The 142,391-nt window shown below is 45.1% G+C and overlaps 4 protein-coding genes and 1 pseudogene across 7 annotated transcripts; 3 read left to right on the plus strand and 2 right to left on the minus strand.

Annotated features, from left to right (window-relative positions):
• The first annotated feature begins 13,813 nt into the window (after positions 1–13,813).
• Pmpcb (peptidase, mitochondrial processing subunit beta) lies at positions 13,814–28,578 on the plus strand. The gene is made up of 13 exons (XM_038315295.1): positions 13,814–13,939; positions 16,535–16,675; positions 18,104–18,190; positions 18,513–18,642; positions 19,993–20,191; positions 21,031–21,110; positions 23,961–24,073; positions 25,532–25,675; positions 26,733–26,893; positions 27,851–27,936; positions 28,035–28,123; positions 28,246–28,321; positions 28,402–28,578. Exons 1-13 carry the CDS (start codon positions 13,841–13,843, stop codon positions 28,464–28,466), a joined length of 1,470 nt encoding a protein of 489 aa, XP_038171223.1. The 5' UTR covers positions 13,814–13,840; the 3' UTR covers positions 28,467–28,578.
• Positions 28,579–28,705: 127 nt separating this feature from the next.
• Positions 28,706–49,801, minus strand: Dnajc2 (DnaJ heat shock protein family (Hsp40) member C2). The gene is made up of 16 exons (XM_038315294.2): positions 49,616–49,801; positions 47,703–47,893; positions 45,816–45,891; positions 43,385–43,483; positions 41,276–41,417; positions 39,696–39,776; positions 38,372–38,437; positions 36,732–36,945; positions 35,905–36,054; positions 33,310–33,398; positions 33,029–33,098; positions 31,428–31,612; positions 30,547–30,647; positions 30,317–30,424; positions 29,198–29,352; positions 28,706–28,834 (listed from the first exon to the last, which is right to left on the minus strand). Exons 1-16 carry the CDS (start codon positions 49,677–49,679, stop codon positions 28,760–28,762), a joined length of 1,866 nt encoding a protein of 621 aa, XP_038171222.1. The 5' UTR covers positions 49,680–49,801; the 3' UTR covers positions 28,706–28,759.
• A 1,341-nt stretch (positions 49,802–51,142) lies between these two features.
• On the plus strand, positions 51,143–66,579 carry Psmc2 (proteasome 26S subunit, ATPase 2). The gene is made up of 12 exons (XM_038315426.1): positions 51,143–51,290; positions 55,504–55,541; positions 56,112–56,193; positions 56,867–56,966; positions 59,028–59,159; positions 59,527–59,599; positions 60,065–60,160; positions 60,615–60,779; positions 61,906–61,993; positions 65,868–66,070; positions 66,164–66,260; positions 66,343–66,579. The coding sequence occupies exons 1-12, from the start codon at positions 51,221–51,223 to the stop codon at positions 66,498–66,500; spliced, it is 1,302 nt and encodes a 433-aa protein (XP_038171354.1). The 5' UTR covers positions 51,143–51,220; the 3' UTR covers positions 66,501–66,579.
• Positions 66,580–71,792: 5,213 nt separating this feature from the next.
• LOC119804042 lies at positions 71,793–72,384 on the plus strand (annotated as a pseudogene).
• A 514-nt stretch (positions 72,385–72,898) lies between these two features.
• On the minus strand, positions 72,899–109,164 carry Slc26a5 (solute carrier family 26 member 5). 4 transcript variants are annotated; one of them, XM_038315367.1, is made up of 18 exons: positions 109,013–109,164; positions 108,039–108,178; positions 104,079–104,189; positions 100,546–100,712; positions 99,362–99,526; positions 97,160–97,312; positions 94,327–94,409; positions 85,355–85,502; positions 83,948–84,061; positions 82,479–82,556; positions 81,743–81,838; positions 81,449–81,555; positions 78,015–78,084; positions 76,826–76,918; positions 75,922–76,029; positions 74,852–75,052; positions 74,245–74,299; positions 72,899–73,092 (listed from the first exon to the last, which is right to left on the minus strand). In XM_038315367.1, exons 1-18 carry the CDS (start codon positions 109,162–109,164, stop codon positions 72,899–72,901), a joined length of 2,235 nt encoding a protein of 744 aa, XP_038171295.1. The 4 variants fall into 4 exon arrangements, with proteins under 4 accessions (XP_038171295.1, XP_038171293.1, XP_038171297.1 ...); XM_038315365.1 differs by having other exon boundaries at positions 75,916–76,029; XM_038315369.1 differs by lacking the exon at positions 104,079–104,189.
• Positions 109,165–142,391: the final 33,227 nt, after the last annotated feature.

The raw sequence follows: 142,391 nt of genomic DNA on the forward strand, positions 1-142,391 counted from the left end.
CATCACAAGTATGCCTGATGTTACTAGTGGCCTGGTGCAGGACAAGTCTATATTCTGTCAATTATATTTTAAATAAACGCCCATTGGCTGGTAGCCAGACAGGAAGTATAGGCGGGAAAACCAGACAGGAAGTAGAGGTGGGGAAATAAGAACAGGAGTATTCTGGGAAGAAGGACGCTTTTTCTGCAGTTCTGTCCAGACCATGGAAGAAGCAGGATGTGATCTGCCTTGCTGAAAAAGGCACTGAGCCATGTGGCTAACATAGATAAGAATAATGGGTTAATATAAGTTATAAGATCTAATACGAAGCCTAAGCTAATGGGCCAATCAGTTTATATCTAATGTAGACTCTCTGTGTGATTTTCTCTGGGACTAAATGGCTGGTGGACCAGGCAGGACAGAAACCCCAACAAGCAGGCCCTACATGTTACAGTAGCCAAAAAAGGGTACTGGACCCTGGAACTGGACTTGCAGAACTTTATAAGTCAGTACAAGTATGCTGGGAATCAAACCTGTGTCCTCTGGAAGAGTAACCCAGTACTCTCAACCACTGGGCCATCTCTCATCTCTCCAGCCCCCAAACAAAATATTTTAAATAAAAATAGATATATAAGATTCAAATTGTCTAAAACAAATGATATGTTACTAAATCTAATCAAACATATCTATTTTTTGCTTATTGATTGGTTGGTTTGCTGGTTTTGAGACAGGGTCTTGCTATGTTCCTCCAGTTGGCCTTGAACTCACTATGCTGATGAGGCTGGTCTTGATCCAAAGACTGGTGGTCCTCCTAACTTTGCCTCAAGGGCTGGGATTATAGACATGCACCACCACACCTGCCATGTATACTGATTTAAAGAAAGCACTTGCATTCTCTGTGTGTGCATGTGTGTGTGTGCACACACACATGCACACACATATGTATATACACATTACATATGTATGTATATACTTATATAGCATATATTTCCTCAAAGGAATTTCTATTTATGTTCTGCAAATAAATGTGTCATTTTGTTCAACATCTGCGCCATCTCCTCATTTTTAATGTGTGAAAAGAATGTCATGAATCATGCAAGCTTCCTTTTTATGCTGGGGAAAGGCCTGCTTATATCAGAAGTTGAATGATTTGAGACAAAGTGACAGGCCTATTTTTTGTGTCTTCTACTATTCTTAGTAGCTAATGTCTAAAAGCAGAAACTGTGTGGACCTTGCAGTGTGAGTCTCCCTGAAGGGAAATCCAAAGCACCAGTTTTAAAAGCGGGAGCCATGCTAATGAGCGACACAGCAATCCACAGCCATTAGGTTCCATTTAAACCAGATTTTCTTACAATTCAAAATTAAAAAGAAAAAAACAAAAAACAGCCTCCATGCCCTGAAGACTCTTCACTCTTCAGGCTAGTGCCCAGGGATCAATCATGGAGTAAGGGGCGGGGGGGGGGGGGGGGGGGGGGGGGGGGGGGGGGAGGGTGGTGGAAGAAACAAAAAAACAAAAAAAAACAAAACACAACTATTTTCAAATGAATTGGTATGGATATAAAAAGCATGCATTTCCCTGTGCACTAATGAACGGCTCTGCAAGAGAAGCACACACGGAGACACATTTGTGTGCATCATAAAGGATGTGGAAAGCAGGGCACAGCTCGGTTCACACAGACCCTCGCCTGTCCGGTCTGTTTGCAGGCCTTTCAGTTCCTATCTGCTGCTTCCCCGGGTGAAAAGAACCTCTAGGCAGGGCCAGGGAAGCACTCTTAAGCCCTTTAATGCGTTTTTATTAAACATTCCAGGCCAAATTCCAGATGCCGCGGCTGGCATAATGGTCGGGGTGAAGCGAGAGCAATGTTTAGGCAGCTCGTCTTTCCAAAGTCATTGTTACTATTGTTACAAGCTCCGGGGACCAGCCGGGCTTGACTGCCTGCGTAGCTAGCTTTTGTTATATTCTAAAATGCACTTTGGAAACACTGTACCGAGGTTTAGAATGTTTCAGAAAGGACAGCTACAAATGAGGGTGCTGGCGGGAGACTAATGCCATCTCTATAAACACACCCAAAGGGCAATTCCCTAAGAACATTTCTTAATACTTCTAATTTTTTAAGTCACTAGGGTTCACTTACAATTGATTCATTCATTTTGACATTTTTTTTTAAAAAGAGAGTTTCTCAAGAAACACATTCTTGAGGGGCATGGTGCCATACAACTGGGACCCCAGAGCTCTGAAGGAAGAATGGGGAGGGGGGAGGGCTGTCACAAGTTTTAGGCCAGTCTGATCCACAGAGCAGGACTGTCTGAAAATCAAAAACATAAAAAGAAAGGTTTTTAAATTAGCTTAATTATGAGTTGTGAAAAATGCTTTTGCTAATTTCTGGACTAAGTGGGTAACCCAGCTGCTTTTCTTGAGCAGTGTAGGTAAGGGTCACATGTTCTGACCACCACCTCCCCACCTCCTGTACCTTCTGTACTGCCGCCTGTGGCTTTGACAAACCTCCCGCCCACTACGTCACTGTTCCTGGCCGAAAGGAGACGGCAAAACATCACTGAACTTAGAGTCATTGCTTCACTTTCTTATCTTGTAGCAGCTGTATGACACGAACAAGCATTTATTGTCTCACTTATGCACAGATGCACGAGGAGGAAGCAGAGCTGATGTGTATAAATCTATTATAAGAACAAGAAGGCATGAGACATGGTCTACTCTTTTTGGGGGGCTCACCACCAAATCCCAAATATACCACACAGTGAGGCTTATTCTTAGTTATCAATGCCTTAGCTTGGCTTGTTTTTTACTTGATTTTCTTTTTTTTTACATTTATTTATTTATTTATTTATTGTGTATGCAATATTCTGTCTTCATGTACACCTGCAGGCCAGAAGAGGGCGCCAGACTTCATTACAGATGGTTGTGAGCCACCATGTGGTTGCTGGGAATTGAACTCAAGACCTCTGGAAAAGCAGGCAATGCTCTTAACCACTGAGCCATCTCTCCAGCCCCTACTTGATTTTCTTAAATCATCCTGACTACCTTTTGCCTCTGGGCCTTTCTTTACCTCTTTCTCTGGGGCCCCTGATGTCCTCCTCTCCTTGTTCTCTTGTTCCTCCTCCTCTTCCTTTTCTCTTCTCTGCCTGCCAGCCCCGCCCATTTTTGCTCCTGCCTGGCTATTGGCCGTCCATCTCTTTATTAGACCATCAGGTGTTTTAGTCAGGCAAAGAATCACAGCTTCACAGAGTTAAACAAATGCAGCATAAACAAAAGCAACATACCTTAAAACATAGGGGTTTTTTTTATTTTTTATTTTTAGTTTTTCGAGACAGGGTTTCTCTGCAGCTTTAGAGCCTGTCCTGGAGCTAGCTCTTGTAGACCAGGCTGGTCTCGAACTCACAGAGATCCGCCTGCCTCTGCCTCCCGAGTGCTGAAAACATAGTTTTTATTGCTAGTAAAAAAAAATAAATAGCAATATGACTTTGACTCCCACACACACAAAAAATGGATTTTCAAATTCATAAGCCCTGACTTATCAGGTCAGCTATCAACCAAAACCAAAGTGAGTGTGCCAACATGGCTCAGTGGATAGAGGTGCTTGCCTTTAAACGTGACAACCTGAATTTGACACCACCCCACCCCCACACAGTGGACGAAGACATTTCTGCTTCTGTTGACCACCACCCACATGCCATGGCATGCATGCCCCCAAATATTAAATGAATAAATATCTTAAAAAGCAAAATGAAATGAAACATCTCAACTTCCCTTTGTTTGTGGAAGATCAATGTATTGTATCAATGTACTATAGATGCCAATGTGCGCATTATAAGTCATTCAACACAATGCCAGTGATTGACTAACAGTCATTCATAAGACTGGCAGAACTTTAAAATTTATTTTTACTTATGACATTTATTCAATCTTGTAAATCTAAGTATTTAGAAGTCTAGTTAAGTTCTGGGCATAGTGGCACACACCTTTGATCCCAGTACTTAGGAGACAAAGGCAGGCAGATTTCTGTGAGTTTGAGGCCAGCCTGGTCTACAGAGTGAGTTTTAGGACAGCCAGATTTTTTTTTCAAGAGAGGATGACAGCTAGAATATTTATACAGAGAAACCCTGTCTTGAAAAGTTAAAAAAAATCCATTTAAAATTCTAGTGAAGATAGTCGGGCAGTGGTGGCGCATACCTTTAATCCCAGCACTCAGGAGGCAGAGGCAGGCAGATCTTTGTGAGTTTGAGGCCAACCTGGTCTACAAGAGCTAGTTCCAGGATAGGCTCCAAAGATACAGAGAAATCCTGTCTCAAAAAAAAAAAACAAAAAAAAACAAACAAACAAAAAAAAACAACTAGTGAAGATAATCAAATCAAGCTAGTAGATTAAGACAAAAAAATTAAATGTAATTCAAGAAAAGAAAATGTGTTTTAGGGGCTGGAGAGATGGCTCAGAAGTTAAGAGCATTGCCTGCTCTTCCAAAGGTCCTGAGTTCAATTCCCAGAAACCACATGGTGGCTCACAACCATCTGTAGTGAGATCTGGTGCCCCCTACTGGTCTTCAGACATACACACAGACAGAATATTGTATACATAATAAATAAATAAATAAATAAATAATAAGAGAATGTGTTTTAGAGTGAAAAGCCTTTGGCTACATTTACAGTTCAGATTCTTGATTTTGTACCTCAGGCAAGAGCCTAGCGCCCCTGAACCTCTCTTCATTTTTTTTCTCTTACTCATGTTTTTTCTTTCTTCTCTTCCCTGCCTCAGGAAGCAATGACGCCTGGTTTCCTACGTGCTTCCAGTAGAGACACAAAGAAGAACTATTATTGTAATATTGTTATTATATTGCTCTATATTGGCCTGTAGTTATGTGCCGTTGAATTCAAACGAGGCTTAGGTAAGAGTCTCCATGTTGTCTCAACAGGGAACGTCTTCACGCTGTCTTTCTGGACTTGGGCGGCAGGGGTGTTTAGTGTGTATTGCGGGGAGAACACGAGCATGCCATGGTGTGACATGTTGTGGGCAGAAGAAACCGCCAGCTCTTGCCTTCCAACATGTGGAAGGAGAGCTTCATGTTTTGGCGCTGGGCATCATGCTCCAGGCTGACTGGCCCACAGACTTCTGGAAGATTCTCCTGTCTCTACACCCCATCTCACTTTGGGAACACTGGGGTTACAGATGTGCCCCACCACATCCGGCTTGGGGAACAAACACTTTTACTCACAGAGCCATGGCTTTTGTTTGGCTTTTTTGAGTTGGGGTTTTATGAGGCAGCCCAGACTTGTCTTGAATTCACAGGAACCCCTATGCTTTGAACTCCCGAGTGATGGAATCACAGGCGTAAGCCACCGTCCCCAGCTTCCCCTTCTCATTGCACCCATCACTTCCTGTCATAGTCTGTTCCTTAGCTCGCCACTGCTCTCCAGTGGGCTCTAAGTGTCGCAGGAGAGGGAATCTTCTATGTTGGTGAAAGGAAGCGCCATAGCTCTTACTCCAAGACAGTGACTGTGTATAAGGGTGCAGATGACGCAGAACGCATCAAACGGGGGATGGGGGTGGGGGAGTGGGACGCGCATCAAATGGGGGGCGAGGAGCGAGTCAAATAATCCCAAGATAACTCCGAACAGAGTATTCTAAGTTTTTTCTTTATTAAAAGGGAACTCGAGGTCTGACATCCAGGTGTGGCTCGTGGGAAGAAGAGACCCAAAGTCACGCCCCCAACCTGGTCCAGCCTCTTAAAGGCCATTGGCTGAAGTAGGTTCCCATCACCTCCCCCTTTTGTCTAAGTAAGAGAGTTCCAAACCCAGTTCAAAGCTATCTACACTAAAAACAGATATCAAGCATAAAAATTAGAATTACAACCAGCATAAACAATATTAAGCAAGGAGCATATGCTAAATGTTTTAAAAATCATTTTATCCTAAAGAGTCTAAGACTTGTATTGGAAATGGCTTGGCTAGATTATAAGAGGAGGATAACTACGACTATCTAATCTTCAACCCCATGGAAGACCTGAGAAGGGAGATAATATTACTTCAGTAGGCAGGAAGTGCAATCTAACGGCTTCCAAAATGTGCAGTAGATGACAGAGACAACTGGATACCTGGGCAACCACCTAAGGTCTCATTTGCAATGTTGAAACAACCAACTTTGGCTAAGGCCTAGAGTAATTGACAGGCCATTTTTAGAGGCAGAAAAAAATTTCAGAACCATCTTACCCTGTCTTGGCAAGGTTTGGCAGTCTTTTTTCTTGTATCCTGCTTGTCAATTCCAGACACCATGCACTTTATCAGTGGTCAAGGCGGGGCAGTTTCTTGCCCAAAGGCCAGTTGTGCCCAGAAGAAAACAAACTCCAAGTAGAGTGTCTTCAGTGCTCAACATTCTTTCGGGAATAGATCAATGCTGCCAGGAGCAATTATGTCTCACGTCAACAGAACCCTAAGTTATTTAAATGTCATATTCTACAAATCTTTGAAGTGGTTGAAGATTACCTATCTATGCAGAATACAATCTCTATGAATCTAAAGAACCTAATTAGTCTGACTATAAACATGAGAAACGTGGATGACTATTGACATTTATAACTTAAAGACTAAGACTTCATATCAGAATATTAAACAATCTTTAAACAACTGTGTAGTAAATGAGGACAATAACCTCAAAATGTAAACAATGTATAAGTATCTTAATCAGAGCTAGAAATATATAATGCAATATGATAAATATATCCTAAAATTGTATTAATATACAAATGTTTTAAACAAATGTAGAAACATACATACAATCTGACAAAATAACTTTGCATAGGTATACAAATATTATAAACAGAAATAGGAGCATTTTCAATATAACAAAAATAATTTGAACTTGTATCAATATGCAAGAATCTATACCAATGTAAATTGTCCATAAATAATAGCCCACAGGTATTCACTCTATTACTCACTATTATTATTATTAGTGTGAGTAAGCTCACACAAATCTAACTATTATCCCATTCAATCCCCCCCTTTTATTTCAAGGAGATCCCTGGGCCTACATAATTACACCCCAGCCCCCAACCCTATACGAATAATAATCAACCCCTAAATGATGTCCCCAACCCTGAGGACAAACTTTGTTGGGAGAGGGGACATCGTCTTCTAGAATTACTTCCAGCTCTCATGGGGGCAATGTTCTTTCTACGGGATCCTATGAAAGTAAAATGATGGTTAAGTTTCAAGATTACTGTCTGGTCTGTATCACTGCAAATGGTCTCTGAGTAGTCGATAGGGTTTTTCTGAGTACAGATTTCTGCGTGATTATTTCAGTTCTGGGTAGCCGGGAACGAACAAGAGGTCTCCCCATCATGCAGACATATTAATTTATTGGGTACTGTTGTAGTGCTGAGGGATTTTTCTGAGGGAGAAGAAACCTCGCTTGATCCTGACAGACAGGAGCAAGTAAGTTGGGATTATTAGAAGATTCAGCCTCAGCCAAGGCTCTGAGACCCACTGAGGCTTTGTATACATCATGACCATGAGAAAAGGTAAGTCTTACATTTACCACCACATGTATATACATATTATATATGATGTACACACACACACACACACACACACACACAGAGTAAGCCCCTATAGCTGTGAGCCACCATATTCAGTTTTTACAGTTACCAGGGATACGAACTCAGATCCCCATGCTTGCGTGGCGTGCACATCACCCACTGAACCATCTCCTCAACCGCCATTTTCTTTTTGAGGCAAGGCCTCATGTATCTCAGGCCGGGAAGACCTAGGTAGCAGACCTTCGAGCCCAGATCTTCCTATCTCCATCTCCAGAGTGTTCTAGCACGTCTAGATTATCTAGTCCAGGGCTTCCGTCACGCTACGCAAGCACAGCCAGCCCTCTGCCAAGGGAGCAACAGCTCTTTCTAGAAGACTCTCCTTCTCTTCCTTTACTATGTAGCTCAGGCTGGCTTCAGAGTTGTAGAGATCTGCCAGCTTCTTCCTCTCAAGGACTGGCCTTAAAAGCATGTACTGCCATGCCTCACTTTTATACAAGAATCTTTAAAAGCATGTGTCTGCACGTGTGTCTGTGTGTGAGTGTGTGTATCTGAGTGTTGGTGTCTGGGGAGCCCAGAGGCGGTGGCTCCCCTGGGGCTGGAGTTCAAGCAGTTGTGAGCTGCCCAATAAGCTATTGTGAATGGCCCAACATGGGTTCTGGGAACCAAATGCTGGTCCTCTGTAAAGTCAGTATGTGCTTTTAGCTCTCCAGGCATGTTTCCAGCCCCCCCGTAAGAGTCTTATAAACACATTCTAAGAACAGCTTCTTAGGAACAAAGTGACTTGATAGTTTTGAAAACTTTACACTGTGATATTTTTGCATTTTCACAAGTTAAATCTTAACTCTGTGAGCAAAGTCAGCTTTGCATCGGTATCATAAAAAACCCCAAACAAGCTAGCTATTTAGGAAACAAAGAGGTTTATTTTGACTGCTGCTCTAGAGATTGAAGCCAACTTGGGAGTCCCTGTGGTTTGAGCGTGTGCATGAGATGGTGATGTATTATGGCAGAAGCATGTGGTAGAGCAAGGAAGAAAAGAGAAGATGGGTCCCACAGCCTTCACCGGGGGCTCCTTCTTAATGACCCAAAGCTCTGTGTCTAGATCCTACTTCCCAAATGTCACATGAAGAATCAACAGTACCACTCTGGGGACCAAGTATTTAACTTATTGCTGTGGAACAATCCTTTCGCACACTGTGAAAATGTGTTGCTCTCATTGTTGATAAAAAAAAAAAAAAAAACTGGATCGGAGAATAGCTAGGCAGGATTTAAGGGGCAGAGAGAATGCTGGGAAGGAGGACGGAGTCTGGGGAGTCTGTAGCCAGATGCAGAAGGAGTGAGAGACATGGCACAATCACAGATGGGATAAAGAAGCCTTGGGGCAGCACATAGAGGAACAGAAGTGGATTAATTTAAGTTGTAAGAGTTAGCTGGAGACAAGCCTAAGCTATTGGCTGAGCACTTACAGTTAATATTAGGTCTCTTGTGGTTATTTGGGAGTGACTGCTGAAACCCAGGGAAACTCCACCGACTGCATACAGACCTTCGTGGGACACCACCCACGTTCAAACTTCAGCACCGCCCTCTGCCCTGCGTTTTATCAAGTTTCTGGCTGACGATTTCCCAGGAAAGCAGCACTTCTTCCTCAGGAATCTCCTGGGTAGTTTGTGGAGTGACTGGAAGCCAGAGGCAGGAGCGATCTAGTGAAAATCATGAAATACCAACTGGACAACAAAATGAGAGAAATCTCAATTCGTGTACCCCAGGAAGACCACCGGGCACAGAAAGAGCCTTACAATTTGGGGTCGTTTACATCAGAGGAAAATGAAGCAGAAGACAGGAATCAGAGTTTACTAACGTGGATACTGGGCCAAGGTTCCTATGGAGGACATTTGGTGGCTTGAGATAGGTTGGGGTTTTTCAGATACTGTTTCTATTTTCTTCTGTTGTAATTTTCTAGGAATCAACTGTGATAAATTGTAACAGTTTACACAGGCAGAAGCATGGAGCATGAGATGCCTGTGTAAATGGTTACACTCAAGGACAAATCTGCACACATAGACTGGGCACCCACTCAAATGGAACCACTCGGAACACAAAGAGGTGCTTTGACAACAGGCCTGTAGGGGCCCTGGGACACATTCCCAGGGATTGATTGTAGCCTCGGTTCCCATGGTGATTATACATTCAACTCATGGCTGGCTGCCCACTTGGTATAACCTCCATCAGGAGGCAAGAGACACAGGGGATAAAGCTGGGACATGTCCATGTGTCCAGGCTGCACAAAGGCTGCCAGCCTCACAGCCAGATGCAGGGAGCTGCTCAGTCTGTCACATTACACATGTCACAGCACACGGATCGCTCCCTTGTCACCAGGGGCCATTGAGAACAGGCTGGATTGGGAAGGCTTTAGGAGACAGGTGAGGATTTTTTTGCTCTGATTCATGTGCTGCTCCCTTTATTACCTTATTAGTTATCGACAGATGAACAACTCTCACATTCTCTTCCTATTCCAATTTATCTAAAAAGCTCTGTGACCAATGTGTGTGCGCATGCGTGCGGGGTGCATTTGAGCGTGCGACTGTAATACATCAAGACCAATAGGGAGGAAGCGGTAGCCTTTCCCTTCCTATGAAAAAGTGATTTGCTGGCCTCTTTTTTCCTTTTAATTAGTTAAACATTCTGTGCTACAATAATTACAGATTCACCTACAGTTTTTAACACATTTTATGTTTTTTCGTTTTTTGAGACAGGGTTTTTCTGTGTAACAGCCCTAGCTGTCCTGGAACTCATTTTGTAGACCAAGCTGGCCCCAAACTCACAGAGATCTGTCTGCCTCTGCCTCCTGGGTGTGGGGGTTAAAGGCGTGCATCCCCATGTCCAGCTAAATTTTATATATTTTAAAAATCTAGGTTGCCCCATAACAGTATCACAATCAAAAAACTGACCATAATATGATCCATTTATATCTGTGTTTCACTAATTTTCTATGGACTTGCTTCATGTATTTAATAATACATAGGTTCTTTCCCTTCAGATTTTGTGTGTATGTGCGTGCATACATGTAGGCTCATGAGCCTGTGGAGGTCAGAGATTAACACCAGGTATCTTCTATTGCCTTCCACTGTGTGCTTTGAGATGTGGTCTTATACAACCTGGAGCTCGTCAATGGGTTAGACTGGCTGGCTAGTGAGTCCCCCACAGGGTATCCACCTATCTTTGTAGCCCAAGTGCTGGGGTTGCAAATTTATGCCACTACACACAGCTTTTACAAGGGCATTAGGGATGTAAACACAGCCTAGGCTTGTGCAGCCAGCAATTTACAAGGATGGTGCAAAATCTACAAATGTAATACCATACAAAGGCAATATGATGGGAATCACATAGCCATGACAGTAGATGAAGTCCTTTCATGATGAAATCTTTGGAGAAACTAGGAATAGAAGGAACATACCTCAATAAATGCAATAAATCTGTAGCCAACTATATACAATAAACCTGTAGCTAGCTATATAAATAAGCCTATAGCCAATTATATACAATAAACCTGTAGCTAACTATATACAATGAATCTATAGTCAACTATATACAATAAACCTATAGCTAGTTATAGAAATAAACCTATAGCTAACTATATACAATAAACTTGTAGCTAACTATATAAAATAAACCTGTAGCTAACTATATACAATAAACATGTAGCTAGCTATATAAATAAACCTATAGCTAACTATATACGATAAACTTATAGCTGACTATATACAATAGACTTATAGCTAACTATACACAATAAACCTAAAGCCAACTATATACAATAAACCTGTAGCTAACTACATGCGATAAACCTATAGAAAACTACATTTATGATAAACCTATAGGAAACTTTATACTAAATGAAGAGAAACTGAAAGCATTTCCTTTAAGATCAGGAGCAGGGAGATGGCTCAACGGTTACCATATTTGCTACACAAGTGTTAGGATCAGAGTTCAGATGCCTAGAACCCAGGTAACTGTTGTTGAGCTTGGTGGTCTGCCTGTTGTTCCGGCCTTGGAAGGCAGACACAGGGAGTCCCCCAGGCAAGCAGAGAGACAGTCCTATCAGTGAGCTCATGGTTTAGAGAAACTGACTATCTGAACAAGGTGGAAGGGGTCCCTGATGATTCCCAGCCATTTGGTTGGAACATCCAGGTCACTCCTGCAGGGTCTAAGAAGCCCCCCACCTCTCTCTCTCTCAACCCCGCCCTCTCAGAGAATCTCCAGAAAGCCCAGTTCTGTGGCAGCAGCTCCCCTGAAGTTGCCCCACCGATAGCATTCAGTTTTTGAGTATACTTGGGCACAAACCCAGCTTGGGACACGCCATCACCCCTCGCCTGCAGGCTATATAATCTCGGGTGCACGACTTTTCCTGCTTCAACCTCTGGAACTGGAGAACTCACCCTAGAGTTTCTTTGTTCAAACCTGTTCTTTTACTTTTTCAATTTGGCTTGGTCTGACAAAGATTATCATGATACAGAAAACCTATTATCAATGTCACCTTTGGGCTTCCACACATAAGCATGTGCCCCCCCCCCCCACAGACACATACATCGTCCCACCAAAAATATGTGTACCACATACCCACAAAAATGGGAAAAGAATTTAAGATGAAAGTACAAACGAGCACTAGATATTTGAAATAAAAATTCTCACCACCCTTTCAGAGAGATGCAAACACAAACTGTGCTGAGATTCCATCTGTTCTGGCTTCCCTGCCATCATGGCGATAAAACACCAGGCATTTTGAGAGGGCATGCATCCATCATGATGGGAAGGGATGGCAGCAGGAGCGGGGCATCATCACAGCTCAAGATGGGGAGATGAGGAAGTGGACCAGGCTACAGACCTCCAGGGGCCGCCCCAGTGATGTACTTCTACCTCGAGGCTCCCCTGCCTAAGGTTCCACCATCTTCTCAAACAGCAAGGCCAGCTGGTGCGTGGGTGTTTAAACATCAGTGAGAATGGTTACTATCCATAAAATAGCAACAGAGCACTGTGGGGGTCAGAGGACGACTTGGATCTTCCCGTTTCAACATCAGAATGAAGGGACGTGTGGTTGGTTAGAGCTACGGGGAGCGATTTAGGGGCGAGTCAGGATTTCTGTTTTGTACAAATTGACACAGATGTGCCAATGGGACTTTCAAGTCTGTTGTTCAGTAGTTAGAAGTGTGGGTGGGGAAGACCGGTCCTCAGGTGGGGAGGGGCACCTGGAAGATAATGTACAGTGGGCGGTTAGGCAAGGAGGGGACAAGCTGGACAGGGCACCATCTAGAGTTACAGGACACATTCTTTAGTGTGTGTACTAAACAACCTGCTAGGCAGCCAGTACCCCAGATGCTACATCTATAAAATTAACATAGTCTGTCTCTGCCTCACAAAAAGAGCTTGCCAGCGGCCTGCAGGGTGGCTCAGCAGGTAAAGTCACTTGCAGGGCAAGCCTGACCACCGGAGTTCCACCCCCACACCCCCGCCGAATTCATGTAATGGTTTCTACATGGAGAGAACTGATTGCATAAAGTCGTCTTCTCGACCTCCACATATGTGTGGTGGCATGCACTCACCCCCTCCCCATAATAATAAAAAATTTTAATTTAATAAGTGCTTGCTGGGGCTGGAGAGATAGCTCAGCGGTTAAGAGCAGCGGCTGCTCTTCCAGAGGTCCTGAGTTCAATTCCCAGTAACCGTATGGTGGCTCACAAACATCCATGATGAGATCTGGTGCCCTCTTCTGGTCTGCAGAAGTATACATAATAAATAAATAAATATTTTTAAAAATTTATGGAAAAAAAAAGTGCTTGCTGATTTTACTTTCATTAACATGTTCATGGATAAAGAGGTGCCCGGGAATGTGAGAAAGCAAAGATCGTCTAGGTAGAGTGGTAAGACACACCAAGACCCTTGGAGGCAGACAACACTACGTCTCGCTAACAGAACGAAGAGTAGGTTTTGCAAGTGTCCGTCATTCAGTAGCGACTTCTGCAGAGGTATTTCTGCGGGACGGGATAAGCAAGGCTATACACAATAGAACAGTAACGAGGACCAACATAATCACACCCTTCCCTCCCGTATGCTTCTTTCCGATGACTTCCACCCGCCTCGGGGACACAGGTTACATTCATTTTGTCACGCGTGTGCCTTGCACAACTGACGGCCCAGTCGGTGAGAACCGGAGCGAGAGGCTGTAGTTCCCACGGCCGCCACATGGTGGCGCCAGCCAGCCTCGTGCTCTGGGGCTTGGAAGCACGACCCGGAAGTACTTCCCCGGCTACCCCGCAGGTGACATGGCCGCTGCCGCGGTCTCCCGGACTCTGCTCTCTGCTGCCCGACGGCGGCTGTGGGGATTCACCCGAAGGCTCCCACATGGCGGCGCCGCTGCTCAGGTGAGGCTCGCTCCGCCGCGCCGGGGCCGAAGCCGCTGCGCTCCGGGGCCTCCGGGTCTCCCCCACCCCCACCCCGGGCGCAGGCGGGGGCGGGACCGGCTGCCCGGGTCCGCTGACCACTAAAATGTTAGTGTTTGCAAACTCGGGGAGATCAGTGAGGAATGCTGCCTCTTTTTCTGCTTGAGACAAGTTCATCCTCAGTTTATTTGAAAGTTGCCTAGCTCCAAAAGGATCTGGGAGTGTGTGCGCGTGTGTATTACCAATGTTGTATTCACCAATGTTGTATTGGAGCTGTTCTCACCCAAGAGAAGGAGATCAGAACGAGCTCTTTGTGAATCTGAAGTTTTTATTTGAGCCAGACAACCGGGCCAGGGGCATGCACACTTTTTCATTACAAGTCTAAAGAGGTGGGCCAAGCAGGGCGAGCGGGGGTTTTATACAGGTAAAACCCACAAGTTTGGGACATCTCATTGGCAGCCGTGATGCCTGTTAGCAAGCTTGACAGGAGGTGAACTTTTTTCTCTTGTTTATTTTTCTCTGTGTAGTCGTAGCTGACCTGGAACTCACTCTGTAGACCAGGCTGGCTTTGAAATCACAGAAGTCAGCCTGCCCCCAAGTGCTGGGATTAAAGGCAGGTGCCACTAACTGGCCCAGGGTATGAACTTTTAATAATAATAGGGCACATGAGTGACCATGGTATTTCTGTTTGATCAGGCAGCAGAAAGCCTCATGGTTACAGAAGCAGAGTAATGCAAGTTAACAAAAATTCCTAAAGTACCTGTCTTAGCTGGGGTTTCCACAGCAACTCTTATAAAGGAGAACATATTAATTGGGGCTGGATTACAGTCCAGAAACTTCATACATTATCGTCATCGTGGGAAGTATGGGGCTGTGCAGACAGATGTGGTGCTGGAGGAGCTGAGACTCTACATCTGGATTGGCAGGCAGCAGGAAGAGAGAGACTCTGGGCCTGCCTGGAGCATTGGGAACTTCCTGCGCAAGGCCACACCTCCGAATAGTTCCTCTCCCTGGGGACCAAACTTTCAGATCTGTGAGTCTTTGGGGGTCATTCCTGTGCAAACTTTCAGATCTGTGAGTCTTTGGGGGCCAATCCTGTGCAAACCATTGCAGCACCCACATACCTGCTGATTAAGCTGACCTCAGGTTTTTGGGTCAGGATGTAGAAAATATGTTTTTCTTATTTCACTGTGAAAAGAAAGAACTGATAGGTGGCGAGTCTGCAGTGTGATAGTGACAGTCTACGGTGTGAGAGGTGACAGTCTGCAGTGTGATAGTGACAGTCTACGGTGTGATAGGTGACAGTCTACAGTGTGATAGGTGACAGTCTGCAGTGTGATAGGTGACAGTCTACAGTGATGGGTAACAGTCTACAGTGATGGGTGACAATCTACAGTGTAATGGGTGACAGTCTACAGTGATGGGTGACAGTCTACAGTGTGATAGGTGACAGTCTGCAGTGTGATAGGTGACAGTCTACAGTGATGGGTGACAGTCTACAGTGATCGGTGACAGTCTACAGTGTGATAGGTGACAGTCTGCAGTGTGATAGGTGACAGTCTACAGTGATGGGTGACAGTCTACAGTGTGATGGGTGACAGTCTACAGTGTGATAGGTGACAGTCTGCAGTGTGATAGGTGACAGTCTACAGTGATGGGTGACAGTCTACAGTGATGGGTGACAGTCTACAGTGATGGGTGACAGTCTACAGTGATGGGTGACAGTCTACAGTGATGGGTGACAATCTACAGTGTAATGGGTGACAGTCTACAGTGATGGGTGACAGTCTACAGTGATGGGTGACAGTCTACAGTGATGGGTGACAGTCTACAGTGATGGGTGACAGTCTGCAGTGTGATGGGTGACAGTCTACAGTGATGGGTGACAGTCTACAGTGATGGGTGATAGTCTACAGTGTGATAGGTGACAGTCTACAGTGATGGGTGACAGTCTACAGTGTGATAGGTGACAGTCTACAGTGTGATAGGTGACAGTCTACAGTGTGATAGGTGACAGTCTACAGTGTGATAGGTGACAGTCTACAGTGATGGGTGACAGTCTACAGTGATGGGTGACAGTCTACAGTGTGATGGGTGACAGTCTACAGTGATGGGTGACAGTCTACAGTGTGATGGGTGACAGTCTACAGTGTGATGGGTGACAGTCTACAGTGTGATGGGTGACAGTCTATAGTGATGGGTGACAGTCTACAGTGTGATGGGTGACAGTCTACAGTGTGATGGGTGACAGTCTACAGTGTGATGGGTGACAGTCTACAGTGTGATGGGTGACAGTCTATAGTGATGGGTGACAGTCTATAGTGATGGGTGACAGTCTACAGTGTGATGGGTGACAGTACGGTGTGATAGGTGACAGTCTACAGGCTGATAGGGTTCTACTCACATTTCCTTTGTGACCTTAGCATCCTGTTACATTTTTGTGAAGTCATTTTTATATTTTTGTTTCCAGTCTAGGAAAGTGTTTTACGGAATGAGCCTGAGGTCTTTCTTTCTGATTGACATTGCATACCAGAGTAGTAAGTAGTGTTTGCTCTCTTTCCCTCCTGTGCCTGTTAGCCGTGGTGTTGTGGAGGGAGCCGACTAAGAAGCACACAGGCTGCTCCCCAGGTTGTCCTGAACGTTCCCGAGACACGTGTAACATGTTTGGAAAATGGGCTCCGAGTCGCTTCTGAAAACTCCGGGCTCTCAACGTGCACAGTAAGCGACTGTAACAGCCTTTCGCCCAATGGCGCGCCTCGTTTGGGAGGGAGCCGACTCGCAGCTCTTTAGCTGCCCAGAAGTTGATTGGCCGTGTTTCTCTGGGCATATGAACCTCTCTCACTTTTTACATCTGTCTTTGTTGACAGAAGCGTGGTTGTGGGGCTCTCCTGCCCTCCTGTACACAGCACTGTGCCCCAGCCAGCTCCCACATCATGACACAGACACTTACTATTAGTTTTGAATGATCAGCCTCGTTTAGGCTCATTTCTGGCCAGCTCCTAATTTAGCCTGTTTCTCTTTACCTACCTTGGGCTTTATTACCTTTCTTTCTTCTGTATCTCCGACCTTCACTGCCTCTCTGTGTCTGTCTGGTGTCTGCCTGGCTTCTTTGCCCCAGGTGTGTCCCTCGCCCCCCGCCCCTCGTCTTCTCTCATTCTTCCTGTTCTTCCTTATCCCAGATTTCTCCTTTTTATTTTCTCTGCCTGCCTGCCCCTCCTCTACTTTCTCGACTTGCTAATGGCCATGGAGCTCTCTGTTAGAACAATCAGGTGCCTTAGGCAGGCAAAGGGAAACATGCAACACATTTTTACAGAATTAAACAGTCTTTTGTTTAACCAAAAAAAATTAGACTTTTCTCTATGCAGCATAGATAAAAGCAGCATACCTTTTCACCGTTACAGTACTAGTCTGCAGCATAAACAGATGTAATACATCCTTGTCTAGTTCAAATACTATTCCACAGCGCAGTATTAAAACTCCTCTCATCTGTTTTACTGATAATTTCAGAGACGTTAAATGGTTGTGTCTGAGGTTATAAAACTTACATGTGAATTTGAACTTGACTTCCTGACAGTTCTGATGTTGTTTATACCGCAGCTATTAATTGGATGAACTAATGAGCTATGTTAAGAATTTGAGTCTGATATTTGTATGGTTGTTTTTTCCAGACAGTTTCTCTGTGTATCCCAGGGCCAGGCTGGCCTTGAACTCAGCAATCCACTGCCTCTGCCTCCTGGGTGCTGGGGTTAAAGCCGTGCTCCCCCACCGTGTGGCTGAGTCCCGTATTTATAACAGCTGCCAGTAGCCTGGTGCGGAAACTTTCAAGTCCCAAGTCTTATGAATGAATTGTCAGTTCAGTGCGGTCCAAGAAAACTTAAGTGGAAACTTAAGATTGGAAAACATTTACCAGAAAAAGGACTGAAATTTCCTTCTGTCTCCACAAACTGAACTTTATTGTATGATTTTTAATAACATGTGTCTTTGTGGGGGATATGTGAGTTCAGGTGCCCAAGGAGGCCGGAAGAGGAACGGCCTAACTTGGTGCTGGGAACTGCAGTCGGGTCCTTCGTTAGAGCTGTGTTACTAGCGGCTGCACCTCTCGGCAGCTGCCAGGGATCTGCCTAATTGTTCCGTGGTTCCATTCAGGTTGGGCTGTGGATTGACGCTGGGAGCCGATATGAAAACGAGAAGAATAACGGAACAGCTCACTTCCTGGAGCACATGGCGTTCAAGGCAAGTTGTGGGCTTTGCTGAAATGCAAAAACACTGCACCGTAAGGACAAGGATTTCAGTGGACGCCATGTTTCCATTTTCCAGTATTGCTTGTGAAATAATTACTGATAGTTGCTTTCTGACTTTGAAAGAGGGTGCTCTTTTGGATACAGGAATACACAAACACCATCCTCAGTGGGTATTTTTTGAAACCTAATACACTCTACAAACTTGACCTTGCCTGACTGGCGTTGGCTTTTGCTGTACACTTACTGTCTAAAGTGTTTAGATGAAGGACAGAAGGGAAATTGTCATAATGCTGCTTTTTTTCCTTTATTTCAAGGGCACTAAAAAGAGGTCCCAGTTAGACCTGGAACTTGAGATTGAAAATATGGGTGCTCATCTCAACGCCTACACCTCCAGAGAACAGACCGTGTACTATGCCAAAGCTTTCTCTAAAGATTTGCCAAGAGGTATTGTTACCTATACTGCGGAAAATGCAGTTTCCATGAGGGTTCAGACATAATTTAACATTGTGGTTTTTGTATGTCTATTATTTAAAAAGATAAATAAAAAACAAACCCAGAGGGTGTCTGCTCTTAGGGAAGAATTAAAAACAAAATAGCATTTCAAAGCTAATGAATGAAATTATTAACTTTTGTGATTAAACAGTTGTAATCAGTTTTATTGCTCTAAAAGTTTAGTTAGAGTAGGGTTTCATCAATATCACCAGATCTTACTTAGAGCTCGGCTGGCCCGGGTTTGTCTAGACTGCGGATAGCAAGCATCGTGCTCCTTCCGGTCTCTGCACTGGAAGAGAGGTGCTCCTGGCTCTTTCCAGTGTGGGTCTGGGGTGGAACTCAGGTCTAGACATTGGCTGGCAGGGTCGCTGATGGGCATCTGCATTGCCACCCAACCCATCTGGGTTTTCGTGGTAACTTCCACTATTTTATGACCATCTCAGTATGAACTTCCTCCAACCACCTGCTTTATCCTGTTCATATTTGATGTTAATTGGCTCAGACAAGGCCCCATAAAATGAACGAAACGAGAGAAATCTATACTAGAACAAAGCAATGAAACTTAGGGTTGTAAGTTTATTTTACCCTTAATAAAATTAATATTGCTATGGCAATGAGGGTATCTTTATTTTGAGATGTAATTTTTTCCATAAAATTTGCTCCTCCTCTGACTTCCTACCAAGTTAGGACTTCAGCAGACAGAGTTCTGTAAGCTGCTCCTAAGGGCATATTTTGGGTTATAGTGGGTTTTTTTTTTTCTTTGTTACATTGCAGCCACATTGGTATGCAAATATGGGTAGCAGTGTTTCTACCCATGTATCTGCATGTACCTGTTCTCTCTCTTAACACATCATCTTCTGTTTCATACTCGTGTGTGTGTGTGTGGGGGGGAGATGTTTGAATCAGGATTTCTCTGTGTAGCCCTGGCTATCCTGGAACTTGCTCTGTAGACCAGGTTGGCCTCGAACTCACACAGAGATCCGCCCGCCTCTGCCTGCCTTAGTGCTGGGATTATAGGTGTGCGCCATCACCGCCAGGCTAGTTCATACTTTTTATTTAGAAACATCTGTATTAGCAGCCAGATTTCTGTGGATGTCTGACCTAGAATTAATAAGAAGTGGTAACATTTAGGATTTCCCAAGGTCTTCTAAACCATAGAGTTTCTATTCTACATTCATTTTAATGTGATAATTAGGTTAAATATTCTAATTAATAATATTGAATGATGGTTAGTGTCGAGGTTTCTGATGTTGGCTTAAGGGATTGTAATGCTTGTGTTTCTGGTGCTTTAATCTCATTTAGCTGTGGAAATTCTTGCTGACATAATTCAGAACAGCACGCTGGGGGAAGCAGAGATTGAGCGTGAACGTGGGGTGATCCTCAGAGAGATGCAGGAAGTTGAGACCAACTTGCAGGAAGTTGTGTTTGATTACCTTCATGCCACAGCTTATCAGAACACTGCACTTGGGCGGACAATCCTGGGACCAACTGAAAACATCAAGTACGTGTATTTCTCACTTGAAAATCTTGCACAAAAATTATGACATATACAAACTAAAAATGTGTGTTTCCAAGTCATGTTCACCCGGATAATCTAAAATTGTCACTAATTGTGCTGTAATGATACTCATAGAAAATTGGGAACTAAACAAGAAGTGTTGAGTATGTCTTGATAGAAAAGGCAGAACGTTTTGCTACTTTCAGCACTTAGAAGGCCTTCGAGTTCTATTCATTTCAGATGTATTGTGTGAGGGGCTGTGCTTTTTACTTCCTGTAGATGTGGTGGCCTATGAGCCAGGAAGATTGCTGAGTTCTAGGTCAGCCTGGGCTACAGAATGAGTGTCATGGATCGCTTTACTCTGGCTTTTGAGGGCCACCACCCAGCTCCAGATAAACCACACACAGAGGCTTCTTCTTAGTCGTGGATGCCTGGCCTTAGCTCGGCTTGCTTCTAGCCAGCTTTCCTTCACTTAAATCATCCCGTCTACCTTCTGCCTCTGGGCTTTTATCTTTATTTCTGTATACCTTTCTTTCTTCTTTCTCTGTGTATTTGGGTGGCTGGGTGGCTGGCCCTGGTGCCCTCCTCTCCTTGTTCTCTTGCTGCTCCTTCTCCCTTCTTTCTCCTCCTGTTTATCCTCTGTGCCTGACAGTCCGCCTACCCTTGCTCCTGCTTCGCTGTTGGCCGTTCATCTCTTTATTAAATCATCAGAGAATCACAGTTTCAGAGTTAAAAGAACGAAGTGTAAACAAAAGTAACACCTTAAAACAATATTTCCCAAGAAATGAGACCCTGTCTATAAAATGAAACAAAATAAGGTAATCTTTTTACTCTATTTACAGATCTATAAATCGTAAGGACTTAGTGGATTACATAACCACACATTACAAAGGACCAAGGATTGTGCTCGCTGCTGCTGGAGGTTAGTTAAGTTCCTCGGACTGCTAGACGCGGTTGTTGTCCTCTTGGGGCACATCCTGAAGTGTTTAAGTGTGAGCACTGGACCAGACTCCCTGTTGTGTTTTTAGTAGGTTTCATTTACAGAAACCTTAACAACCCATTCAGCACATAAGTGTGCATAACAGTGGAAGTTTCTTAGAAGACAAAGGCTAATGAATGAACGGGGAGACAGTTGACTTGGAAGACTGTGTTGTGTAATTAGAGTCTTGAGAGTTTTAGTTGAGAAATAGCTTTCTCCTTGGTTGAACCTGGAATGGGGACAGCCATTCATGTGCTCAGTTACTCACTCGGTAAAGCAACGAGTCCTATAAAGGGGAAGCCATTGGGACGTGGAAATATGTAGGTGCAGGAGATTTCCTGTGAGGTCTGTGAACTTAAGAAAATTCACTTGAGATTCTGCTAGATTTCTTGGCAGCCTGAATTTGGGGTGTAGTCGTTTTAATTGACTTGCCTGTTTTCTCTTTCAATATTAGAGCACATTAATTTTGTGTTTGTGTGAATTTAACTTTTCTCTTTTTAGGAATTATTACAAATTAAAACAGGTTGATCTAATGAACTTTGGAGTTGTTCTGTGTAGGTACTGAAGTCAATTAAAGTTAATGGTATGGCCTAGATTGTTAGCATTTTGTCTTATTGAGTTATACATTTTTTGTTGTTTTTAAACAGACTTGCTATTGGCCTTGCACTTGAAGCCATCCTCCTGCCTTAGTCTTCAGAGTGCTAGTACAGCTGAAGCCACAATTCCTGATGATTTATAAATGTCATAGTTTATAAGTGTTGGTGTTTTAGATGCGATGTGCCAGTTTAAACCTCTCCTGACCTTTTCTGAGTTCTTGTCTTAGCTCCCATTTAGTCCTTAGTTATTAGGAAGTATAGCTGTATTATACTAAATACGTGATTTCATCTTCACTTCTTTAAAAAAAAATTACAGTCCCTGTCTTCTGGATTGGGCTGTCAGAGGAGAGCCGCGCATCTGGCTTATTTAACCACGACAGTTACCAGTTCTGAAGGCAAAACAGTGACTGACGGGGGCGAGGCTGTTTGATGGATTCTCTGCTCTCTGGCATCCTTGTCCCGCCATGATTTTGTGTCTTACCCTCTGGGCTGATAGTCAAGGCGACTCCTACATGGCTGATAGTCAAAGAACTGTACTGTCTCACTGTCAAGTTTTTTACATCACAGTTTGTTTTGATTTTGTTCTTTGAGACAGGGTTTCTATGTGTAGCCCTGGTTGTTCTGGAACCAGGTTGACCTCGAACTCAGAGATCCGCCTGCCTCTACCTCCAGAGTGCTGGGATTAAAGGCGTGCGCCACCACTGCTTGGCTACATCACAGATTTATTTGGGAACTATGGGTATAAACTGTGCTTTTAGTTGGTTTTCATTTAGAGAAATCTTTTTTTTTAAATTTGTTTTCATGTGTGTGTTTTGCTTGTACGTGTTCATGTCTACCAGATGTAGTGCCTAGTGACTGCAGAGGTCAGAAGGAGACATAGGATCACCTGGGTCTGGAGATAATAGATGCTTGTTAAGCCATCATGTGGGTACTGGGAGCCGAACCTGGGTCCTCTGTAAGAGCAGCCAGTGACCATCTCTCCAGCCCTCATTTAAATATTTTTTGTTTGTTTGAGACAGGGTTTCTCTGTGAAACAGCTCTAGCTGTCATGGAACTCACTCTGTAGACCCGGTTGGCCTCGAACTCAAAGAGATCCGCCTGCCTCTGCCTCTCAAGTGCTGGGATGAAAGGCCTGCGCCACCACTGCCCAGCTTTAAATAAATCTTAATGGTAATATTTTTAAAGCCTTTGCACAAGCCTAGCACGTACTTAGAATTGAAGCATTCTGGAAACTGACACAAGAGGATTCCGAGACCAAGGCCATGCTGGACTGCATGGCCAGGCCTGTCTCAAATGCGTGAACACGTGTCTAGACTTTTGAGCTGATGTGTTCTATGACTTTCCTGACTGACCTTGTGTGGTCCCATGCCTGGATAATAAGGAATGCAGCGTCTAAGTGATTCCTCTGAGGTTTAGGTGTCAAGTCATGAGCACATGGGAAAATAGGAATGTTTTTGAAAGTTAGAATTGATTTTGGTTCCGGAGTAGAGAGCGAAGCATTTCTGTGTGTACTAAAGACTCAGCCATATTTCTCTTCTTCCCTACTTAAAAGGTAACTTATGAAATTGACTTTTGACTAGGGTGTACACTAAACTTTTATAATTTAACATGATTGTCTATAGAAACTGGGTTTTTTGAGGGTCAAATATTTTTTTTAAAGTCATGAAAATGACAATCTCTCAGCCTCTTGAACTGGCTTGGTGTTCATTGTGCAGAGATTTGTACTCCTAGAAACCCATATGAAGTTAAAATGCCCAGAAAAGTTACAGAGACCTATCAAAAAATCTAGTAGAATTAAAAAGAAGAAAGTTGAATGCATTTGTATGTTGTTGAACACTAGCTGATCAGGGAAAGCTTTGAGCCCAAGGCTCAGTGAATGCAAGTCCTCCATGTGTAAGATACATCACATGATCCACGCCAGACTTCCTGTAAAGCATTCTGCTGTCAGGTGGCTATCTTTTTTTTAAAAAAACATTTACTCATTATGTATACAGTGTTCTGCAGGTCAGAAGGGGACACCAGATCTTACTACAGATGGTTGTGAGCCACCATGTGGTTGCTGGGAATTGAACTCAGGACCTCTGGAACAGTAGGCAGTGCTCTTAACCTCTGAGCCATCTCTCCAGCCCCCAGGTGGCTATTTTGAGTTGATTATGTGGATATTAGATACGTAAGAAAATATTTTCCTTCAATTTAGGTGTTTGCCACGACGAGCTGCTTGAATTGGCCAAGGTTCACTTTGGTGATTCTTTGTGCACGCACAGAGGAGAAGTGCCAGCTCTGCCCCCCTGTGAGTTCACTGGAAGCGAGGTAGGCAAGCTCTTCCTTAGGTTCGGCCTCTGCAAGTCTCCTACTTAAAAATGAGCTGCTGGGATTGAGAACACGGCTCAGCGGTTTGCGGTGCTTGCTGCACTTGTAGAGGACAGTAGGCTCACAGCCACCTGCGACTCCAGTTCCGGGGAAGCTGACACCCTCTTGACCTCTCTGGGCTCCAACACACACACACCACACACACACACACACACACACACACACACACACACACACACACACACACGGGGCGGGGGGCAATTAAAAATGTTAAAGTAGAGAGGAGTGTATAAAATCTGTGTTTCAGGCTGGAGAGTTGGCTCCAAGGGTAAATAAAGGTGCTGGTCATCTTGGGACTCGCTGGTATAGAGCGAACAGACTCACATTGGATGGCTTCTGAACTCAACATCCTTCCTGCCCATGCCCACATATACACATAACAAACAAAATGTAGCCTTTTTTAAAGTGTGTATTTCTAGTAGGGAAATGTGTAAGCTGAAACACAGGAAGGGAAAAGGATGGGCACATTTGCTTACATTCCTTCCTGTTTCATGTAAGTGCCTTGCTTTTCTTTCCTGAGGAAGCGGGGTGTAAGAGCAGTGGTCATAGTTGCTCACTGTGTGTTTTCCTTTTGCACAATGCATATTTACATGTGCTACGGTATAAACGCAACCTTATAGTAAAAAGACTGAATTCTGACCTTTGCCCTGGGTGTGTGGTAGGTTTTCTTTCTGCCCTACAGGCACAGTTGGGATTGCGGAGGATCTGCTTTCAGCTGCAGTGTTGGGCTTCAGGTCTAGTTGGCCGCATGGTGCTGTTCACAGCAGTGTGGTGTTGGCAGCTAGAGCTGTACAATTTTACTGCTTGCATGTGGATCAAAACATCCCAGTATACACTAGTGAGATAAGGCCACCCTGTTGACCAGGTGCTACTTCCAGTGCGGCGGTCTGGTGGAGTAAACTATTCTGGAACTCTAGGACTAGTGTTAGTTAACTAGTTACCTGTATCAGGCTTTCTCTGGGCTGTCAGCCAGCACCCGATAAATGGAGACTTGTTAGTTATGAATGCTCAACCTTATGTTTGCTCCACTGGCTCTTATAACTTAACCTGTTCCTCTTCATCTCCATTTGCCTGGGGCTGTTTACCTTTCCTTCTGTGTGTCCTGCTGTCACTGCTTCCTCTCTGTGGTAGGCGATGCCTGGCTGGACTGCCCTGGGTGTCTCCCTTTCTTCCTTCTCTCCTCTCTTGAGCCTAGAGTCCTCCTCATATTCTCGCTGCTCACCAGCCCCACCTATCCCTCTACTGCTGAACTGTTGGCTCTTTAGCTTTTTATTAGATCAAAAAGGGGTCTTATGCAGGCAGAGCATTGTTAAGGAAAGGTAACATCAATGTAACACAGCTTTACGTAGTTAAAGGACTATTTATTCCACAGCAGTTACCTTGTTTGTTCTAATCCAGATCCGAGTGAGAGACGACAAGATGCCTTTGGCACACCTTGCAATAGCTGTTGAAGCGGTTGGCTGGGCACATCCAGACACAATCTGTCTCATGGTTGCAAACACACTGATTGGCAACTGGGATCGCTCTTTTGGAGGAGGAATGGTAAGTGGTTTTTGAATAACTTTGTGATAAATGGAAGACTGTCATGTTTTTTAAAATGTGAATTCCTTGTAAGGCTCTTGCCATTTTTGAAATGGCAAAAATAGATTACTTGTACCATGACTCTTGACTTAAAATGTTAACTCATCTTGGATTGTACCTAAGCCAGGAAAAAAACCGCCTTTGTTATACTGTTTGCTAGTGGGATGGTTAACAAAATAAGGGCAGAAGAATCCGTTTTTACTGTTCTAATAGTACTAGTAGGTACTGTGGTAACCACACTGTGATGTCCGTCAGTGTTAATGTTCTGACCTTCTGGGCACTCTATCTTCATTGGTGCACACTGAAGACCCCAGAGGCAAAGAAATCCACAGCTAACTCTGAACTGTTGGGAATGTATAAGGCTTGGCTTGTGCTGCAGCAGTGCCTTGCCTCACACACCTGAGCTCTCGGCTCAACCAAGGACAAAATAAGGAGCAGTACGTCTGAAGAAAGCAGGCATGGTCAAAAGCTGTTAAAGAGGCAGAAAGCACGGACCTCTTTGTACTATTTTTACAACTTTTCTAAAATGTTTACATTTCAAAATACAGTAGATTTGTCCCAAAGATCCAAAGTCCGTTTCCTGTGACTATCTTAGATTTCGGTACAGCATCACCTCAGGGTGCACAATCAGAGCCTTCTGTGTCCGTAGCTACTAAACCAGTTGCAAGAACGCATTGCTTTTATATTCTCTGTTGAGGCAGATAAGTGTAATTCTTCCTTGGATTATAAAGTTACTGTTGAGGTGTTGCTGGGTAGAACTGGGAGCCTAAGCAGAGATCAGTACATGTCTTTAATCCCAGTACTCAGGAGGAAAACACAGGTCAATCTCTAACCTGGTCTACATAGTGTGTTGTAAGCGAGCCAGGGCTATGTAATGACCGTGTCTCTAAAAATAAACTCCTCAATGGCTAACCATGTAGGGTTGGCACTCAACTGACAGCCACAGAGCTCACTGTGTGTGTGGACTTGGATCCATGTGTCCATTGTACAAACCAAGTTGGATTGTTTTCCTTTACAGAATTTATCTAGCAAGCTGGCCCAGTTGGCTTGTCACGGCAATCTCTGCCACAGCTTCCAGTCCTTCAACACGTCCTACACAGACACCGGACTGTGGGGACTCTACATGGTCTGTGAACAAGCGACGGTGGCTGACATGCTGAGCGCTGTGCAGAAGGAATGGTGAGGGGACGGTGTGACGTCCTTTACCTGAAGTTTATTATCTTAGGCTGTTTCCTAGTGGCGGTGACTTTAGCTTCAAAGGAGTGGTTGCCATGTTTTTAAGGACAGGTATTTCTTTTAAACCTCACGTGAAGCTAATTATGCTCTCAAATATTTATATATCAACTGGACGTTCAGAAAATACCTCTAAAAGCATGAGTGGAGACATAGGTCAGCGGTAAAACACGTGACTTCCTTAGCATGCCCAGAACCCTGGTCTGAACCCCTGGGACTTCCCAAAGGAAGAAGGAAAGGCAGGCTAGACAGGCGAATGTGAACTTAGCATAAGAAAGCAGTGGTTCTCACATTTCCTCATGGCGTGACCCTTTAGGACAGTTCCTCATGGTTTGCTGACCCCAACCATAAAATTACTTCATAACTGTAATTTTCTACTGTTATGAACCGTAATGTAAATATCTGATAAGACAGATCATGGGTTGAAAACTACTGACCAAAAGGATTAGTCAGTAGGCCAAGGCAGAAAAACTTAACAGTGCTTCCTAGAAATTTGTTTCTTTCATTATTACGAGCCTTAAGCCTCTAAATTTAGCTAACTGGGATATTTTTTGCTTCTTAAATACTGGGCTATTAGACTCAGCCAGTTGTCTTGAGAAGCTAAGAGGTGACCACTGACCTTCCCCTCTCTGAGCTCACACGGCGACTCCATAGATGCCTGTTCTCACAACATGGCCGCTGTTAGTGACTGTATCGCTCAGTCTGCTCATTAGCAATTAGACAGGATTTTTTGAGAAGTTAATGGTACTTGGAAAATAATTCGTATTTTACCTTTAGTTTTAGGATTAGTAACTTCAGGTTTTTGCTGACTTGAAATACAGCCATTTGTATGTTGTATGATGACAGTGAGTTAGATGTAGGAACGTTTCCCAGGCACTCACGGCCATTTCTGCTGCGTTGTAGGATGCGACTGTGCACCAGCGTGACTGGGAGTGAAGTAGCACGGGCAAAAAACCTCCTGAAAACAAACATGCTGCTGCAGCTGGACGGTGCTTCAGAGGGCGGGCGGGAGGGCGCGGCGGACAGCCCCGCTTTGACTGTCTCATGGCCCATGTCTCTCTGCACACTTAGATTCCCTTCTTAACAGGCTCGACTCCAATCTGTGAAGACATCGGCAGGCAGATGCTGTGCTATAACAGGAGAATTCCCATCCCCGAGCTTGAAGCGAGAATTGATGTAAGTAATCCTTAGGTCAGTTACCAAGGCCGAGGTCCCCAACTCATGGTTTAGTTTAGCAAGGTCACGCATGTAGAATCCGTCTTCACTACAAAAAGTCCTGATGATATCGCCCGTTTTAGGCTGTGAATGCAGAGATGGTTCGAGAAGTCTGTACCAAGTACATTTATGACAAAAGTCCAGCCATTGCTGCACTTGGTAAGCCTGGCTCTCCCCTTGTGCACACAGTTGCTAAGGACTTGGGATTCTGTTCTCACTGTCTTCTTTTTAATCCATAGGTCCTATTGAGCGGTTACCAGATTTTAACCAGATTTGTAGTAACATGCGCTGGATTCGTGATTAATTTTTGTGATCAAATATTCTGCACACATATATATTTATAAAACCAGAGATCTTGAAGTTTTAAAAAGCTGCCAGTCTTCAGATGAAAAAATAAAAATGTATTTGGAACTTTGGCACTGGTCTGTCATGTACACTTTTAGAGGCTAAGACTACAGCCCTGATGATTGTTTAGTGTAACGGCTGAACTTTGTGTTGGGAGCACCACACTTTTAAATGACTCTAATTCCAAGTGAACGTTTGTACAGTATTTTCAGTTTTATTAGAAAAGTGCACACACAACCGACATTGCCTGCGTCATTTCTTGGCTCTGCTTGCATTCAGCACTTGCTCCTGAGCAGCTTTCTTTGCTTTTACCATCTCAACGAGTTCCTAGGAGGAAATAAGGTTGTTGCAGTCAGGGCTCTGTCACTTGCACACAGCGCTGCACAGAGTGATGTGGAGGCAGAGGCCTAGAACCACAGTGCTCAGTGAGGCTGGGGCCTCCCCAGGCTACACAGTGAAGGCCTAGAACCACAGTGCTCAGTGAGGCTGGGGCTGCCCTAGGCTACACGGTGAGACCTTGTCCCCAACTTACCAGGGATAAAGTTTCTAAGGTTGATCTTCTTTCTCTAATATTTTGGTCCCCCCAACTATTATGATACTTAAATCAGCACTGTATCACTCAATTAACAGATAAATAAGAATGCTAAGCAACGTAATTTAAACGACAACGGAGTATATTAATGCCCACACCTTGTATCGCCTCATACAGTCCTTCTTCGTCCTGCCAGGAACTGCTTCAGCTATCTTTTCCCACCTTTCCGGAGTATTTACTGGGTACGTTTTCAAAGCTTGTTCTAATAGCTTCTGTTCTTCTGTGGTCCAAGGGGTGAAATCTGTGCAGGGACCTGTTTGAGAAAAAAAAAATTGTTTTAAAAATTCACAGCCTTAACAGTAGAAAATGATCCTGGAGCATCTTCTCAGCGCCACGATACAGGATGTGTAATTTGAACAAATCTCTAAATAAATACATACACATAAAAATTTCTTGTTTTGAGAGAGAGCGAGAACACAGCATAACTGTGTGCACCTCTCACGTCTCAACAATACCATGTGGCCTTTGGGCATGAACACGGTTCAGGCTTGCTCTCCAAGTGAGCCATCCACTAGCCCTGCCACACAGCTTTCAAAGCCAGGAAATAGGCCTTGATTTGTTTTGGTTTTTTACTCTTTGGCTCTTTGCTCTTTTGGGGGCCCCACCTCCCAGCTCCCAAGGAAACACTCATGGAGGTTTATCACTCATAAATGCCTGGTCTTAGCGTGGCTTGTTTCTAGCCAGCTTTTCTTATCCCATCCCAGCTACCTTTGCCTCTGGGATTTCTCCTCTTCTGTGTATCTTTCACTCGTACTCATAGCCTGCTGTGTGGCTGGGTGGCCAACCCCTAGAGTCCTCCTCTCTGTCCTATCTCTCCTCTCTGCCCGGCAGCCCCGCCCGTCCCTGCTCCTGCCTTGCTATTGGTGGTTCAGCTCTATCAGGCCATCAGGGGTTTTAGGCAAAGAATCACAGCTTCACAGAGTTAAATAATAGTCTACACACATACACACACGTTTTGCTCATTGTCCTGATAATTTCCTGTGAGTGGTTAACCATATTCCTTGAACAATCAGTTCTTCCTCTAATGGAATCCCTGAAAAACTACTAGTTCCAATTAACGAGCAGGTAAATAACCCTATCCCAGATTAGAGGCCTCTGTCTATCCCTTTCAGACCACCAAGCGTCACTTTCCAGTCGCTCTAGACCCAAATCCCAGGTCTCACATACTTTGGCCTGGAATCACGACAGCCTTCTCTACTCATAGGAACATACTTCACCTTCAAATCGTTCTGAAGGGGCTGCACTGTCAGCCTGAGGGGCCACTCCGTGTTCTTTCTTAAACTTATCAAAAGCCTTTTTGTTAATGTCGTCTTTCTGATGAGGGTCTGAGAAATGGGAGAAAAAACAAACCAAAAACCCAAACTACATTAGCAGACCAATCTAGTCTTTGGTTATTACTTTAAAAATGCATCCAAGGTAACAAGCTGATTTCTCAATATTAACTTACCAAGTTTTTGTAGGCTTTTAGCCTTGCCAATAACATCTTTGGCAGTTCTTTTGATGCCAGAAGAAGAATGTATATTCATGTAATTAGCAATAACTTCCCATCTAGAGAAATCAGTATAAAAGTTTAATAAGGAGAAACAAAGCAAGAACTATTACATTCTTACTGTAGATGTTAGTTACAATCTACAGACAGAGCTCTAAGTTAGTTTAATTATGCTATTAGTTACCACTGTTGAGATTCCCTTAAGAGGTTCAAATCAACCATCTTTAATCTTGTTTTAATAAAACCCATTGGAAACAACAGATTCGCAATGCCGGTTTAGCATTCTCTTGAAAAGGTCAGATCACTCTGAAACAAGAGCTGCAGTTTGCTCATTGGAATGAGGGAGTCCAGAGCTCTAGGGCTAGAATTTGAATCCTAGAGGTAGAGGTGGAGTCAGACGGCAAGTAGAGACTAGAGACACAAGCCACCCGTGCCGCACAACCTCCACTCTTCTAAGGAACGGTGGTGCAGCGTAGTGAGTTCACATTGGCCACGGAGACAGAACTGACTGAAAGGCAGGCTGGCTGGCTTGCTCATTCATTCATTCATTCATTCTTTTACATGCATTGATTGGTGTTTGACCTGCATGTCTTTGTGAGGAAGTTGGACCCACTGAACTTCCAGACAGGTGTGAGCTGCCATGTGGGTGCTGGGAATTGAACCCAGGACCTCTGGACTAGCAGTCAATTCTCTTAACCACTGAGCCATCTCTCTAGCCCCTGAAAGGCAGGGTTTGTACACTCAACTCATCTCTACCCATTCTGCTGAAGCTGCTACATGGACGGCTCTCTTATCTCCAGGCCCCACCATATACTAAAAATGTTCACAAAAGCAAGAACCTTGAGTTTGTCCCAGCGGGGAAGAGGTTGACGGCTTTAATTAATAACTGTAGATCATCTTCTGACCAGTTCTTACTGCCACTCCCACTTCCACCCGTTGACTTCTCTGCATTCTTGGATGCTTGCCGCATCCGGGCGTCGGCTTCCTCCTTCTCTTTCCTCATTTGCTCATTTACTTCTTCTATCTACAGAAATACAGGTTGGTCAGAGTCTTCAGAGCATTTGGGGACCTCCAACCCTTTGTGACCCAGGCGCGTGGTCATCAACCTCATGCCAATCTCATCCCAACCCTACGCTCCGTAGGTGAAACCCCAAGGCAAGCATGCGCTTTCCCCCTGGCTTCCCTCCTTCCAGCTCCAAGGTTAAGGACTGAGAAGCCGCCACAGCCTGAACCGCTCGGACTCACTGGCAAGGTGACTGGTCTGTGTTACTCACATGCAAGGCCACCTCAAATCTCGAAAGCCGTCTTAGCTTGGAGCTCTATCCTGTATGCTGTTCTTCCTAGTGCACCTTTAAACACGCACACGCGTGCCATGTACGACTTGAGCTCCTGGAGGCGGCTGCCTTGGAGTCACCTGTCACTCACTCCTCCTCTTCACTCTTAGAAGCAGCCATCAAGTCCCCTTAATTCTAACTCTGAAACATTTTCTATTCCCGTCTTTCTCACAGAAGAACTACATTTCATCTGTTGTACGCACCCCGCTCAGTTCACCACACCAGACAATCAGTGCAGCACTGACCCTTCCGCTGACTGACAGGCCGTATGTGAACGGAAACTGGTCACGTTAGTATGTACAGTCCAGCTCTGCTCTATTCTTCCCAATCAACTCTATTCCCTCCTACCTCTACTCATCATTCATGGTTTTCAACCATGTCCTTCTTCAAAGCTGGTTCACACCTTTCACTGAGCCTCCCCTCACCATCCGGATGCAGACGAGCATTTTAGTGTTTGCTGGATGCCCTCCATCCTTTGCACCACAGGCCTTCTCTTCTGAGGTAACTACTCTATGATCCCTTTGTGACAATGACAGCATCAGCTATTCTTAAAAAGCACCTGACTGCTCCCACACAGGATCCTATAGGGCTATCTGATTCTATATTTAGTATAGTAGGTACCAATACTTGTTGAACTGAATTCAGTTTCTGAGACTGCCTAATTTATCTATAAAAGGTATACATAAGATAGAACAAAGTTCTTGTTTTGCTTATAGATATTATCCTATGAAATACTCTGGGGTTAATCAAAATAACTTTTAATCAATACTTTAAAAAAATTTATTGGCCGGGCCTTTAATCCCAGCACTTGGGAAGTAGAGGCAGGAGGATCTCTGTGAGTTCGAGGCCAGCCTGGTCTACAGAGCGAGTTCCAGGACAACCAGGGCTACAAGAGAAACCCTGTCTGGAGCCCCCCACCCACCCCTGCGAAAGCATATTAAGCTTGATTTAAATCATCAAAGCACTTAACATAAACAATATAAATAAAATATAGTGGAAAACCCACACAAAAGAATCTGATTCTCTTTGCCTTTTGTATATGTCAGGTCAAGAAACAGGTGAAACAGTTAAATGGAAACTATAAACAGAATGATTTATCCTATTACCTGTTTTTCAAGTGCAGCTTTTCCTACTTCTCTTGTAGATGACGTCAGTATCTCATTCAAGCCCTGTAAGCTACAGAAGAGAGTGCTGAGTGAGTGCTGGGAGTGTAGCTCCATGGCCCAGCCTCTACCCAGCATGCACAGCCTTGGGCTCCAAGTTCAAGTCAGACACCCACACCCACACACTCACACACTCACACACACCCACAGACACACACAGTAAAAACGGGACGGGGTAAGGGGTGGATGACAGACAGCTGTCAGTAGCAGTCCCTCAGACACACCTTGCTAGCTCGAGCCGATCACAAAGCTTCTCCACTTCCTCCATCATCTTCACACGCTCTGCCTCACTGTCTGAGAAGTGATTCCAGCTCTGGAAGCACAAATGCATCATCAGCTCAAGCGCAAAGCATGCGCTCAGAGGCTGTGCGTGTGGATGGACACAGGGTCTGTGCCTCCATCAGACCAGCAGAACACCATGGATGCTGTGAACTTTCAGGACGAGGAGACTGTCAGCCCTCCCCACTACCAGCGTTCTGCTGCCTGGCTATCTAATGTGCTGAATGGGAAAATCTACTGGAAAACTAAACATGAAATTTTAAAAAGAGGTTCCAATACAGTATGCTAATACAGAACCCATTAGCAAAAAATCTGACTGACTGAAGATCATACTCATAATGGAACAGATTAACGTAACTGAATGTACCACGAATTAGCTGGAAAACCCTTCCTGGTTAAGTCGCTGCTAACAGTCTTGTCTTCTACTTCTCACTGCTTGTTTCTTTTAGCCCATGGGCTGTTTCTCACTGAAGTCCCAATGCTGCTCTTATTGTGGGTACCCAGGCCTGGACAAGCACCAGTGGTTCTCCTCAGGCTTCTCCTTGAGCAGTCTAGCACCTAGTACTGCTGCGTTCTAGGGTGCCCCACCCCCATCCCATGCTCTCTCTGGTGTGGGAGTTTGAATGTAATTGACCCCTACAAGCTCATAGGCAGTGACACTATTAGGTGTGGCCCTGTTGGAGGAAGTGTGTCTCTGTGGGGTGGGTTTTAAGGTCTCCTTTGCTCAAGCCATGCTATGTCTCAGCACATTTCCTGTTGCCTGTGGATCACGATGTAGGGCTCTCAGCTCCATCTCCAGCACCATATCTGCCTGCATGCCGTCATCCCAGCATGATGATAATGGGTTAAACCTCTGAACTGTCAGCAAGTGTGGCCATGGTGTCTCTTCACAGCATAGAAACCCTAACACAGAGTGATCTCATGCATGATTTCTAGTGCTATCAAGATGTTGATGAGTCGCTGGGTGGTGGTGGCGCATACCTTAAATCCCAGCACTCTGGAGGCAGAATCCGCTTCAGAAATCTCTCCCCATCTCATCTACCCTCTCCATACCTGTCTCGTCTCTACACCCTAGTCCAGCCAGCACACTTTCTAAGCTGGACTGTGACAAAGGAGTCCCGATTCCTCTGCCCACTTCTCACATTCTGAGCCCTACCCAAAACTGAGTCAGGGTCCGACTGCAGCCTTTGGTGAGAATCTGACCGCCTCTTCAGGGGCCCCAGCCTCACTTGTCAGTGTTCTCTGAAAGCTGTCTCTCATCTCTAGTCCCGTGGGCCAGGTCCTACTAGAAACAGGACGCTTTCCTTCACTACCACCTTTCTGGTGTCTTCACAGTCCTGACACTCATCTTAGAGCAGGACTGCCTGCTCACTTACCAGTGGGTTCCTCAGGGCAAGAACCGTTCATGCTAACTGTGTGGTCTACAATAAATGCGATCTGGTCATTTGATGACTGAGTAAATCAACTCATGTTGGAATAACTTGTCAGTACCAAGGACCAGAGTTCTGCTATAACTCATGACACTCAGATCCTGAGTGGCCTTCTAAAGTTTCTATCAAATTCTCATCATACTGTTGTGCACCATCTCCCACACCATCTAACCGCCATCTTGGGGAGTTCAGCTATGCCTTATTATAAGAGCTGCTGACTGTTCACATCTCTTCATGGAGGGCTGCGGTGGGGGTGGAGTGTCACAGGATCTCACCCGGGCATCCATCCACGCCCTACCACATCTATATGTAATTCTTCCTTAACTGCATGTAGCCTCAGGGAGGAGCTGGAGTAAACAGGTCAGAGACGATCTGTCCATCCATGTGGCTGTGGCAAAGCCCTCCTCCCTGATGGGTAAAGGCTTTCCAGGAGCAGTCTGGGGAGAGGAGCACTAACACCCCAGTAACTTCCCACCTGTGCTCTGTAAAAGGAAGCCAGACAAACTCACCCCCAGAGTGAACCTTGGCGGAATCCTACCTCAGTTTGTTGCTGGACCTTAGGAGATGGGGCAGACGGAATTACATCTCCCCTAGCAAGGAATTTGAGCAAAACCTTGATGAATTCGTCAGTCAAGTGAATTTTCTCATTAACTGCCTTAGCTCCATAATTGGGCTCTTACTTCAGCTACAGGCACATGAGGCACATGAGGACCAAGGTATAAAGGAAACCTCCCTAGGGCCCCAGAGCTGCACAGCTCAAGGCCAGGCAAGGCTACACGAGCCCCTCAGTCAGGCTGGTGACACAGCTCTCTAGTTAAAGCACTTGCCCCCATGTGTGCCAACCAAGTTCAATCCCTAGGACCAGAATGGTCCAGGAGAGGACTGACTGATCTCCTTTGCTTACATGTACTCCCCACACATATAGAAAATAAATGTAATAAAAACAAGACCCTGCCTCAAAAAACAGCAACCAAATAAAACCAGCAAAACCCCAAATCTGCACTTCAAAATAAAATGTGTACACGTCTGTACGTGGTGGACAAGGGAATACTTCATGGCTCATCAGGGCCTGGGCGCTCATGTGGCAGTGCCCCCAGCAGCCTGGCATACCTTGCAGGAGTTCCGAAGTTTCTGCCTTTCCTTTTTAATCGCCTTTTTCTGGATATCCTTTTCCTTCTTTGCCAATAAAGCTTGCTGTCTAACTTCCTCCTCTTCCTTCTCTTTAGCCAACCGAGCAGCTTCTAATTCTGCTTGTCTTTGCTTTAAAAAGGTGAACAAAATCATTTTAATAAACAAACTAGGGTTGATGAATGAGAAATAAAATGACATCAAGTTAGTGATGAATTCAAGTTAAGGATACCTGGCAAAAGTCTACAAATTACAAAATTCTACTTATTAGAAAATATAAAACAGACATTTAAAAAATAAGCCAGGAGCCGGAGAGGTGGCTCAGCAGTTAAGAGCCCACCAGAGAACCCAGGTTTGGTTCGCAGTACCCAACTGCCTTAATTCTATCTTCACAGCACCCAGTGCCCGTTCTCCATCATCAGGCAGAAGGACACCGGTGGTATATACTACACTAACACAGACACTCACACGCACAAGGAGAAATAAATATAAACCTCAAGGCTAGGTGTAGTGGAGTGCAAGTTCAATCCCAGCACTCTTTGGCAGAGGCAGAGTTCGAGACCAGCCAAGGCTGCACCACACACAACAACTTGAATTGCTGTAGGAGACCTAATCAGATTGTTAAGACTCATGCCTGGGGCTGGGCTGCACAGTGAGTCCCTGTCTCAAAGTCTGAAAGAGGTGGTGTACACCCTTCCCTATCTCAAAACAAACAAGTAAAAACCAAACCAAACCAAGCCTTAAAACGGTACCCAATTCTGTTTCTAGATTATTCCATCTCAGGTGGCCTGGAAACCGTACCACCTTACCTTCTCTTTGGCTTCCTGCTCCTTCCGTCTGGCTTCTGCCTTTGCTTTCTTTTCTGCTTCTTTCTTGGCCCTTTCTTCTTCCTTAAACTTTTTTATCCTTGGGTCACAACTGTAAGCATTATCAACTAGTGTTCTGATTCTGTTCATCTCCTCCTTTTTCCTTTGGGCCCTGGTTGCTCTGTTCTGCTTCTCAATCCATCTCCTCTCATCACGACTGCAAGACACGAAGCACAAGAATCAAACTAACACCTCAGATGACTAGAAACATGGCTTTTTATAAGTCCATATGGAGATGATGTCGTAGGAGATGAAGCCAAGACACCTCATTCCTAGTCATTTTGATTTTCCCCCTTGATACTTATGTCAAAAGAATTTCCAACACATAAATAGCTTCAGCAGCCAAGTGAAGAATTTTTGGAGCTGGCCTACTTGGATATTATTTTTCATCGACAATTTCTTACGTGTATCCTAACCTATTACTGATTTGGCGCCACCTAGCTCGTGAGAAGGGACTTTTAAAATTATGGATCGGGCTGGAGAGAAGGCTCAGAGGTTGACAACCCTTGCTGTTCTTCCGGAGGACCTGACTTTGGTGCCCAGCAAAGTTTTGGAGCCTGTCCTGGAACTAGCTCTTGTAGACCAGGCTGGCCTGGAACTCACAGAGATCCACCTGCCTCTGCCTCCCGAGTGCTGGGATTAAAGGTGTGCACCACCACCGCCCGGCTTGCAAACATAAGAATAAACATTTTTTAAAAGTTGGCTTGCCTTCAACATTTACATATTTGTTTAATATGTAAACTATGTAATTTTTAGCTATTATTTTAATGAATATTTAACTATATAAAGATGTTATGTTGCAGAATATTACTTTAACTCTGTAAAGGTGTATTATATTTATTTATGCTGCATTTGTTTAACGATGTAAAGATATGTGTTTAATTATGTAAAGATGTGTTGCATTTGTTTCACCTTGCTTGTCTAAGGCACCTGATTGGTCTAATAAAGCAGCTGACTGGCCATTAGACAGGAAGGAGAAAGGACAGGTGGGGCTGGCAAGCAGAGAGAATAAACAGGAGAAATCTAGGCTTGGGAAAAGAACGCAAGAACGAGGAGAGGGGCACACATGGGGCAAGGAGTCAGGCAGCAAGACACAGGAAGCAGTGAGAGTAACACATAGAACAAAAGAAGAGTGAAAAGCCCGGTCAGTGGGCAGACAGACAACCAGGAAAAAGAGCAGATAGAAAAAGAGCGAGCCAGAGATGGGCCTAAGCGAGGCCCAGCAGTCGTAACTAAAAGTCTCCGTGTCATGACTTGGGGGGAACCACCCGGTGAACCGAAAGAAAAAGACTGGTACAAATTTGACCCCTGGGACCGGGGTCGCAGAGAGCCAGGTCCAGAGAGTTGTCCTCTGACCTCCGCGCCAGGCTATGACAAATCTGTGTCCCCACAACAAATAAGTAGAATAGAAAGCGCTGGTATGCCGCGCAGTGGTCAAACACTTGCCTACTAATATGGTGTCTTAAAACTAATCTCTAGCACAAACACATTTTTCCCTTTGAAAAAAAAGCTGAATGTATGACCCATGTACCTAATTCATGAGGCTGTGACCTTGACCCTCCAACATACACTGACATACATACCATTCTGCTTTTTCTTTTTCTTCTTCATCTAAATAAGAAAATTCTCTCCAAGAATCAAAATTATACCTAATATAGACAGAAAAGAAATCAAGATAGAATTGGAAAAACAAATCCTTTTAAAATCACACTACACACTCACTACTTTTAAAACCAGTGGTAAACAGGTAAGTTGTCTAAATGGACCCTCTCTCCTTTTTGCTATTAAACTATAAACTATGCCCACGCACTCAATGTCAACAGCTCCCTGGTCTCCTCTGTCTCAAGGTTCTTTCTCACTTCCCTAGAATGTTGTCTGTGATTTCTCCTGTCTTCGTGTTAACCACTGTCAAGTCTTACAATGACTCCAGCTAAGGGTTATCTTATTTCTGGTTTGTCATCTGAATGGAAAAGCTACTCTAACTGACCAAACTGAATCGTTTTCTCAAGAGTCTTTATTTCTGTAAATAATAAGCACGCCAGTTAGTGAAAGGACACAGTATGAGGCTGCAGCCACGGCTCAGTGGTTAAGAGCGCTCCCAAAGGACCAGCTCAGTTCCTAGCACCCACCCAGCAGCTCACAAGCCCGGCCCTCTTCTGGCCTCCATAGGCACCAGGTGCAGACATACATGTAGACAAAACACCCACACACATATTTTTGAAAGACATAAACCAAATAAAATGCACTAAATATTATGTTTACTGAAAATTAGTGAATTATAGGTAAAAAGCATTACCTACTTAAAGAACTCAACTTTTTCCCTCACTGAGACAGGGTCTCACTACGTAGCCCTGGCTGGCCTAAAATTCTTTTTTTTTTCTTTTTTTTTTTTCTGGTTTTTCGAGACAGGGTTTCTCTGTGGCTTTGGATGGCCTCAAATTCATGGAGATCCGCCTACTTCTACCTCCCAAGAGGAGGGATTAAAGGCATGCGCCACCTCCGCCCAGCTCAATTTACATTTTTTTTTACAGCAACCAAGTATTTGACATCTAGATTTCAATACATTAATGAAAAACAGGCTAAAAAAAAATCACAGACAAATATAGAAGATACAAAGCATTACATGAAAATCTTTATTAACTTAATTTGTTCAGTAAAGGTTCAGCTACTCAAATGTGAGCGGATGAGCAATCAAGTACTTAAGGAATAGCCTTAAAAATGATACTATCCTCCCAGCTCCCCCAACATAGTGAAGGGAACCCTGATGGCTCTTTGTCTTTGGAGAGGGGTGGAGTGGGGGTATGGGTGGAAGGGAGGGGAGGGAAGGGGGAGGAGATGGAAATCTTGAATAAAAAAACGAGAAAAAAAAATGATACTATCCTACAAACAGTACATTTATTCACTTACCAGAAAGAATAAAATGTATCTACGTCTTCAAATGAGGAGTTCATGTCACCAAGTTTGGGAACATTTTTTTTATTTGACCATCTGAAATATTAAAACAAAAATTTGACTCAAAGATTTTGAACAAGAGATCAACTTACATCCAGTTCTTTAAAAGCAACAGCTTTTACTAATTAATCCCTTCCAATAGTCTGCCCTTTAACCTCTACAACTAAGAGGTGCGACCCTCAGAAGTGGTGTTAGCAGTGCAGGAGAGGGCAGCCCGGGGAAATGGTGAGATATAGCCCAGCTGTCTCCAGTTCCACGTAGTACAGTGATGTAGGAACTGCCGGGCACGCTGACCCAAGCGGGGCAGCTGGTCTCTTCCCGCACTCACTGCTGCCCCTTAAAAATGCAGCCCAGGCTTTTTGTCAAGATGGCGCCGAAAGCAAAGAAGGAAGCTCTTACCCCTCCCAAAGTGGAAGCTGAAGCGAAGGCCTTGAAAGCCAAGAAGGCAGTGCTGAAAGGCGTCCACAGCCACAAAAAGAAGATCCGCACATCGCCCACCTTTCGGCGGCCCAAGACCCTGCGGCTACGAAGGCAGCCTAAATACCCCCAGAAGAGCGCGCCCAGGAGGAACAAGCTTGACCACTACGCCATCATCAAATTCCCCCTGACCACCGAGTCAGCCATGAAGAAGATAGAAGACAACAACACACTTGTGTTCATTGTGGACGTCAAGGCCAACAAGCACCAGATCAAACAGGCTGTGAAGAAACTCTACAACATCGATGTGGCCAAAGTCAACACCCTCATGAGGCCCAACAGAGAGAAGGCATATGTCCATTTGGCTCCTGATTATGATGCTCTGGATGTTGCCAACAAAATTGGAATCATCTAAACTGAGCCCAGCCGGCTAATTCTAAATATACACTTTTTCACCATTAAAAAAAAATGCAGCCCAGAAGGAAATGGTAAGCCAGTATGAGACTGCAGTGTAGACAGATTTCCAGCCCAGGAGATGAGGAGGCGACACTAGTCCACTGTACTAAACAACACAGGCGTCGTCTACACCACCTTCAGTCGCAGTCACTGGGCTCAGCCAGCACCGTCACAAGCAGTCGCTGGAGCATTAGGATTAGCGGAAGCCGAGGGCTCCAGAACTGGCACCTCAGGCTCTGCTCACGCTCTCCAGGTGGCTCCATGTGCAGTGAAGATGGCCAGAAAATGTGACGGAACCAAGAACGCAGAACACTACTAACGCTCATATTAATGCAATAAAGTATGTATTAACCTTAACGATTTAACAATTTACCCTTTGCCAGAGAAGCCTTGTGAAAAGAAGATGCTCAATGAAAGGACCCGGGGCTGCAGATGCAGCTTAGTGTGGCACACGCGTGCAGCAACCACACCCAGAAGTAAGGATCAACAGCTTTCCTCGACTACTAACACCCACACCAGGGCAGTCATGGGAGCAGTTACCTAAACACCAGCGTCACACGCTTCTTATTAGGGCTCAGGGTAGCAGAGAAGAAAGGCAGAGTCTGCGGACACACTCGAGAAGACAGTGGGAACCTGGGACCAGGGTCGCTGCTTTAACTCACCTGGAATTCCTTTCAAACACTGGAGAAAACACTTGGAAGAAATTGTCCTTTGCTTCACTCTTAGAAGGAACTGAGTTGTCAAAAGTAGGATCTACACTGTTAAATGCCCGTCTCTTCACTGGATCAGACAGCATTTCATAAGCTGAGAACAGAGTAACACGACACCACCATGAGGATAACAGGTTTTTTTTTCTACGAGAAAACAAATATCGCCCTAGGGATGTGGCTCTATAGAGTAGCCTGGGTCTGACCACTAAAGACAGCAAACAAGGTGGAAGAAAGAAAACAAAAATATATTTCTGCTAAAAAAGTTATTTTTATATTTCAAATTTTTGAATTTTAGACGGGAGAGGGCTTTGTTGAGGCCTAGTCCTAGCACTGTGACATAATGATGTAACTCCTCTAAATAGACAAGTGACAAGGCACTAGTCCCCTTCCCCCCTTGGGGACTCCAACCTAGAGCCTGGTACAAGCTGGGCGGACACCCGGGTCAGGGCAGAACAAGACTTTTGGCTGGGCAGGCTGGCTCGCCTAGCATCGGACCACTTGAGGGCCTGAGGAAGGAACTGCCCTGCACTTAAGGCCAGCCAGGACACAGTGAGCTCCAGCCAAGCCTGGGCTAAGGGAGTGAGACCCTGCCTCCAGCCTGTGCTAGGGAGTAAGACCCTGCCTCCAGCCTGTGCTAGTGAGTGAGACCCTGCCTCCAGTCTGTGCTAGTGAGTGAGACCCTGCCTCCAGTCTGTGCTAGGGAGTGAGACCCTGCCTCCAGTCTGTGCTAGGGAGTGAGACCCTGCCTCCAGTCAGTCTGTGCTAGGGAGTGAGACCCTGCCTCCAGTCCGTGCTAGGGAGTGAGACCCTGCCTCCAGTCTGTGCTACTGAGTGAGACCCTGCCTCCAGTCTGTGCTAGTGAGTGAGACCCTGCCTCCAGTCTGTGCTAGTGAGTGAGACCCTGCCTCCAGTCTGTGCTAGGAGGCAGGTGGGTGGAGGGATGGGAAGATGAACTAAAATCATACCGTTAGATTTCAGACTACCACTGTGTCAGAGTGGCCAGAGACAAGAAATCTGAAGGGTGCACGTATGTGTCACTGTGTGCAAAGGAACATGCACCACTGTAGGAAGGCACCTTCCTACCATCCCAAGGATAGAAAGAGCTAAGTCTGGGGTCAGTTTGGGCCGCATACAGAGTACCCCAAAACAAAAGCACTACAAACTATAAAACTACACGTAAGGAAACATAGAGCTGGAAATTCTAACTATCCGTCCTGGTTTGCACAATGGGTCATGGCTATGTAAACAGCTATAAATTACTGTGTGATCTATTATTTAATCTAAAATTAGTAAAACCTCCAAATAACAGGTTAGTCTCACAACAAACTAAAATGGTGAAAGAGTTTAGAATCTGTCCCACCAAACCAAACACTCATGTCCCACAGTGCAGGCCTGTAGATCCCCGCGACCAGGAAGGGAGAGGTAAGATTGGAAACTAGCCCTGCCCGGACTACAGCGCCTTCAAGGCCAGCTGGGCAATTTAGTAAAATCCAGTCTTCTTAAAAAAAAAAAAAAAAGGGTGTGTGTGTGGGGGTGTGGGGGTCAGCACGGGGCTGTAGTCCAGTGGTAGAGTAGTTTGATGCCTAGCACTACACGAACATACCAATACATGATTATACATGAATAGGTAGGTATGTATAAACAGACATACTTATAGGATTAACTACTGGAGGAGCGATGAGTGTGATAAGAATCACCTCAGAGTTGGGCTCAGCAGTACATGCTTGCAATCCCAGCAACAAGAGGCTGAGGGAGAAAGATGGAGAACTTAAGGCCAGCCAGGGCTAGAATAAGGCCTACCTTAAAACTAAACAAAGCCTGTCCCTGGGACCCTGCTAAGATGCTGACTGGACCAGCAGGCCTGGGGCAGGGCCTGAGCGTCTGCATTTCCAGGGCTGCTAGTGCTGGGGTTGGAGTCGAGGCCCTTGGCTCTCCCTGTGTAGACGCTCTGGGGAAACAGCAGCAGTCACAGGGTACCTCTGCAAGGCTGCAATGTCAGAAGGTGGCTAAGGGAGGGTGCACAGACACACTTAAGAGACCCCTGTGGTGAACTACCCTTACCTTTAGTTATACAGGTGAAGTAGTCATTGTCTCCCTCTTTGATTGGTTCCCCAGCTGCTTTCCGTTTGTCTGGGTGATGTTTTAGGACCATTGCTTTATCTGCAGAACCAATTAGATATTACTGATTTTAGGGGTAATTCTTTAGTAATTTGACTTTTTTTCCTCTAATTTTAACAGTCAATTTTTTTTTTTGACATTTTCAAATTCACTCTACATCATAATCCTAACTAAAATAACCGTTTTCTGTTTTTTTCGAGACAGTTTCTCTGTGTAGTCCTGGCTGTCCTGGAACTAGCTCTTGTAGACTAGGCTGGCCTCGAACTCAGAGATCCGCCTGCCTCTGCCTCCTCAGTACTGGAACTAAAGGCATGCACCACCATCTCCCAGCTCAGTTTATAATTTCTATCCTTTACTATTTTCCTACTCTAAATCTCATCGTGGGGATGTCATCTTGTTTATTTCTTTCCTCCACTTTACTTAGTGATGCCCTCTCAAACAATTTTAAACAGTATCATATGTTCAGGCAGTGAACTCGTTCAGTTCTGGTTTTCTATCTTTTAAGCTTTATAGCAATGCATCTACTTTAAAAAAGGAATCTGGTTATTTTCTGGGAACCCAGAGACGGACCTGCCCGAAGAATCAATCAATCTGGCCAGTGTTTAATTAAAGCTTGCTTCTGATTTGGCAAGGGGGAAAAAAGGGATCCATTAATACATTTTTCATAGTTCCAATGTGACTCTTCCTTTAGGTTGTTGGAATCTCACCTGCTTCATTCAACCGAGATAAATTCTAAGGTTTAGGTTTCACACAGCAAACACCCGAAGACACAGAGAAGCCCCCTGGTCACACATTCTCCCCAGGCCGCCTTTCCTGGGCAGCAGCTGTAGACACACGCCCCACAGGCTGCCTTTGTGTGCTTTGGAACCTTACACAGACATAGGTATGCAGGTCTCCGAGCCTGGCTTCTTCCCTCAATGTTGTGGTTTGAGATTCATCCATATCTCAGGAAGGTGTCCTGGCAGTTTGTTCTTATTTTGTGTTGCTGAATAGCATTTGGCTGCACTAAAATGCACTGATTTGTGTATCATTTTCCTGTTAGTGAACATTTAAGTGGTTTTCCATTTGTGGACAATCTGGTAACATTATGAACAGTTCTCTAGAAACCATCTCATGGGCACACCCAATCTGGTTGTTCCTATGTATTCTGAATGTACAGGGAGATATTTGCTTTCTGATGGCCAACACTTCCTTTAGCTTGGATATAGTAGCCATTTCCCCAACTATGCTGGCAAAGAGGCATTTTACTGTACCTAGTTCAAGTAGAAAGTAGTAAGGATTATTATGTGGGTCACAGAAACTCTAAAAACTTATGAACTAAGCTTAGACTCTTGAAGTCCAAGAGTCAGATAACATGGAACAGTTCTGCAGGTCATGACGCTGAACAGTTTCTGACAGGCACTGGTCTCCCGCTGCAGAGCACAGCTGTGACCACTGCCATTCACGCGGCGAACGCTTCTCTTTTCCTCTCCTCTGTCCTGGCCAGCACGAGAGCCTATGTAGCTGAACTCAGGCCATTCTCTGACACGTGTGCGTATTAGTAAATCTATGTCACAGGCTGCACCAGCCAGTCTACAGACATAAACACTGTCAGGTGTGTGGTGACGCACACCTGTAATCCCAGCCCTGGGTAGGAGGAGCACAGACTTGAGGCTAGTGTGGCCATGAGATACTATATTAAGTGAAAACAGGGTTGGGGAGATGGCCTAGCCGTTAAAAGTATGACTACTCTTGCAAAGGACCTGAGTTTGACTCTTAACAACCACAATGGATAGCCTACAGCTTCCTGTAACTCCATCTCCAGGAGACCTGGTCATCTCTTCTATCCTCTGAGGATGCCTGCCTCATGTGTACATACCCACATACAGATACACATCTAAGTTTTAAAATTAAAATCTTTTTAGAAATAAAACTAAGATAGGCATAATCTCTGAACTAGACCCAAGAACGGTGACGTATAGCTGTAACTTCTGAAATCCCAGCACTAGAAAGGCAGATGCAGAAGGATGTAAGGTATGAGGTAGCAACACCCTGTCCCACTCTCACCTGAAAAAAGCCTCAAAGCAAAACTGAACTAGACGTGAAACTCAGTGGCAGAGAGCTGGCCTGTGACTTAAGGCTTCAGGTTTGATCCTCAGCCACCACCAAAACTCCAAACAAATAAGAAAACAAAACGGTCCCCGATGCACAATTACTGTTTGTTACAGTGATTCTGAGCCCTTTCCTTCAGGAACTTCACCTGAGAACACTCAGGGTCCCCACCACCTTCCTTTTCTAAGGCAGGGTCTCATGTATGTGGTTGCCCTCTCTGCTTCTGAGTCTGGGGTCACATTTCCTGTATTAAATATTCGACTATTTCAAAACCAGTACTTACGAGCTGCTTTGATCTGCCTCTGTGTGGCTCTGTATCTGAGGTGGCCCAGTCCAAGAACCGCATAGTGATCTTGATTCTGATGAACACAAAACGGGGTTAAAGCTGAGCAGAGGACGTTTAACCCTTTGTGTTCTGTTACCATAAAAGTGAGACTTGTGGGCTGGCACCACGGGGCACCTGCTCAGCAGAACTTGGAGAGCAGAGGCCGGTGAGACTCTGTATGAAACAGGCTCTGCAGCCGTGTACACAGGGAGAGGTAGGTGGAAGACTGTACAGCCTTCCTCATGTTTTACACAGAAGCCTAGCGAACCAGACGCTAGAGATTGAAAAAACAAAACAAAACAAAACACCCCCAGGTAATGGTGAAACAAGCCCTTAATCCCAGCACTTGGAAGGCAGAGGCAGGCGGATCTCTGTTGAGCTTGAGGCCAGCCTGGCCTACAGAGTGAGTTTCAGGAAACCCCATCTTGAAACAGTAACAACAACAACAACAACAAACCAAACAAGAACAAGCAAGCAGACCGGTAACACCTAGCATCCTCTAAATATACTTCTAAAGAATCCCTTCCTCTACTAAAACCTGTATCTTATACCCTTCCCTCCTGACATCTGGTTCAGCTAGAATACACAGGAGAGAAGGACATAGACCTGGCAGCTGAGCCAGTGAATAGTGACTGCACAGAACCAGGAAACAGGAGGATGTTGTATGAAAATTTTGAGACTTGAGGGATGTATTCTTCAGTTACCATCCTGGTGAATTTACAAGTTGAGGAAGCAACAATAGTAAGGCCACACTAATCCAAACTGTCCACTTTGTCTTGGAGAATGAGTCGGCTCTCACATGAAGAGGAGAAGGTGAGGGCACAGAGCCTGGACTCAAACAAACAGCCCACTGGGGATGGCGCTACCCGAGCCTATGGCCCTAGAGGATAGAAGAAAGCAGGCTGGGCGGCTGGGCGCACACCTTTAATCCCAGCACTCGGGAGGCAGATGCAGGCCGATCTCAGTGAGTTCGAGGTCAGCCTGGTCTACAAAGCAAGTTCCAGGACTGTTTCACAGAGTAAACACGTCTCGAAAAAACAAACAAACAAACAAACAAACAAACAAACAAAAAACAGGCCGAGCAAGAAAACTTTCCTAAAATTTGGGCATAAAAGTACCTACAAAGTTCTTCAGCCTGCATCCCAACACAGGTTCCTGTTTGGCGTACTCCCTCCTGCGTCAGTGTGTTCCCTCTTCTTCAAAACCTGACTACATGTGTTTCAAATCGTTATCAACAGGCCTAGCTTGTGAGCGAGCCTTGTAGCAGAAAGTTATTTACTTCCCTCTAGGCTTGCCCCGCACTTCAGACATTTTCCATGCTGCCAACTGAACTGTCTTCTACAGTGATATCAGAAATGTGTGCTTTTGTGTGTGCGCGCGTGCATGCGCAAGCCTGTGGAAGCCAAAGGACAACCTCGGGCTACTTCCTCATGTATGGTCCACCTTTCTTTCCCTCCCAGACAGGTTTCTATTGGCCTGGACCTCACCAGTATCTAGGCTGGTGGGCCCAAGCACCACACACCTGCTTCTTCCACCCCAGTGCTGGGATTACGCAATGTACTCTGAGCAAACCCTCCCGCCCCATTCTTTCTCATCCCCTTTCCTCTCCTACCCAATCCCTAGACTTCTTTTAAGAGTGGGTTCTGGGGACTGAACCAAAGTTGGCTTGCAAGCGCTTCACTGACCACGGTCAGGGCTATTCCAACTCTGGGCTCAGCAGTAACAGTGCTTACGTAAGCCTATTGTGTTGAACTGCCTTAGAAAACACAATGCAGTAACGGGAAAACGGGGAACGTGGCCCATGTCTAGATGCTTTTACTCCCGAACGCTCTGCACAGCCAATACCTTCCAATCTTTAGGGTCCAGTGTCTTCAGCATGGGGAACTCCTCCAAGTGCAACTCTTCATCTTCTGACTCCTCTGACAGCTCCTTCTTATCCTCCAGTTCCTGAAAGGAGGTAGAGGCATTTCTGTTTCTCCTCTTGACAAAAGCTTCAAACCACCTTCCCACGGGTTCAACTTGACAGAGTGCAGAGGCTGTGAGGGAAAAGCAGACGTCAACACCTTTGTAAGAAACACCTCTATTTCAAGGTAGCGACTTCCTAGGACGAGCAAAAAAATGACGCCAGGATGTAATTTTCAAACCCATCAACTATAAAAATAATCGCAGAATCCAGTTGCATTATGGGTAGCAAATTATACTTGGTAACATTAATTATTCCAGCAACCTCTTCCAGTTAACATTCCATTAAGGGTGATGACCTGAGTTCGACGCCCAGAAGTCTCATCAAGGTGCACGAGGGCAGGCTCCGTAAGTGTTCCTTTGACCTCTGCATGCATGCTACGGCACTCAAAAACACTCCCCTTTTTTTTAAAGCAAAAGAAAAATTCAGCAACTAATCAATATTTTCCTGAGTATGTGGGAAAGGAAGATGAGGAACCAATAATAGTAATAAAACAACAAATGATAAAATACCACCAGGAACTAGCCTCAAAAGAAAAATAAAGCAAAAACAGATACTCACGTGATCTTAATTATTAATGGTTTAATTATTAAAATGGCTAATAATTCTAAGGATTCTCTGGGACCATCTGCTCAAACAGACAATTTTCCAAGCCATGCTGGGAATTATTGCAATTAGGGCTTAGTGATGCTGGCTAGATGTGAACCGGAATCCCTGGGTTTTAGTCTAGGACCACGAGTTTCTTGAAATGTAAGATTGAAATAATAGCTCTCTCATTCAGTTCCTAGAGTATTTTAATGCAGCTTAAAAACTACGAACTGCTGATGAGAAGGCATTGCGGAATAAATCACTGCACATCTGTATAGCAGAAACTGAAATATGGTAATCTGGGTCAGGAAAAAAGTGAGATCATAATTTTAATTCCATAAGAAATCAAAGTGTGGTTTTTTTTGTTTTTTTTTTTTTGCTGCACGGTTTTGGGGCAACATTTTCTAAAAACGTTTCTTGGATTTTAATTGGCTTATGATATTACGATTTCCTCCACCTAATAAAGAGGATTCAAACGCTAAAATGAACCAGCTGTGTGACAGGGGCGTGGCTTTGAGCCTTTGAACCTCTCTCTCTCTAGTATGGATTACACCGGGACCTACAGACGCAACATGTGCCGTGGGAAACATTTAAAACTCACATTCAACAAGTGCTCAAGGTAAAGTGGCTACGGAAATAAGCGTACATCTCTAAAATCGGAGCGCCAACGCTTGCAATACCTCCCAGCGTGCCGGGTATAAACCAAAACACCCACTGCAGGAGGTCAACCGCTCTTTCAATCTTTCCTCCGAACACTCCAAGCTTTCCAGGGGCACCTGAAAGGGGCTTCCATTGGGATAAAGAAGCTGTCTGAGTCCGAACACATAAAACACAGAGCCGGGGCCAAGGGCAGAGGTGAAAGCGTCCACTCGGCTTTGTACCACCCCGGCACGTGGATGCGTGAAGCTGGGTCTCTCCGCCGCGGGCAGCGGGGTGCTTTAGGGGGACCTTTCAACGAGTCGGGGGGCTCGGTCCTCAATTGCTCAGCCCGCTCATGAGTCGGCGGCCCCGAGAGGAAGGAGGAACCACAGGTGCAGGGAGAGGACGCCCCCACCCTCCCGTTAATAAACCGGGGACTCCTCAAATCACAGCCCGGACACAGGGGCTCGTCCCGGGCTCGTCCCGGAGCAGGCGGCCGGGCTCCGGCGCACCCACACCGGGGCTGCCCTGTCGGGGACGGGGCGCCCGGGGTCGGGTGGGCACCTACCGGAGGTCAGAGCGCGGGTGATGGCGGTGCCCTGGCCGTCCGCGGCGCTCGGCAGCAGCAGCATGGTGGCCCTCGCCGTCCGCTCGGCCTCCCGGTCCGAGCCTCGCCTTGCCTCGCCTCGCGCCCAGGCTGCACGCCCGGGCACCGGCGCGTGGGGACGACCCGCAAGCACTTCCGGGATGGCGCTTTCGCGGGGCGGACGCCCGGCCCACCCACGCCTGCGCGCGCCGGCGCGCGGGCCGCCCACTTCCTCCGCGGACGCGATCCCGGCTGGAGACGCGGAGCGCGAAGGAACGGTTCCTAGGCTGTTCAGTTCCCGCCTTGGTGAGAGTTGCTTTCCTCGCACCAGGGCAAGGCGTGGGGAATAATTTTGAAAAAGAACAACTTCAGGCACGATGTCAGCCAGACCGCCTCTGACTCGTGACGATCCTGTCTCACTCTCTCAAGTGTTCAGGTTTGTCAGAAACCACCCCGGCTCCTTAGGTACCTCAAACAGATGGAATTATATTTTATTTTATATCTTATTATTAAACATTGTCTCTATGTGAGTGGCTTATTTACTAGTAAAGGAGCACAGAATTTATTTTTTAAGGCTGAATAATACTGTTTTCACACACCACATTTTTGTTTATCCCTTCATGTGTAGATGGATGCTTGGGTTGCTGTTCTTTTGGCCTATTGTCAATGTATGAACATGGCTGTACAAGTATCTCTTTGAGATTCCACTTCCAACTGTTTGGCGTTATGTATCCAGATGTGGCATTGCTAGCCTATATAGATTATATTGCAGTTGTTTTCAGTTTTCAACAACCATTGCACCGTGTTACCCACCAACAGCACACGCTACTTCTAGCCTTTTCCCCTACATTCCCTCAACCTGTATTTCTTTTTTTTTTTTTTTTAATAATAGTCATCACACAAAAAAGCTATCCACCTTTCGTCCCAGCACTCAGGAAAGCAGGTCTCTTTAAGTTTGAGGCCTGAAGAGAATAAAGGGCTTTTGATTTGCATTTTCCTAGAGCTGAACATTCTCTCACGTGTTATTTGGCATTTGTGTCTCTCCTTTAGAGAAGCGATTGTCCAAGTTCTGTACCCATCTTTCTTTTCTTTTACATGTTCTTTCCCTCTCCCATCATAAAAAGCAGATCGTTTTCTTGTTGGGTGCAGCTCTGTATATCCCGGATATGCGTTGCCTTCATTCTGTTTGTAGATCAGCCACCAATTAGCAGCATCTAAAATGCCAAGCATTTTACAAACACTGTAATGGAGCGCCTTCCCAATCTTGTGAGATGATGGGGAAAATAAAATTTAGAGATCTAACAAGCCACCCCTGACTGCGTGTATTATTTATTAATGGCCGAATCAAATTTAAACTCATGAGCTGAACCAGGGTTGGTCCTGAAAGTTCCCGTTCCGGTACCAAGACCAGGCTCGGGGAGGAACGGGGGAGTCTGAGCCTACGCACACACAGGCGCTCCAGACCCCAGCGCAGTGTAAATAAGTGCCGTTCTACTTCCGGTGGGGAAGAGAGAGGGAAAGCACCGCCGGAAGCGCCGAAGGTGCTGCGTAATCCCCCTGGACGCTGAACCTCTTGCGGCCCCCAAGATGCCTGATTACCTAGGTGCGGACCAGCGGAAAACCAAGGAGGATGAGAAGGACGACAAGCCCATCCGAGGTGAGCGCACACGGGCTGGAGCTCCCAGCCGGGAGGACCGGCGCCCGCCCCTCAGAGGCGCAGGATTCCCGCCGCCGTCGGATCGGAGTGGTGACAGGCCCGGGCCGCCGCTCCCGCCCGCCTCCCGTCTCTTCCTCACTCACTTCAGGCTCTGGAATCTTCTTTTGATCATCGATTTTTTTTTTAAAATGGTGTTTTAATTTTTTGTATCGAATAGTTTGCCAGGCGTTGACGCTCCATACCCAGCGTGGCCTTGCAGGCCTGCAAAAGGTGGCCAGCCTGGTGGGGTTCGAGTTCTTCCTCCCCTCCCCAGGTGTGGCGGCAACCCTGGAAGGCGACGGCTCAAAACTCGAGTCAGAAGAGGTCAAGTCTCGCATCCTTTTCCCAGATTCCATCTGGTTCCAGTCGTTTTACGTTCTTTCTAGGCATTTTTAATACATTAGAAGCAAGGTTCTCTTTCTCTGTCTCTGTCTCTCTGTCTCTCTCTCTCTCTCTCTGTCTCTCTCTCTCTCTGTCTCTCTCTCTCTCTCCTCCCCCCCCCCGTGTGTGTATACAGATGTGCGTGCAGCTGTGTGTGGGTATCATAATGTATCCTGCTGTGTATCAGCATCTTGCATTTAGCGATTTCGTGATAGCAAGTGCTTGTGTCTGTGCAAAATGTCCCATATTATGGCTGCACAAATCGATGGAGAATTCGGATGTTCCCATCTACAAATGATCGTGTCCTAAAACTTACCACATGTAAGTTACAGACTAAGTTCAGGGTTGCCATTTTGCCAGAATTACTGCCCATAGACACTAGAATTGTTGACAGTTTTTGACAATTTTTTCATTCAGTGCGTGGGATGTGGTCAACATTTTTAGATATAGTTTCTTCTATTTTTTCTAGTCTAATCTTGATGCTTTATTTTTACTTCTTTACCCTAAAGACCACTACTTTTCAGTGTTGTGTCTCAGTCTTCCCTTTCATAACAAACTCGACCTCTCCTTTACCATTTATGTCTCTTCCCCAGAGAAAGCGCCTTTTTCTTTTTTAAATTCTTCAATCATTCTGCCGCTCCCCTTAAAAGTGGTTTACACCATTGCAAGTTTCTCAGGACCTACTGGAAAGCTTTCTCAGAAAGTTTGTATTTCATTTCTTTATTGTAATCTATGTCTTTCTCTGGATATATTATTTTGTAAGTATTAATAAGATTATTTTGGAGCTCAAATGTGACATAAGTGCATATCTTATATGACCCTTACAGACACAGTGTATCGGGAAAGTTCTCTGTGTGTTAGATGATGAAATAAATGCTAGAGGAATGAAATAGTTTTCCTAAGGTAACTGACAGATACGTGACCATGTTTTATTGAAGCCGCTCCCACAGGTTGCTGCATTTTTAAGCCCCATGTTTTTTTGGCCCGTTTTGGTTCTGTAGCATCGTTTTGAGTGTTGTCCGCAGTTGTGACGGCCTGAGATCTCTTCAGTTCTGGGGATTTTAACCTCCATCTGAGTCTCAGAAGGGGATGACGAGTAGATTCCATTTTCACTTCAAACATGGCAAATTTCTCCCTTTTTTAATCCTGGAAATGTCATTGTTTTGGGTCCTTTTCTGCACATAGGCTGTCAACATTGTTCAAACCACTTTACCCTGTTGGTCAGGTTACTGCAAGTTTCCACCCACCTGGCCCTTGCTGCTGGTGGTTGTCGTTGCTTGCCAGAGTGGTCTCCATCAAGCCTCTTGCTTTTTGTTCAAGCCCTCAGCCTGGGTTCCTGCCTAATGACTTTCCTCTCCTCCCCAGGAGTTCTCTTCCATGTTCTTCTTTCAGTTCTGCCTTGAGACTCAAACACAGATTCTTTCACACCTAACCTCATATCTGTTCCCGGTCTCTTTCTCCCCTGGGACTTTGTGTTGATACAGAATTTACTTCTTTTGTTCCTGTAATTAATGTTTGTCTTAAAAACATGGAGTCGAGGCCAAACAGTGGTCTAGTTAATGTCTACTTTGTCTTAAAAATAGTTGAGGCCAGACAGTGGTGGCGCATGCCTTTAGTCCCAACATTCAGGAGGCAGAGGCAAGTAGATCTCTGAGTTCAAGGCCAACCTGGTCTACAGAGCGAATTCCAGGACGGTTCCAGGACAACCCGGACTACATAGGGAAACTCTGTCTCAAAAAACCAAAACCAAACAAACAAAAAGTTGAGACAGTGTATTTTCCCTTTTCAATCTACAAACTGCTTTTTATTTCATTGTCTCTTTTCCCATCCCTCCCTCTCTTTTCCCCTTTCTTCTTTCCCTTCTCTTCTTCTTCCCTCCTTCCCTCCCCCACTCTCTTTTTCTTTTTTTCTCCTTTTATTGCCTAGCTGGCTGGAAGGATAAGCTTGGTAATAGAAGGAGCTAGATTAACTCTTGGCATAGTTCTTACTGATTTCTCCAGCGTAGTTTGGAAATAATGGTATCTGTGGAATGGAATAGCATATCCATAGTACACAGTACATTTATATTTAATCTCTGTCTCTTATACAGTGACTCTTTGGTCTGTTGTTCTGACTTCCTTTGCTTTACTAGGTGACCCTGGGCCTTACTAGTCTCTTCTAGGTGGCCCTCATTGCTTACTGTCCTTTGCTGTTTCTTTTTCCTCCATTGTGTCCGGTAATAGTTTCTCTGAAATTTTCTTTCCGGTGATTGCATCTATTTGCATCTTGAACTGTCTCTTCTCAAATGTGATTCTCAGCTAACCTTTCTTTTTCTTCTCCAGTTTATAAAGGTTTGTTGTGGGTGGTGCCTGGCAGGGTAGGATCAGTCCTTTTTGGCAGCCGTTTTCCTTGTGGCTACTCGGTTGCTCAGCGCCTTGCTGATTCCTCTTGGTCCATCTCCTCCTTGATGAACTTGAGCTCCGTTTGTTCTTGGACACCCTGAGAAACAGCATTTGTAAAGGCACACACCTCCTGGACCATATTTTCAAAGAACTTGGTATGTTTAATGAGGCATAAATGCACCTGTGGCTTTTGTTGAGACCCATGGCAGCCAAGACTGGAAAGACAGTTAATTGTTTTGACTTCATGTTGGTGCTAAAACTCTGATTTCTCTGCCTTCTGGGTTGCCACATTGGAATGTGCTGGTGTGTTAAGGATTCTTAGGACTACTATTAGATTCTAAAGTTTATAGGACGTTATGGGACTTAGATGGTTACAGTCATGACTGTGACTTTATTGTTGTAAAAGATACAAAGCAAAATCTGCAAAGACAAAAGAGACAGAGGACATGAGGTGACATCCAAGGGAACAGGAAGAAGAATTGCAGATGTTCCTAGTTGTCTTGACAACAAGATATGACAGCATGATTAAAATAATTGCCAATCAGGGAAGACTGTTGGGGACTTGGCACCAGTGCCCGGTTTGTTCTTACTGGGGGTTGGATAGATAGGCAGGCTTTGCCTAGCACTTGACAAGATTCCAGGCTCTCAGAAGGAAGTTGGTATTCTGCATGGGCTTATTTGTGCAAATAGTCTGCACAGTGAACTACTCTGTCAGAAGTGACATTACCAGCTTGAGGCTGGAATTCAGGTCTGTCAGGCTGGTAGCTGAGCTTCTTAGACTGTACTGCACTGTCTCCTACAGCCCTGTCACCTGTGAGAGACTCGGGGCAGGAGGGGAAGGCTCTCTGTTCGTGCTCTTGAATGCCCACAGAAGCACGTGACTGTTGACTTGAGAATCATAATTAGATGTTAGTTACAATGCACACTGATCCATTAAAGAAGTGTAGACTATGTATCATTTACAGAGAGACTACAAATCATTTACTATACCAGATAACCACTGATAACATTTAGCTCATAACCACCTAAGACTCCTCTGGGTAACAGTCCTGGTTGTCCTGGAACTCGCCTTGTAGACCAGGCTGGCCTCAAACTCACTGAGATCCGCCTGCTTCTGCCTCCCAAGTGCTGGGAGTAAAAGTGTCCACTACCACTGACTGGCTGGCTGCCTTGTATTTCATTGTATGAATATAGCATGATTATTTAAGCGCCATAATGGGTATGTTTTATATGTGCAGTACATAAAGTGTATAAAATAGTGATCGAGTGTGTAATACTGTGTAATTAATTCCTCATCCCCATTCTTACTGTGTTTGGAACTTAGACAGAACACTTGGATTTGAACACAAAAGCTGACCAGCTGCCCTCTCCTGTTGAACCTCATGTTATATATTATTTCTGTTTTGTTCTAGCTCTGGATGAAGGGGATATTGCCTTACTGAAAACTTACGTAAGTCTTAAATGAATACAAAAAATAGATGTTTTGTGCTTAAACAAGAATTGTTTTTATTTTGTTTTTCTAAACTGATTAGAAGGGCATGTCAGAGAGTTCACACTAAGAGGAGGTTACCTGCCCCAGTTCTGTCTAGGTGACCACAATGGGTTGTGTCTGCAACATCTTAACTGCTCCTGATCTGTACACGGCTTCTGAGAATGGGTGGTGGTGTGTCAAAGATGTTTGGAGTGGCTTGTGCAAATGTAGTGCATTTAAAATATATGTGGCAAAATTATATTTGAGTGGAAAATTTAAGTGCATAGACATAGGCTACTTCAGCTGGGTGTGGCTCACACCTTTTGCCCAGCATTCAGCATTATCACAAGTGTGAGGCCAGCTTGGTGTAGCTCATGTACAGGTCAGAAAGTGCAGAACTGCCATAGGAAAATGTCCAGGAAGGTCTCCCTCCTTTCACTGCCCAGCCCTGACACAGCAAGGCTAGTAGACTGTTGGCATAGAGTTGTGTCTGGGTTTCCTAAGTATTGATGTTCAGACGCTCTAACTAAACTGGTCTTTGCCACCCAGGGCCAGAGTACGTACTCTAGACAGATCAAGCAGGTTGAAGATGACATTCAACAACTTCTCAAAAAAATTAATGAGCTCACTGGTATGTATCCATCCCCACCTCCTTTCTTTAAATGAATTGTTGCTTGTGCTGTAAGATTTTAAATACAAATTTGAAGTAAAATCGTAAGTTACAGAAATGTTAAAAAAAACTTAAATGTTAAATGACCTCATTTAACACACCATTTAACACTCTCTTTTCCTATATACTTTTCCAATTGTGTTTAATCCTTATGTAGTTAGGTAGAATCCTTTACACAAGTAATATTTCTGCTGGTCAAAGCCTAGTTCAGTAAACTCTAATATATCAAAATTTTAAATTGAGTAAAAACACGATGTTATTCAATATGGCTATTGCCTGGTTGTTGGCACTTGGAAATTTAAATAATGAAGTCCCGTAATACCAAAATATATATATATATAACATCAAGTATACATTTTTGGCTTTGATTGCTTTAGGACAGTGGTTTGGGTAGAGTCTATAGGGTAATGATTCAGTCTGAAGACATTCGCAGTGATCCCTGTGATGTGCAGAAAGCAGGTGCTGTGGTGTGTGTGTCTAGAAGCCAGGATGCTGCTGAGCATCCCACAGAGCACAAGGACAGAACCTGGAAAAGGAGGTGTTCAACCTGAAGTGCCAGTCGTGCCAGGGTAGAGAAGGTTAGTTCGGGCGACGCACTGCATCTTGCCGAATTTTCTCACCTTTCTCTTTGTAGGTATCAAAGAGTCCGACACTGGCCTGGCTCCACCAGCCCTCTGGGACCTGGCCGCAGATAAACAGACACTTCAGAGTGAGCAGCCGCTGCAGGTAGCGAGGTATGTCAGTGCTCTGTGGTATTTATGGCCAAGCACATTTAGAGTTTGAGGCTAATGCAGTGGTTTAAATCCGTTTGTTTGTTTGTTTCACATTTTATAAATAAAACTTTCTACAAATATGTGTGGTTAACATCTGTGCCTTAAGTAATTATTAAGAATCCCCAGAAAGTACAGCACACAATCTGAAAACCCCAGTTCCCGTGCTGCAGTGATTCCTCTTACCCATTTACGTACAACCTCCTGTATGTCTGCGTGCATAGACATAAATACGGAGTCCTTAAAAAATCTTTATTACATTTACTTATTTGTGTGTGAGCACTCGCATGTGCACAGCATGGGTGAGGGGTCAGAAGACAACTTTTGTGGTCCTTTCCTTGGCCATATGGAGTCCAGGGAGCAAACTCAGGACTTCAGATTTGATGGCAAGCCCCTTTGTGTGCAGAGCCATCTTTCCAGCCCCTTGAGGTTTCTATTAAAGATATAACTGTAGTAGGAAGGAGGTTGCTCGTTCGTTCGCGGCTGCCCAGACCCAAAGTAATCACATAGAAACTGTTTGGCCAATAGCTTCAGCATATTGCTAGGTAGCTCTGACATCAAGAATTAATCCATTTTCCATTATTTTATATTTTACCATGAAGCTCGTGGCCTACCAGCAAGGTTCCAGCAGGCAGCTACATGGCGTCTCACTGACTCCGCCTTCTTTCTCCCAGCATTCAGTTTAGTTTTCCCCACCTTGCTCTATTCTGCCCTGCTATAGGCCCAAAGCAGTTTCTCTATTCATTAGCCAATAAAAGCAACACATCTACAGAAGGACCCCCACATCACATAACTATCTTGTTTGAAAATTTTGTTTGCTTTTAGCATAGGTATACCTCTTTACTTCCTTTTAACTTTTAAAGAAAAAATTTTTTTTTTTTTTGGTTTTTCGAGACAGGGTTTCTCTGTGGCTTTGGAGCCTGTCCTGGAACTAGCTCTTGTAGACCAGGCTGGTCTCGAACTCACAGAGATCCGCCTGCCTCTGCCTCCCGAGTGCTGGGATTAAAGGCGTGCACCACCACCGCCCGGCAAAATTTGTTTATTTTAAGTTGTAAGCTGTTCCAGCCATTCTGGAAGTTAAAGTTTCTGAAGATATACTTCTTTCTTATTTTAAAGATAGGATCCCACTCTGTAGCCTAGGTTGGTCTCAGACTTGCAGTGATCCTCCTCCTTTGCCTCCCAAGTGTGGGATTACAGTGTGGGAAAACCTCCTCAGCCTACTTTTTAAATCGTGACGTAGCCGGACGTGGTGGTAGCACATGGTGGCCACACCTATAGTCCTGGCACCAGGAGGCCAATCAGGGTGGACTGCACGTTTGCTGTCCGTCTCAGCTGTGTGTTAGACCAAAACCACCATCTACCCCTGTCTGTGGAGCAGAAGGCCTGTGCTGGCAACAGAAAATGGCCCTGTTACATGCGCTGCACACACAAAGCGCTCCCACCGACAGCCCGTATGCACACTCTGGGGCTCTTCTGTATTTTCTGTACTTGTTGCTGCGGCTTATGCAATAGCTGCTTAATATGAATTCTATATTCTGTTTTCTGTCTTATTAGATACTTTGACACACGTGGTATTATATATTAACTTCTACTAGAGCTCTCAGAGAGTGAATGCTTTCAGATTAAAAATAACAACAAAAATGGATTTAAAATGTGAACCCAAGAAAAAATGAAAACACATAAATTACTGAATTTGATATAAGACACATGGCTGTATTTTTAATAAAGAAGATAGTCACCTCAGATGAAAAGTGTCCTGATGATATAGGGACGTGAAAAGCAAAGTCAAGCTGGGACCCACTAAGGAACTTTTGGGTCTAGTCTTCCTGGGGAAGGGTATCATCTGAAGTTTCTGTGGCTCAGCTAGGGTTGAGTGTCCCGTTGGGGCTGAGCCCAGAAGGACCCTGAGCAGTGGCCCAGTTTCTGCAGCTGTGGTCTACACTTGCTCTGTGCTACACCGTGTGCCCTGGGCTCCCTGCTAGTGGTTTGGGTTTCTTCCTCTCATGAGGCGTCTTGCTGTGCCAGGTGTACGAAGATAATCAATGCTGACTCAGAGGACCCCAAGTACATTATCAATGTGAAGCAGTTTGCCAAGTTTGTGGTGGATCTCAGTGATCAGGTGGCGCCTACTGACATTGAGGAAGGGATGAGAGTTGGGTAAGTTCTCACTGTGGCTTTGTTGTGAGTGCGTGTGCAGAATGCCGTGCAGTGTGAAGGGGGACTGATTAGCATACCTCATGGTCTTCTCTTCTCTGCGAGCTCCGTGACTTCACACCAGCGTAGCCTTCCCGTTCCCACGTTTTCTTATGCATGACTTTATGTGTCCTAATTAAAGACTTGGAGTTAAGGTAGAGGCAGTACATGCTTGAGAACAGTTAATGAGGATTAACTGGGATACATAATAACTTAGTCTTCGTAACTTCTGGGACCATATCTCTTTTCTTACCTGTCATGTGATTTTCAAGAAAATACTAGCCAGAAAAAGTTCTCTGAAAACTTAAAGACCATTTTTTTTCTTCCTTAGTGTGGACAGAAATAAATACCAAATTCACATTCCACTACCTCCTAAGATTGACCCAACAGTTACCATGATGCAGGTAAGAAACATGGGGAAGGCCACTCACCTTCTTTAATATAATTGCAAGCCAGGCATAGTGACTCGTATTCGTAACCCGTCATTTGGGAGGCCTAAACAGAAGGAGTGCCATGAATTAAAGCCTTTGAAGCTAGCCTGAGCTACAAGGCAGAAGCCTATCTCATAAAACAAACAAAACCCCACACAAAGAAAACAACAGCAGCTGCATCTCTTCCTAAAAAGTTTGAAGCCTTTAAGCAGCTAATGCGCCAAAAAGTTACCAGAGACTAAAAATACTTGGGGAGTCTTTACAGTATCTGTCACTGCTGTGTCAGAATGTGTAGCCCAACCAGCAGTTCCCGGGACACTGGGGTCAGCTACTGTCCTGACCTAGAGCAGCTCTACCTGCCTTCTGTGCGCATGCTTGTTAGACCTGGTTCCTGTGGAGGACCGGGTCTGCTCTGACGGGCTGTGTCCTCTTCCTCAGGTGGAGGAGAAGCCTGACGTCACCTACAGTGACGTTGGTGGCTGTAAGGAGCAGATTGAGAAGCTGCGAGAAGTGGTTGAAACCCCTCTGCTCCACGTAAGTGACCGGTGACTCCCGTAAGCGCCTGCGTGCGAAGACCTAGTGAGCTGCTGTGCAGTGAGCACTAACGTTGCTTGTGGAGTGTGTAGCTGGAGTGCATAGCTTTTTGAGTGTTTCATTAATGAAAACTTTTGATAGGGTGGAGGTATGGAAAATGGTTAAATTTCAGGAGAGAACAAACAGGAATTGAGTGGCCAGGTGTATTTAAAGGACAGATCTGCTACTTAGATTGATAAAGGAAATTAGGGGGTACAAGTTATTGTTGAGTTATAGACAATTACTATTATTGTAGAAGAAACAGGTAGATCTTGGAGGATAATGGAACACACAAGATCAAATAATTGAATTTTTAAGCACTATATTTTTTTTAAAGTGAAAACACTATTTTTATATTATTTTATATTTTTTATTATGAGAAGTGTTAAGTGTAAAATCTGTGTCTCTGTCACAGCCAGAGAGATTTGTTAACCTTGGGATTGAACCTCCGAAAGGTGTGCTGCTGTTTGGCCCCCCGGGCACGGGCAAGACGCTCTGTGCTAGGGCCGTCGCTAACAGGACCGACGCTTGCTTCATTCGAGTCATCGGGTCTGAGCTCGTGCAGAAATACGTCGGGGAGGTAAGTGAACTTGTCAAAATTAAAGCATTTGTTGCTCTGTGAAAGATTTGTGATAAATGCATAAGATTAAAAAATAATTGCAAATAAGCTGCCATTTGAAATTCTGATCAACATGTTTCCTCCCAGAAGAACAGCATTTAGTGCAATTTGGGTGTGTGAGGTTAACACCCCAGGAGTGCTGGAGAAATGAAATGTTCTCTCAGGGACAGTAGCCAAAGGTTTAGTGAGAAATAGAAAACATGGATTGTCTGTGTGTGAGGTCATGGGTGTCTATACACACAATAGAAACATGGATTGTCTGTGTGTGTGGGCTTGGGTGTCTATACACACAATAGAAACATGGATTGTCTGTGTGTGCCCTTGGGTGTCTACACACACAATAGAGAACATGGATTGTCTGTGTGTTGGGGCTTGAGTGTCTACACACACAAGCACAAAAGTGGTAGCTAAGAATGTACATTTAGGTTAAAGGCTAGGGTTGCATATGATATCTAAAACATACCGTTTAGTATACTTAAGGATTGCCAAAAGGGCTACATGACTTAGTATTTTAATTTTAATATTTAGATCGAAGCTTAATCAGATTCAATTATCAGTAATTCCAAGTGACAGATCAAGTACTTTGATTTCCTCAAGTTTTGCTTATTGTACTTCACTTAAGAATGCTAACATTCAAAATTTAAAAAAAAAAAAGTGGTCACTTCTCATCGTGACCTTTGTGCTATCGAATAGCCGGAGAGTCAGGAAGATGGTGTGGTACTGTGTTGAGGCTAAGATTTCATTTGATAATATAGGTAGGAGACTTTAGTCTTTTTGTTTGTTTTATTATATTATTTATTTATTTGAGATAGGGTTTCTCTGTGTATCCCTAGCATCCTGGAACTATGTAGACCAGGCTGGCCTTGAACTCCGAAATTGCCTGCCTCTGCTTCCCAGGTGCTGGGATTAAAGGTTGTGCCACCACCGCCTGGCTCAAACATCAGTCTTTTAAAAAAAAAAACTTAGGTGCTACTGGTTGAGAATGCTGTTAGAAAAAGTGTTTAAAACTGTGCAGTATAGTTTATTTATTGTACTTGAAAAGATTTTAAAATCAACTCTGTAGTAATGAATCAAATTTTCTCACTAGGGTGCCCGAATGGTTCGTGAGCTTTTTGAAATGGCCAGAACGAAAAAAGCCTGCCTTATTTTCTTTGATGAAATTGATGCCATTGGAGGTATGGATGGTTCTCACTGATTTAGTTCTCTTTACTATTTATGTGTGTTTGCATGCACATGCACAGGGCTGTCGTGTCTTAGTCGGTTTCTGTTGCTGTGCATGACCATGACCACAGCAAGTCTTATACAGGAGAACACTTCATTGGGGCTGGCTTACAGTTCAGAGGTTTCGTCCATTATTGACATGGCGGGAAGCATGGCATCACACAGGTGGACACAGTGCTGGAGAAGGAGCTGAGAGTTCTACATCTAGATTGGCAGGAAGAGAGAGATGCTGGCCAGCATTCGAGACTTTAGAAGCCTGCTCCTAGTGGCTCGCTTCCTCCAACAATGCCACACTCCAGCAGGGCCATCATTCCCTGTAGTGGCAGTTCCTATGAACCTATGGGGTCATTGTCATTCAGCCACCACATACAGTAAGCATGTGGTTAAAGGACATCCTATGGGGGCCGGTTCCCTCCTTCCGTGTGGGTCCCAGCCCCCCTCCCCACCCCCGACCATCCCTGGATGATATTTTAAAGAACTGGTATAGGATTGAGTTCCGTAAAACTTCAAGCGATACGTAGTAGAGTTCTGATGTTACTTTACAAGACTTTAACTCCAGGTCACAGGTTTAAGCAACAGAATGACCGAAAACCTTAAACTGTCCTGAGGTGTTGGCTGTGACTTAGAATACTAATGATTCGTCTGTCACTGTCCGCTGTAACGTCTCTTAACGTCTCTTCTGGCCAACAGCATGATGCTCCCCCATCTTCATGTGTGCTGTTTCCTCTGTTGTTGGATAGCTAAGTTGGGCCCTTACTGTAGCCATTGTGACTAATGCTGCAGTGAGCATTGACGAGCAGGTGTGTCTGTGAGTGTACAGCTGGGTCGCACGGAGGATTTAGTGTTAGTGTTTTGTCGTTTGTTTTTGAGCAGAATTCATGATGACTAGACCAGACCGCACTCTCCCCAGCGGTGTGTAAGGACGTGTTGTCCACACCCTCCAGAGTCCGTTGCTCGTTTTCTCTTCCTTCCTTTCCTTTCCTCGGACAATTGAATTTAGTGTATCTGTGTGTGTATATTGAATTTAGTGTGTCTGTGTGTGTATATTGAATTTAGTGTGTGTGTGTGTGTATATTGAATTTAGTGTGTGTGTGTGTGTGTATTGAATTTAGTGTGTGTGTGTGTGTGTGTGTGTGTGTGTATTGAATGTAGTGTGTGTGTGTGTGTGTGTGTGTGTGTCTGTGTGTGTGGCCACAGCACACGTGGAGGTCAGAGTGCAGCTCTACAGAATCTTCTCTCTGTTTTTGTGTTTCTGGGTATCACAGGTGAAGGAGCTTGGTGAAATCACCTTTACCCACTGAGCCCTCTTGCTGGCCCATTGTTTTTTTCTTAATGAATGGCATCCTGCCTGGGATAAGATAGATTCTCAATGTAGGGCTTTTTCCTGTAGCTTCTTAGATGTACTTGTTCTTTCTAGTTCAAAGGCTTTCAGTGTCTTCTGCAGAACTAACTCAGTGGCCATAGTCTTTAAGACTGCTTTCGCCATGGAAGCTTCTGTGGTGGTTCTTAGTCATCATCAGCAGTGTCTTTCAGTCAGGCTGGTGTAGCAGATGAGACTGGGTAAGAAATGTACAGGAAGAGAAAGAGTCGAGCTGACTGAATTGACATTGGGGATCGGCTAGGGAGGAACGCATGGAGAGGACATAGAGCACTGGAGACTGCAGACACAGTCGTGCTCACAGTTCAGACCTGGTGCCTCTGTGCCTGTTGTAACCGTGGGAGCTCCTCCGTGATGGCTGGTCTAGGCTTCCCCTTTTTAGATATTAGGTTACAGATGCTGTTCCATCCAGTTCCAGGTGGTGCTTCAGCAGATGGAGTCTCAGATGCCCAAAACATCTCCGTGCATTCCTTCAGGGTTCCTGAGTACCAAAGCCAGCGCCACCCTGTGCTTCAGGCACTGCCTCGTCTGTGTACATTCCCCCGTATATAGGTGTTCAGCCTGCTGAATGCTACACAGATCTGATTCAAAGGTTACTGTCTACAGGCTAGCAGTATTCTTTTGGCCAGGTTCCAGCATATGATCAACACTTGCTGAGTTTCTCACAAGGGAAACTCCTAGAGTTCCTGAGCTGCCAAGCCACCAGCATAGCAGAAGTCTTTTCCAAATGTTGTCTTGCTTTGTCAGTGCCTTGTGCTGAACACCCAGTATAGAGGAAGCTGCCCTGGGTTTGGCCTTTTCTGGTGTGGGTGTGTGCATGAGTGCAGTATCAGAGGAGGGCATCACACTGCCCTGGAGCAGGCTACAGGCCGTCGTGACTGAGACATGGGTGCCAGGAAGCTGACTCAGAGGGCTTCTGCAAGAACAGTGTGTACTCTTAACCCCGAGTCATCTTTCCAGCCACTTTCACTTATTCAGAAGATGTGTGCTGTGTGTGTGTGTGTGTGTGTGTGTGTGTGTGCGCGCGCGCGCGCGCCCTCAGAGGTCAGAAAAGTTTGTCGCATGCTTTGGAGCTAGAGTCGAGGCAGTTGTGAGCAGTCTGTAAGATTTGGGGACTGGAGCTGGGGTCCTGTAAGAACAGCAAGTGCTCTTAACTGCCGCGCCATCTCTGTTCTCCTAATACTCTTTGAATAACTGATCTCCAGATTATTATTACCTGGAGACTCCAGCCGAGGTAATAACAGCTGACATTTTGAAAGTCTTCCTGAAGGGGACCCCCTCCCAGTGGGGGCTTCACTCTGGACCCTGGATTAGGCATAAGCCACAACCAAGCACCATTTTTCACAGCAGGGAAAGAAAGTTAAAGTGGCTGCTTTCTGACTCATACAGAAAGCAGCAGCAAATGACCTTGCAGGTGCAATTTTGAGAGCAGAAGGGGAGGTCTGTGTTAGCATGGACTGGGATGCAGTGGTGGAGAAGATCAAGAAGAAGGGGACAGAGAAAGCAGGGACAAAGGACCGCCTCTGGGTAGAGAAGAATGAGGCCCATAGGCAAACAGCAGTTTATCAAGGTACCAGGGAAACCCTGCGTTAGGATGAGGTGTGCGGGGCTTCTGACTGCTGGACTTCGGTATTTGGAAACTTGGTGGTCAGCCTTGGGAGAAGGAGGTGGTCAAAGGGGCAGTAGACCTTGATGGCTAATTCTAGGGTGTAATCTAGGGGTTCTCAGCAAGGCTGAAGGGATGGAAGGGCAAGGCCTGCCAGAGTACTCCCTGCACTCCTTACACAAGAGTCCTTGATTAATTTGAAAACAAAATGTCCTTAAGGAGTATCTTCAAAGATCTCTAAAGAAAGCTGTCAAAGCCGGGCGGTGGTGGCACACCCCTTTAATCCCAGCACTCTGGAGGCAGAGGCAGGCGGATCTCTGTGAGTTCGAGACCAGCCTGGTCTACAAGAGCTAGTTCCAGGACAGGCTCCAAAGCTACAGAGAAACCCTGTCTCGAAAAACCAAAAAAAAAAGAAAGCTGTCAAGTAAACCTATGGTAAATTCTTTCTAAAACAGAGATTTGCCTAGGTTCAGTCCAGGCAAAAATCCAGCACTGAGAAGGGGAAATGGATGCAAGATCTCACCCCTAACCAAGAAGCTGTTTGCAGTTAATAGCTGCTGGGAAAGGGAAGATCGGTGTTCTCGATGGATTATCTCTGGGTACCAACCACACTGCAGGGCAGGCCCAGCCTTAAGTAGCTGGCCAGCACAAAACCGACTCTGTGGTTTTTTTTTTCTGTGTTTTTTTGTTTCATTTTGTGTTGTTTTGGTTTATTTTGCTTTTTAGTTTCATGACTTGAGAGTAGGTGTGCGTTAGCTGTGGCGGGCTGTGCGGCAGGGCCTGTGTCTTCAGTCCTGCGTGGAGCTGCTCCGCCTGGGCGTGAGATGAGTCTGCTGTCTTCCAGGGGCTCGGTTTGATGATGGCGCTGGGGGAGACAATGAGGTGCAGAGAACAATGTTGGAGCTCATCAACCAGCTGGATGGTTTTGATCCTCGAGGCAACATCAAAGTCCTGATGGCTACCAACCGACCTGATACTTTGGATCCAGCGCTGATGAGGCCGGGGAGATTGGACAGAAAAATTGAGTTTAGCTTACCTGATTTAGAGGTAAAAAAAATCATTTTAGAAAAAATATTCTTTAAATTTTGTCTTTCTGATATCTATTTTCACTTTAATATATGTGAATTCCTTCATTTTTAGGGTCGGACGCACATCTTTAAGATTCACGCTCGCTCAATGAGTGTTGAAAGAGACATTAGGTTTGAGCTGCTAGCCCGACTGTGTCCAAACAGCACTGGTAAGTGCTGGTCTAGTCCGTTAGCCACTAAGTCTTTTGGACCACTGTCATTAAACCATTTTATTTTCTCTGTGTTGTACAGGAGCAGAGATTAGGAGCGTGTGTACAGAAGCTGGTATGTTTGCAATCCGAGCACGGCGAAAAATTGCTACAGAGAAGGACTTCTTGGAAGCTGTAAATAAGGTCATCAAGTCTTACGCCAAATTCAGCGCCACTCCCCGCTACATGACATACAACTGAGCCTCACAGGCTTGAGAGCTTCCTGTGCTTGGGTAACGTGTTGCCACCTCACAAAAATAAAAAATTTCAAAATTCCTAAGTTCCCTGTAGTTCTGTATTAGAGCAGTGCTTCAGGGCCCTGTGACGGCTGGTCCCTGTCAGCTGAAGGGCTGACTCACCAGCGCCTCTTAGCCCGCCAGGCTCGTGCTGGCTGGTGCTGTGCACGCTTTGCCCCATTGACTCTGTCGCCGTAGACCTCAGTCGGCACAGAAAGTCCACTTGGCGAGCTCTTCAACCCTTCAGCCATCATCAAAGTGAGCCTTTCACCCGTAGGAGGGTTTTGTGTAGTAAGGTTTTGGCCAAACTGGTTTTTGTTTTCTTCTGTTGGTGGTACTGAGTGCTGGGTTTTGAATGCTAGGCAAATACTCTACCAATGACCTACATACCCCCAGCTAGCACCAGATGTTTTTTTAAAATGAAAGAAGCATCTGTTGGATTTTCCACTGCCTCTGACCAGTTGCAGTCAGTCAGGAGATGGTGGTTTTGGTGAGCAGCGAAACGGTTACAGGTAAAGAAGGTGAAGGTGAGGACTAGGAACACAGCTGGGGTTAATATATAAAAAACCCACTCTGTGGTGAGTTGTTTTTATTTATTTATGTGGTTTATTTTTGAGACAGGTTAACTATGAACTCTGGCTGTCTTGGAACTCACTGTGTAGATTAGGCTAGTCTTGAACTCAGCTCTGCCTCCCTCACTGTCTCTGCCTCCTGACAGCTGAGATTAAAGGTCAGGCCCAACTCTCAGTTACTTTTTTAAACAAAGGTATGTTTGAATCCTCAACAGGTCTCTTTAAAATGATTTCTTGTATAAGTACCAGCAAGTCATTTTTATGTATGTGTGCAGATACGTAGGTGTGTGGAGGCCAGAAGTCAGCCTCAGCCTCCGGAGTGTTAACAGGACATCGTTTGCACCAGTGAGGCCAGGGAGTCTTTAAAATAGACTCCGTGGATTAAAATGGATTCCGTGGATCAGATTGGGGTCTTCATGCTTACATAACAAATTCTTTATGGAATAAGCTATTTTTCCCAACTCCCAAATCTTATTCCAAAATACTGAAGCAAAAGCACAATAAACAGTATTTTTATTGAAGAGTAATAATATTCACAAATAAGCTGCAAACCAGCAAGAGCTGTGTGTGTTTTAAGTCAGAAGTGGAGAACAGAAGCTGTGTACACCCAAGTTTGAAGTGTATGGAAGTTTTCAAGTGGGAAGCTTGTCCATCATGGAGTGCAGTTGGTGTGCTTTGTCCTTGGTTCTGACCAGAGCAAACCACAGGAGAGGTGACTGAGGCTGGTGGTGAGAGACGTGTGTGTCCAGGTGTTCACACCTGATTCAGGCCAAGTTAGTGCACAGCCATGGTGCAGTGCTAGTTTGACAGTTTTGCTGGCGGGGTTTGAGGTGTTTCTTACAGTTAGCTATATATTTGGAGAATTAGATAATACATTATTATCATTTCTCAAACTTTTATCAGCATTCAGAACATTGCCAAGAATCTCAATATACTGAATCCTAGAGAAGTATTCCTGAAACAGTAAAAAGACAGCAGCATTTTGCGCTCATGGATGCTTACAGGCTCAGGAAGTAGTTTCGTTTGAAGGTTGAAACTGATTTTCTGTCTTTAAAGAGGTAGGCAATAGTTAAGGACTTCACCTACCAGAGACCCTCCCTCTGATCCCCACCACCAGCACACAGAAAGCACGCCTCTGTCATTCCAGGGAAGAGTCTCTGGGTTTGCTGCTGCCCTTCACCTACACAAGAGGGCAGACTCATTTCCTCAAAGTGCTCCCTTGGAGGCGAGTGCCTCCTTTCCCACTCAACAGGTAAGCATGCAGAATGGGATCGCGTGGAATATACGTTTCACACACTGAAAACTACAAGTGGCGTCTCCCAGACCTTGAGAGCATCCATACCCACCAACTCTTCCTGCTTCTGCAACAGACGACATGGGCACTTGTGGTCCCATCCTGAGCTGCACAGCCTACTCAGAGTCAGTGTATAACCATCTGCTGGCGTGTCCGTGGCCCTCGTTCCATCCATTCGTGAAGTGTGCTACACAGGATTTGAGCCCAACAGTTTCTCTGTGACAGACACCCTCCTGAAAACAGCCTTCTGTACCGCCACGAAACAAGGCTGGTTTAAGTCTTAAGTTCTAAATTTGTCATTGCCTATAATGGCCATTTATTTTATTTATTTATTTTTTTATTTTTTGGATTTTTAGAGACAGGGTTTCTCTGTGGCTTTGGAGCCTGTCCTGGAGCTAGCTCTTGTAGACCAGGCTGGCCTTGAACTCACAGAGATCAATCTGCCTGTGCCTCCCGAGTGCTGGGATTAAAGGCATGCACCACCACCACCCGGCTATGGCCATTTATTTTTACAGTTAAAAAAAATTATGTGCATTGGTGTTTTGCCTGCAAGTATGTCTGTGAGGATGTCAGGTCCCCTGGAACTGGGGCTGCAGACACCTGGGAGCTGCCATGTGGGTGCTGAGAATTGAACCAGGCCTCCTAGATGAGCAGCCAATGCTCTTAGCCACTGAACCATCGCACCAGCCTCTGTTTTTACTATTTAAAAGTGTGTGTGTGTGCGCACGTGCGTGCGTGCGTGAGTGCGCGCGTGCAAAGTTGGTCCTGGGAATTGAACTTTGGTTATCAGGTTTGGCTTATACCTTTACCCGCTGAGTCACTGCCAGGTTTATAATGTGGATGATTTGAGTCAGAGCATAAAAGCATAGAAAGATCTTCAGTACTGGTTACTAAGGTCCACAGAGAACATGCAAGCTGATACATGGACTTTCTGGGAGAGACGGAAGAATTAAGGCTAAAAAAAAAATAAAGTCAAAATTTCCATGTGAAACAATTCTGAGTAAAATACTTAGATGTATTTACATATAGATGGGATGTTAAACATTTCACGTTTTCAGATACATAATAAAACAAACTTTTCCAACCTGGAGAAAAAGTTTTATATGTACATGATAGGATTCTTTCAAAAAGTTACAAATGGAAAAACTGGAAGAAAACAGAAGAAGGTGAAATGTAGACAAAATGTTCTTTGGTGAACATTACTTTTATCGGCCACTAGGACTTCAGCCTTGTGCTAAGGAATGCACAGTTAAGTGTTTGGTAATGTTTAAAGCTTTAGAGTACTCCATTTCTAAATGGTGTAGGCCCTTTTTACAGAGGTCCCTACTGTAAGGTTAAGTCCTGTAACTATGGGCTCTTTCAGAAGGCAGTCTGGCAGAACTCAGATGGATCAGACCTTGTGTGTGATGCACAGAAATACCTGGCTGTAAATCTGCCATGCAGGCCAGGGTAAAGGACTAGAAGGAAGTGGTCTACGTGGAATTGTTAGTGAAGTTACTGAGAAACCGAACATACTCTGTTAATACACTTCTCCTGGGACCTGACCACTTACTTTCTGGCAGTAGCTTAATGAAAACCAATATAAAGCGACGATAAGAAGGTATGGCAAACAACAAAGTCAAAATGACAAATTCTTAACAGCAACTGTTAGCTGGGCGTGGTGGCCCAGGCGTCTAAATCTAGCAGAGTACAAGGTCATCCTCAGCTACAAAGGGAGTTCTAGAGACCCATCTAAAAACACACGCGCGCACACACAACAAACAAAACCCCAACAAGTCTTAAGCAGAAAGAACTTCAGATAGGTTGGCCTGTGCTTTGATTTACTGAGAATAAAGTGATGGTAGAAAGTAGAAGAAAAGTCAGGTATTTGATGGCAAATACCTAGAGCCCCAGCGCTCATGGGCCTGAAGGAGGGGATAGGAGTTTAAAACCAACCTTGGCTATATAGTGAGCTTGAGGTTCTAACAACAACCAAGATGGAATCAGCTTAAAAGTCCCCTTAACCTGCAAACATCAACTATAAATGTGAGAGACGTTTTGTACTCAGGCTGTTTGATGAATCGTTAATATAACTTCCAGGCTCCTGAGGAAAACAGCCAACTGCACCTAGGAGGTTGGCTTTTAAAGACCTTAAAGGTTTTTTAGGCTACCTCACTATCAATAACAAAAGCAAAATTCATAGTGCAGATCTCTGGCCACAGCTGTGATATTTTGAGCATCAAAAAGAATCCAATGTTAGGAAGCACATTAAAATTATAAAAATTATCAAGTCTGCTTTGAAGTTGATAATTAAGTGGACATGGAACACTACTCCCTTGCCAGTAAGATCTGGTTAAGGAGGGAAAACCATAATATCCATAGATTGACCAGCTAATAAATGTGAGAGAATTGAGCGAGCTAGACAAAGTGGACAAACTTTAGTGAAACCACTCACTTCGGTGAGGACTGTCACCCAGTGTTACAATTTCTGGTTCAGCGTCTAATGGGAAATAATATTTAATGTCAAAGAGTCATCATATGGATAATATTCAAAGCAGAAACCCAGATTAAGGATCAGACTGCCATTCTGATAGACTAGCTTGTCTGCACACTGTAAATGGTAGGCAGGCTAGACAGACATTCTGTGTTTTCTGAGTGGCAGGAATGAAGCATTTGATCTAGGGTCTATACTGGCATAAAATCCTTAACTTGTATCCATGTGTCTTGACTGCTGACTTCTGGGTGGCAGGTAATGTGGGGAATAGCAGAGCAAGCCCAACAGCACTGGGAGAAGCAACTAGACACAGTCACAATATGGGATTCTTAATATAACTGTCATGTATGTTTTTGTCAAAAGAAAAAAAGAACTGTATACATTGAAATAGACTTAAGACACGTGACCAATTACAATGTAAAGTTGTAGAATTAAAACTTTAGATAAACCAACTGCAAATTGGAGGGCAATAGGAAGCCTGAATACTGCATGAGGAAATATGCTGGAATAAGACAATGGAGAATGCCATGTAAAAGGATGGACCATAAAACTCTGCAGATGTGAGCTTATTTTTGCTGGAAAATATATATACACTGGAAAAGATCTGGAGGGATTCTCATTAAATACCAATAGTGGTGATCTCTGAGCAGGGAGGATATATTTTGTTTTCTTATTCTCCTTTGTCTATTCCTCAACTTACCCACAATGCACTCAGATCAGTTCTGTAATAATAAATCATGTAAAACCAGTACTTCTAGAACATTTTAGGTTTCCTCCTCTGTTGGGAAACTGATTGTAGACAGTCCTGTTCCCAAACAAGCACAAAACTAAGGAACCACTAACCATGTTCTAAGAAAGACGTAAAAGTGTTTAAGTGCTCAGCTTACAAAGATAACACTAAGGGAGGGCATGGGGAAGATGCTGGACAGGAAGGCGGGAGAGAAGCCTGACAAGCCCCAGCGAGCCAGAACCACTGGATGACCTGAAGAGTCGGAAAAACCTTTGAAAACAGTTTCTTCCAGTAATGGAGGGGAAGCTCCAGTTTCAGCAGCACTGAACAGTGAGCCAGTGAGAGCTGAAGAACCTGCTGGTGCAGACCCCCCAACAAAGCCCACAAAGATCTCCAAGTTCGGACTGGCCACAGGTGGTCAGAAGACGAAGGAAACACCAGCCGTCTCCATCCAACATGGATCAAATAAACCTAAGAAAATGGTTCCAAGTCTTGCTCCAAAAATCCTTTGAGTAGCAGCAGCTTTCAGTGAAGGTGAAGATCGTGAACCAGAAGAAATGCCTCCAGAAGCAGAGATGCAGACAAAGAACATTGGAGGAACCCGCCAACATCGGCTGGACCCAACGCCTTTCATAAAGGAAAGCATGGCTTTTCCCATACCCAGAAGTTGTGGTGGGGGGACGGGGCATAAAATCTCATCTTTGAACTCTACACGACCAAGACAAATGTTTTGAGATGGGTGTGTTTCTGCAGTCCAGAAGGAGCAGTCTCCCTTTATAAAGAATGGTGTGAGCCATTTCTTTTTCCTTCCTTCCTTCCTTCCTTCCTTCCTTCCTTCCTTCCTTCCTTCCTTCCTTCTTTCCTTTCCTTTCTCCCTCCCTCCCTCCTTCTGTCCCTCCCTCCCTTTCTTTCTTCTTTATTTTCTTCTCTTAGATTGAGTAGTACAAAAAAATGAGTTTGAAATTAGAAGTAATTTATGTTTTATATACAGATTTCAAAACATTTGCTAATTTTGTCGTTTCACGTGATCTGTAACCTTTCTAAAGGTTAATAGATAATAAATCAGAAGTTGAGAATGAAAATAAAAAACAAAGCAAAGATAACACGAAGGTATAATAGAAAAGTCACTGCATAAGTGGAAAAGGCCAGTTAATCTTTGAAACATTCGATTAAAACAACACAAGTATTAGATACATCTTATCATTCACCCTTAACTACTAAAATTTTCTGGGGTGGAAAGGAGAAGTGTGTAAGTCCAGAGTTCAGGAGAGGCATACAACCCCATGCAGGTCCTTTATGCCTCGGGTGTGGTGGGTGTGGCATTGGGCTCCATGTCGTCCTGGGGAGTGGGAGCTGAGGTTTCTCGCTCGGCCATTGCCTCTCGGACTTGGCTGCCTAAGACTGCATCATGGATACTGTGGAACAGCAGCTCTTTTAAGGCGGGATTTTCAAAAAACCGGTTGCGAGTGAGGTCATTCACAACTTGTGCTATACAAAGAAAAGAAACATATTTCACATTCCACAGTTTGTTTTTGTCTTTGGGTTTTTTTTGTGTGTGTGTGGTGTGGTGTGTGTGTGTGTGTGTGTGTGTGTGTGTGTGTGTGTGTGTGTGTTTGACAGGGCTTCTCTGTAGTTTTGGAACCTGTCCTGGAAGTAGCTCTTGTAGACCAGGCTGGCCTTGAACTCAGAGTTCTCTGCCTCTGCCTCCTGAAGGCTGGTGTTAAAGACCACCTTTTGACACTGAAGATTTTTCTAGTCTTTTGTTTTATAGGTGATGAGGTAACGGACAAATGAAGTGTGCCATTTGGGTGTCTACAGGAAGATGCGAATTGGCTGAATTTGTAACTCAAAAGCTGTTGTCTGTTTGCTCTCCATGGGGGCTGCTCCATTTTACACATCACTGCTTCCTCAGTGAGAACCTGTTCTCTGCCAGGCGCCTTTGAAATGTGCTGCTGGCGTTCCTGTTCTCACCGACTTCACAGATTAATAATGACGATGATGTCTTTGTGTAGATTTTGTTTTTAAGCACCTTCTCAACCAAGATATAATATAAAACAAAAGCAGCAGGAAAGCTAGTCCACTGGATGGAAGTCCTAACTAGCAGAAAGACCGACAGAATTATGACTTGTGTGTAGTAGCTACTAAAACAGGAAACCCTGACCAACTCCTGTCTTCCGGCTCTAGGCCAGAAGGTCGTCTCAACACCTGCAGCTAGCTGATTTCAAAACTGGCTTTATGGTGATTTTCCAGAGGAGTGATTTTTTTTTATTCTATAGAAAAGTTTAAATTATAGGGAAAAAAGACAAGTGCAGTTAATTAAAAAAAATAAATAAAATCTTACCAGCCAACCAACCAACAAAAAAATGAGAATATTAAAGCTTTCTCCATCCAGGGGCTGGAGAAATGGCTCAAGAGCCACAGGCACTGCCTTTGTAGAGGACCCTGGTTTGGACCCCAGAATCAGTACGGTGGTTCACAACAATTCATAATTACAGTTCTAGAGGTTCTGATCCCTCCTCTGACCCCTGCGGCTACCAGGCATGCCCATGGTACATGCACATACATGCAGGCAAAGCACCAATACACATAAAATAAATAAATCAAAAATAAAAAGGCTTTCCCATTCTAAGGTGTACTCACGGCTGCATCCGGCTAAGTACACATAAATACCAACATCTCCGTATTCCTTCACGATCTGTAAACGATATCGAAACCAAGTTTAACTTTTCTTGGCCCTGCTTCACGTGCATGTCATTTTCTACTGATAGGTGTTAAAGATACGAGAGGTTCTCAGGTCCATTTACTCAAGTTTCTTAGCCTCAGCAGTTTCACACCTTTAGGCTAATAAGCTAAAGTAATTTTGTACCTATTTGGTTTCCATGCCAACAGTGACTAAGAGTATCAAAGCATTATTAAATTTTATTTTGGTGTAATAAAGGTACTATGATAATGATTTTTAAATAAATATTATAGAGATAGATACTAAGATACGGACAGATAACGCGACATCTAGGATGTAGTGTTGGGAACTCATGAAGGCAGACTGGCCATAAGCTGTTAATTGCTGCAGCTGAGTGTGGCTGTACATGAAGATCATTAGATTATACTCCACATTGAAAAATGTCCATAACCAGAAGTTTCAAAAGCATCCACAGAGTAAGAACTGACAGACAAGGAACAGGTCCCTGCCCCTGAGGTGACTGGCAGAAAGCTGGGTGGACAGACACTTGTTCCAGGTGGTACTTACCCCGGCCAGAGTTTTTACTCCGACGGAATCGATAAAATTGACTTGAGTAAAGTCAAGGATGACAGTGTGGACAGTTTCCCCCTGGGGCATAAATCGCTGCATCTCTTCAGGAAATGTTGTTTTGATGACTATCGGGGGATATTTTACTGCATCATCCTCTTCTTCGGGCTTCGTGGCATCTTCTCCATCCACCTCTGCATCCTGTGTCAAAATTGAGGCCATACATCTTCTCCTTTATGTTTTTAAGTTAACTATTTACTTTACGTATGTGAGTGGTATGTCTGCATGTATGTCTGTGCACCATGTGTGTGCAGTATCCATGGGGGCCAGAGAGGCCATCATACCCCTGGGACTGGAGCTGCAAGCCATCAAGTGGGTGCTGGAGTCGAACCCAGGACCTCTGGAGGAGCAGCTAACACTCTTAACTGCTGAGCCACCTCCCCAGCACCAGAAGTCATGGATTTTCTAAACAACTCACCTTTTTTTTTATAAGAAAGATTTATAATGAAAATAAACTCACGTGTTCTCAAAACTCAGTATGTATGTATATTTATTCAGATTTAGCTAAGTTTCCTCAGCCATACACACACCCCTTTATTTGAGTCTGAGCACACAATTCTTTTCAGTCATTGTTCCCACTTTCCTTCCAACTTAGAAAATAGTCCCTACTGACGTCAGCCTGACAGGCCGCATTAGCAGAAGTCTAACTGCAAAAACTAGTCTTTGGGTTTTGAATCATCAGTTGAATAAAGTATAGTGTCAAATTTATCAAGGTACTGTGTTATTTTAACTTTTCAAACAATGCTCTCATGGCTCATTTCATCAGCTTCCTCATAAATGACCATATCGCGTTCTTGTTTATTTTGCTTTTGAGACAGGATCTCATACATCTCAGGCTGGCCTCTGCCTCCTGATGGGCACCAGCTCACCCAGCCTTCCCACGTATTTACATAGAGGAAGCCTAGAGCCTTCCCCGTGTTCGTAACTTCATGCCATGTTTAGATTTTAACATGGTTAAAGATGGAGGCCATGCAGATCAAGAGAAAAGGAGAAATGACAAGAACTTTTACCACTTTGACAACGGTCGCATTGGCCACATTGGCATTCCCAACTTCCTTCGCGTACTTCCTCATGGCCTTTCTTCTCGCTCCCATTATGAGTGCCGGGTTCACGCCAGTCTTTGCAAGGACAAGGTAGGCAGAGTCACACTTCATAGCTCCCAAGGACCCATCCGAATGCCACCAAATCCCCAGTTCTTTCACCCTGGCCAACTGCATGCTGGGATACGTTATCTTCCCAACCTTTCCCTCAGATGCCCTCAACTGAGTGACGGCCATTAGTTATTTTCTTGGTCTGACTCTTTATTTAAGACCAGCAGACACTAAAGAACTTGGAGAAACAAGTGGTATTTACTAAATGTGGACTCGTGAGATTCTTCAGCTTGTCCTTGAGGGTAATGAAGGCTGAGCTGGGATCACAGCCCACGGGGCCTGAGAGTGAGATTATGTTTCTCTTTCTTCAATGAATGCACGTGATGAAGGAATGAGCCGATGGCTGCTTAACCAACGACAGACACTGCACGGTGCACTTAAAACTGTTGAAAATAGCTGGGCGGTGGTGGTGCACGCTTTTAACCCCAGCGCTTAGAAGGTAGAGACAGGTGGATCTCTGAGTTCAAGACCAGCCCGGTCTACAGAGTGAGGTCCAGGACAGCCAGGGGCTACACAGAGAAACCCTATCTTGAAAAACAAAATAACAAAACAAAACAAACAAACAACAACAAAAACAACCCCCAAAAGCTTAATATAGTGGATTTTCTTTAGGTCGAGAAGCAATTCTTTACTTTCTTCCAACCCACAACGCCCTCCTCAGAAACGATCAACTTTTAGTTTCTAATTTTTAAAAAAAATCAAAATTTTGTTTTTATTTTTATTTATCACTCTTAATGAATAATCAAAAAAAAAAGCCGCTCACCTTTCTTTTTAGTGCGTTGCTATACAAGTCACTGTTTGCATAGTAAATTGGGGCATTTATTTGGAATATTTTTATTCCAGGAATTTCTTTCACCTGAGAGGTAAAACATTAACGGTTTTAACAGCTGGGTATATTTCAGAATCAAGATTGCAGTCGGCTCCCTCCTCCAACATGGAGATGAAACAGAAACAGGCCCTTGACAACAGAAAGTGTGTGAAGGGCCCGCTTACCGTGTTTAGATAAAATTATGTTACTCCACGAAAACTCTGAGAGTTTCAAAGAAAAGGCTTCGTGTGGGGCTCTGTTGCCCAGGCCTGGCCTCCTCTCCTGGGCTGACGCAACCTTCCCACCTCCGCCTCACGAGGAGCCGGGACCGCAGGACTGACTGCCAGGCCTCATTTGAAAGCTTAGAAAACACACATCTTCCTATTTATTTTACGAGTTAATCTTGGCTTCTTTTTTTAAAACCACTAAACACAAGGAAGAGTTGGAAAAATCACCCAAAGGAGGAAAGAAAACGGAGATGAAAGGCCAGGCTGTTGCTAGATGGGGAGCTCAGGCCAACGAGGTGAACACAGATTCACTTGGTTGGACGCACAATTCAACTCAAAGCATAGTGAATTTTTTTTCTCCAGAAGCCTCATGGAACCCGAAGATGCTAGTTAGAGTTTAGTAATTAATAGAGAAATGTCTATTCTGACACCAGGCTCATTTCCCAACAGCTTACATTGAATCTCAGTCTTTCCCCAAGCAGAAAACAAATAAAATATCTTTCAAAGATTTTATAAAGTCCTTGAGATTCTTCAGATGACAAGAACATCAAAAATCAAAGAATGCTGAGGTTCTATCTAACTATTGAAGATGAAGTGGGTAAGGGCCGCCATCCCACCGCGTAGGTCTTAGCGTGACTAACACTGGCATTTCTCCGTTGGTTTGAACTCATCAAAAGACAGCCATGTGCACACAAGATATCCTCAGCCATAGTATTCTTACCATGTGCACTCTATAGATCCACTCTTACTAAAAACAAACATCTGGACGTGGGGTAATTCATACACCTCAGGTATATTAGGTGTTAATAGAGTGAGCAGAAACTGCGTCTTTCATGTCTCCTCTTCTCTCCCCGTAGGTAGACACACTCCCCCGCCACATGTTCACACTCAGGTAAGGTATTAGAGAAAGGTCCTACCTCCTCAAATGCATCTATGTCAATGTATACATCGGTGTCGGGGAGCTGCCCCAGGACTTTGTAGCTCGGGCTGCAGAGAGAGCAAAGGAGCAATTCAATTGGCAAATGAGGAAAGAGTTACCCTGACCCCTGGAGTGCTTGGGCACCCTTTCTGTACAGGTCTAGATCCTACTGGTCCCAGCAGAGGTCAGTGGGTACCCAGAGTGAAGAAGTCTCTTTTCATAAACATTCATCGGTTTTCTTTGCTGGTTGTGGAGCCTGCCGCACCTCCTGCAGCATGCATAACTGTATGTTCTAGTTTGATGAAGATGATAAAACTTCTATGAATCAGCCTCTGAAGCTGGGCAGCGATGGTGTGCAGCACTTGGGAGGCAGTGGTGGGCGGATCTCTGAGTTTGAGGCCAGTTTGGTCTACAGAGTGAATTCCAGGACAGCCAGTGATACAGAGAAATCATGTCTAAAAAACCAAACGGAAAGAACCAGCCTCTAGATCCATGAAAAACCATATGTGAATCCTTGTCTCATCACAGGCTGTGGAGTACGTTCCCCAGTCATCCTAGGACTGAGTTTCTACATGCGTGGAGTGGGGATGCTAAGTCATTGGGCTGTGTGGATGGAAAGACATAAAACATTGATTTTCACAAGGAGCTAGGCATGTAGACAGCTATAGTCACTTACTGCCACTCTTACTAATTATCATCGTCCACATCACTATTCCATGCCTTCATCCTCAGAGGAAGACCAATGTGTAGAAAGGAAGGATAATGTCTTCTTGACCACAACAGCTTGAGAGCCTCGCCTGTCTGGGGGCAGCATGGCAGACCCTCAACAACTATCAACTCAGGGAAGATTATAATTATTTTATCAAGCTTTCCGAAGCTGACGAAAGCACGGACTTTTAGGTGAAAGAAAGACTCCTTTGTAGCAATAGCGCCCAAAGTTCACGGGAAAGATGCTTAGGAATGGTTTGTAGAACGCAGGTTTCTCCTCTGGGCTGCGTTCGGAGGGAACCCGCGCGTTTGGAACATGCCTTTGCTGGAGAGTTATTTTGTGTCCTTTCAGAGGCACCTGAGAGGAGGGAACATTGGTGGAGAAAATGCTTCCATAAGACCAAGCTGTTGTTAAGCCATTTTATTAATTGGTGATAGATCTGTGAGGGCCCAGCCAATTCCGGGTCTGGCCATCCCTGGGCTGGGTTCTATAAGAAAGCAGGCCGAGCAAGTCACGGGGATCAGATCAGTAAGCAGAACCCCTCCATGGCCTCTGCATCAGCCCCTACTCCCAGGTTCCTGCACTGTTTGAGTTTTTGTCCTGACTTCCTTCAATGAAGTGTAAGCCAAAGAAACCCTTGCTCCCCAGTTTCCTCTTAGTCATGTTATTTCATTACAGCAATAGAAACCATAACTAAGACCACACCAAAACTAATGTGTTAGTAGCTGGCTCCTGGATAGGTGCCCTAATTCTAGAATAAGAAGCAACTGAGAATAGACAGGTATTTTGAGTGATGGTCTCCCAAATGCCAACCTGCAAAATTCCAGGACAACCAAAAAGGACAGGATATAAAACTCAATTCTAATTATTTTGAGGGAGACAAAGAAGTGTATCATTAAAGAAATAAAACAAAGAACAACCGTTGATAAGAAATCATGAAACCCGGCTCAGTTAAAGAGAACAAGTCATTTACTTCCCAGATTCTATCCTGCGGTTTGTCAGAGGATACAGACCTTGTTTGTCCTGGAGCTGAGGGCTGGTCAGGGGCCTTGTTTCTGGAAAGCACACATTCTACCCCTGAGCTTCACCCTCGGCCCCCTAGGTATCTTTAAGCACACTACCTACCAGAGCTCTGAGAGAGGGAACTCCTCTATATTCCAGTAAGAGCTTGCATAACAACGGGGGAAACGTCTTTAAGAGAAAATGGACATCAGGGGGCTGGAGAAAGATGGCTCAGTTGTTAAGAGCACTTGCTTCTCTTCTAGAGGCCCCTGGTTTGATTCCCAGCACCCATAAGTCAGCTTTCAACTGTCTACAGTTCCCATCCCAGGGGATACAACACCCTTCTTTGCTCTCCGTAGCACTGGGTGTGTACACAGTGCACAGACATATGCACAGGCAAAGACACTTGCACACATAAGATACAATTAAAAAGGTAAAAAATGGACAATAGTTTTAAAATGTGTTAATTAAAGTAGTTAACTCTGTTCTCAACTGAGAACGTTTTTCTTTTATGTCATTTCAATGATGAAAATGTTCACTTCCTACCTAGACAGCAGGAGCATTTGCTATTCTGCAGGCAAAGGGTTAACATCCCCCAATAATACCACACAAAGGGTCTTTCAAAACTTAAAGGACCATCCTGTGACTTGTAACTACAGGCAGACTGACCTCTGACCTGTGTATTACAGGTGGGAAGGGCACTGCCCTAAGCTGAGTGGGTGGTTCCACTGTAAGGTGCCTACATCTCTGCTCCCCTTATTCACATGTGAAGTTCTTGTTTTGAAAGGTTGTTCTATGCTTTCCCCAGTGGACCCAGTTTCTCACCAGGAAGAAGGGATGACAGAGCCCAGCAGCTCAGAGTGGAGGGGCATCTAGAACCTGCAAAAGCAGGCGCAGAGATAGCGCCATGGTGTTGACGAACCGTGATGGACTCAGAAGAGGAGGAGCAAGCAGGGACGAAGGTAACATTCAGGCTCTCAGAATAAGACCCTTGCCAGGTCTCCTCCAACCGTGGCATAGTAGAGCATCTCACACAACTATATGGAATTATTTTCATCCCCCTCGCCCCTTCAGGTGTTGGGGCTTGAATCCAGGGCCCTGAACATGCCAGGCTTGTGTCCAACTGTGAGTTTCTTCTTCTAGTCACATTTTAACTTCAGCTGTGGTGAAGAACACCGATGGTGAAGTATTTTACGATGTGTTATATTTGCTTATTCTGTGGAACACTTGTTTAATGATGTAAAGATGTCTTCCTTTCTTTTATGTTGCCTTTGTTTAACTCTGTGAAGCTTTGATTCTTTGCCTGTCTAAAACACATGATGGTCTAATAAAGAGCCGAATGGCCAAATAGCGAGGCAGGAGAAAGGATAGGCAGGGCTGGCAGGCAGAGAGAAGAAATAGCAGGAGAAAAAGAGAGAAAAGATGAAGGAATAAGAAAAGGAGAGGAGGACTTCAGGGGCCAGTCACCCAGCCACACAGCCAGCTAGCCTTGGAGTAAGAAGCATAAAAGAATACACAGAAACAGAGAAAGGTAAAAGCCAAGAAGCAAAAAGTAGATGGGATAATTTAAGAAAAACTGGCCAGAAAGAAGCCAAGCTAAGGCTGAGCATTTATAAGTAGTAATAACACTCTGTGCGTATTTATTTGAGGGCTGGATGGAAGGCCCCCAAAGAGTAAAAAGCAACATCAGGACACTTGCACCGCGTCAGCCGGGCACTCACCTCTGTGTTCTGTAGATCACAGTCAGCAAAGCAATGATCACAGCCGTAATCAGTCCATAGTCCAACCCCAGGAACAGGGAAGACACAAAGGTGGTAAGCCAGATGGTCTAAAGGAAAGCCGAAAGGCTTCTAGAGAATCATGTTAATAATTCCATAAGACACACACGCAGGCATGCGTGCGCACACATGCACGCCTCACCTGAATAACAAATTCACTGCATTAATGTCTTCCTCACGCGTTTATTTGCGCTGCTGGTAGCTGCAGACCTCTAACGCACAACCCCCTTTACTTACCAGCTCTATTTTGCTGGTTCTCCAGAAGAAGGGCAGATCTGAGAACTGCATAAACATCCCCTTCAGGTTGACGATCACGATGGCCGAAAGCACAGCCTGCAACACAGCACAGTCGCCCCTGTCTCTCCGGTGGGGACCACAGGGCCTCCGTTGCTGGCTTCTCACCACCTTCCCTCTGCCCGGTCCGCCCCTTTGTCCCGCCTAGCCTTATGGGGCACTCGGGGCACCTTCGAAGCTGTGGGCACCAGGATTTCCAGCGTTTGGTCATTTAAAGTTGGCCCTAGAAAACCACGTGTGTGCCCTACCAGAAAATCTGCACGACAGCCAAGAGGTCTAGGATAAAATTTGCGGCCATAGGAACTATTTCATCTATAGTCTCCCTCATTATGACTTCATCCTTTTTTCCTGATTTCTCTTAGATGAAATACAATCAGCAAATAAACGAACTGTTGTAGGTCATCTCAGAATTTTAATGAAAATGTAAGGTCACTGAGGGTCAAAGACAGAAGGTGTCTTGGGGGTCAGCCTGCCCAAATGTTCCTTTGTAGATGAGGAAAATGACCTCAAGGATGTGCAGCTGTCGGTAGGTGAAGGGCGAGACCTGGTCCTTGCTATGGCGCCATTACTACCCTGCTGAGGTTACAGCGAATAGAAGAAAAGCCCAACCCTCCAAGACAGCCACAAAACCATGAACGGAACAGCGTGAACTCCCTCCCACCAAGCCCACGCTACACACCTGGGGCAGTGACTCAAAGAGGAATCCAGTGGCTAATATGACCAGAAGAATCATTAACGAGGCCAGACAACCTGCAAGCTGGACGGGAGAAGACACACGGAAGGGGCTTTGAGACCAGAGTCAAGAGTAGGCACTGGCTGAGCTTACTTTGGCCATTTTCACCATGGGAAAACCAAGAGCATAGCAGTTTAAAGAAGTCTTCCCAAGCATTACATAGACTTACAACAGTGGCTCTTTACCTCCGACCCACACCCTTCCCCCTCCTAGACAGTGAGTTCCTTTTACAACTTTTTTTTTTTGTTTTGTTTTGTTTTTTTCGAGACAGGGTTTCTCTGCAGCTTTAGAGCCTGTCCTGGAACTAGCTCTTGTAGACCAGGCTGGTCTCGAACTCACAGAGATCCGCCTGCCTCTGCCTCCCGAGTGCTGGGATTAAAGGTGTGCGCCACCACCGCCCGGCCTCCTTTTACAACTTTTAAACAGAACTGAACTACAGAAACATCCTGGCCAAACGCTCTTGTCAGAGGGGGAGAACGGCACTGGTGCCAACCTGAGGCCAGGAACAGAGTTTAGCATTTGCTGTCCCATATGGCAACTGCCCACCACACCACATGTCATGATTTCAGTTTTTAAACATTGAAATGAAAGGTCTTGGTTGCACAGCCACATTTCAGGTGCTCGGAAGCCACATCTTGTTCATGGCGGCTGTGTTAAATGGCGCAAAGAATAAACACTTCTACCATCGTGTGAACGTCCCGTTGGATGGAGCTAGCCTCATGGCCACACTCAGCATCAGGCTTGCAGATAAATCTCATGTCTAAACATTTAAGGCTTACTGTAGCAGGTGGAGTGTCATGGAACTTCCAGTTTAACTGGAGAAGGTACCTCCTTTCTATAGATTCGTGTGTGTGTGTGTGTGTGCATATGTGCGTGCGTGCGAATGTGTGCGCATGTGCATGCGTGTGCATATGTGTATACGTGTGGGCACATGTGCACGTGTGTGCATGTGTATATGTGTGGGTACACGTGTACGTGTGTGCGTGTGTGCGTGTATGTGTGCACGTGTGTGCATATGTGTACACGTGTGTGCATGTGTGTACACGTGTGTGCATGTGTGTGCATATGTGTGCATATGTGCACATGTGTGCGTGTGTGCGTGCATGCGTGTACAAGTGTGTGTACATGCGTGTGTGCGTGTGTGCATGTGTGTGCATGTGTGTGCGTGTGTGCATGTGTGTGCGTGTGTGCATGTGTGTGCATGTATATGTGTGCGTGCGTGTGTGCGTGTGTGCGCCTGTGTGTGTGTGTGTGTGTGTGTGTGTGTGATTTGCTTCGACCAGTCATGCCTTTCTCTGATTTGTGACCCAGCTCACTGGAGCATGGCTCTGCAGGTAGCTTTGTTTGGATTCAGATCAGAACCAAGAGACTCACCGTCTAGACCGCCAGTTCTCAGGGGCCTGTCGTGTACGCACCTGCGTCTTCCCTCCCGTTCCCTCCTGAACAAGGCTTCGCGACAAGGAGCACGAGATTGAAAAGGTCTGGAAGAGCGATCCGATGGAGTTGCAGATCCCCAGGGCGATGAGCTCCTTTTCCATGTGGGAACAAAGCAAAGGCGACGGTCTCTCTCAGGGAGGAGCCCAGAGTGCATTAGACACACCCCGTCAGCAGCACAGGCTGCCCCTTCGCTCCGCAAATGCTGTTTCTTTAGATTGAGTCCAAAATCGGAATTACGGCATATCGTATAGTGGGAGGAGAACTGGATTTTTATTGTGCTGGAGATAAATGCTGTGATTCCTACCTACTCCCTGCTTCCCAAACCCACTCTCTATACAAACAGGACCTTAAAAAAAAAGTCTGCAAAAAAGCTGAGAAAATACTTTTCAAAAGAGAAAGTTCTGGAGACATGAGTACTGGCGTCTTTTAGATGTGTGGCCTGTTGCTTGTGACAAAATGCATGCCGGTGTCTTCTTTGGACCTGTGAGTCCTGCTCTAAGTGCTACTTTGGAATTTCTAGGCTGGTTTTTATATAAATGTGGAGTATCTAGTTCCTTTAGACATGTACAGGCACAAGGGAGTGGTTCATGCCCTGTAATCCCAGCACTTTGGAGGCTGAGGCAGGGAACCACAAGTTTGAGTCTGGCTAGCTCCAAAGTGAGACTGTGCCTTTAAAACAATCAGTATGCCATTGTGTAAAGACAAAGTGTCTGCTCGAAGGGATAGTGGTGCACGCCTTTAACTCCAGTACTAGGGGGATAGAGACAGGTGGATCTCTGAGTTCAAGGCCAGCCTTGTCTACAAAGTGGGTTCCAGGCAAGCCAGAGACGTATAATGAGACTCTGTCTCAAAAACAAAATAAAATAAAAAAGAGAAGTATTTGTTTGACCTTTCTCAGAAAGGATTCTCATTCTATGTGAAGATTTGCAATTTTGTAACATGAAAAGAATCTGCCATAAGATGTGGGGAAAAAATGCAATGAACTAAAATAGACACCAGAGCAAGATTGCAGGCCGTGGTGTTTGGATTAAACACCCACCGGCAGCTATATCATAAAAGAAGGCAGCAAAAAACCAGAGCAGGAGGACTGTTGTGAGTTCGAGGCCAGCCTGGGTCACATAACAGATTCCAGGTCAATAGCCTGTGTGAGACCTTGTGTGCCCAGTAGTGGAAGGGAGAGAGAGAAGAAGCGAGGGAGAGGAACGGAGGGATGGAGGGTGGGAGGGAGAGAGGGAGGGAGGAACACATTGCAGTGTCAACTAAACACATGCTTCAAATGTGTCCAGCATCAGAATGAAGGCTTCCCTACTAAACTTGACGCCTCCAGCAGCTTGCGCCCCAGTGAAATTCCCGTGTGAAACTGACAATTTTTTTTTTTTTTTTACCTGATTGCCGTCAACCTGGTAGCCGTGTTTATTTGCCAAGGTCTTGGCCATGGAGATGGTCACTGAAAATCCAACGATGGCTATGGCGATGGCATCCACATACACGAGGTGGAAGAGACTGGTGTCCGGGTTGGCGGGTGGGAGTAGCCTGAAAAGCCAAGGCGATTTTAACTCAAGAGCTGCGACGGCTGTGGGTAAACACACAGAACCTGGGGTGGGGGGGGTGGGGGCGGAACGCGGGGGGCGGGGTGGAACGTGGGGGCGCAGAACGTGGGGAGCAGCATTATCTCCCAATGCAATGCAATGCCCGGTGCTCGGGTACTTGTTGGTTCTTAGTGGCAGCAAGAAGGGCCCTCCTGCTGCCCATGTCCTCTCCTGGTCCATGCTGCGGAGCGACTTTCTGCGGGATAGGCTATTGGTGTGGATCAGGTGCTGAGGTATTTATAGCAGGGCAACCTCATGCCTGATGTCAGGTCTAAGTAAGCCTAGGGTGAAGACAGGGGCGGTGGAGTATTCAGATGCCACAGACATCCGAGCCAGGCTTCAGGGTGGAGAGAGTTTGGGAAAAGCACAGCTTCGGTGGAGAATTGTTGCCCTAGCAACAGACTCACGTCTCCCCTCTGCTCTTCCTCTGTCCCTGTAATCCCAGCATTTTGGAGTTCTAACACGGAAGAGAGACGGTACTGCTCCTTGGGTTTCTCGTGGAAATTGGAGGAGCTAAGGTGCAACTTTGGGAGCCAGCGTTTCCCAGTATTGTGGTTGTCCTAGGTAACATGGTAGAGCGTCCCGCAGAGTTACGGGGGAAGCGACAGTGGGAATTGCAGCGGCATCTTGCTCAGTTCAAGGCATGGGGTTAGATAACTTACTTGCTATGCAAGTCAATTGTCACAATCTCGTGTGTGCAGTCTTCTGTGCTGTGGCCTGGGCTTACTTGACTATTTCTCATCGACTGTGACTGAAGCATCACCCCAACTTGACGTCACCGTGACTTGACGTCACTCCGACTTGACGCCATCCTGACTTGACATCACCATCCCGACTTTACATCACCTCGACTTTACGTCACCCCAACTTTACGTTGCCCCAATTTTACATCACCCCGACTTTACATCATCACCCTGACTTGATGTCACCCGACTTGACGTCATCCTGACTTGACGTCACCCAGATTTGATGTCATCTGACTTAACATCACCCCGACTTACATCACCCCGACTTACATCACCCCGACTTGACTTGACATCACCCCGACTTTACATCACCCCGACTTTACATCATCACTCTGACTTGACGTCACCCCAACTTTACATCACCCCGACTTTACAGACGAGGTTACACTACTGTGTAAGCCCGATCAGTTCTCTCACTGAGAGCACAAAATCATGGATGATTTGCCTGTTCCACCAATGTTTTCATGCTGTGTCAAACTACAAGGGCAGAGGGGCCTTTTTGTTTTGTTTTGTTTTGTTTTGTTTTTCGAGACAGGGTTTCCCTGTAGTTTCTAGAGCCTGTCCTGGAACTAGCTCTTGTAGACCAGGCTGACCTCGAACTCAGAGATCCGCCTGCCTCTGCCTCCCGAGTGCTGGGATTAAAGGAATGAGCCACAACCGCCCGGCCCAGAAGGGCCTTTCTAATCCTTCCATATGGAAAGAGAGGAAAGGAGGGGGAGGGGACATGATGCCTGTTAAGCCTAGGTTATTTTTTACATAGGCCTTCTCTCCTCTTCCTCTCAACAGACCTATTTCATAGGTACCATTAATATTCCGAATTGTAGGTTAAAAATAAAGATACTTTCAGGTGTAAAGTGACTTTTCCAAGGTAGAACAGAAAAGACAAACCCAAAGGTCTGACTGCAAAGAGGGACAACCTGGTAGCTGGTTTAGGCCTGAAATGAAGGATAGCACAACAGGATATTTGAAAAAAGTTCGAGAAAGTGAGCCTGGGATTCTTACCAGTCAGCCGCCGCTTTCTGAGCCAGTCAGGGTCTGTTTATGAGTATATTTTGATAAGCACAGTGATTGGCTTCAGACTCAGCCTCCAGCCACAGAAGCCGCAACTGCTTCTTGTGTCTAGATGTGTCTCTCTTACTAAATCTAGGTGGCCTTCAGACTTGCTGTTTTGACGCTTATATGCAATGCCTCCCACAGGTTCATGTTCTGGACACTGGCACCCCGTTTGAGGTACTATTTTGAGTGAGGCCTGGCCAGCAGAGGTAGGTCAGTAGGGACAGGTCTTTGAAAGCTATTTCCACCCCTGATTTGGGCCTGGCCGTTCTGCTCCCTCATCCACAATGTGAGAATTCACTGTCTCATTTTCTTGCTGCTGTGGGTGGAGACATTCTGCCACACCTGTCCTACTATGGTGGACTGAAAGGGACAGAAGGGACAACTCTCTCCTTCCTTACGTTGTTTCTTCCAGGTACTTTGGTCACAGCTACAAGGTATGCAAGAAATGGTTTGTCGCTATCCCGGACCCGATCCTGTACTCTTAGCTCCTTAGAACCGACGTTGAGAGAGAAGAGCCATAAGCTGTGGGCTCGATAAACCCTAGAATTCTAAAGAGAGCTTCCTGGTTGCTTCGGCTGGGAGTTTGAAAGTTCAAAATGTGAATGTGAAGGCTGAGCTCATGAGGTTTCGGGTGGGAACATGGTATCTAAAGAGAATTGGTGATTTGTGCTGCACTTGGCCAAGAATCTGGACGCTGGAGTCATGTCATGAAAATATGAATGAAGAGGAACGAGAAAGGAATTGGCTGGATGATTTGGTGGAGGAAACTTCAAGACAGTGTGATAGTTCAGCTGTGGCATGGTTATTACTTGCTGCTTTTAGTCGGGTAGTAAGAATTTAGGTAAGTAAATGAGCAGGCTGTCCAGGAAAGGACGGAGAGCACATTAGAGCTGTTCCAGATAAAGCAGGTTGCTAAAGAGATTCTTACCATTAAAGAGAAGCCAGGGAAGCGGTGGGACAATAGGAAAAATGCCTCGAGAGTGTGACCCTCTCCCTGAAGGCTCCAGAGTTGAAGAATGCACATTTATTTACAACTTCTATTTCAAAAGAGAGAGAGATGAAGGGTTGTCATGCAGAAAAAGGACGGCCTAGGAAAATGTTTCACCAAGTCCAGCCGTGCAGGCCTTCACCAGCTATGTCTGCTGCTGTGGGCCGTCCAGCCCTGGCTATGTCCGCTGCTGTGGGCCGTCCAGCCCTGGCTATGTCCGCTGCTGTGGGCTGTCCAGCCCTGGCTATGTCTGTCCGCTGCTGTGGGCCGTCCAGCCCTGGCTATGTCCGCTGCTGTGGGCCGTCCAGCCCTGGCTATGTCCGCTGCTGTGGGCCGTCCAGCCCTGGCTATGTCTGTCTGCTGCTGTGGGCCGTCCAGCCCTGGCTATGTCTGTCTGCTGCTGTGGGCCATCCAGCCCTGGCTATGTCCGCTGCTGTGGGCCGTCCAGCCCTGGCTATGTCTGTCCGCTGCTGTGGGCCGTCCAGCCCTGGCTATGTCTGTCTGCTGCTGTGGGCCGTCCAGCCCTGGCTATGTCTGCTGCTGTGGGCCGTCCAGCCCTGGCTATGTCCGCTGCTGTGGGCCGTCCAGCCCTGGCTATGTCCGCTGCTGTGGGCCGTCCAGCCCTGGCTGTTTCTTAAGTCTGGCAGCACAATTTGTTGTGTCTATGGTGCTGGTTTTGCAGACACGCAGAATGCAATAGTGGCAATCACTGGAGCTTTCACCAAAGTTCTAGAGGAATCCTTGTGTAGGTGTGTGTAGCCAGTGCGTAGCCAGTGCGTAGCCAGTGCGTAGCTAGTGTGTAGCCAGGCCGGTTTCCCTGGAGGAAGCCTCCGAGCCAAATGTGCATGAAAAGCTGCGGCGGTTTGACTTCACAGTGTCCCCCATAGCTCAGGGTTTGAACTACCAGTCCTCTGGGCTCCTGGCACTTTGAAGGTCGTGAGCCTTTAGGAGGTAGGCCTGGATAGAGGATAGGCTAGCAGGGGAAGGACCTGGAAGGTCAACCACACCCCTAGTTCTCCGCTGTGCTCTCTGCTTCCTAGCTTGCTGCCCCTTGTGGAATTAATGCCTGCTCCAGCTGCCAGTGCTGTGCTGCCCCTCCCCCACCCTCACCTGCTCTGACCAAGTCTCTCCGAAACTCTGAGCAACACGAACCTGCGCTGCTTTATTTCTGGTTTTGTTTCGTTGTTTTGTTTTAACCTGTTAGGTATTTTGGTTATAGCGACCCCAAACAGAAGCTACAACATATTTGATGGACAGAACGTAGAGAAGGTGACCCAGCCTGGGAAACCCTCTGCTTTCCCCTCTGATGTAAAAAGGGTTGACTGTTCTATTGGAGACGCCATGAGGAAAGAAGATGCCAGCCAGCCCCCAACTGTTAGCCCAGGATGACTCCAGCTCACTGTGTAGCCCAGGCTGGCCTCACACTTGCCTTCCCTTTACCGCAGCCTCCCACAAGCTGGGAGTGCAGGTGCGTGCGCCACATCTGAACACCTGCTTGGTTTTGAGTAAATTTCAAGAGGTTAAGTTTTCCAGGTAGCCAAGCTTCCAGAGGCAAAACCATTGCTTTCCTTTTAAAGTTTAACTCCCTTAGGCAGCGCATCCCGGTGCAGGGTCCCAGTGGGAGGAAAGGCATCGAGGATGAGCCGCACGGACACCGATGTAAACCTACTAGTGGCTTTTCATTTCATTTTGTTTATTTAAAGGAGAAATCTAAATGTTAGACTTTCTCATTTAATTAAATTATCTGCAACTAGTAATCGAGTAGGATTATCTGCCGGATCGAATCAAAGACTAACGCTTACCACGGGGCTCCCTGTTGGAGAGTCAGGGTGGGGTAAGGGAAGAAGACAACACGGTGTCAGAGGACCAGCTCCGTTGCTGCTCCTCCAGCAGCTACCTAGGTCTCTGAAATATCACCTTCCCTGGAAGCCTTCCCGACGACACTCAGCTCGCCCTTCTCTGACCTGCCATCCTTTCTCCTCAGCTCTCTCTACATCTTTTTGCTGATTGGCTATTTGTGTCCGGCAGGTCACAAAGCTCTCAGAGGGCAAGGGCATTTTCTCTTTTTGTGTTTGTTTTGTTTGTAACTGCCACGTGTCGGGCCCATGGTAGGCATTCATTAAACAAGGGCTGAATAAATGAGGCTAATTTTTATGAAAAGTAGGGATAATGATATATATTGTCAGTAGGGTTACTACAAGCCTCAACTGGGATGGTGGATATGAAAGTATTTTTTTTTTTTTTTTACAAATTCTCAGTCTAAATTGAAAATGAAGTTACTGCCTTGTTATGGTTTTGCCCTGAGTCACTATTAAAAAAAAAAAAACATGTTCATGAAACTGACTTTTGGTTTTAATGTTTGCAGTTGGAAATCTTGCCTGAGTACTGGCTCGGAGGAGGGAAGTCTCTGCGTGAGAGCACTCTGCCTCTCTGCCTCTCTGGAGACTCCTGGCTGGGCACAGCCTGATTGGACAGGACAGCTCCCTTGGTGCCCCATATCTGGGTAGAAGTCTGGCTCTGCTGCTTTGGAAGGTAGAGAGAAAGAGGGAGGGGGAGGGAAAGGATGGGGGCGGGGGAGAGGAGCATCAGGGAAATACAGAAAGACAGAGACACAGTTAGAGGTGCCTGGAGAGAGACGGCCAGAGGGAATTGGCCAGGGACAGGAAGAGTTGGGCAGAGCTGGTGGGTTACTCTTTTCTTTCAAATATACATGGAATAATTCATGTTAGAAATGTGGAATAGGTCAAGAGGAAGGAAAGAAGTAACCAGCATATAAACTATAATGGGAAAGCTTGGGATGAATCCTGGAATGCATAGCTAGCCTGCCCTGGATGCCTGCCTTACAGGCTCTCACCCGGGGCCTCCCTGGGTTATCTCCCGCCACGTCACAGCCATAACAGGAACAAGTGTGGGCTGCCACACTCACACAGCAGAGCACGGGGCTTTATGAGGAGAAGCCGTCTGCCCAAGGATACACAACAAAAGGCTCAGGCTAGAATTCATAACTTTTTGCTTTTTTAAAATCCTGTGTCACTCGAAAAGAGATTTTACAAAAGGTTTAAAGAAAAGAACATTCCCACTCCTTAGTGTCAGAAATCAAGAGCTCCTCCAGCCTGCTGCCAGCCTCTCAGCACCAGCTGGAGCCCCTTTCAAAAGGCCCCCTGCCATCATAGTCTGGCTCCTGTTCCCTTGCTCTTGCTTTTGTTCTCCCCCAATAAATCTCTTGCGTGAGATCCGCTGTGTGGTATGGTCTTTATAGCATACCTTGGCCCTGCTTCACTGAGGTGTTCCTGTCACATAAATCCTAACGCTGGTGTTGATGACTGATGCTTACGCACGCCCCACTTCGGGGATCTGCCACAGGCTCCCTTTCTGGCTTACCGATTGCTGGGTCCAACATCCCAAACCGGTAACTGGTAAGTTCTCCCTTTCAGTTGGTGTAGATGCTTCTCTGAATCTGAGGAAGGGACAGCGGAGCACCAGGCATCCCTCTGGGTATTCTTGGAGGTGGAGGTATCCCCAGCTATATAGTCTTTAAAACTATGGTTGACCCTCTTCCCTGACCAACCATTTCCCTAGACCGAGGCTTCACTTTTGAGCTTGGTTTCTACCTTTTGGCTTTGCTCAAAGTTCTGGTACTCAATGCCAAGTCTCTCCCCAGACTTAGCCAGGGGAGGGGATGACCCACTATACAGCTGTGCCTACTTCATTCGGTCCCCCTGAGTCCTTGGGATGCCTTGGACTTCAGGCCTTGGAGTCCTGTCCCCTTATGAGAACTGCATCATTTACATATACTGCTTCCCTCAGTCATTCTCTTGAAGAACCTCCGGCCGCTCCACCTAGCACCCAGCTTAAGGCCTCTAAACTTATTGCCTCTCTAGGTCAAATCTGGCCTCAGTATCCCTTAGGTAACCAATCCAAAGGTGGCAACCACATGATTAGAGAATGCCCAAGAATTCCTCACCCCCTGTTTCTTTTTCTCTACTCCAAGGCTGTTTTTATCTGATCCTCTTCCCACCCACTGTCTATATGTCTGGTCTTTAAGTTCCAGACCGAGCAGGGGGAAGAGCAGAGGAGCAAGCCAGCTGCAGGTGGTCCTCAAAAATCTGCATCCCAGACAGCTTCCAAGCAGCTATCCCCAGGTGGTCCAGCCTCACAAACTGCTCCAAATGCTGCCCGCACTTTCCTAGCCCCAGAAGGTTCTTCAGAACCTGGATAGCGAAGAAAACAGTCTGCTCTTCCAGGACTTGGCTAACATACCAGCTTTCTTGGGTCCCCAAAGATGCTGACATCCCTAGACAACAGGAAGCAGCCTAAAGAGCAAGGCAGCCCCATTCCTTCCTCACCAACACCCTTTCCTATTTCCCCACCTTTTATAAGAAACAAAAGGAGCCTGCCCGCAGCAGCTCAGTACCAGCTGCCACACCATCACCAGCAGCTGATACAGAAAGCTGTACTTTTTAACAGCCCTTCTCCAATCATGGCAGGCTGTCTTGTTCAGTCGTTCTTGCTGTCTGGCCCTAGTCTGTCTGTCTCTGTCTCTCTGTCTCTCTCTCACACGTCCCTGCTCTGAGATGGCCTTTCATCCCCCTTCTCCCCCTCATCATAGATATCTTGGGTAAGATCTATTATGCAATGTGATCTTTGAGGCATACCTAGGCCCCATCAAACCCTAGTTTACTTGACTACTAAACCCTAAGGCCCACTGTTAGCAGGATTGCTAAATGGTCAAGCTGCTCTAAAAACCATTCAAAATACCGCCGTCCAGTGCCTTGTTGTGGTAAGGAAGGGTTTATTTTGGCTTGTAGTCCAGTTATAGTTCACTAAGATGGGGAAATTGAGGAGGCTGGTCATATTACATAGGTGTCCAGGAGGCAAAGATGATGAATAGTTGTGCGTGGCCACTTTCTTAGGATCTTAGCCTAGGGAATGGTGCCACCAACAGTGGACAGGTCCTCCTACCCCAGTTAATCTAATCAAGACAATCCCCATACCTAAAGGCCCATCCTTTGGATAAATCCCATTCTGTTGGCAACTAAGATTAACTGCCGCATTCATTAATTCCAATAGAACTGAAAGCAGTCTCTAGACTGATCTGCATCTCTATGCCCACAGTAGAGCTATTCACAGAAGCTAAATGGTGAATACAAATGGACCTCCATTGATGGGTGAATGGGGAGACCCAGTCCAAGTCTTTGACGAAGAAGATGTGTTGTCCTGTGTTCCCCTCTGGATAAACCTTGAGGATACTACGTCAGGTGAAATAAGCTAATCACAAGAAGGCAAATACTGTATGATCCACTGGCAAAAATGACTTGAGTTACCAGGGCCTAAAAGACGGAGAAAGAAGGTGTGGTTGTTCGGTGAGGATTGAACAAGGTGGTTTGCCAGGTGAAAGTGTCCCAGAGATCCGTTTACAGTGTGAATATACTCAACACTACTGGAGTGCATATTTAAAAGAGGTTAATGGGGCAGAGATGGCTCAGCGGCTGAGAGTGCTTGATGCTCCTGCAGAGGCTAAGAGTCTGGTTTCTAGAACCCATGTCAAGTGGCTCCCAACCTCCTGTAACATCATCAGCTCCAGGACCTCTTTTGGCCTCCTGAATGTGTACACTTGCATGTACATCTCCATAAAAATAAAATCTTTAGAAATGGTAAGTAAAATCTTTAATTATTTTTTTTCCTGCTATGCCCCTCTTCCCACCAGACAGGGTCTCACTATATAGTTCTGGCTTCCTGGAACCTGCTACATAGACCTGGAAGGCCTTGAACTCACAGAGATTTGCCTCCTAAATTCTGGGATTAAAGGTGTGTGCCATCACATTCAGCTGCTATGTGCACACACACACACACACACACACAAACACACACCTTCAAGCCTTTAAAACATCCAGCTATTTGATATGCAGAAAAGATGATTTTTTTATGATAGTAGATCCCTTGAATATTCAATCACTCTTCTTAAACTATTTTCTTACCCTAGAGGAAGTGTTCCAACGACATCCACACTGTAGGACTCTTGCAAGTTAAACCCCGCAGAAATGCCAGTTCCCATCACCACCTACAATAGACACAAAGCAGGCACACCTCAGAGTCAAGTACCGACATACCACTAAATCAAAGAATCTGCTGATCAGGGAATCTTTTCACTTCCCAGGGTTAGGAGGGGGGGTCTTCAGCTGCCAGCTACCTCCTCTCAGTGGCTTCACCTCACAAAGAACCCTACGGCCCTTGAGGCCTGAATCAGTTTCTTTACTCTGCACCCAGCTGAGATATCTGGTTAGCTGCAGCAGGAGGAAGCCATCACTGGGGTTGGCTTTGAGGTGCATAGAAGGAATGTAGGCTACACACCACGTGTGTGGTGAGGCTGGTAATATCAGCCTGTCACCATGGAACCCACATTTGGCTTTAGAATCCTGCTCTTGCTGCTGTCTCTGTCTCTAGGACAGCAGCATCAGCATAGCCAGAAGCTTCCCATTGTGGCACACAGTTTTCTCCAGGTCCAGAGTACACAGTCTGTCACCCAGAGCAGAGCTCCCAACCCCGAGATTTATGTGAAGTATAAAACACAACGTTCCAAGCAGAGGAGCAAGACAGAAGGTGTAATAGCTGCTTTGCTTCATTCCCAGGAACTGCTGCTTCCAGAACTTCTGGAATGGGCTGTCCAGGAGAGAAGAAAGACCAGCTCTAGGGACAGGCAGTTCTCACAGCAGTGGCCTCTTCATAACCTCTAGTAACATCCACCGGCTATGCCTCTCACACTGGAGGAATGCCTAGACTACTTCAGCTCACAAAACAAAGATGGTTTAAGTACCTGGAGGCTCAATTTTATGTGACCGTAACTAATTACTAAACCATTGGTTTCCTGTTAGCACGAAGAGGTGTATCACAGAATGCAAAACTCAAAATAAATTTATAATAAGAAATAAAGGTCATGCTTAAAAGGAATTGTGAAGACCCTGTCCTCAAACTTTTCAGAAGAATGCTTTTTCCCCCCTCTTTCTTTTATCTGTGGAGTGCATAGATAAGAAGTTTATTTGCTTCAGGTTTCTTGGGGGTGTGGGGGAGGTTACGTTTTATGGGTTGATGTGTGTGTCTGCGTGCAAGTGCGTGCCACACTGTACATGTAGAAGTCAGAGGACTTTTGGAAGTCAGTTTTCTTCTTCCACCATGTGGGTCCTGGGAATGGAACTCACTGTCAGGCTTGTCAGCAAATGTCCTCATCCACTGAGACATCTCACTGCCCTGGCGAGAGGTCTAAAAAGCACACGGGAAGCCGGGCGTTGGTGGCGCACGCCTTTAATCCCAGCACTCGGGAGGCAGAGGCAGGCGGATCTCTGTGAGTTCGAGACCAGCCTGGTCTACAAGAGCTAGTTCCAGGACAGGCTCCAAAGCTACAGAGAAACCCTGTCTCGAAAAACCAAAAAAAAAAAAAAAAAAAAAAAAAGCACACGGGAAGTATTATTTCAGTGATAGTTATAGAAAACTACTCCCCCAGGAAGCATGATGGAATTTTTGAAGGGAATCTGGGCTGTGGGCAGAACTGGTACCCAAGGCAGGAAAGGCCACAGGCATCCATTAGTTCCTCAGCAGCCTCTGCTGCCCTGTGTGTGGAAAAGCTGCCCTGCACCTCTCGCTGTTCCAAGAAGAAACCGGGACTCTACACCCAATCCTAGCTGGAGAAGAGGTTCTGAAATTGCTGGAGATGCCCTCTTCTGCCTTTTCTAGTTGGATGTGTGTGGGACAATTGTCTATATTCTGTCAATTATGTTTTAAATAAACACTGATTGGCCAGTAGCCAGGCAAGAAGTATAGGCGGGACAACCAGACAGGAAGTAGAGGCAGGACAATGAGAACAGGAGAATTCTGGGAAGCAGGAAGCTCCCTCCGCAGTCCTACCCAGATCATGGAAGAAGCAGGATGTGACCTGCCCCGCTGAAAAAGGTACTGAGCCATGTGGCTAACATAGATAAGAATAATGGGTTAATATAAGTTATAAGAGCCAATAAGAAGCCTGAACTAATGGGCCAATCAGTTTTGTAACTAATGCAGACTCTCTGTGTGATTTTCGTTGTGACTTGCCAGCTGTGGGAATTGGGCAGGACAGAAACCCCAGCAAGCCCGGCCCTCATGTTACATACTACTAACTTTTCAGTCACGAATATGTTGTGAGATAGTCGGACTTGACTTACGTGAGACTGTGACATGTTTATCTCAGCATAGAAGTACCAGAAACAGAGAAAGCTGGGGAAATCTTATCTTTTCCAAGTGGAAGACGGAAGCCACTTTATTAAGGTAACTAAAGCTATTGAAGTTATTATGGGTTATTAAAGTAATATGTGATTTTTTTTTCATTTTTTGTTTTTTGAGATAAGGGTACTCTGTGTAGCCATGGCTGTCTTGGAACTTCCTCTGACGACCAGGCTGGCCTCATTCTCACAGAGATCCACCTGCCTCTGCCTCTTGAGTGCTGGCATTAAAGGTGTGTGCCACCACCTCTCAGCATGCTGTGTGCTCTTTAAAAAGTAAACATAATGGAAAAAACTTAAGCAAAGCAAATCCCTCCAAATCCCATCTCTCGGAGATAACCAATGTTAAAACTCATATTATGTCTTCACGTAGGTTTTAAAAGTCACCTGTGTGTATGTTTTAATGCATTTTTATTTTTACTATTTCGTTAGTTATTCTGCAGAATCGGGGGAGGACCCTCCAGCTTCCTGTCCCTCTATCACCTGCACTTCAGAATCCCTTGTAGGAACAGAAGCATGCGATGGCAGGGGCTGAACAGGCCACCGCCTTGCATGTACTTACAGCAAAGAACTCTAGCGGAATGGGTGCTGGCAATTTCTCTTTAAACCTCTCATTAAACTCCTTGCCACCCAACAGCAAACCAAAAACCATCAGGCCAACGCCTAGGGAACACACGTTGAGGTTTTTAACGTTCTGCAACACAGCAACGGTACTCTGTAACACAGTGAATGCCGGATGTTTACATAGCGCTCTGGTCCTGGGTGACCGAACACACATGAGGCACCAGACACATAGTTCACAGAGACAAGAGTGACAGCGGGTAGCAGAGCTGAGCAGAGAGGATGGGCCGAGACGGCTTCATGAGAGGGAAGCGTCCTTCCGTCTGGGCTGCTGGAGAGATTCTGTAAACGGAGGCCGCCCCAGTTGCCTGGCAAAACGAATGCACTTAACTGCACTGCACTGTAGAGTTAGGAAGAGTGTCAACCATGAGATACGCGCTGCTACGTAGTTTAAAAACGTCTGTCTACTTTTGGCAGGTCTGCACGTGTGCCTGAGTGTATGTGTTTGACATCATGATTATAGGAGCCCATGAAAGTCAGGAGATGGTGTCAGGTGCTCTGGAACTGGAGTTCCAAGTGATTGCGGCCACCACAGGTGTCTTCTGGAAGGACAGCAAGTACTTTCACTGCTGATCCTCCTCTTCAAGCCAGGCCTCCTGTCTAGTGTATTTTACCACAGTAAAAAAAAAAAAAAAAGTCTGCAAAAAATTCGGCTTAGGCTAAACTTCAGACAGAGGTGGGTGGGGGCAGCTAGTGTACAATTCAGTGGTGGAGTGTGCAATTGGCAGGCTCCGGGCCCTGGAGCCAACCCTCAGTACACAAACTGGAAGGTTTTAGACTGAAGTATTTCTCTTCATATCATCTATAGATTAGGAGATATTTTCTTTAACCTAACCATATAACTTTATACTCATAATTCTTATCCAACAACATTATGGACTTTGTTGTTTTGTTTTGCTTGAGATAGGGTCTCATTGTGGAGTCCAGGTTGACCTTGAACTCACGTTCCTCTGGAGTGTTTGGACAGACTACACACAAGGCTTATGCTTTTGATATGCTGATATCAGAAGGTAGCTCTTATAAAATTCAGAGAAATCTCCCTGGGGCTGAGTTGTGAATGTTACGGAAGATTCAGCGTCAACCCCACGGAATACTGCGCAGAGGTCAACACACAGCTAAGTTTTAGAAATCTTCAGTTGTCAGGAGAAGATGATAGTGAAGTCAGGCAAGCTTTGGGGTCAGGGGAATGATGCTTAGAAAGAAGCCCAGGAGAGAAGAAAGCCAATCATCTTATGGCTATGGTCTGGATACCCAAATGTAACCATTTCATCTGAAACCCAAGAAAGCAGAGAGCCCACCACCCCTGGGCTGCACAGCCTAGGACTCCTGCAGGTGCAGACTGCGCTGCGCAGGTGCAGACTGCATTCTCTCCGTGACAAGTCATTCTGAGAAGTCTAGAAGTAGGAGGTCTATTTCCAGCCATCACAGAAATTAATAATTTGTGGGATCTCCTTACAGTTTGAGTCCAGTATTATCAACTGAGGATTCAAATTTAAATGCCACCTCTTCAAAATGGCCTTCCCAGAACCCTAATCTAAAGGCGTCTGTACTCAGCTTTAGAGACCCTGTTCTCATTCTTAGGGCACTTAACGTATTTTGTAAGGCACGTTTGCCCAGTTGTGGTTCACCTTTTTTTTTTTTTTGCCAGCTTGAATAAGCAGCCTTTGTGAGAGATGTTTTCCTATTATATCTTTTCTTTGTTTTTTAAGATAGGGTCTCACTGTGTAGCCTTGGCTGGCCTAAAACTCACTAGGTATCCCAGGCTGACCTGGAACTCCCTCTGTAGACCAGGCTGGCCTCAAACTCACAGAGATCTGCCTGTTTCTGCCTCGGAAGGACTAGAATTAAAGGCGTGCTTTTAATTCACCCAGCTTCCTATTCTATCTTTAAAACTACCCTCATGTGGTCTTACAGGCTGACTGCTCAGCTAATGAGTGATGGGTGCAGCCACCAGCAGCGCACTAACTCCTGAGGCGGGGGAGAACTATGGACCCCCAACGTGGGTTTCAGGATTTAAGCAGCAACCGCGTCCTACCCGCCCCACCCGGCCCGCCCCGCAGCATTGAAGGTAGAAAGATAAACAGAGGCAGATAGGGGTGGAGTGTGGGGAGCCAGCAGCAGGAGTCGGGCATCGCCTACTTACATACACCACCGAAAAGATCCCGCTGTACCGCTTCGTTTTCACCCCGAACAGGTATTTCAGCATGGAGGTGAACACATGCACCGCGGCCGCGGTGGTGAACCCCCGCACCAGAGGTTCCGTGAGGTAAATGGCCACAAACCCAAACCTGCAGACACCTAGGCAAAACTACGGTTTTTAAAATGACAAAGAAACAAACAGCAAAATGGGTTAGGAAAAGACAATTATCGGACAACGGGTGAGCCTCTCTTGTGAGGAGCTGACTTTGCAAACTCCATTTTAAAGAAGGGGCTTATGCCATCTAATGAGCTGGGGGTGGGGGCAGATCTAAGCTCCAGAAATGTGCGGAGATAGCAGAAACTTGAAAGGATACCCTGAAAATAGCCAATTAAGGAGCTAGGGAGCAGGGCCATAAAATTTAACGAGGTCTAGACATTCCTGGGAGGCATCCTGTCCTTGAAGATACCTTGTCAGTTATTTATTTATGGCTGTTAGGTTTTCACACCCCCAAACAGACCAATCGTTTCAGAAACTACCTTACCCTATGCCCTCCTTACCCAGTCCCAAAACAGGACTGAACTCCCCTGATTACCGTGTTTCCCTTTTAAAAGCTCTACCCTCCCAGGGCTCCCTGCCATACTTTCTGCACCCCCCATGCTGGGGTGCTGGAAAGATGCTGGTCCAAACTTGAGTTTGAATATTAAAAAATCCTCATGTAATTTGCATCAGAAATCTGGCTCCGTGAAATTATTTGGGGACCAGAAACTTAGGCATAACACTTTCTAGGCCACTCGTACCTGTGGTAGCTAACGGAACACTGGTTATAAAGAAAATAACATAACCTGCGATAGCTTGAGTCCTTTGTCAGTGCTTACTTACACTCTGTTTATGAGGGGCTCACTCATGCAGGTCATATGCCTGCCAGACCCTCCAAGTTCACAAGGGGGGGGCCTCTTCCCTGACCACCACCCACTCCATCAAACTTGTTTTGCTTTTAGGATATCTGGAACACTCAAGGTAAACCCATTAGTCATTCTCAGTGGGCAGCTGTTGCCAGCATCTTGAACCCCCAGCTCTGGAGTTTTGCCGTCTGACTCTGCCCACACATAGTGAGACCAGCTTAGAGAATTCAGTAGGCATCCACAGATGAACCAACCCGAGTCCATTTCCCCAAACTGGAGTCTCACCTGAATGATTCCCGAAAGTAAGGTCACAGACATGGCGACTTTCACTCTTAATGCATCCCTGGCTTCTGTACCATTGGTGGCATTTACTCCTCCTGGGATGACTATATCATCTGGTACTAACCGAACGGCCACACCGCCAATCATCAGACTAATAACAGCAAAGGGGCCTGAAACAGGAGCATGAATAAGCTGTTCAGAAGCTCAGGAAGCTAATCCAGTAGCCCTGATGTCATGATCAGGAATGACCCCACCCTGGTCAGGGGCTTATAACATAATTTTAGCCGAAAGAACGACCCAATCATTTTAGCAGAAAGCAGGAACCCTGAGTGACTTTTGAGGTCCTCGTGCTCACAGAGAAGCACCAGGGAAACCAGGGTTGTGACACACACAGGCTCGCCTCTTCAACAGAAGGGCTGTGCACCTGTTTTCCACCCAGAACCTTCTGGTGCCTTGTGCTATCTGTAAGGACAAGCCACACCTGAATCATCCTTCTCCTTGAGACCTTTATCTTGAGAATCGTTTCTCAGTCAATAGTTAGGGGAGATGTTACGTGTACTATGAGGCCTGGTGTTATCTATATGACCAAGAACACACCAGATCCTGGACCCTTAGGTATAGAACCCCCCTTCACGGTAGAGGCCACATATATTTTGCAGAGGAGTTTGGATAAAGTCATGCCTTAAGCTTTATTGTGTGCTTGGGATTGAGATAATTGTCACCAAAGTTAACTATGTCAAAAATAAACTTCCTGTTGTCAGACTCTAGAGGTTTGAACCAACACCAGCTAACTAAGTCGTGCTGGACTGGATTTCCTTCTTGCCTCAGTCCAAAGGCTGTGGCATTTGCAGGGACCCCCCACGGTGATACTGCAGGGCTGGGGAGTAGCTCTGTCCGTGAAGGGCTGTGTCTTCCAGCTTGAGGACCTGAGTTAGGATCTATAGCATCCACATAAAATCTGGTGTTGTAGTGTGTGCCCATAACACTCGTGCTGCAGGAGGAAGTGGATCCTCAGAGCTCACTTTTCAACCCGTCTAACCAAGCAGTGCACTCTGGGTTCAGTGAGAGACTTTGCCTCAAGATATGAGGTGAACTGTCCTGTTCCCTCAAGTTCTCCTCTCTCCTCCTCTTCTCCCCTCCTCCTTCCCTTCTGCCCTCCCTTCTCACCCCACCCCCATGCTCCTAATTTTCTCAGGAGATCTTGCTTATTTCCCCTTCCCAGGGGAATCTATATATGTTTCTCTTAGGGTTCTCTTTGTTACTTAGCTTCTCTTGGGTCCTCTGAATGTGGGTGACAGTTGTATGACTGGGGCAGACTGTGGGGCTACCGATAATGGCACCAGGATTTATCCCTACTGCTTGTACTGTTTTTTTGGAACTCATTCTCTTTGGAGGGATACCTTGCTCAGCCTAGATATAGTGGGGAGGGCCTTGGTCCTGCCTCAAAGCAATGTGCTAGACTTTGTTGACTCCCCATGGGAAACCTTACCCTCTCTGTGGAGTGAATGTGGGGGGGGGGTGGAGGGAACGGGAGAAGAAGAGGGAGTGGAAACTGGGATTGGTGTGTACAACGAGAAAAGATAGTTTTTTTAAAAAAATAAATAATAACAATTAAAGCTTTGAGATAGTCAGAGTGTCCAACAGAACAGTAATAGGTAAATACATTATACCATTCGCTATTCCTTAAATATATGGTAGTGAATGGTCTTTGTTTCTTACAATACATATTATAAATAATTGATTTTCAGAGTTGGGATTGTATATCCCACCATTCATAATCTATGAAAGCCCACTTTTCTATGCGTTTAACATTAATTTTAAGCCACTATTCTTTCACAACGTGATTTTTAAAGCTTTCTAGGTCATCCCATCTTTTGGATACCCTGTAATTCATCCAACCAGTCTCAGGTTATTAGGGCTTCAGACGCTCTGAGTGGTGGATGGGCAGGGCCGTGGGCGGAAGGGGAGGGGAGCAGAAGGAGAGGAGGGAGAGGGAACTGAGATTGGTACTTAAAATAAAAAAAGATGGCTTCAAAAAATAAAATAAAATGAACTATACTGGAAAAGAAGATAAGAGGTTGAGTGTAATAGCAGAAGACACCTGACATTTACCTCTGGCCTCCACATGTATGTTTACACACACATACACAAACACACATAGGAAAAAAAGGTGGGCATAGTTCATAGTTTACCTCATAGTTCATGTGAGGCAATCGCAGGACAACTTATGGGAGTTCGTGCCTTCCCTCTAGAGGGCCACAGGGATTGAACTCAGGTCACCAGTTTTGGAGACAGGCGCCTTTACCAGCCGAGCCATCTTACCAGCTCATGAGCCTCAAAACTTCTGCTGGAGCCTAGGTCCCCGTGTGTGATAAAGCTCCAGCAAGGCTATAGGGGCAATTCCTAGGACCACATGGACAAGAGACGAAGGGGAGGGGATGGGGAAGAAAGGGAAGGAGTAGGAAGAGTGATGGTTGCTTAGGTGAACCCTTCTGAGATGCTGACTTCTCGGGACTGGGAGAGAGAATAAAATGATTGCTTTCATGAATCCTATTTACTTTTATAATTTAAATTTATTTTTAAAAGTGATATACAATATAAGCTTCTAAGTTGGGTAGCATTTGTTACCAAGCAATAGATACCAAGAACACGCAGCCTTACAAAGCTCTAGCATTATAATTAAATTCACAGGCATCTGATCCTATACGCACAAAGAGAGAACATGTATAACTCAGAGCTTAAAGTGTGATGAAGTTCCATATTCCACAAGGTGATTAGGAGCCCTGAGTATCACTATCAAAATAAATAGGAAGGAAATCCAGACACAAGCAAAGTGTACTGGAAAATAAAGCACTGGTCTCATCTTACAATCTTTTATGCAAAAAATTGCTCATTTAATTAACCCAAGATTATAAGAAAGCTATTAATTTCAGAAACCTTGGAGAAGTGGAAGGAGGAATAAGAAGAGGAAGAAGAGAAAGAAGAAGAAAGAGGAAGAGGAGAAGGAAAAGGAAGGAAGAAGAAGAAGGAGGAGGAGGAGGAGGAAGGAAGAGGAGGAGGAAGGAGGAGGAGGAAGGAGGAGGAGGAAGAAGAAAAAGGAGGAGGAGGAGGAAGAAGAAGGAGGAGGAAGAAGAAGGAGGAGGAGGAGGAGGAAGAAGAAGAAGAAAAAGGAGGAGGAGGAGGAGGAGCAGGAGCAGGAGCAGAAGAAAAGAAGAAGAAGAAGAAGAAGAAGAAGAAGAAGAAGAAGAAGAAGAAGAAGAAGAAGAAGAAGAAGAAGAAGAAGAAGAAGAAGAAGAAGAAGAAGAAGAAGAAGAAGAAGAAGAAGAAGAAAACACGCACATGGCTGGGGAATGAGTCCAGGGCTGCACACAGGCTAGGCGAGGGCTCAACCTGCTGGCATACTGCCTCAGAAGAGTGTAGTCACATTTTTAAAGCAATTAATGGATACGCAGTCACAAAAATTTAATTAAGCAATAATAACAAGCATATTGCAAAGCTTGGCAAAAAGCTTTATGTTATTAAACGTATGTCTTTACCTATAGATATGTGTCTGGAGGTCCCGAAGAAACAGTACATGATAACAGGGTAAAATGAAGAGTACAGGCCAAACACCGGAGGTACCGCTGCCAGCATTGCAAAGGCTAAGCCTGCAGAAACAGAGGGCACAGACGGAGTCATGGTTCACCAATAGCAGGGTGTATTCCTTTTAACCTCTTGGGCTCTGATGAGCACGTGATCCCTGTCTTAATTTAAGCAGATGCCTTTCTTCTGCCCTAACACCATGAACACAGTCCGTACTGCAGTGTTGGCTCATCGTGATTGTAAACTTGACAGGGTCTAGAGTCACTGTAAGGAAACCTCCTGACTGGTCTGGGGGGGATTGTATGGACAAGGTTAACTGAGGTAGGCACACCATTCTAAATGTGGCTTGCACCACTCCCTGGGTTTAAGTCCTGGACTGATTTAGAAGGAGCAAGAAAGCTGAGCAACATCCTCCACTGTGCCATTTCCTGGCCTATCCACGCCCCTCCACCCGACCCCTATGTACCATTACTTGTCCCTCATCGGAAGCTAAGCTCTCCCTGGCTCCTCTGTTGCCAAATGCTCACTCTGCAGTCTTCTTGGACAGGTATCTTCCAAGTGAGCCAAGCCTGGTTCACTTCCAGGTTTGTAGTCTTCCAACCAGAACACTTAGGATTTTATTCTGAGAGACTTTAACAGTGTAGGTCACACCCTTTGGGCGTGCTCCCAAAATTCCTTCCGTTGTGGAGAGACATGAATAATATCTACTTCCTCCTAAGGTCCCAGCAACAAAGACAGGTACAATTCTACCAAAGCCACTCAGAGAAAGCAATAAGCTTACAGAGGTGACCTTAAGGCAGCCACACTGGACGTTCTGCTCCCAGAAGGGATGACGTCAGGCTTCCCCAGGGCTCTGTAGATGGAATCCTTCCCCCTCATCCTTTCCTGTTTCATCTTCTAGCCCACTGGTTCTCAACCTTCCTAATACCGTGACCCTTTAATACAGTTCCTCACATTGTAGTGACCCCCAGTTATTTCATTGCTACTTCGTAAGGGTAATTTTGTTACTGTTATGAATTGTAATGAAGATATCTGATATGTAGGACCCCCGAAGGGGTCACCATCCACAGATTGAGAATGACTGCTCTAGCTTCTTTCAGGGACTCTGGAGTCATGTGCAGTTAGGGCAGAGCTGCACACAGCTGGGTGGGGGAGGTGGCCGGATGCACAGGTGAGGGTCTTATGGCCCAGCCTGCTCCTCCTTCCAAGAGGAACATCTACAGCGAGCAAGCCCAGCTGTGACGGTCCTTGGCGCGCAGGCCTAGCTGGACTCCTGAAGGTGGCTACAGTTGGGCCAGAGGATGGCGCCACACAACAGGGTCCCTGTTGTGTATGTGTGTGTATGTGTATGTGTGTATATGTGTGTGTATGTGTGTGTATGTGTGTTGGGGTGTATGTGTGTATGTGTGTGTATGTGTGTGTATGTGTATGTATGTGTGTGTGTGGGGGAGTGTGTGTAGGTGTATGTGTATGTGTGGGTGTGTGGGTATATGTGTGTGTGTATGTGTATATGTGTGTGTGTGGGGGGGGTGTATGCGTGTGTGTGTATGTGTGTGTGTGTTGTGTGTGTGTGTGTAGGATGACTTGTGCCATGCTGTACACATGCAGTCCAGAGGTCTCCCTTCATCCTTACCTGTGTTCTGGGACTGAATTTGGTCACCAGGCTACTGCACTTAGTGTCTTTCTCCACCAACCATCTTGCCAGCTCTGCTTCCTTCTGAGCTGCTCTTTCTCTCTGCCCTTTCTCCTCTCTCTACTGGGACTGAACCTAGGACCTTGCTGGGCTCCATCCACCCCACCTCATTTTTACTTTTTAAGACAGGAACTAGCCCAGTGTCTCAGGCTGACTTGAAACTTCTCTGTAGCCTAGGGAGGTTATGAACATGTAATCATCTGATCCCAGCCTGTGTCTTCCTACTGCTGTCTACACCCCGGTGCACTGTCTTCCTGTCTACACCCCGGTGCACTGTCTTCCTACTGTCTACACCCCTGGTGCACTGTCTTCCTGTCTACACCCCTGGTGCACTGTCTTCCTACTGTCTACACCCCTGGTGCACTGTCTTCCTACTGTCTACACCCCTGGTACACTGTCTTCCTGTCTACACCCCTGGTACACTGTCTTCCTGTCTACACCCCTGGTGCACTGTCTTCCTGTCTACACCCCTGGTACACTGTCTTCCTGTCTACACCCCTGGTGCACTGTCTTCCTGTCTACACCCCTGGTGCACTGTCTTCCTGTCTACACCCCTGGTGCACTGTCTTCCTGTCTACACCCCTGGTGCACTGTCTTCCTACTGTCTACACCCCGGTGCACTGTCTTCCTACTGTCTACACCCCTGGTGCACTGTCTTCCTGTCTACACCCCTGGTGCACTGTCTTCCTACTGTCTACACCCCTGGTGCACTGTCTTCCTGTCTACACCCCGGTGCACTGTCTTCCTACTGTCTACACCCCTGGTGTACTGTCTTCCTGTCTACACCCCTGGTGCACTGTCTTCCTACTGTCTACACCCCTGGTGCACTGTCTTCCTGTCTACACCCCGGTGCACTGTCTTCCTGTCTACACCCCTGGTGCACTGTCTTCCTACTGTCTACACCCCTGGTGCACTGTCTTCCTGTCTACACCCCAGTGCACTGTCTTCCTGTCTACACCCCTGGTGCACTGTCTTCCTACTGTCTACACCTCTGGTGCACTGTCTTCCTGTATACACCCCTCATGCACCGCCTTCCCCTTGGCGCATTTACTCAGCCCAGGTCTTTTCTTGAGCCCACCTCAGTCACACTGCTCCTCCTGTCGGAAATGCTTTTCCTCTTGCTTTTACCTGCCTGACGTCTCAGCTTACATTGACTTAAATTTTTTTTTTACAATTTTATAACATATCTATGCTAAATTTTGATCATTTTCTCTATCTCTTTTACCTTTTCAGCTTTTTCCTGTTTTTTCAATCCTTCTTTACAGCAACCCCTTCCCACTTTGATGTCTTTCTTTTCTTTGTGTGAGTAATGTGTTTAATTACAGTTTCTTGCACAAATGCATGCTGAGTCCACTCTTCCAAAGAACTTTTCCATTATTTCTTTACCTAAACTAGCTCCCCAATAATGTCTTAGGATCCCCTGTTTTCCTTTATGAGGCTTATAATTTAATCATGTGTATGTTCCTTTATTTATTTCTTGTCTTAGTCCCAGTTTGGATAGTTAGTTAGCGCTCTAGGTGTACGGGAACCAGGCATGCGCTTGATAGCACATATTGCTTAGAATGAACATAAATTTTTTTGAGACAGTGTTTCACTGTGTAACCCTGTCTGTCCCAAAACTTGCTATTTGGACCAACTTTCCTTGAAATCACAGTATTCCATATGAGTTAGGATTTAGGGCATGTTCCACCGTACCTGGCTCACAGGTTGATATTTTTTAATATTCTTTTAATAATAGATAAAACCACAGAGTTGTCAAGAAAATCCAATGCATCATAATCCCTTTTAGTCACGTCATGGGCCCAGAAACAAGAAATTTACCACAACTACAACAAATTGTTGACTGAGCAACTGACTGATCCTCAGATTGGGACCACCCCTTTCCACTGTGAATGATCCCATGCTTCTTAAGTTTCTGAAAAGATTTCTTAGAAAGGTAAAAGTTACTGGAACAGTATGACAAAAACCATGAACCTGCAACTGTGATGGGCACAGGTTAAACAATTAGATGAGGGGATGGAAGCAAGGAAAACAAACAGTGGAAGACACACAACACACCAGAGAGGAGAGAGAGAGAGAGACAGAGAGGGAGACACAGAGAGACACAGAGAGAGACAGAGAGAGACAGAGAGAGAGACAGAGAGAGAGAGAGAGAGAGAGAGAGAGAGAGAGAGAGAGAGAGAGAGAGAGAGAGAGAGAGAACACAACGTATTGTACTAACCTTGGGGAAGCTGCAGCACTCCCGTGCTTATGCCCGAGACCAAGTCCCCCAACACATACTCTTTGAATTTATATGCTGGTAACCACTTAGTGATGGGCAGAAACATGTAAATAATGTTTCTTATTTTCTTAGGAGTGCATCTAAGGAGACAAAGACACAGACAAAGTTGTAAGCGAGGGACGTCCCTGTAGAACCCACACTGGGATGGTCTCTCTTCATCAGTTTATGAGTGATAAGGAGCAAACCACAGTGATTAAGATGCTACTGAACAGGGTGGGGACCCACATGGGAACCAAGACAGAGAGGCCGAACCAGCCCTGTGAACAACGGGGGAGGCAGATGGTTTAGAACTTTATGGAGAATTTGAGAACAGGTATGCAAACCTTTACATGGATGTAAGGAGGAGTAGAAAACCATTAAGCATGGTGTGTCGGTTAGTTAATTATACCAACGTAATTTAGAACCATCGGGAAGAGAGTTGCAATGAGGAATTGTCTAGATCAAATTGGTCTAGACAATATGGGTTGTCTGTGGGAAATTGTCTTGACTGTTAATTGTGGTATGACCTCGTCTACTGTGTCATTTACCAAGGAGAGGGGTCCTGAATAGTATAAGGGAGCACAGAGCTATCAAGCGTCCACCAGTATATTTTCCCCCTGCTCTGCTCTTGACTGTGGCTTTAGGTTCCTATCTTGCCTGTCTGCAATAATAGACCCGTGAGATAAAGAAATTCTTCCTTCCTATGTTGCTTTTCGTCAGGCTGTTTTATCATAGCAACAGAAATGAAACCAAGTCTCGCGATGCCACGCACAGGGTTCACCGGACCAAGCCAAAGGCTGACACCAGAGTCATGGCTCTGTAGACTGCAAGTGTTCACCCCTCATTTTTCCTCCAACTCGCCAAAAGATCTTCACGCATGGGACCTTGAATTCTCAGAGCCGAAGGCTACGGAAGAGGAAATGGGTTAGACGTACGTGAAGGCCTGTTTCAGCTTATCCCCGATGGAATCGGAGACCTTGTCCTTCACGTGCAGCCTCTCCTGGAGGACAGGGTGACTAAAGATCGGCCTCTCCACGCAGTACCTCTGAGCTGCCACGGGGATTTCATTTTCCTCAGCATGATCCATGGTCTGCGGTTCTTCACCGGCAGCAGGAGACAAGCATTTCTGGAGGGTCAGTCACTAAGGGAGAAAACAAAACCCGTTTTACGTGGTGAAAGCCATCTCTTCCTTAGGGTGGTCTAGGTTCTGAGGACTCCTCAGAACCCCCAGCATACTTCCCGCGAGGTTGTGTAGAGTAGGCATTCACGAATATCGTGAACAAAAACAAATTTAAGAACCCTGTTTGTGTATTCCCCTCAGAACAATAAATAGGGAGTGTGTAGAAGTTCAACAAGCATTCATGTTAAGCTTAGTGCTGGTCCTGCAGCCCACTGCCTCTAGTTCTTTGTTAACAGAAGTAGAAGCCAGATGAACTCTGATCAATGGTATGTCAAACCAACAGCAAAGATGGTTAAGATCGGCCCTTACTCTGATCACACGCCTTGGGAAGGTATTATACTGTCTTTCTTAAGTCTGTGTTTTTACCAATACTTGCTATTCTGGGCTGAGACTTGTACCCCCATGGAGGAAGTTCTTGGTGATGTCCATAGTCGTCCCTATTTAGAAGCAACAGTGCACTATGGTATTGTTTTAAAGTTGGCTATATTGGGAATGGTGTAGTGGCTTGGTTCCTTTTCCCTTGATACATACTGAAAAAAATAAGTAAAATAAATATTTCCAGAATAAAAACCCAACATGGTTGTACATATGGTGGTATATACAAAAATACTCATAGGAGAACTACAATAGTAATTGGAGAAATGCAAATACATACTTGCATATAATAAAAATACACATACGCATAAATGGAACAAGACGTAATAGCTAAAAGAAATATAGTAACTGTAGACACATCATTATTGATAATTCTCAAGGACTTAATTTTTAATAAGAAATGAGACACAAACGGGCATGTATACATAATAAAGGAGAAAAGACTGTAGGACCTGAGCAGCTGTGGCAGGAAAATTGAAAATTCAAGTCTAGCCTGAGCTGCGATGAATGATCTCACCTTTTAAAAAGCGTAAAACCATTTATAACAATGACAAAATAGCCGGGTGGTGGTGGCGCACGCCTTTAATCCCAGCACTCGGGAGGCAGAGACAGGTGGATCTCTGTGAGTTCGAGGCCAGCCTGGTTTACAAGAGCTAGTTCCAGGACAGGCTCTAGAAACTACAGGGAAACCCTGTCTCAAAAAAAAAAAAAAAAAAAAAAAAAAAAAAAAAACAATGACAAAATAGTAACCACAGAGACCAGGATGGAGAGGAGACTAAAAACTAGCCCAAGTTTTTAAACAAACGACATCTGCAGTGTTCTAGGCTCCGAGAAAGAGTGGGCCAGTCCAGTAAGACTTGGTAGCAAGGCTGTGTCAGCCAGACTTCAAACAGCTTAAGGAGAGTTGTTTGTTAAGTTTATGGTTTCAGCCCATTTTAGCGGAAGAGTATGGGGAAACAGAGCTGCCCCCTTTACAATAGCCAGGAAGAAGAGAGGAAAAGGGTGGTGGTGGTGGGGGGAAGGGAGAGAGAATCTGAGCCCTTTAAATCTTCAAAGGCATGCCCCAGGGACCTACTTCTTCCAACCAGGTCCCATTTCCTAGCTTCCACAGATCACGGGTTCCACAGATGAGCCTGTGGGAGATTTCCCCAGTCAGACTCTCTCCCTGGTGCGTGTTACCTGAGTTTTAGGACTCGTTTTTACTCTTAGATCATACACACTGTTACGGAAGGTTAGGTACACAACAACCAAACCCCGTGTTCCCCAGGTAAGTTAAGTAGAGGTTAAATAAGTACATGGTCACCTGTGGACAGCCTTGGGAGTGTGGCTTGGCAATTTTGGTCAACATAACCCCGTCACGGTGAGAAGTCAGGCTTTAGGTTTTATGAAACGGCAACCCCATCCAGTGAGGGGGGTGTGTGCTTAAAATATCAAACAAAGACAAGCGCATTCGAGGAGACGGAAATCCCAACAGCCTAGAGGAAGATGGAAGGTTGATATATATGATTATGGCAAGAGAGACAGGAAAATGCCGCGGTTCAAACGTTTCTGCTGCTTTCGAGGCTTGTGTTGAAATGCGATCGCCCACTCAAGAGCACAAGGACGTGGGCCAGTTACGGGTGGTGAGTTACAGGACTCTGCCCTCATAGATGGGATCCCGTGTCCTTTGATGGAAGGCATTTGCCTCGTCTCATGCCACTTGCCAGCCGAGGAGATGGTTTGTGGTGTTTTGTTATAGCAGCACAGATGAGCCAACACAGGAACGGGAACTCCAGCAAAGGAGGATTTCTTTTTCTTTTTTTTTTTTTTTTTACTGCAGAATCTGTAATGATCACTGTTCAATTGGAGTCTTCGGCTCATCCTCCATGGTCCAGAAAGCCCCACCCCCATCCTGTCTCTCTCTCCAAACCCCTCCTGCTCCAAGAGTCTCCAAACAAAGGAAGGTGTCCAGAAGCCCAGTTCTGCATTCTTGGCAGCTTTTGCAGCTTCCACTCCTGGAGTTGCCAGATGCCCAAGTCCCACTTAACTGCCTAGCTTTTGTTCTGGGCACAAACCCAGACTGTGGCAGACACATCATGGCACCTCTCCTACAACCTATAAAACCTCCCTAACCTAGCGTGGGTACACAAGTTCTCTGGCCTTGATCTCTGAGATCAGTGAACCCACCCAGGAGTTGTGTTGCTCAATATTCTTGTTATACTTATTCAGTTTGACTTGAGCTGGCTTACTGCATAAGCAGAGAAACTTATTATGGTGTGCGTGTCAGGGAAATGGGGGGGGGGAAGAAAATCTATTAAGAACAATTTTAGACTTTTATGTAATAATGCAACTTAAATACACATGAGATTATTTTTAAATGGAAGTCTTATAGTTTATCATACAATATAATCAATATAATATTGTATAACATAACGTGACTGGTAAAACTAATGGAAATCAGCGTTGGGGAATTTCAAATACAGTAAGGGGACGTGTTAGTAGTGAACATGCTTCTAAACCTGCCATTTCCATATTGGGCACTGGGGCTTGGCCCTGGCTGTGTGTTGGAGTCATTTGGACAGTTTTATCTACAGTTGATACCTGACTCCATTGCCACTAAACCTGATTTAATTGTTCTAGGAATCAGCCAGTGATGGAGAGTAGAACAGGCAAGATAGAAAACCAATAACTCAAACTGAGTCGTGTCTCTAATGAACTGTTCATCTTGGACTCTTACTGGGCTCCTTCACCCGTTAGGCTAGTCTGGGCGGCCAGTGAGCCCTGGGCATCCGCATGTCACTGGCCTCCAGGCACTGGGGTTACAGTGGAAAACTCTAAATGCATTTGTAAGCCCCCTTAACCCTAAGATATTTTCCTAAAACCTTACACTCACTCTCTCTTGGAAACAGGACAGTTGCACACACACACACATGCTGGACTGTTCATCCTCCTGTGTCCTTGTGAATAATCTTCAAACATAACTCCATTCTGGGGATTGAGGCAAAGACAACCCACAGATGTTGACTCAGTTCCTGATGTATTGATTTAGTCACTGAAACAAGGTCAATATGGCCCACAGATACTCCCCTTATCTCACCTGACCACGCAGCTATTCTCCTGCTCTGGAATAGACCAATCACTGCTAGTAACCCTTTGAATAAGCCAATCCAATAAGTTGGAAAACAACCTCAGGTTCCCCCCTTGTATCTGTGGCTTTTCGCTTCAAAAGATGGACTGTAACAGCTATCAGATGTCCTTCCTTCATATCCCAAATCTGAAGGGCCCTGTCATGACAGAATAAAAATCCTCTTGCTTTTGCATCAATTGTGGTTATGTGAGTGGTGTCTGGAGCGACTCCTCCCTGATGTTTGGACTTCTAGTCCAACAACAGGAGCAATGCCTGGCTTTTTATATGGATGCTAAGAGTTAAATTCATTGCCTTAGGACCCAGGTAGGTTGGCTCATGGAGAGTGATGAAGCACAGAGGAAAGACAGGAAGGTTTGGGGATGGGACCAGGAGACTGTTGCTGAGGAAATGAGGAAATGCTAAGGTTTGGGAAGGGAAACTGAGGTTTTGATATATAAAATGCGTTTCCTTTGTTATTATGCCCACTGTAAAAAGAAAACTTATGCTTCATCCATAAATTACACATATTAAGTATATATTATAAATATACATATATGCACAATATACCTACATGTGGTATATATACATGACTGAGAGGCCATTTCAACAGTTTTGATTTTTATTTTTAACTTTAACATTAAAGCCATTTTGCTACATCAGTAAACAGTTTTGTAACTATAGATTTTAATGGATATTTGATATGTTTTAGTAAATTTACAATAATTTAGTTAATCACTCCCTTACTAATATTTCTTTAGGCTTCTTTCACCATTTTGCTATTACAAATGGGGATTTATATTTAAACAGTATTGATACTAATTATAAGTCATATTTTATGAGCACATTAAACAGACTGATTTAAAGCAATATGGACAGTCTGTGTTCACTTATGAATTGCAATAGTAAAAGCCAGTCAGTCTGTGGTGGTTTGAATAGGTATGGCCCCCATAAACTCATGTGTTTGAATGCTTGGCCTATTGGGAGTGGCACTATTAAGAGGTGTGGCCTTTTTGGAGGAAGCCTGTCACTATGGAGGCCGGCTAGGAGATTTTGTAAGATCAAGTCTGGCCAGTGTGACACAGACTCCTTCTGCTGCCTGTGGATCAAGATGTAGAACTCTCTGCCCCTTCTCCAGCACCCTGTCTGCCTGCATGGCCCCTGCCATGACGATAATGAATTGAACTGTAAGCATCAAATCTTTTCGTGGTATGTCTTCACAGCAATTAAAACTCTAACTGAGACACAGTTACTCACTGTGATGAAACGTCAGGTGAAGAATCACAGCATCCATGTAGGTAAGGAATGTCCACACAATCAGACGAAGGGCTGGAGGCGCTGATGGAATCATGACAGCTGGGGACCATGTTCTCGCTTCAGAGACCATGTTCTTAACCCTGGCTGCCTCACTGAATGTGTATTAGATGGATTATGACAACGCTTGGCTTAAGTTATATTAATTATGGGCTCGTATTCCCACTTGTTATGATTTATTGTTTATGAAGAAAAGCGGTTTAAGCCAAATTAGAAGCCAGGCTCAAGGAAAACCTCCAAAAATATTGGACTCTAAGGAACTCTTTTATTAGCATAAAATGCAGAGGAGTAGGTGTGGTCACCATCCCAGGCAGTGAAGGTGAGCATTGAGAGAGTCTATCTCCGGGAGACGCTGGTAGAAACCATGCTTGAGTGGTTACAGAAGAGATGGAGTGAGAAGGACCAGACCTTAGAGGGCGTGGGAGGCAGAGTGCAGGTTCCTGTCTGAAACTACAGACTCTTGCCTTCTACCTACACCGCATCCTTCTTTGTCCTGTTCCGTCACAGTGGCAACTCCTGGTCAGAATCATCCTGCTACAGAGAAGTGTGGGAGCCCACATGTGACTCAGTTTCCATCTGGAGTCAACTCTGACTTAAAAGTCCTTCGCCTGGTCTGCCTGCATCCTTGAGGACTGTGAGAAAGTTCTGGTTAAGCCCATGGGAAGGAGCATTTTGCCCACAAGAAATAACACATTATCTACTAAGACGCGGGCTGGCGGTGGCCAGACGAGGGCACCTCCAGATAGGAGAAGAACATGCTTGCTCCAAGACAGGAACAGTGTTGTGGTTAGATACTGACAGACTGTCTGGACTGTGCTTTGTTCTGCTTTTGTGTATAATCAGGCTCCGAAATAAACTCGGGGCTGTGTAGAGTAAGCTGGAAGTCCCCCAAATCTACCTGTGTTTTCTGTCTCAGCTTTTCTCAGTCTAACATCGCTTTAGCCTCAGTGCCCCTTCCAGGTACCCCCAGCTGCCTGGAGACAGGAATGACTCAGCTTTGCTGAAGAAGTCAAATCCCTTCAAACACAGATTAGCTATGAGCACATAAGTTGATATATTGCAATATTTATTTTCCAACCAAGAACACTTGAGATACTGCTAATCTTAATGACGCGGCTTCCAGAATGTTATAGGAAGAGCCCAGTGATTCAAACTGGGGCTGAAATTTGAATGTCAGACACTTTAATAAGAAAAAACTCTCCATATGAAAACAGAAGGAGAATCTACTGGCTAACTCCAATCATTTACTCCCCTAAAATAATAACATTTAGCCAAAATAAGATAACTTGATATAGTCAAAAGCCTAGTGGAAGAGCTAAGGAGGAAACCGGAAAACTTTCCCACTTCCCCACAGATGTTGTTCCGGTCCCTAAAGTCGTCATTTTCCTTACTGTTTTCTGATCCATTTATTTTTATTTTTATTTGTGGTATTGGGATTGAACCTTGGGCTTTGTGCATGCTATCAATCTTGCCTTTGTTGTTGTTGTTGTTGTTTTTTTTTTCCAGACAGGATTTCTCTGTATAACTCTGGCTGTCCTGGAACTCACACTGTAGACCAGGCTAGCCTCAAACTCAGAGATCACCTGCCTCTGCCTCCGGAGTGCTGCGATTAAAGGCATGCGCAACCTCTGCCCCAACTTTGCCTTTTATTTTGTGGCCAGATCTGCTTATATTACCCAGGCTGGTCTTGAATTTGTGATCTCCCTACCTCATCACTGGCCCCCATTTCCAGACCCATCTCTGGTGGGTTTATTTTTAGTATATAGGGTGGGCTTTAGGTGAGGTAGTTCTGTATCTTTAACTCTCTCTCTTTTCTTCTTCTTGAAGATAGATTGTAGTCCAGGTTGGCCTCAAACTCATTCTATAGCCAGGATGACCTTGACTTTCTTCTCCTCACACCTCCACCTCACCTTGATGGAGGAGTGTCTATGTGTTACTTTTATTATTAATAAAGAACTGCCTTGGCCCTTTAAGAGACAGAAAATTAGGTAGGTGGAGTAGACAGAACAGAATTGTGGGAACAAGGAAGGAGAGTTGGGGAGACGCTTCAGGCAGTCGCCATAGTGAGTCTCCATGCTTCTCCTCTCCGAGATAGACGCAGGTTAAGATCTCTCCTGGTAAGCCACACCTCGTGGTGCTACACAGATTACTAAATATGGGTTAAAGGAAGATGTGAGAATTAGCCAATAAGAGGCTGAAACTATGGGCCAGGCAGTGTTTTAAAAGAATACAGTTTCTGTGTAATTATTTTGGGCAAAGCTAGCCGGGTGGCGGGACACAGCCCACTGCTTCCTTCTACAGATTGGCGCTCCAACGTGGTGACTAAATCCACTTAAAAACCTGAGAGGGCTTTAAATAAAGGAGAGAGAGAGTTTAACACAGCTTTTTGCTGTTTGCCTGGACGTGCCGTAGAGAGATTTCCTGTTTCGGCAATAGCAAAAAAAAAAAAAAAGCTGAGTCATTTTAAAACGCAGCTTCCTGCGCTGTGCTGCCAGCGCTAACTCTGGCTTTAAAGCATTTCAGTGGCTTTTATGGGCCTGGATATTTGTGTTCTCACTTGGGATAGGAAGGAGAGTGCTTTGAGACCATGCCAATGGCTCCCTGCTCCCTGCCTGCACCTGGGCAGATGGCGGAATCAGGCTTAGGCGAGCGGGAGAACATGGCAGATTTCTGCTGCCACAGAGAGATGTTTCCAGGCTGCACGGTGCTCTGCGCGTCAGATTTGGCTGTAACTTGGATAAAAAGAGTTTCTGTGCTGCACGCTCAGTCTCAGAATTAAACTGCTGAGTGCGGCTCCAATGTGGACTGCTGTGTACCTGGAACTGTGTGCGGCTCAGGGGCACCAAATGACTGAGGCAGGAGCGGCTTTGGCTCTGTTCTGCCATGTTGAACTGTACTGATCTCAGGCAGGATCTATTGTAATTACCATGATAATAGTGCAGTTAAGGTTTAGACTTGGCTGGAAACAGGCAGTACCGTATTACCCCTAATCCCTGGGATATAAGCATTAGTCATCACGCCTGATGTATGTGTTGCTGGTGAACCAATCCAAGGGCTTCCTGGATGCTAGGCAAGCACTCTCCCAACTGAGCTACAACATTTCCCAGGCTCTCTGTTCTTGATATCACACTCTGTTTGTAGGGCCCGGGTCTGCCCTTGTTCCTGGGGCTCACCTTGAGGACGGTTTCTGGTCAGATGACTAAGCATCCTGTTTGTTCCTGTGCTCCCTCTGCCCGGCCTGGTGATTTGTTGTAGGGCATTGTTGACTCTATTGTTGGTATGGTAATTTCCCACCTGCCTAGGTGGGAGTCCTTGTGCAGCAGTTAGATATGGTAATTTCCCACCTGCCTGGGTGGAATTCCTTGGGCAGGAGTGGGGTATATAAGATTTTCCCCAAGGCTAAATAAACGGCATTCGGCTGATCTCCTTTCGAATGACCCAGGTCTCTTTGTGTGTTCTTTCAATCTCCAGGCCCTTGTCCGACTCGCGTAAGGTACAGTGGCGCGCGAACTGTACCGAGGGGGTAACACAGAATCGGGTGTTACATCTGTTAGCACCCTTCCAACCACTATGACTGATTTCCACATCTCTATAGCTGGATGTGGTGGTGTGTACCTATGTTCCGATTATTGGGAGGGTCAGCAGGAGATCCCTTGAGCCTAGGAATTGGAGGCCAGTCCGGACAACACAGTGAGACTTTGTTTCAGAAAACAAACAAATGCTAGAATCAAGAACCATTGCTCTCGACAGTAAAATTGTATCTATCTTAAAAATTTATAAAATTTAGATTTTATCTATGGATGCTTACCATGAAAAGCGTAAAATATGTCTTTATGCACCCCCATTTTTCTTTTTTTCTTTTTTTAAAAATATTTATTTATTTATTATGTATACAATATTCTGTCTGTGTGTATGCCTGCAGGCCAGAAGAGAGCATCAGACCTCATTACAGATGGTTATGAGCCACCATGTGGTTGCTGGGAATTGAACTCAGGACCTTTGGAAGAGCAGGCAATGCTCTTAACCTCTGAGCCATCTCTCCAGCCCATCCCCATTTTTCTTAAGTTACATTTCTATGTTTAATTTATTTACCGATATAACCAATTAGGCTAATTCATTCTTTCTATTATCTCTTCTGGAATTTCTATTAGACATTTGTTGGTGCATCTTGTATCATTGTGTCTTTGTGTATGTGTGTGTGTGTATATACATGTCATCTGTATGTGTATACAAGAGCACGTGCACACACGTAGAAAGGTCAGAGCCAGACACTGACTGTCTTCTATTGCTCCACACCTTACTGCCTTCAGGCAGAGTTTCTTGGAACCGCAAGCTCTCCTCCATTTTCCCTGGGCTGGCTGACCAGTGAGCATTCCGTTTCCTCCTGTTTCTGAGCCCTAATGTTGGGGCTGCAGGAGTAACCAGATTTTTGGTGTCGGTCCTGGGGAAGGATTCAAACTCAGGTCTCCATGCTTGCAAAGTCAGTGTTCTTTCCCAGTGAGCCAGCCTTCCACGTTTCCAGCCTTTTACATTATTGAGTTGACTCTAGTTGGTTTTCTCTGATTCAGCTTCCTTTTCACTAATTTATCTTTGGTTATATTACGTTATTTAAATAGTTCACTAACTAAAACAGTTCCGGGTCAGCAAGATGGTTCAGGAGGTGAAGGCATTTGCCTGCATAGCCTGAGTCTGATCCTAGAACTCACAGCAGAGAGGACGAACTGAGGTCACGACGTTGTCCTCTGAGCTTCATGTGTGCCATGGCAAGCATGCTCCTAGTGACCATCATAAAAATAAAGTTTAGACATTTTAAATTAAGTGGCTATATTTTCATTATTATATTTTTAAAAATGGGTTTATTTCATTTTCATAATATACAATTTTCTTACTTGCTATTTTATTTTGATTATATTGATTAATTAATTAATTTTTGGGTTTTAGACAAAGGGTTTCTCTGTAGCTTTGGAGCCTATCCTGGAACTTACTCTGTAGACCAGGCTAGCCTTGACCTCATAGAGATCTGCCTGCCTCTGCCTCCTGAGTACTGGGATTAAAGGCTTGCACCATAACTGCCTGGCTATTTTGTTTTTTAAGACAAGGTCTCTCTATGTAGCTCTGGTTGTTCTAGAACCCATTATATTGATTAGCCTGGTCTTGAACTTACAAAGATCTTCTTGCCTCTGCTTCCCAGAACTGGGCTTAAAGGCACCTCCACCATGCCTGGTCCTCTCTTGCTTTTTTGCTTGTTTAATATTTTCAATGCAGTTATCATTCTGTTATTACATTTCCCTTTTCTTCTTCTTCTTCTTCTTCTTCTTCTTCTTCTTCTTCTTCTTCTTCTTCTTCTTCTTCTTCTTCTTCTTCTTCTTCTTCTTCTTCTCTTCCTCCTCCTCCTCCTCCTCTTCCTCCTCCTCCTCCTCGTCCTCCTCCTCCTCCTCCTCGTCCTCCTCCTCCTCCTCCTCGTCCTCCTCCTCCTCCTCCTCGTCCTCCTCCTCGTCCTCCTCCTCCTCTTCTTCTTCTTCTTCTTTTGAGACAAGGTAGCCTAGGCAGGTCTTGAACTCACTGAGGAGGGCCTGAAACTTATGCGCTTCCCCCTACCTGCCAGATGCTGGCAATACAGCTGTGTGCCGCTATACCGCTTTTTCTGTCCTCTGGGTGTCAAACCCAGAGCTGCATACATCTTAGATAAGCACTATGCCAAAGGAGCTACATCCCAGCCCTTTGGATTGTTCTGGATCTCAGGCTGGCCTTGAATTCTTCATCACCCTCTCTAGTCTCCCGAGGGATGGGAATTAAAGCCATTTACTACCAAACCCAACTTTTCCAATGCTAATTTTTCTTTTCTGCTGGTGGCCAGGTCAGAAGGGCAACAGGTGGCAATTGATTCGGGATATTGGCTCCCCCCAGAATGCAAGGCACTGTTGGGTGAATCTTGGACAGGCAAAGTGAGGACTTGGGCTTCAGAATACTTCTTGTACGGCTGTGTTTTTATATGCTTGCTGCTGTCATTTTTCTCTGGTTATCTGGCGTGGTGGGAATGGGTGTGGGGGGATCCTCACTGCCTTTAATGTAGTGTGAGTATTTCATGGAAATATCCCATTCTATTGGGCATTTTTTTACCTGTGGATTCTTACGAGGATGATTTCCTCTAAAGCTGTACTGTTCAAAGGAGGCGATGAGTTTATACAATAATAGTGTTAGCTTAAGTAGAATTTTGATGATTGGGAGTTTTTAATAAATATAGTAGGGCTGTTATAGAGGCTACGTTAGTGGGAAAATTAATATAGCTAAAGGCATGATATACTGTTGCCCCTGCCCCTAATAAAGCAGGGGCTGCAGAGGGTGGAAAATAGGATCATGGAAGTGTTACATACTTAGGATTTATGAGTTTCTCTTGAGGAGACGTATAGACTGTGGTCTGCTTAGATTAGTGATTAAGGAAAACAGGTATGTCCCAGAAGCTAGGTTAGCTCAAGTTTTTTTTTTCTGTTTTTTCTTTCTTTTTTTTTTTTTTAATCTTTTTAGTTTTTCGAGACAGGGTTTCTCTGTAGCTGTTGGAGCCTCTCCTGGAACTAGCTCTTGTAGACCAGGCTGGCCTCGAACTCACAGAGATCCGCCCGCCTCTGCCTCCTGAGTGCTGGGATTAAAGGCGTGCGCCACCACCACCCAGCTTCAAGTTCTTTTTTTCTTAATTTTGGGAGAGATATGTTCATAAGTTTTGTATGTATCATAGCTTTAAAAAAGCTTTAAATAATGACTTAAGGTTAGGCTAAGATGCTTCTGTTGATAGCTTTAACATAGAAAACCTTGAGGAACAATTTAAAGTTTAGAAAGTCACATAGCAAGGGATTTGTTGAGGTCACGAAACAAGAACAAAGCAGCTCGGTCATTATTAGCTGATGTGTCTTTCTTGCTGGGATGGGTTGGCGATCCGGGTGATGATTGATTCTTTGCACCCATTTCTGCCCTCAGCTTCCTGATATATATATCTGTAGATGAATAAGTGTGTCCCCTGAGGATTTAAAGGAGACCTGATTGATTGTTTTTTATATCGAGAAGTTTAGATTTGTGATTTTTTAAATTTTTTGTAAGATTACCTTTTGAGATATATAATAAAGTGATTGACCCTTTCTTTGTAACCACAAAATGCAGCCTGCCAGTAAAAGAACTGGCTGAGAAAAATACCTTGCTTGCTTGCACTCTGTTAATCTACAACAAGTTGCTTGAACAAGAATGTGTGTGGCTTCTTGGAGACTGTTTTTCACCTGTAGTATGTAGAATGTTTAATCATGCAAGGGATATGTGGCATGTTAATTGTCACCTGTATTCATCGTAATCTTTCACTTAAAAATGGAATGCAACCACACTGTAATTTTTATATTGCTTGAAAGGTGTTGCTGGGATATATACACTGTAAGAGGAAGAACAAATTTAGCTAGAAGGAAGACATCAAGAGAGGTTCAGAAGGGACATATCTGGATAGACGTAAGAAAAGAATACAGAAGAGAGAGGATGATACAGAGATTCTAAAAGTGTGAGTGTGTTTTCCCCCTTTTTAGAAGTCCCTGAGAATTAAGTTTTATTTCCTCAGATAGAAAAGTCAAGTTGAGTGATTAGTTCACCAACTCAGTGGATCCCCCTCAGTCCCTGAGCTGCTGAAAGCTGGTCCTCATGGTAGCAACTCTTTTTTCTTTTTTCTTTTCTTTTCTTTTCTTTTCTTCTTTTTTCTTCTCCCCCTCTTTCTTCCTTTCTCTCTTTTTGAGACAGGGTCCCTTTACATAACTCTGGTATCCTGAAACTCTCTCTGTAGACCAGGCTGGTCTCAAACTCACAGAGTTCCTCCTGCCTCAGCCTCCCCAGTGCCGGGATTAAAGGTGTGGGCTACTGTACTTTAACCTTTCTTCTGAATGCTTTGTATGCTGATATTCCCTTATGGGAGATGGCTGGTTTTTCAAATTGTGAACACATATGAAATATAGAAGAGACACCGGGTTCTCTGGGCGTTTCTGTGTGCTTACGGTTCGAAAGCATCCTTGGACTTTATGTCTACCCCACCAAGGCTCTGGAGGCTTCATTGGCTGCTGTGACTTGTATATCAACCATTTCCTCTAGACAAGGCTCATATGTCGAGGGGCTGGTTCTCAGATGGGTGGAGTCAAACACTGAGACTTGTGCATACCGACTTAATCAGTGAATTACTACCCTGCTGGGTTAATAACTTGACCATGTTAGTGGAGGTGCCGGAGTCTCTGGGAGATGACAGGAGGAAGTGAATGGCTGGCGGCACGTCTTGGGGGCTGTGCCTTATCCTGGAACTCTGTTAAGTCTCCTTCTTCTTTCCGTCCCCTAGGGTGAGCCATGTTACTTTGTATATGTTCCTGCTGTATTGTTCTGTCTCAGCATGCACACTTCTGGGAGCAACAGAACCAAGTGACCATGAACCAAAACCTTAGAAACAGCAAGCTGACATCAACCCAGCTTCCTTTTAGTCATGATGATTCCAAACGAAGGTAGTTTGCAATGGGCCTCTACACTTCTGTTGCCTTTTACCTTTATGGTTTGGGGTTTCTGAACCACAGCAAGAGTGTCATATCAAAGTCAGCTTTATGTGCAGCATAGTCCTGGTTTGCTTGTTCAAGAGTGACTGTTCTCCACGCAAGGCCTGGGAGACTTTCTTCCCTGTGTAGCTGCTCAGTCTCCTAGTTCTCTGGGAATGGAGTAGGTAGGTTCCTGGGCTGCAGGTTGTCCCAGCGTTTAATTCCAGCTCTGTGTCTGCTGTGTGCATGTTCACCTCACAGTACCCCGTGTCCCAGAGACACCCCTCTGGGCGGTGCTGAGTGTGGGTTTGCATTTACTGTTCTTTTCATACAGCTTTCTGCATTTTTCTAGCATGATGCCTTCCAAGATACTGAAATGCTTTGCTGTATGTCATCGTTTTGTGCATTTGTATGTACTGGGGAAGCGAAGGGAATCAGCCTAGCTCTTGCTGCTCCCAGCAGTCCCATTACTATGACTGTGATTACCGTCCTCCATTGCTAGTTCTACCTATTCAATGTGATTTACATAATTCCCAGTCATTTATCTTTTAGTTTATATGCTACCAGTCATAATTTTCCTAACAGCCAGGAATGTATTATTTTGCTTTTGAGTTAGGATCTGGCTATTCTGCCTTAACTGGATTGTAATTGTTCCTGCCTCTTCCATAGCTGGGATTCCTGATGGGCATCACGGTGTCCAACACCTGAGCCTGGGAACCAACGACGTCACCAGATATACTTTCATTGGATTTGGGGGTCAGTTCCACCATTTTTAATTCCACGTCCTCTTTCTTACTTTCGCCCTGATTTGCACATCTTCAGGCGACTGTTTCAGGATCTCGGCTGCTAAAAGTGGATAAACTCTGCCTTCGGATGTCTGAAAATATCTTCATTTTATCGTTACACAGACACGATGATTTTACTGGCATAGATTTCTATGTATGAAATCATGTTCCCCAACAAAACTGAAGGATTTATTCCCACACTATCTACTCCATCCCCGAGAAGCTTTCTGCCTGCCTTCCACGGAGAAGTTGGCCTTTCCCTTCAGAAGGCTCCTAAGGTCTGTGCCCTTGACTTTGGAACTTGTATCTCTGGATGTTTGTTCATTTGATAGATGCCTTTTTACATCTAAATTAAAATATCATTACATCGCTTCCCCTTCCATTTCCTCCCTCCAGCCCCTCATTCTCCACGCCCTCCGAAACTGATGGCCTCTGTCTGTCTGTCTGTCTGTCTGTCTGTCTGTCTGTCTATCTGTCTGTCTCTCTCTCTCTCTCTCTCTCTCTCTCTATATATATATATATATGTGTGTGTGTGTGTGTATGAGTGTGTGTTTGTAGATATAGATGTAGCTACATACAATCCATTTTACTCTAGGATTTTTTTTGCTATAATTTCTTAGTCAACTTCTCTTTTTTTTATTTTCTCCTTCTGAAGTTCTAGCAGATTGACTGAATTGTTCTCATTTAGCCTCATTCTTGGCACACTCCCTATCTCTCTGTTAGGCAACTTGGAGATTTAGGTGTTTGGTTTTGGCTGGAGAGATAATGCAGATGGGAAAGTCACTGGCTGAGAAGTCCAAGGAATCAACCCCTGCAGACTGATTCAGTCCTCCGCAGGTGCCAAGGCACACATGTATGTGCACACACATATACATACAAAATTGACAACAATGAATATTTTTTTTAATTTTATTTTTTATCCTAAGAAGTATTTATTATTACTACTATGAGATGGGGTCTTACTATATTGAGTAAGCACAATAAAATGCTATTTTTACTAATATGTATACATTTCTTATAATACTTTTAGTTTATTTTTAAGTTTTTCTTAATAGTATTCTGTTTTGTTGTTTGTAAGTAATATTTTTAATTATTCTAATGGTACACAGATTTTTTAAAAAATTATTTTCTTTCTCTTGAGTTCTCTCTTCTCTGACAATAGCATTATTTGTTCTGATGAGTCTTTTTCATGCTTTGTTGTTCACCAGGCAGCAGGCTCTTCCTGGCTCTATATTTTCTTTCCAAGTTCAGGACATCATAATTTGTGCTGCTTTTCTCCACAGCCTTGTCTAGATATATTCTAGAACTAGGTTTTTTACTCCCTACAAAACGGAGAAGTCTTTGTGTACCAGAGTGGACCTCGTGGGTAGACAGCTTCACTTTAGGGTAAGGAGCAAGAATAAGCAAGAAGGCTTACCCTCTTCTTAAATGTCAGAAAGAGAAATATCAATTGACTCTTTGTATCTGGGGGTTCTAAGCTCTACAGATTCAACCAGCCACAGAAAGAACTTATGTGAATGACAGCTGTCTCCATCCTGAACAGGCCTTTTTGTTACCGTTCTCCTTAAACAACTTTCTAGATAACATCAACATTATATTATTATGATATAAATAATTTATGGAAGAATACTTAAGGTACACCGGAGGATCATGTAGATTATTTACAAATTCTATACCATCTTACCTAGTAATGGGCGTCTGTGGATTTTGGTAAGGAGGGCACCAGATATTATTTCCATGAACACTGAGGGCTGACTGTACCCTGTAGTGTCCACACACACATGGTAACTGCTGTCCCTACAGCTAATCCACAAAGACTTTGATACATCTCTTTGCTTTCAGATACCCCACTCATGCGTGTTTTCCATCTCTGATGGATCCGTGCTTACATTTTCTTTGTGTGTGTGCATGTGTGTGTGTTTCCATGAGAATCACTGGCTTCTTTGTGGTTGTCTTTACATCAGTTCTTCTTAAAAATATCTTTAGCTGGGGTGGGGCTGAAGAAGATGGCTCAGCAGTTAAGAGCACTGACTGTTCTTGCAGAGGACCTGGGTTCAATTCCCAGCACCCATATGGTGGCTCACAAACACTTGTATCTCTACTTTCAGGAGATCTAAGACAGCCCCTCCCTAGTTACTGCATACACACACGTGGTGCATAGACATACACCCCTACGCATAAAATATTAGATTTTAAAAAATCTTAGTGTTTGAGATTTTCATACATGCATGCAATATATTTTGATCATATTCATCCTCTATTCCTTCCCCTTACTCCTCTTGGATCTGCCCTATACCCAACCCCAACTCTCCTCATATGCTTTTACCCTGTGTGCTCTATCTGTCTATCTATCTATCTATCTATCTATCTATCTATCTATCTATCTATCTATCTATCTATCATCTATCTATCTCTCTCTCTCTCTCTCTCTCTCTCTCTCTCTCTCTCTCTATTTTATAATTCATTGTGTCCAGTTTATGCTGATTGCACACGTTATGTGTGAAATCACTCACTGGAGCATGCTTGACCCTCCAGAGGCTCTGTGCTCCTCAGCACCTTCCAAAACTTTCTCACTCTGAAGACTTTTTTTCTGACCACCTTATTTTAGAAACTGTTCAACTCTCCTCCTGCTTTCTTCCCAGCTATTTCCTTTCGGTAGCACTTACAGATGACTATCCTACATTATACTTCCATTTCTTTACTCTTTTATTTTTGGGGGGGGGGTGGTGGTGTTTCAAGACAGGGTTTCTCTGTAGCTTGGGAGCCTGTCCTGGAGCTATCTCTTGTAGACTAGGCTGGCCTCGAACTCACAGAGATCCGCCTGCCTCTGCCTCCCGAGTGCTGGGATTAAAGGCGTGCGCCACCACCGCCCAGCCTACTCTTTTATTTCTTCCTTCGTGAAAATATAGCTACATGAAGATGAGTGTATAGCAGGCATTAATTAGATGTCTGTTGAACAACTAAGTGAATTAAGGAGGAAGAAATAAAAACCACTGTCACTTTTGGAAAGGTGATATGAAAAGACAAGGAAGGAGTTGGAAGGAGGGTCTGGAGAAGGAAAGGGAAGGGGGCTAGTGATGTAATCATATTTTAAATCAATATGATTTAATTTAACACAACTAAATAGGGACTAGCTGAAAAGTTTTATCATTTTTTATTTTTTTATTTTGGTTTTTCGAGACAGGGTTTCTCTGCAGCTTTAGAGCCTGTCCTGGAGCTAGCTCTTGTAGACCAGGCTGGTCTCGAACTCACAGAGATCCGCCTGCCTCTGCCTCCCGAGTGCTGGGATTAAAGGCGTGCACCACCACCGCCCGGCTAAGTTTTATCATTTTTAATTGTCTCACAGCATTTCATTATTTTGAAGCAAAAACTGAGAAATAAAGATAATCCTAAGGACCAAGACACCCGAATTGTTTCCACAATCTTAAACACACTGGCTGTATGGCAGGACAAAGGCTTGTCGGTAGCCCTACGAATATGCTTTTGAGTTTAGCAATCATAAGGTTTGCACCAAAGTCACGGTGACAAATCCATCTTCTCCTAGTTCCTTAAGTACCTGGTAGAGAGTCAATTACGAAATAGTGAAACAGCCTGTTCTCAATAGTACGACATTTTACGGTTAGCAACAAGCTTATCAGATGAATCCAATCCTGGGCTTGTCTTTTTGGGGGCTGAAGGGGTTGGGGAGAGCAGGTCCTGCAGGCCTTAGGTTTCTGGTATCCTTTAAGGAACTTGGTGCAAGTAAATCCCCACTCCAGAAAAAAGAAATCCTCAAACCCCGGACATTCTAAAGAGCTAAATAAGACCCCAGGGTTGGCCAACTGAATCAGATGAAGCGTGCCTTGGATGCCAGTTTACCCATGGAGCTCCACTCCACACACCATGTACGGAAGCCCACAGGGAACACATGAGAATCGTGAGTCTTTTGAGTCCCCTGTCCCGACACAGGTGGGGTAGGAAGCTGTAGAACACACAGGAGGAGGTGAAGTGAGGGAGAGAAATTAAATGTAGTTCCTCGCCACTTGCCTGACTCTTACCTGGGTTCTCTTTCCTCCTTGATAACCTGACAGTCTTACATATGTGTTTTCCCTTGTATTCCATGTAACTTAGGATATCAAGAAAAGAGTAAAGGAGAACAAAGAGTAAGATTAACAATAGCGGATCATAGAGTTCAATAAGTCATCTCTAAATCAAAGAATAACTTTTCAAGTGTGAAAACTGCAGGATTACAGGGCAGGGGCAGGAAGATCAGGTCCCCAGAAGTGAGGTGAGGTTAGCGCTGTGCTCTTGTTTCCTCTCCTGGTCTGGAAATTCAATAGTCTCTGGCTACTCGAGAAAGGCGCGGGGATCGCTTTTTATCTCCGCTTGGCCCCAGAAACTCACATTTCAGCGACAATCAAGGTGATTACCTTTATTCCTCACTGACGCCTTCCTTCCCCACCCCACAATCGCGGATCAGTTCTAGGCAGTTTCAAGGGGGCTATTAAACACTGGCATGGATACCCAGAGAGATGCTATCATTCCCGGGGGCCCTTCAAAACAGCTGATCAACACAGATAGGCAGAGTTTCACCCAGGCAAAGAGACGGGGAGCTGAGGACTCAGCAGAGCATTGTGGGGGTAGAGAGGAGAGAAGGCACAGTCCTGTGCCTCCGGACACTGATGCCTGGCTTGGACAACAGCTGCAAAATGCATGTGTGTGCCTGGTGAGGGCTTGGTGTGCGTGGTGCTGGCGCAGGCTGTGTGTGGTGGGGATTTCGAAGGCTTGCTTCTGTGCACAAGGGCAGGGTCTCAGGTCAGTTTTCGGTGATCTTCTGTCTTAATTGGACGTTAGTATTTCTTCGAGGAACTTTAAAAAACTAGAGATACTTGGACTACCAGGCCAATGAAATCAGAACACTTGGTTCAAAAATAATATTTCAGATGGGCAGTGGTGACACACATCTTTAATCCCAGCACTTGGGAGGCAAAGACGGGCGGATCTCTGTGAGTCTGAGGGCAGCCTGGTCTACAGAGCTAGTTCCAGGACAGATAGGGCTTCACAGAGAAACCTTGTCTCAAAAAAGCAAAGCAAAGCAAAGCAAAACAAAACAAAACAAAAAAGTAAATTCCTAGGCAATCCAAGCACAATAGAATTCCACCTAAGTGAGAAGCACTGATCACTGGTCTCGTATGCTATCCTATTGTTCCATATAGCACCGTGACTCACCCAAATGCATATCCCTAGGTAGTAGACTAAAGCCATGACCTTCATGGATTTACTCATCCTGTGACTTCTCTCCATGACATGTTAGACTTGACCATTAGCCTGCCATTAAAAAAAGGGTTAAGTCAAAGCTGATGGAGCTATAAAAATAGTTAGCCTAATCCTGATCGAAGGTAAAAAGTAAGACTAAGGGGCTGGAGAGATGGTTCAGAGGTTAAGAGCATTGCCTGCTCTCCCAAAGGTCCTGAGTTCAATTCCCAGCAACCACATGGTGGCTCACAGCCATCTGTAATGGGGTCTGGTGCCCTCTTCTGGCCTCCAGACATACACACAGACAGAATATTATATACATAATAAATAAATATTTTTTTTTAAAAAAAGAGAGAGAGAGTAAGCTCTGGCGTGTTCTCACACTTTCCTTCCAAACAGTGGTGTGTAATCCTGGCCTACAGAAAACACACGGATTCCTTTGGGTCAAGCCCAATCTGCTGTTACCTGTGACCTGCCTGTAGGTATTTCTGGGAGCGTTTTACTCACCCAGATCCAACATATAGCACGAGGGGCAGGGGATGACAATCCAACTGGAGCTCCAGGCTCAGGACAGTAAACTGTGGTCCAGGCTGTGGGCTGGAAAAGGGACAGTACACTGTCCCCTATGCCAAGAAGAAAGGAAAATTAGCCCGGGATTCTCCCGTTTGTTCTATGAAAGGAACTATGTCCAGAATATATTGTACTCCTTTTTATCCAAGCTTTTCCTTAAAACTTTTATTTATTTTAAAATGTATTTATTTTGTGTGTAGCGGGGGCGTTCACGCCACAGTATATACCTGAAAGTCAGAGGGCAACCCGAGGGAGCTGGTTCTCTCTTTCTACCGTATGAGTTCCAGGGATCAAATTTGGTAGCAGGCCTGGTGGCAAGTATCTTTACTCTCTGAACCATTTCTTCAGCCCTATCCGTTTACCCATCCCCTTCCAAGACGTAGTTACTCTTGTCACATGGTTTATATTATACGCCGCAATATGGCATATAATGCTTAACGATATATAAACCAAAATGAATATTTGTCTTAAGAAGAAACTGTGAGGGTGTTTGAGAGACGAAGCTCAGGGTGTGTGTTGTTGTGTATCAAAGCCACAGCTTTATTCTTTCTAGAGAAGTACTCTATCACACACTTACACCCCTAGTCCCCTTTCTTTGGAGGGGGTCTCCTAGATTGTTCAGGCTAGCTTCAAACTTGTGATACTTTTTGTCCCAGCTTCAAGAGCATCTGGGCTTATGGATTTGAGCCCCTGACAGTATTGGGAGCAAACCTTTTGGGAAGCAGTTTTTTTCTCTTGAGAGCAAGGAAAACAGAAGGATGGGAGAGTTGGGTGTGGCAGTGCACACTTGTGATACCAGCAGTTGGGAACTGGGGTGGGGGATAATAATTTCAAGGCCTGCCTCAGTTACAAACCAAATTTAAGGCTAGCTTAGGATTCATGAGATCTGGTGGTGCTAGGATATTTTTTTTTTTAACATGAAAAGTGATCTTGCTCAATTACAAAATTAGTCAGCCTTTCGAGTCTCCCAAATGATGCAATTGGTACACCTCCTTCCCAGAAGATGACTCCAGGGGACAGATTATTCTACTTGATAGTACATTAACTTGCATCCATTCAGTTGTGGACTTTTATCTACATTCTGGCTTCATGTCTGTTCCCCCCCCCTCCCGCCACCTATCTGTCCTGTTAGGTGTTCCATAACTCGGGCACCAGGGATTTTCTGGAAAGTATGCAATACTTTGAATGCATGCACACTTTCCTAGAGATGAAGTTCTGAGCATCACCAGACTTTGGTCACCATTGGTTTTCAAGGGTTACTCTGGTGATCCTTAGTGTCTATAATGAATGATTTTATGTCCAAAGGTTTTAAAAGAACTCAGTAGGGGCTAAGGTCACAGCTCAATAGAGTGCTTGCCTTGCATGCAGGAAGCTTTGGGTTCGACCCCCAAAGCTGCGTAAGCTAGGCATGGTGGTGTACCCGGGTAACCCCAGCATTTGGAAGGTGTAATGGCCGACTCTTGGCTATGTAGTTGGACATCAGTCTGGGCTACACGAGACTGTGTCTAAATAAAATAAAATAAAACATTTCATGAAATTGGGACTTAGACAAAAACATAGCGTGGAGACCCTGGAAGACTAACTGTACCCATTTTGATTTTGTTTGAAGAGTTCGTTCGTTGGAAAGCAAAGTGAAGGAAAAGCCTAGTTTCTCACCTTTTCCATTGTTACTGTATTAATGACAATGCAAACATCAGGGTGTATTCTAGAAAACGGTTTCCTTTGGAACCACTGACATGTGCAAGGGCAAAAAGAAATATTACAAGACACATTAGAGTATCCAGAAGGCTTTGCAAATAAGCTGGAAACTGGACTGTCAATCAAACAGACTGGGCAACCTTACATCTACGCCTTCTTACTCAGCAAAGAAGTGAGTCCCCCGGGGTTCATCCTCTAGCTCTTAGAAAAGCACCCACACACAGAAGACACTGAAATCCTTGGATTGAGTCAATTCTTCGGTATCACTCATAAATTAATGAGGACCGTGTAACTCTGTCTAGTTTCACAGTAGTTAAGGAGAGAACGGGGCTGTGCTGTGGACCCGGCAGAACAGGGCTCCTGGTGTTACTTAACAACCCAGAAAGCTGTCCAGCAGGGCACTTACGCTATCAGTCGGCAACCTTACCCAGGAATCCTTCACCGCAATTCATTTTCTCCACTTGCTAAGGTCTCTGAAACAAGGCAATTCTCTGCTCTCATAATTTGAAGGCTGGGTTTGACAGAAGTGTATTTTAGCCAGGGCTGCAGCTCACTGTAGGGACTTGCTTGTGCCAGGGCCTCAGCTTGGTCCCCAGCCTTTCCTCTTACCCACAAATTCAAAGTGCTTTTTTTTTCCCATGTATAGACTTTCTATAGCATATTTCAGGGTTTCCTAATTTCCATGTTCCGTTAGTACCTAAGCCTTCAGCTGCAAATAACCTACAGGCTCACCGACCTCTTGCATCCCAAGATAGCAATGAAGGAGGCCCAACCCATTGGTAGACGTCAATGTGCTATCATAGTAACAACGGTTTTGGACACTCCCGGTAGATAATACACTGATATCCAATGCACACCATCCCCAGTTTCCCAATAAGAAACAGCTGAATCTTCCCCCAAATCATTATTATTACGGTTTAATTCTAGTCCCAGTGGTACCACAAGACCCCTCTTCTTGACTGACCCGGGGCCAGCAGATCCTGGTAGTTTTTCTGTCTTTCATGCTAAGTTCACCAAGAATCTCCACTTTGTGTACGGGGCAGAGACTGGCCAGTTAAAGGAGGCATTTAGGAAAAGTAAAGTTTGTTTTATACTAGGGGCCCCTAACAGCTACAACACCACCAAGCCACCGCAGTAGGTAACCTGTATCGAAGTGATTTGGTGAGCATAGGATGCTTGAGCAGGGGACCAACACCACATTTCAGGGCAAGACAGCTCACAGAAGCTCGCTACACTAACTGAGAAGTGGAAGACAGAGGGTCATGCTTTATTTAGCGCCTAGCAGAGGGCCTCCTCCTGCAACCCAGGGACCCAGAATAGGCAGACGCCTAAACAGGAGGTAGCTGGTCTCTAGAGAATACACAGGCTTTGCTTTGTTAAGTTTTACGTGGATTCAAACGGGCTAAAGAGGGTCCCTGGATGCTGGCCACAGCGAGGTAAGCAAAGACTAGGCCAGCTCAGGGTATACTGGAAACCATGAATGAGGAATACAAGGGGAACATCAAAGAGCCCCAAGAGGTCCCTCCCGACAAAGCATCCCGAAGCAGCTGAGAGGCAAACGGGGCTCTCCGGAGAACTTTGCAGATGAAAGCGCTTCTTGATGATCTTACCCTGCAGGAGTTGGGGAACATTTGAGGCACACCAGCAAGTCAGATGTGTTGGCCATTAGTGGGAAAAGAGAACAAGAGTCAGGCAGAGGGACAGACCTGTAGAAGTGGCGGTGACAGGCAGGGCCCCGGGTCCAGAGAGCCCGGGACCCCGGCCACCCGCGTACTCACCGGCGCTGCCCGGGGCTGCGCTGGGCGGAGCCGCCACTGCGGTGTGCACCGCTCTGCGCCTTGGTGTGAGCTCTCTCGGTGGAGGCGCGGGGGGCCCGGCCAGGAGTGCAGCAGTAACTCGAGCCCGCCCCGCCTCGGAGCCCGAAATCCGGGCTTCCCTGCTCCCCACGGGTCCCCTCGCAAACACCTAGAACTTTCTAAGATGCGCTAGGAAACTTAGACCTGGGTAAAATTACCCGCAAACCCCCGATTACAGGGCCGGCGCTCGCTTTCCTGCTCACAGGGCGTGTTTGTCAGCGAAGGTTTTGAATAGCTTTGAGGAGGCTGCTGTGGCATTCGACAGAAAGTGTGGCTTGGTGTTATGTAAGTGAAAAATAGTACAATCATTTGCTGACTCGGCCATTGGACCACTTTAAATTTTAGGGAACACTGAATGACAGTTGAAGGTATTTTTCTTTAAGCTTTGACGAGCTGCCTTGATGAACACTTGACTTGCAAATAGCGACTCCGCCAGCAGGTGGTTCTTTTGCAGGCCTTGGAGTTTGAATTTACAAACCAGCCGTCGTGTTTGAAGATTACATGTTATTTGGCATGAAGAAAGAGGGTGAAGAGAAAGGACGAGAAGTAAACGGTTTGTTTAATTTCAACAACTAGGTTTCGCGAGTCCGGGCGAATGCCAGTATCCAAACACGGTGAGGGGCGGACATGATTGCTATACACAGAAGCTCGCTCGCTCTGCTTCTGCGGTTTAGCAAAGCTTACGACTGATTTATCAGCAACACTTCTTTTTTGATTTGTGTATTTCTGCGGTCGCACGCTGTAGCGCCATGTCCACTGTCTGGCAGCCCTTTGTAAGCTGAAAAGAGCGCTCAGAGAGACGAATTGCTGCTCACAAGGAAACCAGCAGGCCCTGCCGAGGTGGTGGAAGGTCGGGATCCTGGGTGAGAAAGAGCCAGGGTGGCAAAGCCCTGGTTTACAGGAGGGCGCTGCATTCAGACTCACCAGGGGTGACTGCCTCTCGCTAGCGGGAGCTCCTGGAATCTGGGAATGTTGTAAAACAGGCTTTTCCTTTAGGCTTTTAGCCACCTCGGAACAAGTCCTTGTGGAGAAGTTTTCCAAGGAGACACTGGCTTTTGCTGTCCATTCTTGCTGTCAATTATCTGGAATTTATGCCCTGTAGCCTAACGCTTCTGAAGCTGTAAGAGTGTATGCAGCACCTATGGACCTAGCTGAGTTGGGTTCAGTAGGTTCGGAGTGGAGCCTGAGGGAGCATGTCTACACCCCACCCCACTCGACCCCAATGCATCTAGGCTGTTAGCCAAGTTTGTGTAGCAGTGTTGTAGACGGATGGGTTAAAAACAACTTCTGGGGACAGCACCCAGGAACCTGAAATAATCATGAATACCATTCACCGTAATGTGGGTGTTTACTTGGTTCAGAGATGTTTGGGGTTAGTTTTAGGCACTGCTCCCTCCCATCTTTGAGGGATTTATTTTTTATGTTTATTTAAGGGTATGTACGTGTGTCTGTGTGTCCGGGTGCCATGTGTACAAGGCCAGAAGACGTCATTGGTCCCCTGGAGCTGGAATTATAGGCAGCTGGGAACCTCCTGACTTGGGTCATGGGAACTGAACTCAGGACCTTCCCTGATCCATCTCTCCAGGCCCTTATTTTTCTTCTTTAAATTTTTTTTAGAACGTTAACAGGATTCAAACAGTGAAAACCGTACACATTTAGGTGTCTTCCGCTTTCCCTCTACCTGTTTTACCTGTGCTCTGAGTGAATGGCCTCAGGACTTTCTGGTTCATTCTCTCTCTGTCTCTTTCTGCAAAGCTAAAAGGCATGGAAACGAGATGCACTCTATGCTGTTACCTGAGTAACATCTTCCACACGCCTGCGTCTTAGGGAAGTCACTCCTAGCACCTCACAGAGATCTTTCTCGTTCTCTCTTGCAGCCCCACGACTTTACATTCCATAGTGTCCAGATGCTCACATGTGTTTACACATTCAGGTAGGTGGCTAGCATTTTGCAGTTACAAATGATGCTGCGACCAGTCATCTGTGCATGTAGAATAATGTCACGTGTGTGAAAGCGTTTCTGTTTATGGAGTGACCAGATCAAATCCATATGCAGTTTTTAAAACTACTGCCACACTCCTCTCCTTGTAGGTGTGTCCCCTGCGGCCTGGCCTGTGGGCAGTGTGCCGCTACAGGTGGCTGAGGGAGGCCAGCTATGAATTTGGCTTAACACGTTTTGTGTGTGTGTCTCTGTGAATGTGTGTCTTCCACCTGTCCCCGCTGTGTGTGTGTGTGTGTGTGTGTGATTACTTTTGTCACCTGGTTGATCAGTTCTGGAGACCAGTTACTCTGTAGATTGTTGTGCCCAAATCCACAAAGTCCCCCAAAAGCCAACAAGGAAACCGAGTCCCGTATGTAAAAGCAAAAAAGCCTTTATTTTATGCAAGTTTGCAAACTCAGTCTCTCCACATGTCCAATGTATTGGAATAAATGGAGAGCCCCGAGCTCAGTTAGAGTTGGGTTTTTGTATTAGTAAAGGTGGGGGTGAGGGGTTTCTGAGGTTCAGGACCCCTGATTGACTGACATTTGTCTAGGGGTGTCCTGGTGAGTGTGCTGGCAGGTGATCCTGTCTACAATGGTTGGAACATTAGGCATTTTCTTTGGATGGTCTGTTCTTGGGTGGTGCTCGGCTAATCTCAGCTTGTGGTCCTTCCTGCAACCAGGTATTGCTTCAGGGTAAACTACTGCTACTCAGGCCTCCATTAAACTTATTCATGGCTGAGTCCTTTCTGGCAGGTGATAATGGTTGGAAGTAAAGAACTTCCTTTGGGTGATCTGTTCATATTTAGCTTATCATGGCCGGCTCCTACAGATGCCCTGTGGCAATGTCAAAGGTTGGAGATTGCCTGCAAGTAAGGACTTTTGTCATTTTGCTTTTTCACCAGCCGTGAACGGAGCGTCTATTATAACAGCCCTTCCAAGTTTGTTTTCTTCTGTGTAGCACCAACGATGAAAGTCCAGAGACTGATATTGGGGTTCAACCCAAAAACCAGAAAAGCAAAGCAGCCAAACCACGAAAGAAGTCTTACCTCTACCAAGGCTGGGCGACCACAGACTAAGCAGACAGCCTCTCTCTCCTCTTATTTCATATTCCCTCGAGTGCTGGGCTTAAAGGTGTGTGACTCCCTAGTACTGGGATTACAGTCGTGAGTCATCACCATCTAGATTTGTTTCTACCTTGGTCTCACATAGCCCAGGATGGCCTTGAACGCACAGAGATTCATCTGCCTGTCTCCAAAATCCTGGGATTAAAGTGTCTGTACCACCACTGCCCGACCTCTAGTGGCTTAGCTTTGCCCTTCTGATACTCAGGCAAGCTTTATTTATCAAAACATAAATAAAATATCACTATAGTTCTGCTTTTGAATTTTGCACCTGATGGGTATGATTAGCTCTCAGTGAGGTTTAATTTGCATATTCAGAGTGAGGCGGAATATATTTTCATGTGTTTAAGAGCCATTTCAAATGTTGTCATTAATTATCCATTCATGTCTTTTGCTTATTCCTCAAATTTTTTTATAATTTTTGCTTTAATTTGTTGTTTTTATTTATTTTTGAACAATTCTTAAATGACTATTTACTTATTTATTATGTAGTGTTCTGTCTGCATGTATGCCTGCCTGCCAGAAGAGGGCACCAGATCTCACCATAGATGATTGTAAAGTCATCATTGGGTTGCAGGAAATTGAACTCAGGACCTCTGGAAGAGCAGTCAGGGCTCTTAAACTCTAAGCAATCTCCCCAGCCCCTACTGTTTTTGAAAATTTAATGCAATATATTTTGTATATTTTGATAGTATTCTTTCCCTTTCCCTAAATCTTCCTATATCTCTTTCCCCCATCTTGGCGCTCTCTCTCTCTCTCTCTCTCTCTCTCTCTCTCTCTCTCTCTCATCACTAGTTCAAACTTCAAGAGTCTAACACCAGTTCTTTTATTTTATTCATATTTAAGCACAACACAATTTTGGAAAATAAATTTTGATAACAATTAAGTCAGTCCCAAGAGCACATAAAATTTAAGACATGTTTATATTGAAACTCTTTACAACATATACCTGGATGTGTATATATATATATATATATATATATATATATATATATGTATGTGTGTGTGTGTGTGTGTATATGTGTATATATATATATATATATATACACATATATATATATGTACTGTTGACCCAGAGATAGCGTCCAGGATTTAGCATCTAGGAGAATGACTGAGACAACAGAGAAGTCACTCAGGCTGGTATAAATCACAAATGATGTCACTCATAAGGACATCACATGGGTTTTATGGCCTAGAAGCAATGCTCAAGATTTAGGTAGAAATGGTCTGGGATAAGTAAAACAATTTGGGGGATGCAGGCAGAGTCAACAGATAGCAAAGCATAGCCAGGTTATAAACTAATGTTCTTCCCCAGAATTCTGGGAGAACAGCTAAGCATCTTCTTCCTTTGAAGAGATAAGTTACATGTTTAACTTTTCCTGGCTTTTCCGATGCTTCTCAGTGTGCACAAGGACCCTTTGCCTTCTCCACAGTCCGCTGCTTGCACACACCAGGTATCCAGCACTACTTCCCGTGAAGGTGCGTGATACATAAGTTTACTTCCCATGGTGGCACATAAATTTCATGACTTCTTCCCTTGCTATGTACGTGATATCCCTTCCTTCTTCCCATGAAGGTACCAATGTCTCAGAATGCTCCCACATAGCACTGATATCCAAAATCACTTCCCATGTGGGTACATGGTTTTCAGACTTCTTCCCTTTGGGGCACATAATATCTTGTACGTCTTCCCATGTGGGTACTAATATCCAGGGCTGCCTGAAACCAAAGCCAACCGTAAAGTCAAACACGAACTCCTCCTAAGCATGGGGCTTGCACGTGGTTGGTACACCCAATGTCACTTCCTTGAAGAAAACTGATGCTCGTCTCCCAGCAACCATCAATTGCAAATGTCTTCTTGGTTGGGGTGGGATTTTGTGCCTACTTCCCTTCTCTGCCCCGGGGCTTTGCCTGGCTCAGATCTGTGAAGGTCACACGCAGTTGTCACAATCCTTTAGTTCACATTGATGAGTGCCCTGAGATGTTGGGAGAACACCGCTTCCTTGAAGTCAGCGTGGTCCTTACAGATCTTTCCACCTTCCTTCCTCGTAGATCCACGAACCTTGAGAGAACAAGTGTGATTAAAGACAAGCCATTCAGGACTGAGCCTCCCTCTCTGCACGCTGTTCAGTTGTAGGTGTCTGTTAATTCCTGCAGAAAGGGACTTCTCTGAGGGGGAATTAGTGAGTCACTGGTCAATGGGTATAGCAATATGTCATTAGGACTCCTTTATTCCTACGTTTCTTTATTTATCACTCTAATAATTTAACAGAATAAAGTAATATGTTTTCCCCTGAGGCCCATGACCTATCTGCTCAAGGTTCTTATCCTCATTAACAATGTCTAGTATAGATTCCATCCCATGGAGAGGCTTTAGGTCAAAAGTGTTACTCCCCTAACATCCATGCTAATATTTTTCCCTTCAATTGTAAAAGACTTTAACATGTTAGGGTCATTACTATTTTCTCTGTGGTAAGTGTACCAAAGATATTTTCCCAATTATTTGTGCTTTGAATTTAGAGCATTTCTTTTTTTAAAAAAGGAGTTGTGGGTATTTAAAACTATATAGCCTTTTTATATTTATATATTTATTATATTTATATATTAATATTTATATTATATATAAATATATTAATATTAATATTAATATTAATATTATAATCTTGGAGCTGGAGCGGCAGTTCAGTGAGAAAGAACACTTGCTGCACAAACGTGAAGACCAAGTTCAGATCCCAGGACCAATGTGAGAAGCTGGGCAAGACCCTTTAGTACCTGTAACCTAGAGGTGGGCGATTTGATCCTCATAATTACTTTTATGAGTAGAAGCTACTTCTTCTAGATGACAAACAGACAAATAGCAAATTATTTGTCTAAGGATATAAGGCTTACGAATAGTTCAGTTTTTTGGAAGTACTTATACATTCATTTGTTGTTCTAATAATCGTCAATGTTTCAAATACCATTTTTGTTGCTGGGCCCTAACATCTTCCCCGGGAGAGGAAACAAGAAGGCCCAACATCCACTATCACAGACGCTGGGAGACCCGTGAAAGGGATAGAGCAGACTTGTTTATTTAACAATGGAAAAAAAAAAAAAACCCTGATGAACCCTCCCAGCACCCAGGTGTTCCGATCCCTTGACAGTTAACATCATGTGGTTGCCCCTCATTGACTAGGTACAATATTGCTTGGTTGCCCCTCATTGGCTAGGTAAGGTCAGGACCTCTGACAGCACCAGGCAGACTCCAGGGTGGCTCCTCTTGGCCTGGCAGACCTTAACTTCCTACACGTGTGGAGGTCCTGGAGGCTACAAGGGTGAACCGTTCTCATTGGCTTTGTAGCCCAGCCAAGGCGAGGAGAGAGTTTGGTTAGGTCATCCCATCTGTAAAAGTGCAGCTGTAAACTTGGGTAAGTGCTCATATATATATGAATATTTGTAAATATAAGTCTCTCCCAGACCAGGAGGAGGTGTTGCTGGAAGCCAGGGCTCACACCTATGCTGTAGAAGAAATTGTATTAGCATGCATAAAAAGGGCCCTGTGGAGGAGAGGTCAGGTCAGCCTGACAGCCATGCTGAGAATGTGGTCCTCTATCCTAAGGGCAGGGTGAAGTCAGGCAAAGTCTAAGTAGAGGCAATAGGGTCATGTTTGTGTTTCTAGAAGATCAGTTTAATTGCTGCTTGGAAAATAGGTTCAAAGCGAGCAGAGGATCAGCCAGCGCCAGCTACTGCAGGAGAAGGCGGCGGCCCCCAGACTGTGTGAGAACTAGCAACAGCACCTCTTCCCCAGGAGCCAGGTTTTTACAAAGTCCTTCATGACTGAGTTTGTTCCCTGGATGTGGAACTTGGCCAGAAGACAATGGCTTTACAAGACGAGGTAGGTGCTGGGAGCCTCCCAGCCTGGTCTTGGATCAGCATATGAGTGCCTGTCCAACGGGTTTCCTCAGGGCAAGGCACCTGTGGAAACTTACTTGCAGCGCACAACGCCTGTCTGCACTCTATGTGCTACCATACAGTTAGCGAGCTTCGGACAAAGGGCTGGAGGTTAAAACACACAAACACACACAGACAGAGAGACAGAAACATGGCCCTCTAGTCACTGGTAAGAAGCCCTTTACTCAATAGCACCATGGAGGCTTATAAACCCAACAGTCAAGTGGGCCATCAGGTGAAAACCTTATCCTCTGATCCTCAAGGCCAAGGCAACACGTGCTCGTGAAGCAGAGCTGGTAAACAACTTTGACACAGCTTTCAGTAACTCAAATCAGAAGGAAAGTAAAGATCTTGAACAGGGAAGAGCAGCTGGAGGCCAGGACTCCAAATGGTCCCAACACATACTCCCACTTGGCAAGAACGGGTAGTCCACAGGACAGTGCAGGCTCTTTTGTCTCCCATTATATTGGTGATTATTTGGGTGGTCTTTATTCTGACTTAGTCAGTCACGCGTGCAACAGCTGTAATTTCCCCTGGAAATTCTGTTCTTTCTCAAGTATTTTCCCCTAAGATTCAACAGGGGGCTAATACTTCTCAAATCTCATATCTGGAGTTACTATCTACAACTCCTAATCCTGGAAACTTTTTTTAAAAAATATTTTATTGTGCCGGGCGGTGGTGGCGCACGCCTTTAATCCCAGCACTCGGGAGGCAGAGGCAGGCGGATCTCTGTGAGTTCGAGGCCAGTCTGGTCTACAAGTGCTAGGTCCAGGACAGGCTCTAAAAAAGCTGCAGAGAAACCCTGTCTTGAAAAACCAAAAAAAAAAAAAATATTTTATTTATTTATTGTGTATACAACATTCTGCCTCCATATATGCCCACACGCCAGAAGAGGGCGCCAGATCTCATTACAGATGGTTGTGAGTCACCAAATGGTTTCTGGGAATTGAACTTGCGACCTCTGGAAGAGCAGCCAGGGCTCTTAACCAGTGAGCCATCTCTCCAGCCCCTCCTGGAAACTTTTCTGATTCACGACAGACAGGTATGTATGAGAAAACAACCCTTGGAACATTAGCCGTGTCTCAGAGGTCTGGAGAGTAAGGCATGCAGACACAGAAGAGGGAAAAGCCTCAGGAACACACCTAATGGCAACTGTTGAGAGTACGCTCCCTGGACATCAAGCATAGAATTATTGGTAGGATCTGGTATGATTCAAGAGAAAAAAAAACACAATACAAAATGTGGGATGGCTAGTTCGTACACAGGAGCTTATGTTGGTGGGAGAAGGATGGTGTAGGGAGACAGGGAAAGAGTGTTGTGTCAAAGTCTGCCTTTTACAGAGAGACTGAGACGTGGGACCCTCTTGTAAAAAAACAACCTGTATAAAAGCCTGTCTTACAGACATGAAAAACTTGTCTCGGTTTGAATATCATTGTCCTTAAAGCATCGCATCCATGCCCATTATTTTTAACTTTGTAACCACAAGGGAGATGTGTCTGGCTCGATATTGAATTAAGCCTGCAAAAATGCTGAACTCGGTGTCTAGAATAAGGTTATGCAGGGGCTGGGATGGTGTATTCGGAGAAGCATAAAGGGGAACAATGGGGGTTTACATAATGATCATAATGCATTCCCTAAATTATGATGTAGTTCTTAAAGTCAAAAATGAAAGCCAATGATAAAGCTGTTCATGTAACCCTGGTTAAAAACAAAACAAAAAAAACCCCTCTGTCTAAGTATAAATAAAGATGGTCGGCTATTTGGGGCCACTTGAACGCAATCCACTTGGTGGTCGGAAATGTTTCTCTACCAGCGCCCCTTCCCTGCCTCAGAATCTGAACGCCCCCTCCAAGGTTGAACCCCAGCAGGGAAGCATTATATTTCTAGTGACAGTCGACTCCATTCCAAGGTACTGGTCAGTCAAGCTGTGGGCTACCTAAGCTCTCGTCAAGACAGCATCTTGGTGCTGTACACGCCGCTCAACTGAAAGGGGAAGTGTCAGAGGGGAGATCTGGTCTACCATCAAAGTCAAGCCACAAGATAACCCACCAGTGTTTATTTGCTAGAAGAGCAGAGTTTTGCTCAAAGGACCCACAGCGACTGAACCAACAACCAGGGAGCCTCCATGGAACCAACCTAGGAATTCCGCATATATGTTACAGTTGTGTAGCTTGGTCTTCTTGTGGAAACAGTGCTGTATCTGACTCTTTCAGTGACTTTTGGGACCTGACTTCTCATACTGGGTTGCCTTGCCCAGCCTTAATACATGGGGAGGAGCCTAGTCTTCTGCAACTCTGTATGCCACGTTTTGTTGATATCCAGGGATATCAACAAAAGGAAGGAAAGGGTGGTTTGGGAGAGGGACTTGGAGGAGAGGAGAGAGGGGGAAACTGTGGTAGAGATAAATAATAATAATAATAAATAATAATAAATAATAATAATAAAATAATATAATAATAATAAAATAATAATAATAATAGAACAGTGTTTGATAGACTGACAGTGAGACAGAATTCAAATCAGGATGCACTGAGAATGGTTGATTGAGAGACCTAATGAGTAATTACATCTTGTAATAATCCTGGTGTTGATGGAAATGTGTGGTGTGGGGATAGTTATTCAGATAG

Source organism: Arvicola amphibius, chromosome 18 (genome assembly GCF_903992535.2).
Source record: "Arvicola amphibius chromosome 18, mArvAmp1.2, whole genome shotgun sequence".
In the NCBI taxonomy this organism is placed as follows: domain Eukaryota; kingdom Metazoa; phylum Chordata; class Mammalia; order Rodentia; family Cricetidae; genus Arvicola; species Arvicola amphibius.

What these genes read in the sequence shown, in the direction of transcription:
- Pmpcb (XM_038315295.1), top strand. Translation starts at nt 13,841, where the DNA reads ATGGCCGCTGCCGCGGTCTCCCGGACTCTGCTCTCTGCTGCCCGACGG. An exon ending in GGACCAACTGAAAACATCAA is followed by an intron (nt 20,192 to 21,030) that starts GTACGTGTATTT and finishes CTCTATTTACAG; the next exon opens with ATCTATAAATCGTAAGGACT. An exon ending in TCCAGCCATTGCTGCACTTG is followed by an intron (nt 28,322 to 28,401) that starts GTAAGCCTGGCT and finishes TTTAATCCATAG; the next exon opens with GTCCTATTGAGCGGTTACCA.
- Dnajc2 (XM_038315294.2), bottom strand. Translation starts at nt 49,679, where the DNA reads ATGCTGCTGCTGCCGAGCGCCGCGGACGGCCAGGGCACCGCCATCACC. An exon ending in TGGACCCTAAAGATTGGAAG is followed by an intron (nt 45,892 to 47,702) that starts GTATTGGCTGTG and finishes TGTGTTCATCAG; the next exon opens with AATCAAGATCACTATGCGGT. An exon ending in GTGTTTGAAAGGAATTCCAG is followed by an intron (nt 39,777 to 41,275) that starts GTGAGTTAAAGC and finishes TTAATATTTCAG; the next exon opens with ATGGTCAAATAAAAAAAATG.
- Psmc2 (XM_038315426.1), top strand. Translation starts at nt 51,221, where the DNA reads ATGCCTGATTACCTAGGTGCGGACCAGCGGAAAACCAAGGAGGATGAG. An exon ending in TTGCCTTACTGAAAACTTAC is followed by an intron (nt 55,542 to 56,111) that starts GTAAGTCTTAAA and finishes TTTGCCACCCAG; the next exon opens with GGCCAGAGTACGTACTCTAG. An exon ending in TTAGCTTACCTGATTTAGAG is followed by an intron (nt 66,071 to 66,163) that starts GTAAAAAAAATC and finishes CTTCATTTTTAG; the next exon opens with GGTCGGACGCACATCTTTAA.
- Slc26a5 (XM_038315365.1), bottom strand. Translation starts at nt 109,164, where the DNA reads ATGGATCATGCTGAGGAAAATGAAATCCCCGTGGCAGCTCAGAGGTAC. An exon ending in GTGATCTACAGAACACAGAG is followed by an intron (nt 78,085 to 81,448) that starts GTGAGTGCCCGG and finishes CTCTCTCTGCAG; the next exon opens with CCCGAGCTACAAAGTCCTGG. An exon ending in GCAACGCACTAAAAAGAAAG is followed by an intron (nt 76,030 to 76,825) that starts GTGAGCGGCTTT and finishes GTCCTTGCAAAG; the next exon opens with ACTGGCGTGAACCCGGCACT.